Source organism: Ornithorhynchus anatinus, chromosome 5 (assembly GCF_004115215.2).
Source record: "Ornithorhynchus anatinus isolate Pmale09 chromosome 5, mOrnAna1.pri.v4, whole genome shotgun sequence".
In the NCBI taxonomy this organism is placed as follows: Eukaryota; Metazoa; Chordata; class Mammalia; order Monotremata; family Ornithorhynchidae; genus Ornithorhynchus; species Ornithorhynchus anatinus.
In genome coordinates, this window is record NC_041732.1 from 57215507 (window position 1) to 57337402 (window position 121896).

At 44.3% G+C, this 121896-nt stretch overlaps 1 protein-coding gene across 4 annotated transcripts; it reads right to left on the bottom strand.

The window, feature by feature from the left end:
* Positions 1 to 9976: 9976 nt before the first annotated feature.
* Positions 9977 to 108912, bottom strand: GNB1 (G protein subunit beta 1). 4 transcript variants are annotated; one of them, XM_029065381.2, is made up of 13 exons: positions 108595 to 108912; positions 65374 to 65422; positions 57882 to 57987; positions 43731 to 43835; positions 38693 to 38731; positions 36453 to 36559; positions 31028 to 31091; positions 29616 to 29778; positions 19738 to 19804; positions 16495 to 16696; positions 14711 to 14927; positions 12260 to 12375; positions 9977 to 11906 (listed from the first exon to the last, which is right to left on the bottom strand). In XM_029065381.2, the coding sequence occupies exons 4-12, from the start codon at positions 43785 to 43787 to the stop codon at positions 12269 to 12271; spliced, it is 1023 nt and encodes a 340-aa protein (XP_028921214.1). In that variant the 5' UTR covers positions 43788 to 43835; positions 57882 to 57987; positions 65374 to 65422; positions 108595 to 108912; the 3' UTR covers positions 9977 to 11906; positions 12260 to 12268. The 4 variants fall into 4 exon arrangements, with proteins under 4 accessions (XP_028921214.1, XP_028921212.1, XP_028921215.1 ...); XM_029065379.2 differs by lacking the exon at positions 57882 to 57987; XM_029065382.2 differs by lacking the exons at positions 57882 to 57987; positions 65374 to 65422.
* Between the last annotated feature and the right edge of the window lie 12984 nt (positions 108913 to 121896).

A 121896-nucleotide genomic window follows, 5' to 3' on the forward strand; every position in this document is an offset into this window, starting at 1 on the left:
GCTATGTGACCCTGGGCAAGTCATTTCACTTCTCTGGCCCTCAGTTACCTCATCTGTAAAATAGGGATTAAGGAGGGAGAGAGCTGACTGAACGCTTGAAAACCAATGGTAAGGAGTTTCTGTTTAACACTGAGGTGGATGGGGCAGCCATTGGAGGTGTTTGAGGAGTGGGGAGATGTGGAGCAAGTGATGTCCACGTTCCCAAAGCAGCCAAGGCTAGTCTCTCCACCCTCCACCCCACAGCACTTAACGTACAATTCCTTTTCCTCGGTCTTTCCCCTCTCAGTAATTTATTTTAGTGTCTGCCTCTCCCTCTAGATTGTGAGCTCCTTGTGGGCAGGGATCATAATAATAAGTATAATTGTGGTATTTAATAAGCGCTTACTATGTGCCAGGCACTGTTCTAAGTGCTGTGGTAGATGCAAATTAATCAGGTTGGACACAGTCCCTGTCCCACGTGGGACTCACAGTCTTAATCCCCACTTTACAGATGAGGTGACTGAGGCTCAGGAAGTGAAGTGACTTGCCTAAGGTCACACAGGACAAGTGACAGAGCCAGGATTAGAACTCAGGCTCTTCTGACTTCCAAGCCCATGCTCTATCCACTAGACCACGCTGCTTCCCTACAAGTTAATCAGGTTGGGCACAGTCCCTGTCCCACGTGGGGCTTATGCTCTTAATCCCCATTTTACAGATGAAGTAACTGAGGCCCAGAGAAGTTAAGCTACTTCCTCGAGGTCACAGATCAGACAAGTGGAGAGACAGGATTAGAACCAAGGGCTTATGATCTTAATCCCCATTTTACAGATGAAGTAACTGAGGCCCAGAGAAGTTAAACTACTTCCTCGAGGTCACAGATCAGATAAGTGGAGAGACAGGATTAGAACCAAGGTCCTTCTGACTCCCAGGCCCGGGTTATATCCACTATGCCAAGCAGGGAGAGGGCTAGCGGTTCCTCAGCCTATTTCCCTGGGGGAATTGCTTTTCCATTCTCCCCCTGAAGGTGAGGATTGGGTGGTGGGGGAATGGTGGGGGTATTCTGAGGTCAGAGGGGAAGAGAATGAGGAAGAGACAGAGGTCCATTCTGTCAGGGGCTTGGAAGGTCAAGTTGTGTCCGTTTCCCCCCCCCCCCCCCAAGCTTGGGTGCCTGTAGTTGCCTTGGGCCCCTGCTGACCAGCCCCTCCCTCCCGGGCCTGCTTGTGAGGGGGCAATTAACAGGTGGAGCCCCTCCGGTCAGTGGATTACACATTCCTCACCCCAGTCACCCCTGTAGGGCCCCATTCAACCCCCACCTTGCAGCATGGCTTAGTGGAAAGAGCCCGGGCTGGGGAGTCAGACGACCCGAGGTCTAATCCCGGCTCCGCTGTTTGTCTGCTGTGTGACCTTGGGGAAGTCACTTCACTTCTCTGGGCCTCAGTTACCTCATCTGTAAAATGGAGATTAACACTGTGAGCCCCACGTGGGACAACCTGATAATCTTGTATCTACCCCAGTGCTTAGAACAGTGCTTGGCACATAGTAAGCGCTTAATTAATACCTTGATTATTATTTTGGGCTTCTGACCCTCTCCTCTTGAGGTCTTCCTGCTTCTAGGGGGCAAAGGGAAGAGGGAGAGGGAGGGCAGCTCCTAGCGAGGCAACAGTGCTAGTGGGTTCTCATCCCAATTCTGTCCCTTGACTTCTCTAGGACTTTGGGTAAATCACTTAACTCCTCTGGCCTCAGTTTCCTCATCTGCAAAATGGAAATAAATTACCAGTTCCCCTTTCCTCTTTGACTGCGAACTCCATGTGGTATAGGGACTATGTCTGATAAAATTGTCTTTGATCTGCCCCAGGGCTTAGCATAGTGCTCTGCATACAGTAAGCACTTAAGTATCCAGGCTACACCCATCCACCTGGGGAGAGATTTGTTTCCAGGTCCAAATCGGAGAACATCTCCAGCAGCACGTGAAGCAGTATGGGGTAGTGGATACAGCATGAGCCTGGGAGTCAGAAGGACTCCACCACTTGTCTGCTGTGTGACCTTGGGTAAGTCACTTCACTCTCTGTGCCTCAGTTCCCTCATCTGCAAAGTGTGGATTGAGACTGAGTCCTACATGGGTCAGGTACTGTGTCCAACCCAATTTGCTCGTATCCACCCTAGTGCTTAGTACAGTGCCTGGCACCTAGTAAGCACTTAACAAATACCACAATTACTGTTATCTCCAGTCCCTCTGCCTCCTGGCTGGGTTTCTTTCCTCCCTCCCCCCAACCCCTGGGCTCCCTTAGCCTTTCCCCACCTCCTGACATCTTCCCATTACTCGGTTCTGGTCTCGAGCTGTTTTCCTGCCCCCTCTCCTCCTATTAGTAATAATAGTATGGTATTTGTTAAGTTCTTACTATGTGTCAGGCACTGTATTAAGCATAGCTCCCCCATTTGTCTGCGGAGTGATCTTGGGCCAGTTACTTAATTTCTCTGTGCCTCAATTACCTCCTCTGTAAAATAGGGATTGAGACTTATGAGCCATGTGGGACAGGGACTGTATCCAACTTGATTACCTTCTAATAATAATAATGGTATTTGTTAAGCGCTTACTATGTGCAAAGCACTAGGGGGATACAAGGTAATCAGATTGTCCCACATGGGGCTCACAGTCTTAATCCCCATTTTTCAGATGAGGGAACTGAGACCCAGAGAAGTGAAGTGACTTGCCCAAAGTCACCCAGCAGACAAGCGGCAGAGCCGGGATTAGACCCCATGACCTCTGACTCCCAAGCCCGGGCTCTTTCCACCGAGCCACGCTGCTTCTCTCTATTCCAGCACTCAAAACGGTGCTGGGCACATAGCGCTTAACAAATACCATTATTCTCAAGATTATTCCGAGCACATCGGGTTAGACCCAGCCTCTGTCGCACGTGGGGCTCACAGTCTCCATCCCCGTTTTACAGATGAGGTAACGGAGGCCCAGAGAAGTGAAGCGACTTGCCCAAGGACACACAGCGGACAAGTGGCGGAGTGGAGATCGCAATGCAGGACCTTGTGACGTCCAGGCCCCAGCTCCATCCAGTAGGCCACACTGCTTCTTCACATGACTCCGTCCTTGTCCCGCCACCCAGGCCCCAGGCCCCAGAGGCCGTCCAGCCAAGGTTGGACTCTGCTGGAGGAGCTTGATGGAGGTTGAGGGGAAGAGCAGGGATGGCGTCCAGTCCACTGCTGCCCTCTAGTGTCCACTCGGGGGCCCATCTCCATCGGCAGAGGGTGCATGTGGAGGGGACAGCAGAGGGGAGGGGACAGGAGAGGAGAAGGGAGAGGGAGAAGGAGAGGGAGAGGCAGGGAGGGTCAGCTGCAGAGCGGTCACGACAGAGCCAGCAACTGGCCCGGAACGGTGGACGAGTCACCCAATCCTAAGAACGTCGGCCCGGGTCCCCTTGGTCAGCCTGGGGTCCGTTTTTGCTTTCTTTTTGGCACTTGTTAAGCCCTTACTATGTGCATTGTTCAAAGCGCTGGGTAAATACAGGGTAATCAGGTTGTCCCACGTGAGGCTCACAGTCTTAATCCCCATTTTCCAGATGAGGTAACTGAGGCAGACAGAAGTGAAGTGACTTGCCCACAGTCACACAGTTGACAAGTGGCAGAGCCGGCATTTGAACCCATGACCTCTGACTCCCAAGCCTGTGCTCTTTCCACTGAGACACGCTGCTTCACGCTGCGTCCGGCCCGAGGCCTACCCAGCCCAGGACTCCGGCCACTGACCGGAGCTCCAGGAGGAGCTTTGTGTTGGTTGCCCTTCTGTCTACCCACTCGGGGTTGGAGAGGGACCATCTAATCAATCGATGCTATTTATTTCTGCGTACAGAGCATTCATTCATTCAATCGCATTTACTGAGCGCTTACTATGTGCAGAGTACTGTACTAAGCGCTTGAAATAGACAATTCGGCAACAGATAGCGACAATCCCTGCCCAACAAGGGGCTCAGTCTGGACGGCCCAAAGGTGTACTAAGCACTCGGTGGAGTTCAACACAAGATTGGATATGATCACTGCCTCCAGGGAGCTTATAGTTTAGAAGGTAGAGACAGACCTTAAAATGACCAACTCGGTTGTACTCACCCACACTTAGCACAGTACTGTGTATTGTTTTCACACAGTAATTAAAATGAATTACAATTAGGGGAAATGGCAGGATATAAGGATATGTACATAAATGCTGTGGGGGTTGGGAGTAGGGTGAATATCAAAGCACAGGACTCACAAAGTCTGAGGGAGTACAGGTATTGAATCCCCATTTTACAGATGAGGGAACTGAGGCACAGAGAAGTTGAGTGACTTGCCCAAGATCACACAGCAAGCACATGGTGGAGGCCGGGTTACAAGCCACGTCCTTTGACTCTCACGCCCATGCTCTTTCCACTGGGCCATACTGCTCCTTATTGAACACCGATGATGGGCAGAATGCCAGACAGCACAAGGACAGAGCACTCTACTGGGTGCCTGTTTATTATTAAGTGCCGTTGTTTCCGATTCACAGCGACTCTATAGAAGAGCGCTTTGCACATAGTAAGCGTTTAACAAATATTATTATTATTATATATTTTCTCCAGAACGTCCCATCTTCTGCCATAATCTGTAACCTTGCTACCAGTTCTTGTTATCGTTATTACGATTTCTATCCATCTAGCTGCTGGTCTGCCTCTTCCAAGTTTTCCCTGGACTTTTCGTAGCATCTTCTCCAGCGATTAGTCCTCCTAATGATGTGTCCAAAATATGCTAATCTAAGTCATTTGGACTTCCAAACACCTCTTTGGCATAATTTGTTCCAAAACCCCTATGTTTGTTTTTCGGGCAATCCTACTGTTTTTCATCAAGTGCCATAGAGTCGTTTCCAGTTCAGAACGACTCTACGGATATATTTTCTCCAGAACGTCGTCTTCTTCCATAAACTGTAACCTAACAGTTCTTCCGTTCTCGTTGTTGTGGTCTTTATCCGGTCTGTCTCTTCCAAGTTTTCTCTGGACTTTTCCTAGCATTAATGTGCCTCCTCCAGAGAATTAGTCCTTCTGATTATGTGTCCAAAATATGCTAATCTAAAACGAGTCGTTTGGCCTTCCAAAGCCCACTTTGGCTCAATTTGCTCCAAAATCCATTTGTTTTTCAGGCAGTCCAACACCACATTTCAAAAGAATCGATGCTCTTTATGTTGTCTATCCTGTTCTATCTTGTCCTACTGTTTACAGAGTGCTATTCTGGGCATCTACTGTGGGCAGGGTGATCTGGTCGGAGTGTGGTACTGGCCTATTCACAACCTCTTTCATTGGCTCTTCCTTTGGGGCGGCGGTCTCTCAATGTTCTGCTCTGGGTCTTCTCACTTTACGCTTCTCTGTGCCAACAGTTTAGGCTACCACTCCGGTGGAGGTGACGCACCTTGCTGGTCTTGACCTCTCACCTCCTCTGCAATCTCATATTTCCTCCTGCCTCTAGGATATCCCTACCTGGATGTCTCAAAGCCATTTTCTGTCATGCTTACACCCTTGGGTGCTTTTCACAGACAATGGCCTCTTCCAATGCAGCAGGGAACATGCCTATTATATTATTGTGTTGCACTCTCCCAAGGACTGAGTACAGTGCTCCGCACCCAGTAAGCACTGAATAAACAGGGTCAATCGATTAACAAGGGTATATATACCACAGACAGTCGGAACAAGGAGGAAAACATATAGCCGGTTAGAAAAGCAGGAAAAAAATGAGTAAGTGGGAGAAACAAACCAGCCTACAAATAAGGGGCCGATGGGAAGACACAAACAGGGAGGTCAAGAGTAATCCGGAAAAGCCTCTTGGGGGTGGAGGAATTTACAAGTCTCCAAAACAACACGGGGGACTTCGGAGACCGAAAATGACCTCTCCCATCCGGGGCCAAAGAGCATCCTCTAGACCCTTAGTACAGTGCTCTGCACACAGTAAGCGCTTAATATATACAACTGAATGAACGGTAAATTCTTTGTGGGCAGGGATCATGTCTACCAACTCCGTTGTGTTGTACTCACCCACACACTTAGCACAGTACTGTGTACTGTTTGCACACAGCAAGCACTCACTAAACACCCTTGATCGATTGGTTGAAGGAACCTCTGGAACTAAGTTGTGGGGACCCAGGCACGTACTAAACTGTCAGGTGGCAGGGCTTGGCCTGGGAATGCTAGGTCCAGAGACAAACTGCAACTTGACACCCCTTGGTGGATTGGGCACTAAGTCTGAAAAGAAAACGAAGTGTCTTTTCTCCAGGCCCCTTTGAAATAAAAATAATAATATTAATAGTATTTGTTAAGGGCCTGCTATGTGCCAGTAATAGAATCCGAGAGTAAATTTAGTTATGTAGAGTGGGCAGGTGGATATTTTTTGGCGATAGCATGCTTAGTCTAAAGCATTTGATGTTAGTTCAGCCACATTACGTAGTAGTAGCAATTGCATACATATATAGTCTAATAATATACATTATTGTGTACACACACACACACACACACACACAATCTGGCACACCAGAAGGCTGATGTTGTGCTCTCTTACATCCAGAGTTAAGGATCAGAAAGTCCCCAGGAGTCCCCTTTGTCCCGCTAGAAAAACAGGTGGGAGCTCTCGAGGTGGTGGAGGGGGCTTGGGGAGGGGGCAAGGGATCCAGTTATTTTGGTTTTTCTTCTCCAACAGAGCCTAATGTGCATGCATGCACATTCACGCACATGCAAACACACACACACACGTGCGTCCACCATTTTATTTTTTCTGGTGGGCTCTGGGTCAGCATAGGGTGCAGCAAGCCAAGTCCCTGCACTCTTTGGCCTTGTTTTCCGGGAAGCCGGGGGACCGGTCTTTCCTTGCTCAGGGGGCAACCAGTGGACCTTTTCCAATGGCCCTCCCCTTGTCCTCCCACCTCCTGGCATACGGTGGTCTGCACACAGTAATCGTTCAATCATTACAAGTGAATGAACTGAATGGATAGCTTGAGAGGATGCTGCATTTCTCATCAGAACCCCCAGGGTTTGAGAGCCCTGATTGTCCAAGGAGTTGGCCTCCCCAGTGGTCCCCGCTACAATGCTAGTGGATAGAGCCTGGGCCTAGGAGGCAGAGGATCTGGGTTCAAATCCCAGCTCCGCCACTCTTCTGTCGTGAAACCTCAGGCAAGTCATTTCGCTTCTCTATGCCTTTGTTTCCTCATCTGTAGAATGGGAATTAAGACTGTGAGCGCCAGGCAGGACAGAGACCGTGTCCAACCTGATAACCTTATATCTATCCCAGTGCTTAGAAGAGTGTTTGGTACATAATAAGCACTTATCAAGTACCATTTTAAAAAATTTAAAAAAAACCATCAAAAACAACCCCCACCCCCTCATCAGTGCAGTTGGATCAGAGTAAACCGCAAACCCAAGTGTTTCATAATGACGTCCTCAGCCCTCGACGTCAGTCCGAAAGCTGTCCACCCTCCCTGCTTTCAGTCCAAGGGCCCCGGGTCAAATTCCCACTGGCTTGGTACAGAATCAATACCTTTAACAGTAATCAGTGGTATTTACTGAGTGCTACTATGTGCAAAAGCACTATACTAAGCTCTTACATTACACCCAGTTCTCCCATAGCACGGGGACTGTGTTCAGGAAAGCTCATATCGGCGCACTTGCTCGTGCCCCACGTCACATCCATTTGGATGACCGTTTCTTTCAACAGTGTAGTGTGTGCTCTATCCGAACACATAAATGCTGCCAATGGGACATTCTTTAATTCTGTCATCAGCCTGGCCAGAGGGCAGGACTGGGAGAGTCAGCTCCACCACTTGCTATGTGACCTTGGGCAAGTCACTTCACTTCTCTGTGACTCAGTTTCCCCATCTGGAAAATGGGGATAAAATCCCCTCAGACCACGAGTACCCAGTGGGACAGGGGCCGTGTCCAATCCGATTGAACTGCATCTTCCCCAGGGCCGAGCACAGGGTTTGGCACATAGGAAGTGGGCGAGGCACCAGGGGCTAGTGGATAGAGCACGGGCCTGGGAGTCGGAAGGTCATGGGTTCTAATCCCAGCTCTGGCACTTGTCTGCTGAGTGACCGTGGACAAGTCACTTCACTTCTCTGGGCCTCGGTTCCCTCATCTGTAAAATAGGGATTAAGACTGTGAGCCCCAGGTGGAACAGGGACTGTGTCCAACCCAAATATCTTGTATCTACCCCAGCGCTTAGAACAGTGCCTGGCAGACAGTGCTTAACAAATACCATTATTATTATGTGTTTTAACACAACCACAGTTACTATTAGTTTGCGCAGAGCCAAAACCTGTGTGGTGGCAGATCCGAGCATACCTGCTTTTGAAAGCGAAGAGTTCTCACCTGACAATCTCCGGGCATGGCGTGATCTTCTCTTCGGTGGCTGGTTACCCTCAGCTTCGCCACCCAACCCCAACCCCAGTGATTGACACTGATTGTTCTAAAACTTCCCAAGAGGGAGGGGGTGTGTGTGAGGTGACACATTTTAGGAGCGAGATTAGGAATGTTGGGGGCGGGAAGGGGAGCACCACTGGCTTCTCTCTGCCAATCACTCCCCCGCACCGTGAGCGGGAAGACCACCCTTTCCTCCTACTTTCTCCCATCCGCCCTCCTCCCTTCCCTCCAAGCAGCTGGGGAACCGTCCATTGTTTGAGCAGCTGTGGCTGACGGGTCGGCACTCGGCTGCAGCCAACAGCTCGCCGTCGTGGGCCAGCCAAAGACAATACCTACAATCACAGCCCAACGGGCCACCCTCTGCAAAGAAGAGCAGTGGGAATGAAGCTTGTGTTTTGACTCTGTGCGGCAATATTTCCGATCCCATCTGCCATGCAAATCTCCCCTCAGACGCCCTGCATTTCAGGAGAATGCCCGCTGCTCCATACCCTTTGCTGGTATTTAGAGAATGAAAGGAGGGCCTAGCTAGCACAGAAGCCCATCAGGCTTCCCGGATGGGAATAGATTAGCCGTTTCCTCCTCGCCTGGCTCCCACACGGAGAGCATTCTTTATTTACAGATAAATAATTCAAGGACCCAGCATTTGAGCTAGAATGCCTTATCAACTTTCTTTTAGAAACCCTGCCCGCACCACTCACCCTGGATTCGCGGGCAGGTCCGTGGTGTGGACCCAAAGGCAATCCTGGGGGAAGTTAGAACCCGCCTCTCCTGTAGTAACAAGCGGCCACTATTTTTACTTTCTGCATTTTCTCATCAGCAGCCCTCGCAGCAGATGCTTCTGTTTGCTCACAAGCCCCAGCTCCTCTGAATTCAGAGTGAAACCGGCAGAAGCTGGCCGTCTGGGAAAGGGGAAATGTTTAAGCGAAACCCCTCCTCGCACATCTGGGGGTGGGGACTGTGGGGAAAGAAGAAGAGGCGGAAACTAGAGAAAGGGGAAGCTGCAGTTTAGAGAACCCGAAAGAGCTTCTCCCGCTGCCCTGTTCTCGGCTCGGTCTGAGGCCGGAACGGAGGACTGCGGAGAGGAGGCAGCAGGGGAGGAGGATGACAGTGAGGAGGAGTGACTGTAAGCCGGACTCATAATGGGCAGGGAATTGTACTCTCCCAAGCGCTTAGTACAGCGGTCTGTACATGCAGTAAGCGCTCACTAAATGCGAATGATTGATTAGGAAGACTGCTCAGCTCGGGGCCTCGTTAGCCCCACTAATGGGGTGGTGGGGAACCCCAGCAAACGGCACCTCATCGCCTGGTGCCTCCACCCTAGGCCATACACCAGAGGCAATCCCACAACCTGCTCTCTTTCGCGAAGGTGGGAAAGCGTGCCGTGTCTTTCTGTCTCACCGGCCTTCCCCCGCCGGGGCCCAGGCTTCGGAGGGCTGAACGAGGGGCCCGGGAGAGCCGGCGGGAGGATGGCGGGGAAGAGAGTTGGGGGCCTTTCGGGACAAGGTTTGAGAATGGGCGGGTCCGGGAGGGAGGGGGCCCCGGAGCACAGCCGCGGTCTCCCGAGGAACCAGCCGCACTCAGGCTCATGTCAAACTGCTTTATTACATCTTAAATAACAGTACATTTTAATATAGTATCTATCTTGCATCCAGCTTCCTTGAAGTACACTGACTTTAAAATTAAATACAAAAGGTGAAAAGGGATGCAGGGAGCTCTACAGAGTTATTTCATGGAAAGAGAAAGGGGGGAAGGGGAGGTTCTTTTTTTTTTCTTTTTTTCCTGCCAAGTCCAGGCCTAACGCACAATTACAGCACATTTTTTGTACAGTGTTGCAGAAAAAACAGAATGGAGAGAAGCCACTACTGCTCTGGAGGAGGAGAAGGACGAGAAGAAGGAGGAGGTGCAGGAGGAGGGAGGAGGGTTGTGGAGGAGGAGGGAGGAGGAGGAGGGGTATTTCTGGACCCAGGGAGAAGGTGGAAGAGAACGGGCAGAACATTCCGCTGTCCAAACGCTGTTGCTCACCATTTTATTGGCAGAGAGAGCCAGGAAAGCCTGCTCATTACAAAAAGGCTCTCATAGTTCTGCAAGAGAAACTGGCAGCCAACAGCTAGTTTATCAAGGAGGGTGGTCTGGATTGCCGTCCCCCTCCCCACTGTTGGCCTCCCAGATGATCTTCTACAATGACCGTTTGAACAGGCCGTTTCGTTTTCAAAAAGAAAATTAAAAAAGAGAGGGACTTATCACGCTACTCCAACACGTGCATAGCTCCTTATTGAAATTCTTCATGTATTTATGCACAGAGTAGCAACAATAAGTGATTACAGCGGCAATGGTTACAATTTTAAACAGGTTATTTCTTAACAGAAGAAAAAAAACATCTAAGGACTTAGTCCTGTGTGCACTTTTTAGCATTTCTACAGCATGCGATTCTAAGAGTTAAACCCACCTGATATGGCAAACAATCAAAAAAATTTTTTGTTTGTTTTAACTTAGAAAGTTCAAGATCATTATTTTCAAAACATTGATTTGTACATCATTTCATACACAAATAATTGACTGAATATCCAAGCACAGGGCAGGCATCTCTCTCGAAAACAGAGGTTCCTGATAGTTGGGGGTATTGGGTAGTGTTTGCATTTATAAACTGCCCTCCAACTGCACAAAGAAACCCAGAGTAGATAAAAACTGAATCGGTGGGGGAGAGGACGGAAGGAGAGGGGGAAGAGGTGGGGGGAGGGGAAGATTGATTTGAATTAGCTACTCACAAAAAGGTGAAGGGGTTCTTTAGACAAGCATTCAATACCATTAACAGCATGTGCTTGGTTACCTCACTTAACATTATTCTCTATATGCCATGTTCTTGTGCAACAATTATCTGTGACACTAGACAAAAAATAATAAAAAAATCAGGGACTAAATTTACATCATTAACAATCCCAGGGAGGCTGGGTTGGACTCTCTGTTCTGTTTAATTTCTAAGCTTGAAGAAATGCATTTAAAAAAGGAGATACGCATGTTTTTAAGACCCTGCTACAGACACGATTTTAAAATCGGAAACCGTCGTGAGAAAAACCAAAGTCTGCCACTTATTTTGACCTTGACGGAATGGGATCCCCGGCCTAAAATCGAGATAAAACTACAGTGAACATTCGCTGCATGTGTTTCACAATTACACTCCAAGTTTGCTTTCTGGTTAACATTTTAAACAACATTATTTCCTTTGAGAGTTCTCTCAAGATCAAAAAAAGGAAAAAAAAACCCAAACCAAAAACAATGGTCCCAGAAGGAATGCACAATTTGATTTCTGTTTACAACTACGGAGATTCTCCTTCTAAAGGTAATTGTGCTCTTTGTTTCAGCAAGAGGCGAGGGGGAAGATGGTCTCGCCCCTTTGAAGTTGGGAGGGGGAAGTGGAGGGGTGTCCGCGTTAGTATGGTTGGATTGGATAGGCTATCATTTTAAATCTTCCAAGGTTGGAATGGTCTTCCAGTCCCGGTGGGATCCATCTGCTATCTTAAACAAAGAGTTTGGAAAGTGTTAAAAACAGGAAAACCCACAATCAGGTTCCAGTTAACAATCTCACTGCAACGTGGAATGGGACAGTCTGCTGGGTGGCATGAACAGCATCTACACCTCTTTCTCTCTCAACATTTATAACCACTTAAACAGCCCGGCATCGCAGATTTTAAAATAAACGCAACAGAATAAGCTCACTAGAGTATGCACCCAAACGATCAGCTACTCATCAGAAACAAGCTAGAAATTGGAAGTCAGGATCCAGTCTGGCAGATGCAATGCAAGCTTGGAATGTTAGGGAGGACATGACAAGCCACGACTAGCCCAGGACGGTCACATTTGCCCAATACCTAGAAGCTTTAGTTCCAAATCTTCAGGAAGCTATCCCAGGATCCTGTCGCCACGGCCATGCCATCGTCAGTCACACCCAAGCAACTGACACGGTTGTCGTGCCCGGCGAGAACACCTGAGGAGCAAATGGACAGATACCCGAGTGAGCGGCCGCCCGCCACCCACCTCCAAGCGGGGTACAGATTCATATATGGGCGGGGGTCTGCTGGTCTCCCATACCAAGGTCTTCTGGGGGCGGAGAAGAGGAGAGGGAGCCCTGAGTAGGCAACCGTGAGAGGTCCATGCCCTCTTGGAGACTCAGTAGTTAAATCTGTGCCACCGGCAGTAACTCTGGGGCTTGAATGACGTTATCCCACTCCCTTGGGGTCCTCCTTCATTCACCCTCAACTTGAGAGCCTAAAATGGGTTTTTGGCTTCCCCTCTGCCATCACGGCCTCCCCGATCTTGGATCCCAGGCCTCCCCAGTCTTGGGGAGGGCAAGCAAGGGAGTCAGCCACTTCAGATAACAGGAGGGAATGGGCCAATCTAGTTCCCGGTGGGTTGGCAGAACTGGTCACCTTTATTTCAAAAGACTTAAGGGAAACCCCTGGAGGATCACAGAATGCTAAACCAAGACTTCAATTGGATCCAGGGAGGTTGAAGGATTCCCTCACTAATCTGTAGAGGCAGAACGCGTTAATTCAGAGTGCAGGAAAAGGGGTTTAAAATAATACTAGAGGAGGCCCATTCCTCAACTCTTATACCACTCATGGAAAAACACCCTCATTAACCAATCGAGGGAAAGCTTTGTTGGTGACAGGGAAGAGATTCCAAGATTGGAAACACTGGCCGAGGCAGCGTCGGCCTTACTGGTTTGGCACAATCCGGCACATCACACACGCCGCACCTCTTGACGAGCCGTGGCCACCTCTTATATCTGAGCAGTCTTTGCTTGGATCGAAAAGCAGTGAAATATTTAAAGAGTGTTCGGGGCTTGGCACAGGAATCCATTTGGAACATTAAGTTTTGAGATTAATCTTTCCTCTAAATCGCAGTTTAGCTCAAGTCAAAAAGGGGCCATTCATTCAAAGCTGCTGTACACAGTACGTCCCGGGCTAATGGATCGGAGAGTTGCTACTTCTCATCAATCCTGCTGCCACTCTAGGAAAGAAGCCTGAAATGGCTCCACTTTCGTGTACTACTGCAGAGGCACTGCGAACTACAGTACCGGCACACCAGAGACTTACGAGAGGTTGAGTGCATCTTGAAAATTTCGTCAGGCCGCAGGGACCCTGTGGACCCGGATGGAAGGGGAAATCTGGGAGCTGGGGGATGGCGGGGGAGCAAGAAGGAAACCAAGCTTAAGGCGTGGGGCTCTGGGGCTGCTTTTTCCCCAGAATCCAGTGAGTTAGTCCTGGGGAACCTGCGATGGCAACAGCAATGGGGGCAGACAGGTTCAGGTTCCCACCGCCATCGTCACCTGGTGCTTTGCAGATGGAAGAGGAACAGAGGCACTCCAACAGACAGAGTGACAATGAGACCAAGGCCAGAAAAGCACAGGGGCCTTGGAAACCCAAACAGGGTCCAGGACTCTCCCTTTCCAGGTTCACAGTCGGGGGGGGAAGTGGTCCTGGTGCAGAAAACTGGGTCCTTGAGCCCACGCACACTCCAGGAGAGAGAACTGCCCAACCCTCCACTGATTCCCATTCAGAGTGGTAACCGAGTAACCAGGCCCCGGCTATCTGCCTGTTTTCCAAAGACCATCAGACTGACGGACCGCTGCCTCCATTGTTGCCTTTCAGCTAACATCCTGCGAAAGCAAACTGCAGTTGATGTCTGAGGGTGGCAAAGAGAGATGACAGCATGCTTTTTATAATTTCTAGGGGAATTTAGTGTAAAAGGCTAGCTTTAAAAAAAAAAAATTAAAAACCTCTGGTTTCGACAAGTCAACTCAGTAACATTCTTTGCAGGCCTAATCTCTCGACGCCAGCTGTGATTATTTACGGAGCCAAAAAAAAGCTTCTGGAAGGCAAATCCAGGGTAAGGGTGACAATAAGCGAGGCGGATGGCGTTTTGTCCCTCGAAGTCCTACGTTATCAGATTGATCTTAGCTAGATTGATCTGAAAATCCATTAGTGAGGTTTAAGAACCTCCCCATCTGCTCTCCGTATTTACTTAACCAACTTTCAGGTGGGTAAATATGATCCCTGAAGCTTATGTGCATCGGGTCAGCTAGTCCAAGACAAGTACCCTCTAACAAGCCACCTGCCTGCTTTCGGTCCTCCGAAGGAACCCTTCCCCACTCTCGTCTCCGCCGTCTCCTGAGAGCTGTCTTGGGGGACAGGGTGGTGTGGACCCCCTCTGGGACAGGGAGGGTGGCACTGAGGTGGGAGGAGACTGTTCTGATGGACCAAAGGGGCAAGAATCGGGGGGGCCAGAACTGGTGTTCAAGCATTGGAGCTGCTGCTTACCTGCTCTATCAGCTTTGAGGGCGTCCCAGACATTGCAGTTGAAGTCATCGTATCCAGCGAGGAGGAGGCGCCCGCTCTTGGAGAACGATATAGAGGTGATGCCACAGATGATGTTATCGTGAGAGTAAACCATGAGCTCTTGATCGGCCCGGAGGTCAAAGAGCCTGCAAGTAGCATCATCTGAGCCTGTGGCAAAAGCATTGCCATTTGGAAAGAACTAGAAAGACAAAGGAACAGAACAGTCCATCAGCTTCACGGTGACAGTAGCAGAGTCTAGGGAGAAGTCGGAAGGCCAGAATAAGAGCTCGAGGGAGAAACTCGAGAATGCCCACAGCCTGGCTCTGCTGCGTAAGGATGGGTCGAATGGTGGGTAGCCCTGCAGGAAGCTGGGTACACTGGGGGTTGGAAGCTGCAAGGTGATCCAGTTCATCTGCTTGTTCAGTCACTCGATAATACAGTGCTTACTGGGGCAGAGCCTTATCCCGGTTGCTTGGGAGCCTTCGAAAAGAGGAAAATGCACAATGCTTCCCTAGTAGAGGGAAGTTAGGAAAGGCAAGATCTCTGTATTTTCTTCTTCCAGCCCTTCTTCCTTCATTCCTGACACAGCTCTCTGATTCAGTCCTACCTCTGCTCCCTCTTCTTCCCCCAAGTGGAAGCAGAAGAAAGGAGGAGGAGGAAGGGGAGGAGGAGGAAGGGGAGGAGGAGGGCGAGGAGGACAAGGAGGAGAAGGAGGGGGAGGAGGAGAAGACGGGGGAGAAGGAGGAAGAGGAGGAGGAGGAGGAGGATAATGAGGAGGGTAAGGAGGACAAGGAGGAAAGTGGTGGGGGGGGGGTGAGGGGGAGGAGAAGGGGGATGAGGAGGAAGAGACAAAAGGTTTCATAAAAAGCTCTGCACAGTGGCGCCCAGTACAGCGCTCTGAACACTCCCCGACTCCAGCACCACAGCTCACCTGGGAAGCATGTCACGGCTAAACAAAACATGTTCCTCATCAACCGTTCACAAATCCCCAAGTAGAGTCTGCTCTCATCCCCATGTACAGAACATCTCAGAAGCTAGGAGGATATGACCAGGAGCAAGTGCCCGGACTGAAAGCAGGTCAAGATGTGAACCCAGCTACCCAGGGAAGGCAGTACACAATTTCAACAGGCTGTTTCCCTTGGGTTACCTGGGACTCTCCCCTGAAACATTCAGCTCAGAATTAGAATTCAGATTGTGAATGCCCAGCAGGGCCACATTCAGACAGGTGCCAGGGGAGCTTGCTAGAAGAGGAGCTGTTGGTTTTTTTTCTGCCATTGCAGAATTGGGGAATTTAAGAATCTGCAGGAGGGCTCCCTGACACTCCTCCTCCCCCGCCCCTCCCCAATCCCGGTTAGAGCTCTGGAGGGAGAAACTGCAGGCAAACTTTCAAACTAAATTGCACCTTTACAAAGACTTCTCCAAAATTGCATGAGGATTGTCTGAAAAACAGAACCAGTAAAAAAGAAAGAGTGGAAATGAGAAGCAGTGGCCAACGCCCTGCATTTTAACTGCAGGTGAGGGAGTCAATATGATCTCTTTTTTTGGGCCTTGGTGCTAGCCCACCAACCTTTTCGCTTCAGAGATCAAAGGGTCTGCTATTGTGCAGGACTCACCACATGGAAAAAGAATGACTTGATCCAGGACCCACTTGTGGGCAGGAGGACATTCTCGGCAAGGACACCCCAAATTATCAGTACAAACAGGGCCCCGCTCCCACAGAGAACAGGAGCTCTGCTCCCCCCATATCCACAAGAGGCAATACGCACACAGATGGCGTTGATGTCCGACTCGTGACCGGTGAAAGTTTGCCGACACATTCCTTCTCGCACATCCCACAGTTTAGCAGAGGCATCACAGGCCCCGGAGACGAATAATCTGGTGTCAGGAGCCAGAGAAAGGCTCATGACGTCCCCAGTGTGTCCGGTGAAGGTAGTTGTCTGCTGGCCAGTTTCAATGTCCCACAGAGCACTTTAAAAAAAAAAAAAAAAAAAAGGACAGCAGGAACGGAGAGATGGTCAGATCGATCCACGCCCTCGAACCCAGCCTGGCACCGTACTACCGCCTCATGCCCAACTGCTCCACAGCTGAGTCCCCCTATCCCCCAAAACCTTGACTTCCACCAGTCACCACTCTGAGAGGAGAAAAAGGTGGATGAAAGCAACCAGAGCTGGAGATTGGTGGCTTCTAGACTGTAAGCTTGTTCCTGGCAGGGAATGTATCTGTTATATTGTACTCTCCCAAGCAGTTAGTACAGTGATATGCACTGAGTAAGTGCTCAATAAATATGATTGAATGACTGACACCCTGGGCACTCTTGGAGCTCTTTACTTCACCTGTCACAAGTGTTGGCCTGAACCAGGGATCGACAAAACCTTCCCCATTTCCTTGGGAAGCCATGAGAGCCAGACTGTTTTCAGCAAAGGCAGAGGTAGATAGGCATGTAAATTCATAGAAATCTTGGGCTTTGTCTGAAACAGCCATGATCAAAGCATGGGGCTTAAAACCCACATGAGACTCCAGACTCTTTCAGGTCTAATACGGTACAGGATGGAGGGAATTTGCCTGTTTATTGTTATATTAGTATAATGCTTAGCACACAGTCTTGTCTTGTCTTATGCTGTCAAGTCATCTCTGACCCATAACGACACCACGGACACATCTCTCCCAGAATGCCCTACCTCCATCTGCAATTGTTCTGGTAGGGGATCCATAGAATTTTCTTGGTAAAAATATGGAAATACAGTGAACTTGAAACTCTGCTTCGACTCTCTCCCATGCCACTGCTGCCCAGCACAGGTGAGTTCTGACTTGTGATTGAAGGAATGAATGTATGAAGGCATCCCCTCTCTGAGGTCTGACAAAGCTCAAGATGGGAGGAAAGAGGACTCACCAAGACACCTCTTTTCTGTGCTTTTTTTTGGCGGGGGGTGATAAGGGGTGGGTGGAGAATTGTTTAGAAACAGGAACAGCAAAAACTGAAATCAGTTAAATACAGGGCACCTTGGCCGAGGACTAAAATACTTCATTGTCACAATAAACGGTGTCAACTCAGAAAATGACATACCATATTCAGCGTCTTCTTATTTAAGGCTAATTTTGCTGAGAAAACAGACTTGTAGCCTCCAGGTTTAGAGGAATTCCAGGTCTTTCCAAAGGTCAATTAATCAATGGTATTTATTGGGCACTTACTATGTGCAGAGTATTATACTAAGTGCTTGGGAGAGTACAATATAACAGAATTAGCAGAAACGTTCCTCGCTCACAAGCAGCTCAGTTCCATTTGCATCCATCCTGCCAGTCCAAATCCAGTCCCGGCTTTGTTTCATGCAGAGCGATCCCTTTCCAAGAACACCCTGGGGGAACCAGGAGGGAGTTGCTAGCTGCTAGACATCAGGGTAGCCATTTGTAGAAAAGCACCTTAATAATGAAACATCTGAAAAGCAATTTTTCCTCAAGAGACAATTTCAATTATTAACCCCCTTTGCTTTAAATTCGTTTCACAACTAAGCCAACAGGGACTAGTCGTGCTGTGGAGTGGTAAGGAGAACTGTGCCTCCCCGCTTTGAATAGAGCCCCTTGCCCCTTCTGAAGAAATGACCATCCCCACCATACTTAACAAAATAAAAAAAAATTGCATTTCAACTCAGCTGGGGGGGTGTCATTTAGGAGACCCCCATTATCGCCTCAATCTTGTTCGGGTGCCCCAGAAGAGGAGGCACACAAAATACATACATTCTACTGCCAAATAATGAGAAGTAGCGTGGCCAAGTGGAAAGAGGATGGGCCCGAGAGTAAGAGGATCTGGGTTCTAAACCCGGCTCCGCTGCATGTCTGCTGAGTAACATTTAACTTTTCGGTACCTCAGTTACCTCATCTGTAAAATGGGGATTTAGACTGTGAGCTCCAAGTGGGACATGGACTGTGTTCAACCTGATTAGTCTGCTTCTCTCTATTCCAGCACTGCACTTAAATAATCAAGGTTTTTTTTGTGTGATATTTATCTGCTTCTATTCTAGCGCCTTGCCTAATTCCTTGAAACATAGGAAGCGCTTATTACCATTAAAAAAACTAAGTTTTATTACTGCTTGATGCAGCAGGTACTCCTCCTTAAAAAGGCTGAAAATTCTTTAAGTCAAGGACTTTTGGAGGTTTTTACCTTAAAACTTGGCTGACATTCAGCTTTTAATGGCCACCGGGTGGATATGGAAGTGATAAAGCTTGCTGAAGCAGCAGGCTCTCTATGGGGAACCCACCAGTCGCCCTGGGCTGTGGTCTCATTCTGGGTGTCTCATCCTAGCCCTCACTAACAGGACTCCACCACTAGGCCTGAGACAGACTGTAGTGGTGCAACCCTTACTCTCACTTAATGCAGATATTCCCTAGGGTTGGAAGTTATTTCTTGAGTTTAGTTGGTCCCTTCAGCCCTTGATTCCCCAGGTCTGGGTAAAGGCTCTAGAGGATACCGCTTAAAAAAAAAAAAAAAGTTTCCATCTGTCTATAAACAGGATGTGGTGCTTTTTTTTTTCTTCAAAAGAGCCATCAAACAAAACACATCAAGTAAAATCGATGATTTTAGGTGCCAAACGAACGTGCCACGTCGCTGTAGTTAAAATATCCTAAGCCTTAGTCCGCTGTTGGCAGGGATTAGATCTCAGGCTGCCAGCGGAAGCTACTTAATCATTTCCAGTTGAAGAATGCAGAGGAAAAGTCCCATCCACGCTGAGGTAGAGAACCTAAAAAGGATCTACTTGCGAGACAGTGTTCATTCTCATCCTTGTGGGGACTGAGCCTGTGCCTCTCATGCTCTGTTTGTGCTCTTCAAGCACCAAACTAACCCAGAGTGATGCAATCGAGCCCAATTAGCAAACCTGATTTCAGTGTGATAAAGCAGAACTTTCTTTTGCTTCATCGGGGAAGGGGGGGAAGGGTAGGAGAAAGACATAAAGAGCACAGCCACATCACCGACAGTGAAGGGAAACACGACCTAGCCCCTGGCTTTGGCTACTCACCAGGTGGTATCTCCAGAGCTGGTGACAATTTGATTGTCATCCAGGAAGCGGCAGCACGACAAGTAACCTGCAAGGAACAGACCACAGAAATTTAAGGCAATAGGGAGTCTCACTTGGCTCAACAAATTACTCATGAAGCACCCGCCCACCGGCAAGGAGTCCAGGCTCCAGAACCCACTGATACCCAAATAAGAGGTAAACACCCCTCTTCCTCACTTCCCCTCCCACTGCCCCCCACCAAGGTGCCTCTTATTAAAGGCCCCTTGCCAGTCTTCTGAGGCTTATGCTACAACCAGCCCTCTTTGTGGTCTGCCTCCACAGTATGGGAGACACAGCTACACCCAGAGCATACTCTAAGGGGCAGAAATTTGAAGCAGCAGTATTCAGGAGTCCAGACAGGCCCAGCTCGAACAGGGATGGAGAACGGGACTACTCACTGCAGTGAAAACCATGGAAGTGAAACATAAAATGAGGAGAGAGTATTGGGCACTTCCTATGCACCAAAACATAAAATACAAAAGGATGAACTAGAAGGAGACATCAATCAATTAATGGTATCTACTGAGTGCTTATTAGGTCACAAACACTGTTCTATGTGCTTGGGAGAAAACAATACAGTAGAGTGGATAAAGCACATACCCTGCCCACTAGGAGCTTACACAGTCCAAAGGGGGAGGAAGTAAAATAAAAAACAACAAATACACCTCATGTTCTTCATCCTATGGGGGAACAGCTCCCGCAGACCAGCAGATGTGAATGTACCTGACATCTCAAATCTGCAGATCTATGGATCGCCTTCATCATCAATAAGCATTTATTGGGCACCTACTATGTGCAGAGCACTGTATTAAATGCTTAGGAGAGGAGAAGATTAAGATGACACTATCTCTTCTCCTGGGAAGTTTATGGTTTAGCAGGGGAGACACATATACGTTTTAGATGAGGGAGTGTTACAGGGCCTGGGTAACTGAAGTCCTTAGGTGGCACAAAGGGGCTAAGTTGTGGCAGTTAGGACATGAGATAGGAGGACTATCGATTACTCAGGGAGAGCTTCCTGAAGATAGGATTTCAGATGGGCTTTGAGATAGGGAGAGCCACGGCCTGGCAGATGTGAAGGGCAGGAATTGGGGGGGGGGGGGGGCTCCAGGCTGGAGGTCACTGGAGAGATGAGAACGAGGCATGGAGAGCAGGTTGGAAATCGAAGAATGAAGTGTATACGCTGGGGTGTGGAAATGGGGAATTAATAAATAGGTGGGAGAGAGCTGATGAAGAATGCTTTAAATTCAATGGCCAGGAGTTTCTGGTAGATGGGGAGATAATAATAATAATAATAATGATGGCATTTGTTAAGCACTTATGTGCCAAGCTCTGTTCAAAGCACTGGGGGGGGATACAAGGTAATCAGGTCGTCCCACATGGGGCTCACAGTCTTAATCCCCATTTTCCAGATGAGGTAACTGAGGCACAGAAAAGTTAACTGACTTGCCCAAAGTTACACAGCTGACAAGTGGCGGAGCCGGAATCAGAACCCATGACTTTTGACTCCCAAGCCCATGCTCTTTCCATCGAGCCATGCTGCTTCTCATGAATAGGTAAATAATGGAAGTTTTTGAGGAATGAGACGTGCAGAATGACAATTAAAAAAAATTATCTGGGCAGCAGGAAATGTGTCTTGGGCTTCTGTTGTACTTTCCCAAGTGCTCGGTACACAGCAAGCGCTAGATATATACTATTGTTTACCACGTCCAGGCAGCAATAGCAAATATATGGGTTGTTCAGAGCGCAAGGAAGGGGCAGACTCTGGAAATGATGTGGAAGAACTGATAGAATCTGGTGACAGACTGGATGTAGGGGTTGAAAAAGAGAGGGGAGTCGAGGAAATTGCCCAGGTTGCAGGCTTGAGAGACGGGAGATTGGTGATGGTGGTAACTGTGAAGGGAGAGTTGGGTGGAGAAAATCTGAGGTCAAGGATGATGGTGGCAGGTGGGGGGGACGACAACAGGGTAAGCGCTCAATACATACGATTGAATGAATGAGTTTCAGACATATTAAGTGTCTACTGTGTGCAGAGCATTGTACTAAGCACTAAGGAGAGTAAAATACAACAGAGTTGGTAGATACATTCCCTGCCCATGACAAACTTACAGTCTAGAGGGATTTCCTTCAAGACATTCAAGTAGAGATGTCTTGAAGGCAGGAAGAAATGTGCAGAACTGGTGAAGGAAGACTGGGGATTGGTAAGCGAGGGAAGAGGGGAAACAGGAAAGAAGTGTTGGAAAAGCCAAGGTTAGACAGTGTTTCCAGAAGAAAGGGGAAGCCCACAATCACCAAGGCATAGCACCTAGGAACATATCCTTACACTTTGCCATTTCTCCTACCTGTAAATGATTTTAATGTCTGTCTCTCCATCTAAAGTATAAACATATTGTGGGCAGGGCTCGTGTCTACCAACTCTCTGGTTCTGTACTTTCCCAAGTGCTCAGTACAGTGTTCTATACACAGTAAATGCTTAATAAATACCACTGATGGACAGCAGACAAGAGATTGAGGAAGATTCCTTCAGAGAACATATGTGATCGGGCAAGGATGCGGACACTGGTGATTTTACCAAGGGTGGTTTCGGTGGATTGGAGGGGGAGGAAACTAAATTGCAGATGGTCAAGTAAGGAGCTGGAGGAGAGAAAGTGGAGGCAGCGGGTATATCTAATCCATTCGAGAAATGGACAGGAAAAGGAGAGGGAGGTGGGGCTGGAAAGTGAGGTGGGGTCAGAGGGGTTCTAATACCTTTTTTAGGATGGGATGGGTTTAAAGGCAGAGGGGAAGGAACCATCAGAGAGCAAGCAGTTGAAGATGGGGCCAGAGAGGGGAAAAGAGTGAACTCTACTGTTTTCAGAAGGTGAGAAGGGATGGAGCCTGAAGCAGAGGTGATGGGATCACTTTTGAAAGCAGACATTTCTTCTTGAAAGATGGTTGAAAAGGATAAGAGAGTGATATGGGGGTGGGTGGGAATTGTAGTGGATGAGGGGGAGGTTTGGGGGAGCTCATATCTGATGGATCCTCCAAGGGTTTGGGAACTGCTGTTGGAGACAGGGTTTTGCACTGGACAGATCACGGAGCCGATCCAGGGAATGGCTTTGCTTATGGTCTTAAGCCTTCACGATTCTTTCTTCTCTCCCTTCAAAGCTCCCATCAGATTCAAGCTGTGCTTCCTTGCCATCTCTTATCCCTCTCAGCAGCCCCCAGTTTGTGGAGGAATTTTTAAATTCCTCTGTGGCTCCAAGCAGTCAAGAGGAGCTTGTTCCGGGAGGGCAGATTGTGACCCGTGACAGAGGCTTTCTGAGCAGAGGAAGAAGTAGAACACAACCATCTAACGCTACAGAAGACTATTTTCAAGGGTGCCCAATATGGGACAGGGAACGGATTTTGTTGGCTACATACGCACACATAGTAAAAATTCAGTCAATAGTGGGTTCTTTGACCAAAAAGGAAGACCATAGGTTGGCTCTGCGGTCTTTTGATTGGCTTTTTGAGTGGCCTGCAGCTAAGGAATAGGATACAGAAATTCCCCATTACACATTTCCTGCAGGTTTGGATCATTATCCTAAAACTAGGTCATCAGTACTCCCAAGTGCTCACCTACAGAGCGTCCGTCTTTTAGTGACCTAGCTGTAAGCTGCTGACTCGTGAGGAGACATCCCTGAACTATGTTATACTTTTCAGGCAGCATCACTGGTCCCATTACTGTTGAATTCGGTCAAGATGCTGGAGCCATCATGACATGCTTATTTGCTAATCACGACAGCCAAAGAAGATAGCTTTATCTTCATTTGGGCTTTCAGCTTTTAGGAAGAAGAGTGCCCTAAAAATGTAAAGTTCATATTCATTTTCCCAGAGTGTGTGCCATTAGCAAACAGTATTTTGAATGAATCATGATTTGCTTCATGATCAAAGCCACTATCTGCTTTTGAAAAGCCTATCCACCCAAGGCTTTCGAAATACATAATTCTTCCTGCAGCGGGTCAGCTCTGGTATTGCTGAAATCAGCATTAATGGGGGATTAAGCGTCTGTTGAAGTCAACCAATCAGTACTATTTACTGAGCACCTACTCCGTGTTCAGCACTGTACTAAATGCTTTGGAGAGTACAACAGAATTAGTAGACATAATACCTGTCTTCAAATCTAGTGGGGGGATGGGGAGATGACACTAAAGGAAATAACAGATTGTAGAAAGTGATGAGTACATATGATATGAAGGTTAAGTGCTTCATGGAGTAGTGAGTACCCATGTGTTTAGATGGTGTGGAAGTGTTGATGTGGCAGCAGGGCGGGGGAAGGCAGGGTGATATGAGGTAGAGATATGAGAAGCTAATTTGAGAGGGCCTTCTATAGAGACTGTGAATTCACAAGGGCTTTGAAGACAGGGAGGCCAGTGGTTTGCCAGTTGTGAAGGAGGGAGGGGAGGAAAATGATGGAGGGGAGGGTTGTGAAGGGGTTCATGGTGGGAGAAATGAGACTAATGCCCATTAGTAGGTTGACCTGACAGGGACAAAGTGTGTCAGGTGGTGTGAACTGGGAGAAGAGGAGGTAAGTAAGGAGGGAGAGAACTGAACGCCTTAAAGTCAGTGGTCGGCAGTAGAGTCCAATGTCTCAGTCAGGCTTTTCATATAGTAGAAACCTGGATAGCTTTGTTGCTACTAACGAGTGATGGGTTCTGAAAAAACTTTGCATTCACTCATTTTGGGAGGTTTTTTTTTTGAATAGCATATTTAAGTGCTTACTATGTGCCAGACACTGTACTAAGTTCTGGGGGTAGATATAAAATAATAACATTGGGCACAGTCCATATCTCACATGGGGCTCAGTTTTAATTCCCATTTTACAGATGAGGTGACAGGCACAGAGGAGTGATGTGACCTGCCCAAGATCACAGAATAGACAAAAGGTGGAGCTGAGATTATTAGAACACAGGCCTTCTGACTCTCAGACCCTCTGACTCCCAGGCCTGTGTTCTTATTCACTAGGTCAGGCTGCTTTTCTATTCTGAACTAGTGGAAGCTTGATCAGGTGGAAAATCAGCAAGACACAGCCTGGTTGGTGTTTCCTCTTAAGAACTGTAAAAGGCATTTCCAGAGTGCCACTGGCAGATGCTAGAGGAGCAGACCTCTGTTCTGTTGCATCTGTATTTGGAGGCTTTGAACAAATTAACAGCAGCACAATGCCGACGCCAAACCAACTCCCCCTCTCTCATTCTTGGATAGAGTCCCTGTCCATTTGGCAATCACTCAATGGCATTTATTGAGTGCTTAGTGTATAGAACACTGTACTAAGCGCTAGGGAGAGTACGACATGACAGAATCAGTAGACATGTTCAACTGCCCACAGGAGTTTTCAGTTTAGAGGGAGAGACAGTCATTAAAATATATTAATGATGTGTACGTAAATGCTCTGGGGATGAATAAAGGGTACACAAATCCAAGTGCAAAGGAACAGAGGCCTGCCGGGCATCCCACCGTCACTGACTCCCTTCTGTATGTTGAGAATCTGCAGCACCCACATGGGGCCCCTTCCAATCCGATGCCCTGGGGGGCCACAGGCCTTTTCAAGGTCAAGGGCAGGCTACAGGATTATTGGGTTGCATAGGTGGCAGTTTCTCCTGTTTCCCTCATATTTGCCGTCACTTTTTTTCCCCTCCTCCTCTAACAATGTCAGTTGGCAAGTCAGCCACTACAGCCTTCTCCTGTGCAGGGCCAACACCTTGACAAGGCTGAGGTGATGGTCTCCCTTCAGCTCAGAAAAGGATGGGATTGTAAACACAGGTCCCAGAATATCCAGTTAGTTCAGGGAGCCTTTATTTTGTCCAGGACTACTGATGGCAGAGGCAGGGGAAATAGGGAGCACAGCCTTATAAAATATACTGGGGAGAGTTGGTGGTCTTGCAGTTTCTGGATTCATAGTTGTGCGGGGCTTGGGGGGAGGGTCAGGGATATTTTCGATATTTATAAGTTAGCTTGTATGTATTTGACTCCCACCCTAGATTATAAAATCTTAAGGAGAGGGTCTGTCTTCAATGGATATGGTTTTGGGCACATTTCCAAGTGTTTATTACCGTGCTACGAGCAAAGTACGTGTTCAAATATTATCAATAAAAATAATAAAGATGGCTAACTTTTCAGATTGCACCTCTCTCTCCATATATATATATGGATGGAGAGAGAGAGAGACAGACAGAAGGGGGCCAGGCAGACAGACCCTCCCAAGCTTAAGAGGAAAGATCTGTGGTGAGGGTCTGACACAGCTATTCTTTGTAGTTAACTCCTGATTTTTCTTTATCATCATTACCACTCTCAAAGAAGAACTCCGCGATACCATTTCAACTCTTGGGGCTTCCAATGATCATTTTCCCACCTGCCGAGAGGGCAATTTCATCCCCAAACCAGAGATATCTGCCACTGGTCAGAAACCATGATGACTTTAAAGGAATGGCAACTTCACCCAGCCCCTTGAGTCCTGACTGACCATGCCTCTTAACAGGTCACCCAGATCAGATTTACGAGGCTGGGTTTCAGAGCTTTGGAGACTTCATGTGCCTTGTCTCTGATTAAGATGGAAGTTTAGAGGGGCAGCACCCTGGCCAAAGACCCCTCACAAGTTTTTGTTTTAATCAATCAATGGTATTTATTGAGTGCTTACTATATGCTTGGGAAAGTACAGTATAATACAGTAGATGTTCCCTGCCCACAAGCAGTTATTCCAAACCAGATGAGGGCTGCCAAGTTGTTCTCATCAGTGTCCAACAGACCACAGCTGGGACTCCCTAGGATGATTGGAGGACTGCGGAAAGCCTTTCTGATCTCCCAACCTCGTGTCTTTTCCCACTTCAGTCTACATTTCACTCTGCTGACCAGGTTATGTTTCTACAGAAATGTTCTGGGTATGTCACCCTACTCCTCAAGAATCTAACCTCTGTATCAAGCAAAAACTCCTCACTATTGGCTTTAAAGCTCTCCATCACCTTGCCTCTTCTTACTTCACCTCCCTTCTTCTCCTTCTAAAGCCCAGCCCGCACACTCTGCTCCTCTGGTGCTAACGTTTCTGTGCCTCATTCTCACCTGTCCCGCCAGCAACCCCTGGCCCACGTGCTACCTCAGGCTTCCCTCCTCAAATCTGCTAAACTAGCACACTTTACCGCTTCAAAGCCCTACTGAAAGCACACCTCCTCCAGGAGGCTTTCCCGGACTAAGCCCCCCTTTACCTCTACTCCTCCTCCCCTCCCCATCACCTCAACTCACTCCTTCTGCTCTATACCCCCCGCCCCACAGCACTATGTATGTATCTATAATTTTATTTATTTATATTGATGCTACTGATGCCTGTTTACTTGTTTCGATGTCTCTCTCTCCCCTTCTAGACTGCGAGGATGTTGTTGGGCAGGAACTGCCTCAGTTGCTACATTGTATTTTCCAAGCGCTTAGTACAGTGCTCTGCATACAGTAAGTGCTCAATAAATGTGACTGGGAAATAAAAAAGCCCAGAACTAAACTTTGGGGGATATGGACCACCCTCCCTCCCTAAACCACATGGTTGTTTCTATGTGGCCTTTTGCTGGTCTGCGTTTCGGGTTCATCAAACCTTAAATTGCACTGGGCGGTGCCCTCCCGGTGCCTTTGAAATGCTGGCCTTGGTTGGGGAGGGGAAACACACCTAAGAGAAAGGATGATATACACAAACCAGCAAAGGGAAGTAAAACTAGACAGGAAACACACCCCAGTAGGGTCTACTGAAAGATCTTCACTAACATTGTACTTGTAATAATAATAATAATAATAATAATAATAATAATAATAATAATGTTGTAACAATGTTGGTATTTGTTAAGTGCTTACTATGTGCAGAGCACTGTTCTAAGCGCTGGGGTAGACACAGGGTAATTGGGTCGTCCCACATGAGGCTCACAGTTAATCCCCATTTTACAGATGAGGTAACTGAGCACAGAGAAGTTAAGTGACTTGCCCACAGTCACACAGCTGACAAGTGGCAGATCTGAGACTCGAACCCATGACTCTGACTGCCAGGCCCAGGCTCTTTCCACTGAACCACGTTGCTTCTCTAGTAGTGCTTACTATGTGCCAAGCGCTAGAGTAAGATACAATTTAATCAGGTCCAACACAGTCCTTGTCACACATGGGGCGCTCAGAAAGTGGAAGGGGGAACAAGGTACTGAACTCTCATTTTACACAAATAAGGAAAACAGGCACAGAGCAGTAGAAACGATATGCACTGAGTGCCTACTGAGGGAGGGTACTGTACCCTGACCCTTGAGAGTCTAAAAGAAGCCCACAGGAGCTTACATTTAAATGGAAATAGACATAGAAACATGGAATAGGCATATTTCTTGCCTGTTCCACCGTCGACCCCGGCCCACGTCCTACCTCTGGATTGGAATGCCCTCCCTCCTCAAATCTGCCAAACTAGCACACTTCCCCCCTTCAAAGCCCTATTGAAAGCTCACCTCCTCCAGGAGGCCTTCCCAGACTAAGCTCCTCTTTTCCTCTGCTCTCCCTCTTCTCCCCACTGGACCCCGCCCCACAGCACTTGTGTATATGTACATATTCACAATTATATTATTTTTATTTATATGTACATATTTATAATTCTAATTATTTATAGAAGCCTGTTTACTAGTTTTGATGTCTGTCTCCCCCCTTCTAGACTGTGAGCCCGTTATGGGCAGGGACTATCTCTGTTGCTGAAGTGTACTTCCCAGCACTTAGTACAGTGCTCTGCACACAATAAGTGCTCAATAAATATGACTGACTGAATATGTACACATCCAGGTAATGAAGAAGGGAATAAATTTATAAGAGCAAGAGGGGAATCAAAGGGTTGATGGGATTAGGGGTACTGATAATTTGCTGGAAGACCTATTGAGGATCTGGGATTATAGGAGAGCTCTGAAAGTGGGGAAGGTTAAGGTCTGGTGGATATGGAGAGAGGGACGGTTATGGCTCTGGGGATGATGTGAACAAGGAGCTGGAGAAGGGCAAGGTGAGAGCAAAGTATATCTAGGAGGGGGCGCCTGGGAGGAGTGAAGGGCATGAGCAGAAGGGCAGGGGGTGTGCACTGTCAATAAGTAGTAAACCACAGAAGGGGCCTGCACAAAGAGAGATTAGCACCTGGTCCAGTTAATCATCCCTTCTGCCAACTGCCAGGTCAACTGAGAGGAGGGGATGGTAAAATTTGGGGATCAGTCAGCAGTCTACAGTGGAGAGAATGAAAAGGGCTCTTCCAAATGCTCCTAAGCAGCCAGCATTGGGTCACATGAGCTACAGACTACCTTGTGGGACTGGTAATTCTCCCACTTCCCTGGAGGTGGTAGAGAAGCTGGCTGGAGAATGGAGAAACTATGACATTTACTGTTCCCAAGGTTCTATACACAGCCCTCAGCCCTCTACCTTGTTTCCTTGAGTCAAAGGGCCCCAAGTGTGGGTGGAGAAGTGGCCTAGATAAGATAGCAAACATAGCCTATCGGGGTTGGATTAATTGTGTTACAACAGTGGTATTTATTATGTGCTAAGCACTGGGGGGTAGATGCCATACAATCTGATCACCTCAGGCCCGGTCCCACATGGACCTCAGAGTCTAAAGGGGAGGGATAACAGGTATCAAATCCCATTTTAAAGATGAGAAAACTAAGGCCCTGATAAATTAAGTGACTCCCCCAAGGTCACACAGCAGGCGAGCAGTGGAGTCGGGATTGAAACCCAGGTTCCCCCGATTCTCCGCCCTGGCCTCTTTCCTAGGCCATGCTGCTTTCTAACACGCCAGGGGGAAGAATTAGAATTTTGCTGGTTGCCAGCTAAAGAAGAAGGACCCTCACCTGTGTGCCCAGCCAGCTCGCGACTCACACGCACATTCCCTTCACGGGTTTTCAGGTTGTAAATGGAGCAGATGTTATCCAGGCCGCCGCAGGCCACGTAGTTCCCAGAGGGGGCATATGCACAGGTCATGACCCAAGATGAGCGCAGCGGAATGGCATGGACCTAGAAATGGCACCAAAGAGACAATGCCTCGTCAACCGGCCGATCCGATTCGGAGCACTTCACTCCAAGATCTTGCCCCTCCGTTTCTGATCCTCTCCAGCTTTCACTTCTGGGGGCAGAACACAGTGCAGTCTCGTACTGCAAGAGCCAAATTTACTTTGGGAAGAACGTGCACGTGCAGCCAAATTAAGCAAGGACTGAATTAAAATTTCGGAGCCATCTTCCAGCTGAGAATCCAGCCTCATCTGCAGTTCTATTAAAAGCTGGAATGTAAAGTGGGGCGGTCACAACACCCCCTAATTACAACTGGATCTATTGAGCAGCAATTTCTTTTGTTTACCAAGATAGGGCTCAGTTTCATTGTCCTCCAATGTCCACTGCAGGATAGTACGCTATGGCTAAAACTTTACGAGAACTAAATTGCACTTAACTCTCTTTCTTGATACAACCTACTAAAGATCCTCTTGTGTTTCTTTTTTTAAAAAGCTGCCAATATGTCCATGGCCACATCAGGTCACAATGCTTAATACAGCTGCAGAGATGTGCCCCCAAGTCTTCTTAAAATCCTTTAAGGGAGCCAGTGGGGCTATTAATTTTTTCACTTTTGGGTCGTCATTCTGAAATTCGCTACACTGGACCAGCTCTTTTTAAAAAAGACAGTCCCACAAAATAATGCAGATTTAGCAACACACCCAGCTCAAGCGCTCAATTGAAACCTCTCCCTTCTGAACAGAAGTTACTTGCTTAAATGGAGACTTCAAGCCTGCAATTTCCACAGACTCCAATCAGTCCATCAGTGATATTTATTGAGCGCTTACTGTGTGCATATCATTCCATTAAGTGTTTAGGAGAGTACAACACAACCAGTTTGTAGACATATTCCCTGCCCACAAGGAGCTAACAGTCTCGAGGTCTGTTCTGGTCTGGCAGAATTAGTTTCTCGCTAATAAAATTCCCCCAGTTGGGGAGCAGAGGGAAAATGGCTCTCTGCTGACTCAGAAGCACCTCTGGAGATAGGATGTACTCATCAGATGGGCTAACCGAATGAAGCAGATCTTATACAGGAAGTAAGTACTTTCCTAAATCTTGGTTCTTTTCAAAGCTTCTTTGCAGTTTTCAATTTGGATGTCCTCTGCTCTTTCCCAGAGCAACCTGTAACAAAAAACCACCGAGGACCAATCCATCCACTACCCAGCGGATTTCCCACTGAGGCTAATTAAGCAGAGGCAAGTACGTGGGTTTTTCTTACCTTGTTTGTGGTGTAGCTGTCCCAGATGATCAGTTTCCCATCCTGGGAGGCACTCACTAGGAGTCTGGGGACAAAGACAAAGTAAACACTTAGAAGGCTGGCAGCAACTCGGCAACAAAGTTAGTCATCGCCCAAGCAGAGTTGCTCGACAGCTAAGACTTCAGGATCCACTCTACCACTGGGTAATTTAAGAATCCCAGAAACCTGGCATTTAGCCTTGCGAAATTATCCACTCCCTTTATCACCCCTAAATTCCCCTCCCTGCCATCCACCCCACCTCAGGCAAGATGCTTGGAGTCTCCTGGATGCAAGGTGCTGGTCGGTTGATCGAGTGATCTTTCTCCTCTACTCACATAACCTCATATCCCACAACCCAGGGTCAGCACAACCAAGGGTTTTGGCTCAACTGTCTAGGTTAAAAATGCTCTTTTCAGATGTCATTTTCTCCTCTGAAAAGCTACTGTTCAATGCAGTGCTCCTACTTGGAGAGTCTGGGAAAAGCTTCCCGGGCAAAGAGTGGGTGCTAAGCACGATTCAGGCAAACTGGCAGGGCAGAGGGCCTTCTGGTGGACTCAGCACAGGAAAATCCCATAAGAGAAATCATAAATCTTCCTCAAAAGGCACCTCTAAAATCCAGGATGAAGGACAGAAAATGGGACCTAGCCTCCGTTTTTCAGCTAGGCCAGGAAAGACTCACATTCTAGGAATGACTCAGGATTGGCGGGCCCAGCCTGTAGTCGAGCATGAGCTATCCAAACAGGCCCAGCCAATTCTGCCTAGAGTCGAATATTTCTTTACATAATTGCTCATGTCAGACTTTTCTCCTGAGAAACAATAAACTAAATATAACCACATCCATTAAGCTTCGAGGCTATACACACTGTCAGAGACCCCAGGCAGGGAGACAATTCTAATACATAATTTTCTGTCCTTTCCTGGCATGGTAAAATGACAAGGCATATACAAAACTCTGCTTCTCCAGAAACAGATCTTTGCTGAAGACCTTTTTTAATCACACTTTTTCCCCCGGGGGCAGCTGTACTCATTTCCAATGTGACTTTCTGAACACACTCCTATTCAGTGTTGGGATTTATATGTTGAAAAGGCTATCTGGACTAAACTTGCAGGCTTCAGGGGAAGTGGGGTCACATATAAGAATAACCCCATCCACTAACCAATGTATGTATAAGTTTTGAATTTAAGCTTATGAAGTGCAGTTGTCAGACCCCCACAACAGATCTCTCTTCTCGGAGGAGTCGGGGAACGGAGAGGTTATGGGCACGGCAGGGCGAGGTGTGAGCGATGCCTGCTGGGCCTCTAGACTGTAATCTTGTTGTGGGCAGGGAATGTGCCTATCAGCTCGGTCATACTGTACTCTCCCAAGCATTTAATGCTGTGCTCTGCTCACAGCAAGCACTCAGAAAGTGTGACTGATTGATTCAAGTGGCTACAGCTCATCTCTAAGACCTTCTGAAGATCTTCTACTCTTGTTTATCCAAAATTTTTTTGAAGAATGTGATGCCCTTGAAAACGGCAAGGTTTTAGCAGGCAAACAGGCATTCGCCACTTAAATCACACGCACAGTTGCTTCCCTCAAAGTTTAGTTGGGGAAATTTATCTACCAGGAGGAATAAAATTTGTGGTAATCCATTTTAGATGACATGAACATCTGAAGTGGACTTGGTGGCTGAGCTATACTCGCCACAACAACAGGGAGTTAGAAAAGATCCACGATTATTTTAATGGAACTTTAATGCTGTTATGAGAAGGAATGTGGCCCAGTTTATAGAGCACAGGACTGGGAGTCAGAAGGACCCGTGTTCTAATTCTAATCCCTGCTGCACCACTTGTCTGCTTGGTCACCTTGGGCAAGTCACTTTATTTCTTAGTGCCTCGGTTATCTCACCTGTAAAATGGGGATTAAGACTGTAAGCCCCATGTGGGACAAGATAATTTCACAAGGTCATGCTGCTTCCTTTTTATTCCTGATAAATGTGAAGCCAACTTGGCATCTCTGCTCCTTTCCTCAGTGTTCTCCCAACCCTGTGGTTGTTGGGAATATTCTAGGGGGCTAGGAGAGTTAACTTGAGCACCCCTGCTCAGGAGCAGTGGGGTTACCTTCTGGGCTCAAGGGAGTGGCAAAGCTGCCAAAACAGTGTGAGAAAACCTGGCTTTTTTGGTTCCCAGGGGCTGGTAAGTGTTAGAACTCAATTCTACTGGAAAACTGGGAATCAGGGCCTTCTGATGGGGCTTGGCAATTTAAACGAAACAAGGATTTATGATCCACTAGGTTTTTCAATCCAAAAACCACATATGCATTTTCCACATTATCAAAATTCAGCTTCCATTTTCATAATTTGCTCTTAGATTTTCTAAAGGTTAAAACAGTTCTTGTAGTGAAGTATAAACGAGCCCCCATCAGGAAAGAAGGATGAACCCCACACCTGAGGCTTCAGAACGGAAAATCTGTGCTTAGGAATTAGGGAGTTAATGGCCGGCACTATGGCATTCGCACTCTCTCATTCATTCATTCATTCATTCATTCATTCATTCAGTAGTATTTATTGAGCATTTACTATGTGCAGAGCACTGTACTAAGCGCTTGGAATGTACAAATTGGCAACAGACAGAGACAGTCCCTGCCCTCTCATCCCCTTCCAGACATGTTCCGGCTGGGGCACGGTGTGCCACGAGTGAGTAGGTAGACAGGAGTGCTGTACACTCTAGAGTCTGTAGAGTGCTGGAGTACGGGAGTTAGTGAAGGAGCGCTACCTGCAGTAGCCAGCTACAGGAAGAACTGGGACTAGAACTCAGGTTATCAGATTCCTAGAAGGAGCACTGTTCTAGGAATCTGATAACCTGAGTTCTCCTTCCAAAGGACTATTGGCTATTGCTTAATCAATCGATAGCTGGTATTTATCGAGCATTTACTGTGTGCAGTAAATGTGCAGGACGTTATCCTAAGTGTTAGCTAAGCGCTTAGGATGGCCACAGTCCTTTGTCCTCACGCATGCACAGACATTTTGTTAAACACCTCTTCCTGTTCAAGGAGATTGTTTTTTCACAGGGCGGGGCCTGTGGATCGCTTCTTTATGGGAAAACTCTTGCTGTAGGAGTCACCAAGTTTCTGACGCTGCACACACATGCACAGTTGTTTCTTCCAACACTGTAATGTGTCCTCAGAAGAGTGCTACTAACCTCGTCGCTGTGTTCTACCCAAAGCACATCGAGAAAACATGCATCGAGGCCGAACTGAATGAATTCCGGGCTGTGTTGCAAGCACCACTTCTGCTTCTGTCGTATCTCATTTTACTTATAAATACAGGGCTGCTTATCAAACTCACCTAGTTTTGCCCTACAGACGAAATGAATCAGATCATTCCCACTAGACTAATAAGATTACCTTTAGTAACTTCTACAGATTAGAAATACCCTTATTATAGGTAGGCCAACCAAAGGTTAAAGTGAAGATAAGCTCGTTATCCTTGTGGAAGGTGATGGGAGACAAGACTTAACCAACAACAGGGTTAGACTCTCTGTCCAAGACCCGCAGAGAATCGGATTAAGTGACTGCTGCCAGCATCCAGATTGTTTTTCCTAGTTTTGGGCCTCAAAAAATCGCTATTTGGGATCTTCATGAAACAGTCTGAGGCAAATAGTTAGGATGACTACGAGACCCTGTCTGGTTCCAAAGTCCTGACTGGGACAGCCTCCCTTCTGGGTACTATGTCTGCTGATGCCCTCAGGCTGCTGACATGTCCCAGTGATGGTACCTGGACTGCAGGGTATGTGAGCTCTTTGTTACCTGGGCAGTGGCACTAAAGTCACTGTGCTTGCCAGGAGCTGCCCACTCCTCTCCATGACTGGAGGTGGTCTGAAATAGGGCCACAGGGGTTGGGTGGCCTGAGCCCTCAATCATTCCCCCTCACCATTTTTTCCATGAACACATTGGGTTTCCCTTGTCGGGAGGCAGGTATGTACAAGACCACTCAATTTATAGCAGTAAAAACTGGACCAGCAGAGGGTGGAGAGGGGAGGGTTTTTGCAGTTGTCCAATTACCTATCTTGCGGATAGAGCTGGGGATGATATTAGGGACAAAACTGACATGTCCTGACTCCGGTCCCAGCGTGCCTTGACTTACACGACATTTTAACAACTGAAGAGAAGTTGTGCTGCGGTTGCACCATAACTCAGTCCAGAGTCAATGGTTAGAGAGACCAAAGGCATTTGTTACCCAGAAATATTGCTGGGAGGTCCAATTTTGATTGTTTAGGGACTGACAAGCTGAACTGTCCAAGCTTTTTGTTTCTCCTCTTCATATCCTGCTTCATTCCTGAGGACCACTGTCATCATCCAGTATTACCAATGACTCAACTGATGCTGGGCTGGGGAGATTCAGAGTCAAATTGAACAGATGTAGGATCTCTACATTAAAGGAACTTTACTTTTATTTTAATGGCATTTGTTAAGCACTTACTATGTGTCAAGCACTGTTCCACGCATTGGAGAAGATACAAGGTGATCGGGTCTGACAGTCCCTGTCTCATATGAGGCTCACAATCTAAGTAGGAGGGAGAACAGGTACTGAATCCCCATTTGCACTTGAGGAAACTGAGGCACAAAAGTTAAGTGACTTGCCCAAGGTCAAAAAGCAGGCAGAGCTGGGATTAGAACCCAGGTCCTCTGACTTCAAGGCCTGTATTCTTTCCACTAGGACACGTTGCTCCTCCAACTTGTAACCTAAAATAAAACGATCCTGTTAGGGCGAGAGGTACCGGAGACAAAGGAGGTAATGAAAGGACACTATGGAGGTAGGGGGGCATGACTAGGGTTTGGACTGGGGACCTTCCTGTGGGAGTTCCAAGGAAGAGTCAAATGGAGTTGGCACTGTGAAGGAAAAAGGAGATGGTTGAGGAACCTGAATAAGTGTGGTGGGCAATGGAAAAGGAGGAGTTTAAAGAGAATGTCGGGCAGGACACAGGGCACCCAGGATGGCGGGAGGAGGGAGGTGATTCAGTTTAGAGAAAAGAAATGGTCGTGGGCTTAGGGTACTCAATCATATGGAGGGGACTGAGCTGCAGGAAAAAAATCTGGATGAGGCAGGCAAAGTGGAATGCCGTCTCTGTAAAGTCACACCCATGAGCACCAGAAAGCCCGGAGGAATGGAAAAGAGAAATTCGAATGATTCAATTTTGTTGGCTGTTAGTCGCTCTAATGAGAGAGATGGTGACAATGCAGTTTGAAAATCCCAACTAAAATGAGCTTTTGGATTTTGTTCAACCATACTACACCCCTCGCCTGATGAATAATAAGCACATTCTAAATTTCACTCTTTCCCCCTAAATACGGCGACAAAGAAGTCAGCTCAAATCAAACAATACACCATACTGAAAAATAATAAATTTCAGATGACAGTATACGTACCTGGAATCAGTGCCCCAGTGCATTGCATAAATTTTAGCCAAGTGCCCCCTCAGCGTTCTTCTGGTGCGCATCTGGATTCGGCCCACTGGATCAATGTTGGCCGTGATCTAAATGGGAAAGATATTGAATTCTGAAGATTCTGGAAGCATTATCAACCTGCTTTAATGGACCAGTTATCAATGTTGAAATGCTCTTTCTGCCAACTGGAAAATGTCTGCCTCAAAGATGAAACAGAAACAGCAGGCTTGAATTATTTATGGAAACTGTGTCTGCAGTTTTAAGCTCTAAGTTTACGGTACGGTCCATTTGTTTCTTTTCTGATAGCCCAACCCCATGGGGGACAAGGTAAAAGAACAGTCTCCAAAGCTGGGCTTTTCAAATATATGGCTGGGAGTAAGAACTGGGTTGGGATTTCTAGGTATCTACTAGCCACAAGGAGGGAATACATTCGAGCCACAAGGAGGGGATACATTCCTGCCAACTGGGCCACTAGTGCTACAGCCATAGAGAGAGGCAGTGTGGCTTAGAGGAAAGGCCTGGGAGTTAGAGGAGCTGGGTTCTAATCCCAGCTCTGCCACTTATCTGTGGTGTGAACTTGGGCAAGTCACTTCACTTCTTTGCGCCTCAGTTACCTCACCTGTAAAATGGGGATTCAGATGATGAGCCCCACATGGGACATGGCCTGAGTCCAACCTGATTAGCTTGCATCTACTGCAGTGCTTAGTACAGTACCTGGCACATAGTGCCTGGCTTAACAATCACCATGGGAAAAAACAAAGACCTTCCCCCACTCTTTCCCACCACTACCCCCAAAGGAATGCCCTTTCTCCCAGACATTCCCCTATCCCCTTTTAACTATACGCTCCCTCTACTTCCCCACCCAAACTAGGCCAAACAGGTTTTCCCCTGGGTCATAAAGACCAACCATTTGGGGACTATGCTCTAGAGAAGTCCAATTGCCATCTTCTCAACCTTTATATATTGAAAGTTCACTTCCCAAGGCAGATTTTGTTTAAAGTCATAGCTTCTACATGTTCTATTTTAAGGTGACTCCAACCTTTCCTTTTACAACAGGGGTGTTTTCTGTAGAATCGTTTCATGTCAAGGCTTGCCAACTTGGTGTCCTTTTACAACTGACAAACTATCAACTCAACCCAAGAATGAAAAATTCTGACTTTCGAATAGAAGGGTTTCTAGCATTAGCAACTGGGGTCCTTTGTGGGGGAGGGGGCAAAGGGATTTCTTAATAATATGCAAGCAATAGAAAGTTTAAAATGAGGAACTAATCAATATTTCTGCCACAATAATACTTTTTAATATAATGATTAGTCTCTAAACTACAAGAAAGCACTAGCAAAAGCAAAATTACATTCCCAATGATGAACTGAATAATTTACACTCGATCAGCCTGTATAGTCTACTGAGCCCAGAAGTTATATCCCTATTTTACAGATGTCTAAATACTTGCCTGTCTCCATGTAACACAATTATTTAGCAATAGCATCTGGGTAAGGAACTCTGCTTCTTTTCTTTAAACTGTCAAAAAGCCTTAGTGACCAAGAAACAAATGAGGTCATCTTCTAGATATAGAAGACTACACAATGCTGGGCCTCAATGCATGCACAGTACCATTCCAAACTTTAGTAGGAAGTTCTTCAAGGATTCGGTATTCTAAACTTTGACTCACTAAAAGTTTTCTAGGCACTCTGCTAAAGGCCCCAGATCAACCCATTCAGGGTAGGTTTCTCTGGTGCAGACTTCCACTGCCAACTTGGTTTTGAGATCATTCACCAGGACAACAAACTTAGCCTTGTGGAACAAGTCTCAGGCAAAGGGGAATCTCGGAGCCAATCCGAGACTAGCAGTATACAGGAAGATCAGAGAATAACCAGGGATTTTGAGGGATGGGAATCCCAGCTGGCCTGGGAGTCCTTCAGGGCCACAGCCCTGGAGTCCAAGCAAGTAATGTTATTAAAATATTCTATTTTTTTCACATTTCCTTCATATAAAAAAGGAATTCAATGGCCAATGAAAGGTCAATATACTGGAATGTACCACAAGCTCAAAGATGGAGCTCTACAAATATGCACCATGGCAAACTCACCCCAAGCCTTGGCAGGATTTGCTTCCCAGAGAATATATCACGCTCTAAAGTGGCATAGCTATCCACAGACACCTGTGCAAAACAGCCTTTGAAAAAGCTGCAGTAATTAACCTGAGTTGGTCCATTAGCATCTTACCTGGGCCAGCGTTGCATCTGCACAGGCTTTTCTAGCATCCTGTTAAAAAGAAGAGGAAAGTTAGAGACAGAGTGCCAAACTTTATGTGCACACAGTTCTACACACAATGAATGGCTATATTTGAACTTCTGTGGCAATCATATGTAAAGCACAGGCTGTTTCACTCAGAGAGCCTGCAGCATAGTGTTTGACTGAAGCCAAAGCCGAAGCCAAGGTGAACCAAAGAACCAACCCTGGAGAGGAAAGATTTGAATGCTAACGATTCTAAAGACAACCAAAATTTTAAATGAATATTTAAAAGTCTACACCTATTCTGTATTCTACGCATAAAACTTCAGAATTTCTACTCCGCGTTTTAGCAGGAAGGCGAGTACCTTGAAAACGTTTTGAAGACTGTACTTCAAAAATGATTCACTAATACTGTTGATTATTACTGATGCCATGCATTAACCACTCACAGTGGACAAAGCACTACCTTAAGTATGGAGCCAATTTCAAGAATATCAATTCCACAAGGGACTCACAATCTAAAATGGGGGAGGACAGGCACAAAGTACAACAATATAACCCAGTCAACAGTAAAAGAGTTGGAAAAGTATTAACTGCATATTATGCTTGCTACACTCATTTGGAGGGAGCAGTGCCCAAGCAATATGCTGCTCCAGACAAGCTACCTTACAGGTTGGCAAGGAGGCTTTTGTCCATTCATTCATTCAATCATATTTGTTGAGCACTTTCTATATGCAGAGCATTGTACTAAGCGCTGGGGAAAGTATGATACAACAATAAATGATGACATTCCCTGTCCACAATGAGCTTACAATCTAAAGGTAGGGAGACAGATATCAATACAAATAAATAAAATTACTACATATATTTACAGAAGTGCTGTAGGGCTGTGAGGAGGAAGAGCAAAGGGAGCAAGTCAGGACAATGTAGAAGGGAATGGTTGAGGAAAAGTGGGGCGTAGACTGGGAAGTCCTCTTGGAGGAGATGTGCCTTCAATAAGGCTCTGAAGTGGGGGAGAGTAATTGTCTGTCGGACTTGATAAGGGAGGGCGTTCCAGGCCAGAGGCAGAATGTGAGCTAGGGGTCAGGGGAGAGACAGGTGAAATCGAGGCACAGTAGTGAAGTATTTGGGCTGGGGGGGGGGCAAGGTGATGGGAGTGCTTTAAAGTTAATGGTAGGAGTTTCAGTTTGATACGGAGTTGGATGGGCAAATCATTGGAGTTTTTTGAGGAGAGGGGCGATATGTTCTGATCATTTTTGTAGAAAAATGATCTGGGCAGCAGAGTGACGGCTCTTTTTCCCTATGGCAGTGGCAGAGATTATGGACAACAGAGACCAGAGAAGCAGGCATTGGGGTGAGAGGAAAGAAACTTGGCTGGATCATGACCACACTGAGGGTAAGGCATCTGAGTGCCTAGTGGCACCTCACTCTAGGTGTGTGGGCACCTCACTTTCTCGATTTTAAAAATGAGACTGGTGTGTATTTATATAAATATTCAATGAGATTACACAATGCTTCTATTTAAATCTGACCAAACAAGAATTAAACAGTCATATTTAGGTCTAATTACTGGTCCATTTTCTAGCCCCACTTCAACGGTTACACTATCGCTTTGAATAATTAAAAATATTCTCTTCCTTTCCTTGCCACAAGAGTTATGCATAAGTATTTCCATGCTGGATGGTCCCCTGTAACTCTCTTCTTCTTTCATATATATGCATATAAAAGGTTTCTCTGAAAAAGTGGTAATTTTCTCAGCATTACGCTTCCCTCTTCAAGTACTTAGCCTAATAGTTATTTCTGAACACTGCTCTTGCTGACATTCTGTACCTTGCATAATGGAGAGCGGAGGTCTTGAACAGAACTCTGCCTCTTCTAATAAATTAAAGTAAGAGATTCATGAAGAAATGTGTGATTTGATTCACCGCACTCAGTGTTTGCAAAATGCCAAGGACCCCATGATAGGATAAACCTTCATAGGGCATTTCCATTACATGGGTGGGAGGGGACACTTACAGGAAAATGATATGCAGATTTAGAGAACTTCAAAATAATTTTCATTTAAACCAAATGGCCGCTTTTCCATAGCAATAACTGACTGTTGAACCCTTAATGCTGGACTGTACACAATCCTCTGAACAGACTCCTTGAGCCCCCACATGCAGGAAGCAGTCATCTTTTTGGAGCCAAGCTTTCATAACAGTTTAAAGGAATCTAATATTAATGAAGACAGGAAGACAATCTTCACTTCTTAAGTTAGTGTATACAGAAGGCTGTACTGCACTTCCACCATGAGGTCGCTGGCAAATAAACCTTCAATGTCTGTGGTTTTTGCAAGCTTGTCCGACTAAGATCCACACATACGTGGGGTTTCCACGGGTCTGAGTACTATCACCAATTTCCTTGGTCAGGGGCTTGAGCAGGCTACGAGGAATACATTCAAACAAGCAAATCCCATTTTAGTCAGGTTTGGGGTTTTCTTTCTTTCTTTTTTTTTCTAATCCTATTTGGATGTGGCTCAAGACGAAACAATAGGACATGGTGAAGGCTGATTCTGTTTGGACGGGAGTTGAAAAATGGAGACTCTGCTCTTAGTCATCTGAAGACAACTTTGAACAACACTTTGGAAGTGCAGCTGGACAACTGTACTAATAAGTCATCTCCATTTCATCTGTGCTGGCAGGCAGTGCTCGCTCTAGGGATGGACTTGCAGCAGGCTCAGTTTCCATTCTGATTTAAGGTTTCTCAACTTTGATTAGCTTTAACTGGAAGAAATGAAACCATATGTCTTGAGGGATACCTTAAGGGCATTTGGTAATTCTGACTGGCAGCAGAGTCTGACCCTACTGGGCTAGGTCTTTTGTCTCCAGAGGTTTTCTGAGTCCTCAGAGTCAGAGTACGACCTGTCCTGGAGAAAGTAGTTTTCCACCACTGGGGCTCACAATGTTTAGGTGTCCCAGTAATTCTGAGCAGGTATTTTGATACACACAGACTGTAAGCTTGTTATGGACAGTGAATATGTCTGCTAATTCTGTTGCACTGTACTCTCCCAAGTGCTTAGTACAGGGCTCTGCACATAGTAAGCGCTCAAAAAAAAATACAGTTGATATATCTCTGTGTGTGTAAATATATGTATTTTTTAAAATTTGATCGTCTCACTCATTTTTTGCTTTCAAAATGTGAGGTGATGCACAATTTACACCTTCTTCCTCCTGCTAATTTCTAACCCATATGGGATTACATCGTATGCCCTTTAGAGGTGTAATCCCTTTTAATGCACTCTGATTTCTAAAATGTCAAAATTCACCTTATGCTTTGCTCAGTGTTATATGAGCAAGGTCAAATTATTATTAGACGTACTATTAGAAAGTTAAGGGCCATAAGGTAACACGACATTGGGCACAAAATTTAACGGTAAAGTAGAAATGAAAGTCAAATCCTCCAGGTAAATGGTTAAGACAAACCCTTACACCCACCTAAATCCTGATTTCCATGTTCTTAGTCATCAGCCCTGAGACACTCCCTGTCAATTTTACCACAAAGCAGTGGGTGGCTGGCAGTTGAGTGCTTCTGACATGGGGAAAAAAATAACCCAATACAAAGCTAATTAAATTAGTGTGAAGTAGAACCCCCATACTTTGATCAGCATCAAAAATTCCATAGCAGTTTCAAACTGCACTGATATGAAGCACAAGTTGTCTCGGTCAGGGCCAGGTTTTTAATTTTAATGACATTTAAAATTACAGAAAGGATAGATGTGTGTTTCTGGAAAGAAATGAGGTTCCTTTTACACTTCTGGAAGTAGACCCACCTCAGACCAACTACTGAAGTAGAGACTTTGGAAACAAACTAGCAAGCTGGAGATTTAAGAATTTATACAACAAATGTCCGCCCAATCATGCAAGTCACCAACGACCTCCACGGGAAATTCAGGCTACCTAAACTCACATTCTCCACACTTTCATCAATCTGGAGAGGACATCATTTTAACTTCTAATTTTTTTTTTTAAGAGAGGGTGAGTAAAGGATTTTGTGCATCTCAATTCTCAATGATGTCAGCTTTTGCCAAGTGCAACTGGGAAGTGACCAAAGTGGCATTTCTCATCAACTCTGCAGCAGAGTCAGCATAATGGGGTCTTGGTAGGGAAGATGGGGAAAGTTGAACACAAAGGTACTCTAAACCTTGATGTAGACTTCCAAAGTGGGTGCTCTCCTCCTCCTCTCACATACAATAAATCTCTGGAATGACCAATATTTTCATCAGTCTGAAAAATCTGGTTCACTTTCACCAACACTACCCCATCTTTGGCCTCTTCCAAGGCCCAGTCCTCTTGCAGCATTAGGCCAGAAAAGTGTCCATCTTCAGAAAATCTGAAGACTGAGCAGAAAAGAGGCCTACGCATGTATTTCTCTTTTGTCCTCTCATTTCTACTTCAATGCGGAGTGAGCTAATTTGCCTGGCTAGATTAACAGCTAAATGCTGCTTTGAAGAGGCCAGGTAATAATGTAACTACTACAGATTTACCAAACTGCCTCATTTAAAGGGTTCATGATCTCTTTTCAGGCTCTGCAGCTCCTGAAGATCATTTTCGTGGGGAACACAACCTTGGTGCCTCTTAGCTTGAACACCACTTTTACATTACATGCAAAGAGTAGTACTCCATTTTGTAGTTGAATCAGGTTAAGATGTTTCAGCCCAGGTCTATTTTATTAAAGCAATCCATCCTCTAAGGAAGCATGTAAAATCACAAACTATATACTAATCCCTAGTGCTAAGAAGCCATGACATCCCACGTGCTTTGAAATCCTGCTAGCTTGTGGTCCACATGGTGCTGGTAATCACCCACTGGAAGACAAGCCTGAGAAGGGCTGGAGCCCAGGGCAGGCCCCCCACTCCCTCAAAATCTTGCTCTCCCAACTCTCTATAATAACATGGTCATTGTGCCTTGGGGTGACCCATCTGAAGCAACGTGACTATGGCGAGCAGAGCAGGATCACAGTCCAAATGGGTGGCCAGGATGATACGTACTCTAATTTGGTTTTTAAGCTGCTCGGCCTCCTGCCGTAACTGGTCAAGTTCACTCATTTTCTGGTGCTGAGGAGTTCCGGGGCCACCGCCGAGACTGTCACAGATCTGAAACAGAGGCATACGTAAAAGATTAGTTCACATAGGCAGAGAGGCCCAGTGTAATGCAGCAGGAACTACCCTTTGGACACGGCTGGAGCTCAACCTGGAATTTTTATGGTTTCAGCTACACTACAAACTATGGCTTTATTTTGTAACATGTTACAAAATAGCAACTACTAGTCTAGACTTTTTTTTTTGCTTTAATAAAATATGGACAGAATTACCACCCGTAACACAGGTCGCAATTATTTCATTTTTACGAAGACTATTTTCTTGATTCCCACCTTGGACAAACTACCCAAGTTCAAAACAATACTCCCAACTCTCACCAACTGCCTTGGTCTTTTAATATGAATGGAACTCTCTCCCAATCTCAAATTAAGATGAATCCAATCCCCTTCTACCTTCAAAGCACCCTTAAAAAAAAAGTCATCTCCTCACCAAGATTTCCCTAATTCCTTTCACATTGGTCAGGTCTTGCCCTTTAGCCACCTTTCATTCACTGCTATATATTAATTTTAGGCTTACTCGAGTTGTCTTTTGTATCTATGCCTTTTGTACTTTGTAGGCATGCTTTCTGTATTATTGTCTCCAAGAGTAAGGACCATGTCTTCTAGCTTTATTGTATGCTTCCAAGTCCCCAGACCAGAGGACATCTAGCACACTGTTCAGCACACAGTAGGTGCCCAGTACAGAGCCGGCACTCTGTACCCAATAAAGTAGGTGCCTGGTACACAGCACCCTACATACAGTAAGTGCTCAAACACTGATGATGATCCTAATCATCCCATTTTCTTTTAAAACCTAAAGGATATTTACCATTAACTCATAACACTAAATACAGAAAGGTACTTCTCCCGGAAGCTCGTTATGGTCAGGAAGTGCATCTACCAATTCTGCCATACTGTTCTCTCCCAAGTACAGTGTTCTGCAGCAAGGGCTCAATAAATAGCACTGACCGGAGGAAATCTAAATATTTGTGCCATATTGGTGACGATGGAATCTCCCAACGGGCACAATGGAAAAACCTCAGTCTGAGACTTCAGGACAAAGAATTCTTGTGGAGGAATTCATTATCATCCTAGTAGTTGGTGTGGTGCCACTCACACTCTTCCATGCCTGCCAAGTACCCACTGGGGCCCCGAACCCAACAATCAAGTAGGCGGGCAGGGGTGCAGCGTACTGTGAAGTGCACATGAAGTCTTTGCCCTTGCTAAGAACAAGCAGAACAGAATCCAGTTCTTCTGAAGTCCCAGAGTGTTGCTCTACCAACTGAACCATAAAACAGGCTACAGGCGATAGGCAAAAATATTTAAAAACTGTGCAAATATTCAAATGCTCCAAGAACAATGCTTAGAAATCTGTAGAAAGCTTCAATTCAGGGGCACGAAATTAAAAAATGACACTTGCCAACCTGGAACTGGCAATGTTTGGCACATTTCAGAACATTTTTCCTAAGTGATATCGGTGGTAGAGAGAGTTTTCTCATTTGATGCATAATTTGATACGGCAGTCACTTCAGATAGAAATGATCAAAATTCAGAATACTGTAAATGAAACTTAACAAATTGTAGTGACCTGTTTTCCCAATAACTAATCGTCTAAATAGGAGACTTCCTTGATCACCCTGTCAGAAGTATTCAATCTTAAAGAACACTGACATGAAAAGCTATCATTGCATGTACTCATCTCCCTTAACTTTGAATGTTAACAAGAGTGGAACAGATAGAAAGCCTACGCATTGTTGGGTAGGGGTTGTCACTATCTGATGCCCAATTGTACTTTCCAAGCGCTTAGTACAGTGCTCTGCACACAGTAAGTGCTCAATAAATATGACTGAATACCTGAGCAATTGAATTATTCCTTAATTGAATATATATAATCAATGCTATGGGGAAGAGAAATGTGAGAATGAAAGTTACTTAACACAATAACGAATCCACCTGCTCGGTCCACACCACTGCTGTTCTGATTGTGCAATGCAAAAATGAAGCCACAGAGCCAAATATTTAAGATTTTACTTTCTACGAAAAAGCTGAGGGCTCATCTGTGTCTCACTTCCCGCTGAACTTGGAGGTTTTGATCCTGTGGATGCGGGGCAGGAGCTGTCAAGGTCTTAGAGTCCCACTAAATCCTTGCTCTAACTGCCAAGCTCTTTCAGCATCTACTGCCCAGGCTCTGTCCACTGGAGCATCTTGGGCCACTCAGGGATCTAGTACCAAAGGCCTCCCTTACTTGATCCCTCGACCAGTGGCCAACGGGTCTGGCTCACCCCCGCCCCCACTGCCTAGGCTTTCCTGTCCCCGGCCTGGGAGGCCAGCTCCTTGTTCCATCACCTCCCCACCAACTCTTGGAGGCACTTTCAGTTTCCTGCGTCTTGTGCCTGATCCTGAAAGGCTTTGTCTCCTTGCAGGCTATACTGCCCTTCAGCTCCCAACCTCCTTCCAGGCCCTTTCCCTTTCACATGATACAAAACAAAGAGCAGGATCCCCCTCGTTGCCCTCTCACGGTCCTGGCTAAGTGCAGCCACCCACCCCAGTCTAGGACAGAAGACACGGTCCAGCCGGCAGAGCCGGGGAGGTAGCTCGTCTTGGCTTGGCTGAGGGCCCAGGCCTACCCTTTCTAAACATTTAGCACTTCATCCAGGGCTGCTGTTTTCACAGATTTTATCTGCTTTTGAGGCCCTGACCCCAAAACAGATTTCAAAACCCATGGCTAAAGTTCATGAGTCTTTGGAAACTCGGTCCTCGTCTCCTCCATCGCTGCTGAGAAAAGTACCATGGTGACGACCGCATTCCCTCCCATTTCCTAGAGTCCCTGCCTGTGGCATGCTCTGTGCCCCCTCAGATGGGGATAAAGGCTGCTCTTGGACACCTCCATTGCTGCTAGAATAGCCCCATGGTAATTGTCACCTTTCCTCCTGCCACCGAGGGTCCCTAATGCTGGGATGCTCTGTGCCCACTGGGCCGGGGACGAAAGATGCTCCCGTATACTCTCGGAGGCCTCTCTCGCCGCCAAGGAAAACACTGTAGTAACCGCCACCTTCCCTCTCGCTGCTCAGATCTCTGCTCCCAGCATGATCTTGGACTCCTCCAGCCCTGCCAAGGTGTTGAACTTCTTTTATGTATTTGTTCGTGTTGTGCTTTCTATCCTTTCCCCCTTCATAAAACTCCTAGATTGCAAGTCAATTCTTAGATTGTGAGTCCTCCTGAGGGACAGGGATTGTGGTTAATTCCCTCTCGTGTTTTCTCTCCCACACAGTTAAGTGCTTAATAAACACTATTATTATTAGGGTAAAACTGGGGATGGAGAAATCCAAAAAGGCTACTTATACTTCCAGCTCCTCCCCTGCTTCTTAACCCTCTGAGAGGTCCTACAGCATTCTGCTCTGGGGGTTGGTATCCTTGCTCTGAACTCATTCTCTTGGGAAGTTCTTCTGCTCCCAAGGCTTCAGCTATCACTACCTCTTTGTAGAAGGCTACAAAACATCTCTCTTTTGGCATGATTTCTCTTCCACTATTGAGTCCATATTTTCCTCTTGCTTTTAGTACAACCCCGCTTGTATGGACCGCCACTAACCTCTAATTCAGTATGCCCTAAACTACTTCTCATCTTTCCTCTTGAAGTCTCCTTTCCTCCCTCGTCTATCTCACCACCAACACCTTGCACACATCCTCCTTCTGGCCAGGAACTCCTTCCCCATCTACATATGCCAGACCATTACTCTCCCTATCTTCAAAGCTTTACTAAGGTCACAGCTCCTCCAAGAAGACTTTCCCAATTAAGCTCACTTTTTCCTCCGACTCCCTTTCCCTTCTGGGTCACCTATGCACTTGGATCAAGTCCCTTTGGGCATTTGCTATTCACCCTACACTAAACCCCACAGCATTTATTATATATATATATATATGTGTGTGGGTACACACACACACACACACACACACACACACACACACACACTATTTACATTAATGTTTGTCTCCCCTTGCAGACTGTAAGCTCACTGTCAGCAGGGAACGCGTCTATCAACTCTGTTATAGTGCACTCTCCTCACAGTAAGAACGCAATAAATGCCACTGATTGATTCCTCCCAAATTTCCCATTTCTGGCAATATCGTCATCACTTCCCTGTCTTTCAGTTCTCACATTCATTCATTCAACAGTATTTAATGAGCTCTTATTGTGTGCCGAGCACTGTACTAAATGCTTGGAAAGTACAATTCCCCAATAAAGAGAGTGAATCCATACCCATACTAAGTTTACAGTCTAGAAGCGGGGAGACAGACATCAAAACAAATAAAGAGGCATCAATATAAGTAAACAGAATTATAGGTATGTACATAGGTACACAAGTGCTGTGGGGCGGGGAGGAGGGTAGAGCAAAGGGAGCGAGTCGGGGCGAGGTGGGGGGAAGGGGAACTGAGGAAAAGGGAGATTAATCTGGGAAGGCCTCTTGGAGGAGGTATGCCTTCAGTAGGGCTTTGAAGGGAGGGAGTGTGATTATTTGGCAGATTTGAGGAGGGATGGCGTTCCAGACCAGAGGTAAGACGTGGGCCAGGGGTCGATGATGGCGGGACAGGCGAGAATGAGGCACGGTGAGAAGGTTAGCACCAGAGGAGCAGAGTGTGCGGGCTGAGATGTAGAAGGAGAGAAGGGAGGTGAGGTAAGAAGGTGCAAGGTGATGGAGATCTTTGAAGCCAATAGTGAGGAGTTTTTGTTTGATATGGAGGTTGAAAGGCAACCACTGGAGATTTTTGAGGAGGGGGGTGACATGCCCAAAACGTTTCTGCCATCAACTGTTAAATCCTGTCAACTCTCTCTCCATCTTTCCTGGACTGACCACTTTCTCTCCACAAAAACAGCTACCACCTGGGTTCTAGCACTTGTCATCACTATGAGATGACATAAGCAGACTCCTCACTGGCCTTCCTGCCTTCAATCCTCTTCCCTTTCAGTCCATTTTCCATGCTGCTGCCTGGAACAACTTACTGTGACTTCCCAACCTCAAAACCCTCCAGAGGCTGCCCATCTCTGGAGGCTGCTTCAAACAAACCCTTTACCATTGGCTTCACAGCTGTCCACTAGCTTTCTCCCTCTTACTAATTGGTTCCCTTCATCTGCTCCTCCCCAGCTCACACTCATCCTTCCTCCCATGCTCACCTTTAACTGTACCTGATGACACTCAACATTTTTGTTTCCAACTGCTTACTTACACTGCTCCCCGGAATGGAACTCCAAAATCTACCATACTTCAGCATTCCCAATCTTCAAAATCCTCAGAAAAATCTTTCTTTCAGGGAGACTTTCCCAATATCCCATGTCGTAGCAACCCAATAGCCAACACTAGCATTTATACCCATCCTCAGCACTTCTGTAAACATTCCTATTTAATCGTACAACTAAGCATTTCTTCTAATTTATCCTATTTCACTCTAGCATAATCATTCCACTACTTATCAGATCCTCAATTTTCCTACTGCAGCCAGTATTTCTAAATACTTTTGGAGACCTCTCTCTCTCCACCTATAGACAAACTCCCTGAGGACAAGGAACCCATCTACTAATTCTATTGTATTGAACTCTCCCAAAGGCTCTACACACAGTCCTCTATGCCCAGTAAGCTCTCAATGATGAGAGCTTACTGGGAAGCAATGTGGCCTAGTGGAAAGAGTATGAGCCTGAGAGTTGGAGGACCTGGGTTCCAATCCTGGCACTGCCACATCTACTGTGCAACCTTGAGAAAGTCACCTAGCTTCTCCTTGCCTCAGTTACCTCACCGGCAAAATGGGGATTAAGACAGCTTCACATGGGACATGAAATGTGTCCAACCTGATTAGTTTGTAGCTCCCTCAGTGCTTAGTACAGTGCCTGGCAAATGGTAAGTGCCTAAATAGCACTGGGAAAAAAAAGCCACTGATTGGATTATAAAATCCTCAAGGGTAGGGAAATGTCTTGTTGCTTCTATTGTACTTCCTCAAAGATTGAAGTACAGAGCATTGCGCTCAGCTGATACTCAAATGTCAATACTATTACTGTTCTAATTCTTGGGTATCTAATGAAGCTAATGTGTTTTGCCATTGTCATTCCAAAACCAGGTGAGCCAGCGTATATGCCCGAGCTGGACTCAATCACCTTTTCATTATCAACAAAGAGTTCTTTTACTGACTTGGCCAGGCCCTGCACTGCTGCTCTAGCTTTAGTACAAAAGGGCTAGGGTGAAGCAGTTTTAGAGCTACAGAAGTCAGGAGACTAGTGTGAGGTGTTTGATTCACACTACAAAAATAGGGACCTAAGTTAATTCAGAGTCAAGTGCTCAGGTAGTTTTTTATTATTTGACCTAATCCTTGGTTTTTCATCATATAAGCATCCTTTTTACTTTGAGCTTTAACATGGACTAAACAACTTCAGACAAAATATGCACACAATAACTTTTTTAATACATCAATTATTCTACTTGGTCATCTCTTTGAACCAGGTATTATTTGATCTAACTCACTTGCTCAGACAGATTTTTCCAGGCTCAGACAAATCAAATCCTTCTCTTTAACTGTAAGTGGAGCACAGCGATCAAGCAGTGGTATTTACTGAGTGCAGAACACCATACTAAGTGCGTGGGAGAGTCCAACACAAAAGAGTTGAGAGGCACAATCCCTGCTCCCAAAGAACTTAGAGTCTACAAGGGGAGACAGACATTAAAAACAATTAACGGTGGGGATGTACCTAAATGCTGTGGGGCTGAGTTGAGAAGCAGCGTGGCTCAGTGGAAAGAGCAGGGGCTTGGGAGCCAGAGGTCATGCGTTCGAATCCCGGCTCTGCCACCTGTCAGCTGTGTGACTGTGGACAAGTCACTTAACTTCTCTATGCCTCAATTACCTCATCTGTAAAATGGGGATTAAGACTGTGAGCCTCATGTGGGACATCCTGATTACCCTGTATCTACCCCAGCACTTAGAATAGTGCTCTACACATACTAAGTGCTTAAAAAGTACCAACATTGTTATTATTATTATTATTGAGTATCAAAGTGCTTATGGGGCACAGACCTAAGAGCACAGGTGACCCAGAAGGGAGGGAAAATAAGGGAAGTGAGGGTTTAGCCAGAGAAGGTCCCTTGAAGAAGATATGATCTTAGTAGGGCGCTGGAGATGGGGAGAGTGATGGTCTGTCAGGTATGAACTGAAAGGGAGTTCCAGGTCAGAGGCAGGATGTGGGCAAGAGGGTGGCAGCGAGACAGACGAGCTCGAGGTACAGTGAGTAGGCTGGCATTAAAGGAGCAAAGTGTGCAATTTAGGTTGCAGTGCAGCATCGGCAAGGTAAGGTATGGGGGAGAGCTGAGTGCCTTGAAGTGGGTGGTAAGGAGTTTGTGTTTAATGCAGAGATGGAATGGGCAATCATTGTAAGTTTCTGAGGACTATGGATATGTGGAATAGACTTTTTATATAAAAATGACTGTTCTAGGCAGGAGAGTGAAGGACTGGAGGGGGAGAGAGGAGGCAGGGAGGAGGATGATACAGTAGTCACAGTGGGCTACTCTAAGTGACTGGCTCAGTGTGGGAACGGTTTGGATGGATAGGTAGGGCTGGATTCTAGAGGTTTTGTGAAGGTAGAATTAACAGGGTCTGGTGACAGATTTAATATGGTAATTGATGGGAACAATGAGTCAAATGCCAAGATTGCAGGTGTGAGACAGGGAGGATGGTGGTATTATCTACAGTAATCGGAAAATCTGGAGCAGGGAAGAGTTTGGGTGGGAAGATGAGGAGTTCTGCTTTAGACATAGGAAGCATGAAGTGAACACATGCCAATCGAGTAGAGATGTTCTGAAGGCAGGAGGAAAATATGGACCTGCAAAGGAGAGTGGTTGGGGTGAAAGAGGTTGGAGTTACAAAGGCAGTTTTGTAAATCTTCTGTGAGGGATGGTGGTTGAAGCCATGGGAGTGAATGAACTCTCCAAGTGAGTGCGTGTAGGCACAGGACCAGGTTGGGAGAGTGGCTGCTTGTGGGACACTCCATGGGAACCACACTTGCTTAGATCAGAACCTTGAAGACCACACTCAGTTTTCCCCAAATCATGTGGGTCACATTTCTGATGAATCCATAATTCTGATTAATTATGGAAAGGAGTATGGCCTACTGAATAGAGCACAGGCCTGGGAGTCAGAAGGACCTGGGTTCTAATCCCAGCTCTGCTATTTTTCTGCTGGGTAACCTTGGGCAAATCATTTCACTTCTCTATGCTTCATTTTCCTCATCTGTGAAATGAGATTTAAGACTCAACCTCATATGGGACAGGGACTGGATGCGACCCTATTAGTTTGCCTGGCACAAAGTGCTTAACAAAAACCATAAAAACCCCCCAAAACAAGCGCTTACTATGTGCCAAGCATTATCCTAAGTGCTGGGGTAGATACAGGATAATGGTGGACATGGAGCCTTTTCTCTCCAAAGTTAGTACATCAGTCACTACCGTGGCTGATTTGGAAAACACTCCAACTCAAATTAATTGTATTTATTAAGTGCAGAGCAGTGTACTAAGTGCTTGGAAAAGACCAGTCTTGGGATTCTCAGCATCAAACTCAGGGGCTCTCATCCCTCAGCCTTTATCCAGTAAATGTTAATGGAGGCCTTTCATCCTTTAAAGTCACCTGAAAAGAATCCCTCAGGGACAGAGCAAGAAAATATCCAGAAAGTTCAAATGGGAACTACTCAATCTCTTTCCCCATAGAGCATGCCGATTAAGGCAGAATTTCATCCCACTCCTATCCTCTGTTCCTTTATTTCGCTCCTGCATTTCAACTCCTATATCCCCCCCAAAAGCCTCTCAAGTGAATCTAGGCTCATTCTCCATCTCGATGGACCCAATGTCATTGTTAAGCCTGAAAGCTGCTGACTCAGCTCATTTAACCATGCAAATCCTTTAAGACAAAACCTGCTGAGATCAAACCTTCTGTTCTCCTTCCTGACCTAAATTTACCAACCCCACTCATTTAGAATGTGCCTTATTTTACATGGTTTCCCACTGGAATCTCAGTCTCAACCACAGATCCAGAAGCAAGGCAATAGAATGTTATGCTTTGATCTGTCCAACTTCAGTGACAATTTATGGTTCTGATGAATGACCAAAAACCCCCAACAGTCAATGCACACCAGCTATTCATAGGTACCCATTTCCCTTTTTCATATAGGACAACCCCAGCCAGATATTTGCTTAATCAGGGTTACACAAATCATCTTATATAGCAGGATTCTCCAGAAGTAATTCAATGTGTGATCGTCTTCCTGGAGAACAATCCTTTGTATAAATGACCACCTGATTTGGAATGGTCTCATCGGTATTACCCTTGTACCTTTCCCCACAGCTTAGTACAGAGCTTTTTGAAAAGGAAGCAGTCAAAAAATGTAGTAAAAATAACAATATTAGTAATTATAACTGTTCATTAGCTCCAACAAATCCTAATCAAGATTACAAGCTTCATCCAATTACACTCTCTAATATAATATCCGTTTCCTCAACATCCATGGAAACTGCATGTCTATATTATATTCCCAAAACAACGGCAAAGGTAACACAGATCAAGCAGATACATGGGATTTGAAGAGCCAGGTTAATGGGAAAGACACTCCTGCTACAGTGACCTATGATGTGACTGGATGCTGATACTGCTCTGATGATTTCCAACAAGAGTTTCCTCCCAGTTTACTTCATTCTGTTTAGTATCTGTTTTGAAAAGAAGTGTGGCCCAGTGGGAAGATCAGAGACTTGGGAGTCAGAGTACCTGGGTTCTAGTGACAACTCTGCCACTTGTCTGCTGTGCGACCTAGGGTGAATCACTTAACTTCTCTGGGGCTCAGTTTCCTCATCTATTAAATGGGGATTAAATCCTACCTCCTACTTAGACTGTGAGGCTAATGTGGACAGGGACTTTGTCCAATCTATCTTGTATCTACCACGGTGCTTAGCATAGTGCTTGGCAAATAGTAAACACTTCACGAGTATCATGATATAATAATAACCAAGGACGAAGGGTTCCATTGAAGAATAGTTGCCTGCTCTGTACTGGGCTTTTCTGCAAATTTACTGACATTTGAAAAATTGCCTTACCTAAAGCATTTGTTTCCTCCTTTGAATAATCCACATTAATGAAGGACTTATCTTCACCCTAGAGTGTGTGTTTGTGTGTGTGTGCGCGTGCACGTGGCAGAGTTTGCATACAGGCATGAAAATCTCTCACTCTTCTAATGAAGTGTAGCTGATATATAATGGTCTTGACTTCTGACAACAAAACGATAGCAGGGCCCCAGATACACTGGAGTTCCTCAGACAGTCGTTCTTTCTTTTTCTCTCTCTCTCTCCTGCCTCTCTTCCCCCAGTTCCATGTCTGGACTGGAGGAGCCCAGTGCCAGGTATTGCTGTTTCCACAGCTGCTGAGGTAGGGTGGGTTCTATCTGGATCCTATCCAGTTTTGTAGGTTAGGGATATAAAATAGATAAAGATCTGTGAAATTCAATGTCTGGCTGTACTAAAATCTGGTTTGTGTCCCTAAAACCCAGCAACACAGTTATCCTCGCCTGGTTTTCCAATGCTAGCCTAGACCATAATGTAAAGAAGTGGGTTCCATACACTCATGCAAGCTCTGGGCCTAACACCACCGCCTGGGAAAATGACAGTCAGACCTACCTCCTGGAGGGATGCCCCTTATTTTTCAAGGGGATTTTCCATCTAGCAGCTAAGAAGGGATAGCAAAATGACTTGTCAAAATATATTCAATAAAATGGGATGATGGGTGGTGGATTTATTTCAGGTACAGAATTGGGAGTCACACGACATTGGGAGGGGACATCAAGAAGACCTGATGTCTATATACTGGTCACTACAGCAACAAAGCTTTCCTACTCAACATACACACTCAACGTGCAGTTACATTTCACCCAACATTTTCCTGCCTAGTCAATCATATTTATTCACTGCTGTATGGTGCTATATGCATAGCGTATACGCATACGGGAAGCAGCGTGGCTCACTGGAAAGAGCACGGGCTTTGGAGTCAGAGGTCATGGGTTCGAACCCCAGCTCTATCACTTGTCAGCTGTGTGACTTTGGGCAAGTCACTTAACTTCTCGGTGCCTCAGTTACCTCATCTGTAAAATGGGGATTAAGACTGTGAGCCCCACGTGGGACAACCTGATTCCCCTATGTCTACCCCAGCGCTTAGAACAGTGCTCGGCACATAGTAAGCGCTTAACAAATACCAACATTTTTTATGCAAAGCACCATACTAAGCACTTGGGAAAGAAAAATAGAGCAGAGTTGGTAGATATGTTCCTTGCTCACAAGAAGCTTACAGTGTAGAAGAGGAAAGAGACATTAATATAAATTACAGATATATACGTAAGAGCCTCAGCCATGAGGCTGAGGGTGGGCAGTATGAAAGGTGCAAATCCAAGTGCAAGAGCAACACCTTGTACTTCCTTCCCCTCAAACCTGCCAAACCATGGTCCTCCCCAACTTCAGAGTTCCCCATTCTCTCCCTCCCTAATCAGATCATCCCAATAGCTACTCATAAAACTTGCTGCATATTGATTTGACTTTTTTTTTTTTTTTGCTTACTGCTATCGGTTGTAACTATGTACCTAGGCAAATGTCAAAACAGCAATGGCCTTTATAGTGACACATCCCTAAGGGTGAATTTAATCATTGGTCACAGACACTTCCAGTGTGAAAGACAGAGAATCTCAAAGAAGGCCCCACTGCTGATGAACTTTTATATGTAAGACGATTTTCCCTCTTCTTCCCATTTATATAAGCTACCTGTGATTCCCTACCCTATTAAATTGTCACCTGCAAGTGTGGGGTTGTATCTTTTACCTTTGCTATGGGCTCCCAAGCAGCTAGTATAGTACTCTGCCCAAAGCAGGTGCTCAATAATGATGATGGGCACAACAAATGGCCTAGTGGAAAGGAACATGGAGCTGAGAGAAAACCAGGTTTTAGACCTGGCTCTCCAGCTTGCCTGCTGTGTCTTTAGGAAAGTCACTTAACTTCTCTTTGCTTAAGTTTCCTCATCCGTAAAAATGGAAATAAAGTATCCAGTGTCCCTCCTTCTTAGAGTGTGAATCCCATGAGGGACAGGAACTGTATCTAACCTGATTATCTTGCATTTACCCCAGGCAGAGCTTGGCACATATTAAATATTTAATACCATCATTATTATTACTATTTTCTGTCCCTAAACCACAGTGTTTCTGGATCTTCTGATGTCAACCTGAAGAAAAGCTCTCTAATTCTAAATTAATATATACTGTACATCTTTCAGCTATTTTACCTGCAGTTTGAGCTTCTGTGTCATTCAGGGAAGGAAGAGGGATGGGGGGGAGGGGGCAGCGATTGGTTTCACACCAATTTTCTGCTCCGAAACTCTGAAATGGTTGATGATTCCATATATTACAAGAGACGCTCGAGAATTATTTTCTTCCCAGAACAAACCCTAAAGCACATGTAGCCAAACAGAGGAATTATTTCCAACAGTTTTCATGTGTGAAGTCACAATTTTACAAGCAACTGCACCTCACCACTATCTGCCATACTCCTGTTTCTTCCCTAAATGTTGTTTCTCAGAAGAGTCTGCATTTCTGTTCACATCCAATGCCTGCCAGCCTCAGCTTCTCATTTGAGAAAACGGGCATCTTTTGGCCAAGAGCATAACACTACGATATTTTAGACAGCGATTAAGTCCCTTTGCTTGAGATGATACACCATCTTTTTTGGCTCATTTCTTTCCAATTACAAACTGATTCAGATAAAGTGAGCACCATATTGATCGGCATTAATGACACATAGTTGAAGCCTAAGGATATATATATATAACTACTGAGGATACAAATTAAGAAGCTCTCTGCTCTCAAGATTTAAAAAAAAAAAGCAAGAGTAAGTAATCACCAATAAGGTAAGATTGATTAGGCAGTAGAAAAGAACAATCATTCCTCAGGAGCTGACCATGTCTGCAGCAAGACAATTTCCAAAAAAGAGGAGAGTAGCTGCTACCAGCCCAAGCACAATACTCGAAACAAAAATTTCACTTCTGGTAATCTCAAATTGGAACAGCAAATAGCTGCAAACTTTATATTTACCTGCCTTTGGAGAATTTTCATTCTAAAAAGCAAGATCTCTGAACATTACAGACAAAGAGGTTATACATCAATCTCCCGCTTACCTCACTTCCTTCTGAAAATGTTACTGGGTCTCCTCAAAACAGGTTTCTTATGAATAAAGATGCTCAGCTCAGCACAACTTCACCTGGCCCCATTTAAACCCCTGTCCATAGGCTGGATGTCCTAATTGGGTATCTCAATGCTGCAAGTCTAAATCCCCTATAATCTTGTAGACAAAAAAAAATCCTGTTAATTCGATTTGCAAGACACCTAGATGTGTACCTGGCAATATAGCTGAAAACTTCGATGACCCAATGTCCAATTTTAAACTTTCTCAACAAGTAGAAAAGCAGTTCACTCTATTGATTTTTCTCCTAAGTGTGATGAAGTAAAATACCAACCTGATATTGGAATCTTGCACTACTATATGTGTGGTTTTGTTCTAGAATAGCTCTCAATCACTGTTTCAGACTCCCTATTTACAAACAAGGAAGGGAAGGATTTAAGGATATTCTGCACCTTCTGGAGTTTTGTTTGTAGTTCTCTCGATGATCCCAAGTTATGGTCTTAAATAGATGAGTTGTTAATCCAAACATTTTAAAAAATACATGACTGTGATGATTTGAGGTGCTGTGATAATTTTTTTTTTTTAAAAAAAAAACAATCTTCCCAAGCTTGATGGCAAAAACCATCTCATTTTAATCCATGTTCAGGCTTTGAAGCAAGGTTGTGCTTAAATGCTCATAACAGATTCCTCCTGTTTCTTAGGAATGTTTGGAGCGCTAAATGTCTCAAAAATGTTCATCAGGAAGTTCTTTCAAACATCAAAATGAAACCCATCCTATTGAATTTAAGTCAATTTCTTGTGTTGGCCCTTAGTGGAAATAAAAAATAGCTGCTCACCACAGCTGAGTCAAAGCACTAAGTCTCCCTTCAGTTCTTTCTTCTGTGGGTTAAAGGAATTCTGGTTTTTCCAAGGAATTCTGGTTCTTCCTTGTATGAGATCCTTCTGTGGTGAAACAGAAACCGGAAAAGGGAAACTTGGAGCCAGAGAGTCGGGTTGTGGCCAGAATATATCCTGAATATTTCTGGACTGCCGCCAACTGAGGCTCAAAATGCTGAATTCGGATTGAGAACTGACCAAGCTGTTATTTAAAATTTATAAAAATGATTATTAGTAATAATAATAATAATCTCTGGTATTTGTTAAGTGCCCTGTGCCAAGGATAGCATCTGTTAAGCACTTACTATGTGCCAAGCACTGTTCTAAATGCTGGCGTAGATACAAGCTAATCAGGTTGGATACATTCCCTGTCACAGGGGCTCATAGTCTTAATTTTACAGATGAAGTAACAGGCACAGAGAATTGAAGTGACTTGCCCAACATCACAGAGTAGACAAATGGTGGAGCTGGGATTAGAACTCAGGTCTTTCCGATGCTAAGGCCCTTGTTCCATCCACTAGGCTATACCACACTTCCCTATTTTTCATGATCTGAAGTGGATCCTGTAAGACCCCCCTATCCTTTCACTCAGGTGAACCCCGCTCTTCCTGGAGGGCAAGCAGAGCAAGCAGCATGGCCAAGTGGAAAGAGCAAAGAGGTGGGAATCAGGCGACCTGGGTTCTAATTCCGGCTCTGCCACCTGTCTGCTTTGTGACTTTGGGCAAGTCCCTTCACTTTTCTGTGCCCCAGTTACCTAGAGAAGCAGCGTAGTTTAGTGGTTAGAGCACAGGACTGGGAGTCAGAAGGCCTTGGGTTCTAATCCCGGCTCCACCACGTCTGCTGTGTGCCCTTGGACAAGTCACAACTTCTCTGTGCCTCAGTTACCTCACCTGTAAAATGGGGATTAAAAGTGTCAACCCAATGTGGGACAGGGACTGTGTCCAACCTGATTAACTTGTATCTCCACAGCGCTTAGAAAGTGCAAAGTGCTTAACAAGTACCATTATTATTATTATTATTATTATTATTATTATTATTATTATTAAAATGGGGATTAAGACTGTGGGCCATATGTGGGACAGAGCCTGTGTCCGACCCAATTATCTTGTATCTACACCAGTGCTTAATACCATTATTATTATTATTGTTAGGGGAAGACAGAGAAGAATTCAAGATTTTAGATGGGATTTCCAAAGAGCCATGCTGGGAACCCACCTCCAACCCCTTCTCTTCCCTTCCCCCCTCCTCCCCGTCCTCTGGCCCACCATTTCTCAGATGGTAAGGGAGGACAGGCTATCCTACTACAGAATTTAGTCATTTTTAGAAACTACTCCCAGGTCAAGGGTGGGCAGAGGCCACGGGGAAGGACTGAAAGCTGCCTCTGGTGCCATACTACCTCCACACCCCCCCCCATGAAAAGCACATCTCCTCCAAGAGGCCTTCCCCAACTAAGCCCTCATATCCTCTTATCACTCCTTCTGCTTTGCCCTTACACTTGCATTTGCCCCCCCCGCCTTATTCACCCCTCCCTCAGGCCCACAGAACCTATGTACATATCCATAATTTATATATTTATATTACTCTCTGTCTCCTCCTCTACACTTTAAGGTCATTGTGGGCAGGGAATGTATCTACCAACTCTGTTATAGTGGGTGCTCCCAAGGGTGTAGTACAGGAAGTGCTCAATAAATACCATTGACACTGATTTCCTAGCCAAAAAATAGCCCCGGAGCCAGTGGGTTTCAGTACGCTTCCCCTTGCTTCTTTTTAGCGGTCCTATTTTCTAATCCTTTTAATTACTCTCCTCTGGGATCTCCTCCATTTATCTGCATCCCCTTTGAACCAGTGGGGCTTAGATCTAGGCAGATCGTTGGCCAGCTGCATGTAGATTGAAGCTGTCCTTATTGAAGCAGCGTGGCTCAGTGGAAAAGAGCCTGGGCTTCGGAGTCAGAGGTCATGAGTTCGACTCCCGGCTCTGCCACTCGTCAGCTGTGTGACTGTGGGCAAGTCACTTATCTTCTCTGTGCCTCAGTTCCCTCATCTGTAAAATGGGGATTAACTGTAAGCCTCACGTAGGACGACCTGATTACCCTGTATCTCCCCCAGTGCTTAGAACAGTGCTCGGCACATAGTAAGCGCTTAACAAATACCAATGTTATTATTATTAGATTACATCACAGCTACATCATCCACAACAATCAATCAGTGGTAGGGACTGAGAATCTACTGAGTGCATAACACTTCATTAAGCACTTGAGAAAGCACAACACAGCAAGACTCAAATTCCCTCCTTTCAAGGTTCTCCCAATCCATTGAGGGGAGGCAAACAGACAATTCACAAAATGTGTGTTTAAGAGGATGCAGCAGAAAGCCATTCAACTTGTAACAGAAAATATGGGGGTGGGGAGAAGGGGGGGGAGAGAGAGAAAGAGAGGGAGATAGACCCTGCCTTCACAAGGAGCTTACATTCTAATGCGTTTAACTTCATCATACACTCCTGGTTGTACAGTGTTTAAAGGATTTTTTTTCCTGAATGCTTATGCTACAGTGGAGACTATGGCTGCTCGTCAGACTAAAAAATGAGCCTACTTGTACATATGAATAGATTTGTACCATGCAAAAATAAAAGCAACCAAGATTATTTTAGATAGGCTGCCTCTGTCTGGAATACATTTGTTTCCCTATTTGAGAATGTAAACAGTCCTAAGAGGATACAAAATCTATCTCCTCAGAGAGTCCCGTGCACCCTGTTCCCCGACAAAGAATACACAACATCCTGGCAAGCAGTAGTAATTTGAGAGTGATTTACCCAAGAAATTTGGATTCTTGGTTTCTGGCTGATTTTAAAATCACTTCCCTCACTGTAGGAAATGCACAAAGATAGGAGAGCAAAACAAAATCTGGCAGGTGGATAAAGTTCTTAAGCATGAAGATGAAATCCTCAAAGGTAAAAAAACGAGCCCATGATCCACAAAGAGAAGCAGAATGACCTAGGGGATAGAACATGGGCAAGTCAGAAGGATGAGTCCTAATTCTGGCTCCGCTACTTCTCTGCTCTGTGACCTTGGGCAAGTCACTTCACTTCTCTGTGCCTCATCTGTAAATTGGGAATTAAGATTGTAAGCCCCATGTGGGACATGGGCTGTGTCCAACCTGATTGGCTTGTATCTACTCCAGTGCTTGGCACCAAGTAAGTACTTAACAAATACCATTAAAATGAAAAATAAACCATAGCAAAGGGACCTTCACACACACAAAATGTTGCAGTAATCTGGAATTGAGTCACTCATTTTCAAAACTAATCTCTGTTTTTATGCTCTTCATTTCCCAAAACACCACTGGACTGACTAAAACTGGCACTGGGTTACTCTACTTAATATTAAAAGTCAATATGAGTTTCATCAAATAATGTGGGCAAATCTGTGGCAATCCCAGCCACTATACAGTTCTTACACTAATCATGGCAGTACTTGAACTCAGCAACATTGCCATTTTATTACCCGACCTGATTGAGTGCTAGTAAATTGAGTTCTCAGGGTAATTTCAGCCTCAGAAGTAGTTGCCATGCCCCTGCCACTAACGGAGGACACCCCCTAGAATAATAATAATAATAATGGTGGCATTTGTTAAGTGCTTACTATGTGCAAAGCACTGCCCTAAGCGCGGGAGCGGGGCGGGGAGGAGATACAAAGAGATCAGGTTGTCCCATGTGGGGCTCACAGTTTTAATCCCCATTTTACCAGAGAAGCAGCATGGCTCAGTGGAAAAGAGCACGGGCTTTGGAGTCAGAGGTCATGAGTTCGAATCTCAGCTCTGCCACTTGTCAGCTGTGTGACTGTGGGAAGTCACTTCACTTCTCTGTGCCTCAGTTATCTCATCTGTAAAATGGAGATTAAGACTGTGAGCCCCACGTGGGACAACCTGATTCCCCGTGTCTACCCCAGCACTTAGAACAGTGCTCTGCACATAGTAAGTGCTTAACAAATACCAACATTATTATATGAGGTAACTGAGGCACAGAGAAGTAAAGTGTCTTGCCCAAAGTCACACAGCTGGCAAGCGGTGGAGCCAGGACTAGAACCCATGACCTGTGACTCCCAAGCCCAGGCTCTTTCCACTGAGCCACACTGCTTCTCTAAAATCCAGCATGAGCTTGCCAAAGCTAGTGTCCACACCACAGCCTGCTCAAACCAGCTCCCACAACCTCCTGCAGGTCAAACTCACTGCTACCTGGTGGTACTACCGACCCCAATCCAGTCTAAATCCTTGCAGAACTAATTACTTTCCTGAAGCGTCACTCTAACCCTGTCATTCCCACTTCAAAAACTTAAGAGTGAGTGGTTCCCCAGACACTCTTCAAATTCACCCAGAGGTGAATTTTGCCATCGGGGTGAATGAGTAGAAAGGATAATGATACATCAACACAAAAAAATAAATAAAAAATCCTCAGAGCTAAGTAAAACTCTCAACTACTGCTTTCAGGTCCCCATTTTGGTCCATCAATCCTCACCCCCAATTTGCCTTTGTTTAAGCTTTTCCCCAGCTATGCAAATCTGGTTACCAGTCACTCCATGACTGTCCTGAGCACGGTCAGTTGCATGGAGACATTTTCCTCACTGGTCTTTGTGAAATCAGGCTGTTGCATAGTTTGGCAGTTTACCTTCTCCATGAAGGCCTCCCAATTTTAACTCCACGTGGCTTCAAGCCCGCCAATCAACAGGTAATTCCTCATCCCAGGTGCACATGCCCACACACACTTATGCCTATGTTGATATGTTTGCTAATTTGCTCATCACCATTATTTGTGAGAGGTTAATACACCTGCAAGTGCATTTATTTAGAAATCTGTTTCTATCTCTTCTTCCCTCAAGTCAAAAGCTACTTTGGACTACCACTTATTCAAAAACACAGTATCATTCTCCTAGCATAGCCCCAAACAAGGGAGGTTCCTCGACACTGCAATAAATCATCTGATTAGTAAAAGCTGCTATAACCTGGACTATGCAACCTGACCTTTCCCTTCCCTTTCACCATAACAGCAGTAAAAATAATAATAATACTCACTGTATTTCGTAAAGCTCTGACTACATGTGCCAAGCACTGAACTAAGCACTGGGGTAGAAACTATAAAAACAAGCCAGACACAGTCCCTGTTCCACCCAGGGCTTAAAGTTTGGAGGGAGGGAAGAGGGTGAAATGAAAACCCTTTGAATACCAGAGGATTTTTTAAAGCAAAACTAATCTCATTCCCTTATTGTCATCCACTTGCTCTACACAGCTGTTACGCTCCCAGCCCCCATCAGCTCTGCTTCTTAAAGCCCCCAAGCCAAGCACCACTAACCCCTGCTGACCTCATCAACTACTCTAGTGGTTAAATCTAAGCCATCAGGCACAAACTTCCCCATATCTCCCTATCAACACTTCACTTTGGCTTCCTCATCTTTCTCCTCCTTCCAGGTGTCTCCCAGGAGGGTAACTCTTTTCCAGGAGATCTCCCACCCACTCTTTCAATCCCCCTCCTTCTTAACTGTGCCTCTGATCCTAGCTCTTCTCAATCTCCTCTCATCTCCTGAGATCACCAGCTCTCACTCTCCATTGCCTCCTTCCCTTCTGTCTTCAAGCACATGCAAGGGTCCTCTATTTTAAGAAAGCTCTCTCCCCCATGGTTCACTCCAGTTATCACCCCACTACCTGCTTCCACTCCTAACCAAACTCTTTTCAACCCTCTGCAGTCTGGTTTTGAAACCCTTCAACTCCACTTTAAACCGCTTTCTCCATGGTCACCAATGACCTTCTTTTAACCGAGTCAAAAAGGCTATACTCCATTTTGACTTTCCTTTGTTCTCTGTTGCTTTTGACAGAGTACACCAGCCTCCCCAACACCAACCTACTCACTGTACCTGGATCTCGCCTGTCCCGCTGCTGACCCCTGGCCCATGTCCTCCCTCTGGCCTGGAACTCCCTCTCCTTTCATATGACAGACCCATCATTCTCCCCACCCTCAAAGCCCTACTAAAATTGTATCTTCTCCAAGAAGCCTTCCCTGACTAAGTGGTCACTTCCCCTATTCACCCTCCCTTCTATGTTGCCTAAGCACTTGGGTCTGTACCTCTTAAATACCTTGATACTCACCCCACCCTCAGGCCCACCACACTTACATTCATATCCAGCTGAAATGGATTTTATTGTCAGTCTCCCTCTCTAGTCTATATGCTTCTGGTGGGCAATGCTCATGTCTATATACTCTAGAAGTGTATACAGAAGGTCCCCCAAGTTTCTGTTCTGGGTCCTCTTTTTAAATTTACACCCAATCTCTCAGAAAGTTCATCTGCACACATGGCTTCAGCTACAATCTCTAAGTGGATGATTCCAAAATATCTTTTAGCCCTGATCTCTCATTCCTCTCACCTGATCTGCAATTCTGCATCTCCTCTTGCCTCCAGGATATTTCAAATTGGATGTCTTCCCAGGACCTCAAACTCAACCCGTCTGGAACAGAACTCCTCAACGTTCTTCGTCAACCCACTCCTTCCCACTAACTTTCTCCATTTAAGGTACCACCACCATTCCCTCCATTCCAGATGGTCCCCAAAGCCTTGGGGACATTCTCAACTCTTCATTCTAACATTCAAATCTATTGTCAAATTCTGCTGACTCTTCCTGACCAGCACCTCTTGGCTAAACACCCCCTCCGCCTAAACTGCAATCTCCTTGGTATGAGCTCTGCTTTGGCCACTGCTGGACTACTACATTTGCTACCTCACTGGTCTCCCAGCCTCCCTCGCTCCATCATCTACTTCGTGCTGCTGTGTAGATCATCTTCCTGAAGCAAAAGGTCAGCCCAGATCTCTCTTCTCAAAACCCTCCACTAACTTCCTGGATCTCTCTGCGTCAAAAAAAAAAATCGCATTATCTGCCTCCAGGCTCTCCACCACCTTGGCTCCCACCTTACCTACACCCACTGTTCCCCAACTCACTGCCTTTGCTACTCCCAAGCCTACCCTCTAGCTATACCTCTCTCTTGATTCTTCCATCTCCACTGCTGTCACTCACGCTGTTCTCCCAGCTTGGAACTCCCTCCCTCCCCATATTCAAATCCCTCCTAAAAATCCCACCTCTTCCAATAAGCTTTCTTCAGTTAATTTCCCAGCACCCTCAGCATACCATTCCTTCAGCCAACTTTAGAACTTTTGGACTTTACAACCTCTTTAGCACTTACATATACTCCTTATACAGGAGACAGGAGACAACATAAAGTAATTTGGAGGCTGAAGACCAAACGGACTTCCTTCATAAAAATCAACAAAGCCAGCCACGATGGAGAGGAATCACTACTGGTCACACACTTCAAGCTCAGAGAACATAAATCCTGAGATCTTGAGAAGAGGAATCCCTGGAGCTGAGCCCATTCAATAGGAAAACATCCATGAGAGGATGGGCTAGGAAAATTACCTTAATTCAGATACGTTCCTGTCCTGGTCTGCCACACATGTAAACTTGCCTGGAATAAAAAGAGAAAAGAGAAACATTTGTATCTCAAGATATTCAAGACACCGGTGCTAAAGTCTGAATTCTATCATCTAATTTCAAGAATCGTAATTATCTTGTTTTACCCACTTGAATGCTTCCTCTCTAGCCTCCTTTTTTTGGAATTTCTATGTTTAGATTATTTGAGCTATGACAATTGAGGTTTCCTTGGGAGAGCTTAGATGGTTTAAAATTACTCCCAATAATTCAGTAAACATACCTTCTCAAAAAAAGAAATCCAGTAACTCTCCAGAGTGCCCATTCAGGCAAATTTCTAGAGTGGAAGATTTCCAACAATTTTTCCAGTTCCTTTAACCACATCTTGTCCTTTGCCTGACCTGTCCAAGCTTGGATTAGGAATCAACAGCATTCACGTAACAGATCCCTCAAGTCTGTCCTTTTTCAGACAGCTACGACATCTCAACAACAGCTAGCTCTATAACTTGCGTCTGTACTTACATCCGCCCACGGTACTTTTGATTCATTAAATATATATATAATTGAACACTCTAATTTGATTCTACTGCTCAGAAACATTTTTGTGCCTGCTTGCCTCCCTGTTAGAGTGAAAGCTTCTTGTGGGCCAGGAATATGTCTCAGGCTTCTGTGGTACCTTTTCCACTGCCTAGTCAGTGAGCACTGAGCTAGGTAGGGGCTCAGTAGATACCGTTACTACAATGAGAAAACAGGTCTTCAATCAATGAATTGTATCTACTGTCTGTGTGCAGAGCACCATATTAAGGGCTTGGGGGATTGCATTAGAGTGAGTAGGCATGATCCCTACCCTCAAGGAGCTTACCTTCTAGTGATCAATCAATCATATTTATTAAGCACTTTTTATGTGCACAGAGCATTGTACTAAGCACTTGGGAGAGTACACCATAACAATTGGCAGACAGGTTCCCTGCCCACAAGTTTAGGGGGAGACAGACATTAATATAAATACATTACGGTTATGTACGAGTGTTGTGGTGCTGAAGGAGGGGTGAATAAAGGATGCAAATCTAAGTGTAAGAGTGAGATGGTGGGGAGAGACAGACAAATTCCAGAAAGGTGGAAGCAAAATAGAGCAAGTAGTACATAAATGCTACTGGAGGTATGTGAGTATCCAAGTGCTCAGGTGGGAACACTGCAGGAGAGCTGTTATTTTCAATTCTCAAAAATTATGGGTATTGATGTTTTACATTAGGGGTGGCCAAGCCTCATGAACCCGAGATCTGGAATCAAAACCCTAATACAGTCTAGAGCTACAGATCAAAAAAAACTTTCCTTGAACTGCAACAGTGAGCGAGAACTACAGGGTCTAGGGGCGGACATGGCAGAGAGCAGGCTTTTCTACAGGAGCGGGGTGGCAGTAGTGGGTCAGTCAGAGCTAGCCGGGCAGGAACTGGGGGTGGCATATACTGGGGTGGCATATACTGGGAGCAGCACATTGAGGCTTGCACATACTGCGAAATAAAGGTGTTACCTCTAGCTTTTCCCTGCAAGTGACAAAACCAGTGAAGAGCCATATATGGCTTGCAAGCTGTAGTTTGGCCACTGCTGTTCTAACCCAGGGAGAACAGGATCCTAAAAGTGAGCTGGGCACATCACCACTTGCCCCGCACCAACCAACCCACCCAGCAGCCACAAGAAGAAAAAAATTCAAAATTCCTATTATTTCTCTTGATCAGACAAGGACATTAAATCACTTAAAGGATATTTAAATCCAGGTCTCCTCTGCAACCCTGACTTTAGAGTGAAAAACTGAGTTTCCAAAAAAGGAAGTAGCGAGTGAATTTAAATTCTCATCAGGGCACACCCTTATATTGACAGGAAGAGGGTTCTCTGGCAGATTATTATTTGCTTGCTCATCTAAAAGGGGCTGCAAAACTCGGAATGCCCATGTGGGTGTACATATATATTCAAGCCCAAAGTAATGCAGATCAGGGGGTTAAAAAAAACCACATACAAAAACATAATCATAACTCCTATAATGTGGTAAAGAGAGAATTCCCTAAGATCCAACTTCCCAAAACAGGAATTTCACTTCGTATTTCTTTCTAAGTACACACAGGCTTTTGGGGGTGGGAAGGCGTGAGTGAAGCACTTAAAACAGAGATGATGTTGACGACGATGGTATTTCTTATGCGCTTTCTACATGTCAATCACTGTTCCAAATGCTGGGGTATAGCCACAAGCTAACCACACCGGTCACAGTCCCACATGGGGGCTAACAGACTTAATCCTCATTCTCCAGATGAGGTAACTGAGGCCCAGAGAAGTGAAGTGACTTCCTCCTCCAACTCTCTTACTGATTAACATCTAGGTTTCACCCTTTTAACTTCATTGAGACCCCCTTGAACATAACCAATAAGCTCCTTCTTGCCAAACCTAGCAGACCCTACTTCATCCTAACCCTCCTGGGATTCAGCTGCCTACAAAACCATGGACCAATCGCTTGTACTGGAAATTTGTTTTTTCTGCCCCTTCTCTCCTCTTTCCTCTTCCTATCTCACTAGGAGGGGTTTCTCAGTCTCTGTCTCCTACTCTCTTGGAGGACTTGGCTCAGTTCTGGGCCCTCTTTTATTCCCAATCTACCCCTATTCTCTGAGAGAGCTAATCTGCCTCCATGACTTCAGATGTCTTCTTTGTGGACAACTTCCAATTCTACCTAATTGGTTCCAATTACACTCTTCCTCTGAAATCTCACATTTCCTTATCTCTAATGCATCTCTACACAGATGTCCCCCACCCAAAACCTCCATCTCAATATGCCCCCAGGTGAACTCCTCATCTTCCCTCCATCTAACTATCCCATCACACTGGATAACACCTCCGTCCCCACTTCTCAAGGCCACATCCATGGTATTACTCTTACCTCCTCCCTCTCTTTCAACCCCCATATTCAATCTGTGGCCACATCTTGTCCAATTCTTCCTCTACAACTTTCCAGAATCTACTCCTTCCTCTCCATCCATACTGTCACTAGAGTCCTCTACACTTTCAGCTCGTCAGCTGGGAACATGTCGGTTATATTATACTTTCCCAAGCACTTCTACAGTGCTGTGTACACAGTAAGTGCTCAGTAAATACCACTGATCGATACTGCCACCACACTGATCCGGGCCTATGATAACCCAATTCCTCCAGGCTCTCCCCTCTCCAGTCCATGCTTTGCTTTTCTAAAACTCCATCCTACACCCATCTCCTGACACATTCAAAAACCTTCCAAAAGTTGCCCATTCCTCTCTACATCAAGTAAAAATTTTTCATTATTGGCTTTAAGACAGTCAATCAGCTCTTTCTCCAAGGCTTATATACTGTCTTCTCCCACTGCAGCCCAGCTCACACACTTTGGTTCTCTTAAGCCAACCTATTCACTGGGTTTTGTTCTCATTTCTCCTGCCTTCAGCCATTCACTTACACCCACCACCCTACCTGGAACTCCCTCCCCCTTCACATCCAGAAAACCACTGCTCTCCATCGTCAATGCTCTCCTGAAACCACATCTTTTCCATCTCATCTCCTCACTTTACCCCTTCCGTCCCCCAGCCCCCTTATATCCAATTGCCACCTCAGCATGCACCTAAGCACTTAGGTACTCCACAATGCCCCATATCACTTGGAATAGTACTTAGCACATAGTAAGCACTTAAATACCATTATTACCTATCTTTATACCCCATTATTTCCTCCCAGCTTTAATTTACTTTAGTGTCAGTATCCACCACAAACTAGATAGTAAGCTTTTTGAGGGTAGGGATAATGTCTACTAATGCTACTGTACTCTCCCAAAGACTTGGAATACTGCCCTGAACTAATCAGTAAATACTTCTGATTTATTACTGAGATAGCTAATCACCTATATCTACAAAATCCAATTTACCTCAGCTTTTTCATCCAAGGTGGCTCTAAACCATTGAGATGGCTACAAGTAAATACAAGATCTGAATTCTGAAACTGCTACCGTAAATCTCCTCTCTCAAACTCTATGAACTGACTAGACTGAATTTATTACCACACATTTGGAAGGCAGGGCAACAGAAGTGAATGACTCCCTGGGATTTCTTTAAGAGGACTGAATGATAAAGGATGAAGCTAACTGGTGGCCTTTGAAAGGCCACCGGCCTCCATTACACATGGAGATTCTGGGACATTGGCGTCAGACTGCTGCTTACCAGCAGCAAGCAGTAAAGAGGATCTGGAGCCTGTTGAATCAGGGCACGGAATATTATTACTGAACTACAAAATGCTGAAATAAAGCAAAATGACCCCAAGGTTAAAGAAAAATGGATCCATTTTAATTGTAAACACTAAAAACAATTACACAGGTTGTTTAGCATTGCCTTTTAAATTTAGCACCAGGGAATTTTGAAGAAGAAAATGAAGCTGAGCCAGAGACACAAGGGTGGATCTGGATAGGAAAGAGAAGACTTCCCAGATCTCTCTGGCCCTGATCAGGCTGAAGAGATCATCCCATATTTCTGAGGGTAATGAACCTCTGAAGAAATAACTTTCCAGTGTCCCTCCACCACCAAAAAGAACAACTTCTTCCAAAATGCTTAATGCTCTTTGGTTACTAGTTTTTTCAGTAATATGAACCAGTTTTTGAGACAGTCTCTGGGCCCCCAATGTGTTTTTAGTCTCTTTTAGTTTTCCATGAACAGGAAGCTATATCATGTTCTCGTGGATTGAAAATACACTTCTGAATGGAAAACATTATTTTGGGAAGAACTACTTTAATTTTTCTGAGCAAACTCATCTACATTGTAACTACCCTAGCACTTAGCATAGTGCTTAATAAATGGCACAGTGTTTTATTATTCTGGAAAGCAGTATAAACGATTTTTTTAAATTACCCCAAAGATTTATCAATAAAAGCTTTGACAAATGCATTTTTCATTTCCAAAGGAAAAAACATACATTTCAGAATAGACACGTGAACTAACGCCTGAAACCCAGGTGTCTTCACACCAACAAACTCCTGGGGGGCCGAGGGGAGGGGTCTCCACTCACACACTATTGCTGGCTAATGTTTCAGTGCAGCTTTCCTAGTTTGTTCTGGGGAAATACCCACTGCACAAAGACGCCAACAGGTGTCGGTTTCTATAGACACCCAATAACACCACTTCTCTAGTAGAGAAACGGATTCTCACCAACTCTCAGTATAAATCTGAAAAGTGTACTGGCCACAGGAGCCTCCTAATAATAATGTGCAGGCATTTTGCAAATTAATTTTGGGGCGGGGAATGGACATGGTTTTGAGGCAGCTGACGGCAGTCTTGTTTTGAAAAGGGTTTCGCCAGGCAGCTTATATGGTGCACGTGCAGTCAGAAATGGTAAAAGCAACAAAAGTTTGGGAAAAACCCAAAGAGTTTTTAGTTTTTAGTTAGGACAAGCACTCATGAAAGGAACACTCCAATCAGAGCTGGGCTCCAATTAGAGTTACACATGCCACAGCAGTGGCTCTGTCACACTCGGGGGGCCTCATGGAGTCGCAGCTTCCAGGGATATTCGTTCTCTGAATCAGAGCTTTCAGCTCTACTTCCCTGGACACCCCAGGACTAGATCATGGATGATGGGTTTCCTTCAAAATTCCCAGAGAGACGAACTCAAAATGGGGAACAGGGATGTCTGAAATTAAAATCAGACTTTCAGCTACTAGAGTCCTGGGATAGGACTCAAACCCACCGCCTTATGTACCTATCTCTATATTACATATTATAAATTATTTATAACCGTGTCTGTCTCCCTGTCTAGCCTGTAAAGCTCATTGTGGGCTGGGAACGCGTCTACCAACTCTGCTAAATTGTACTCTCCCAAATGCTTAGTATAGTGCTCTGCACGCAGTTAGTGTTCAATAAGTAGCACTGATTGATAGGGTCAGAAACTAGCTCCTGTAAGAGAACAGTCTAACTAAATTGTCTGTCAAGATGTCACTGTGAAGTATCTTCAGATCAGACATAAGTTACATCCTTGCCGATAACTTGACCCACTTCTAAACTGACCACCAGAATTCCAAACTGTCACTTTTGCTATCTTGCTTTTGGTTTGTGTCCAGTTCCACAGGAAGCTAAACTCAAGTTCTGTTATCATATGACTCCCTTCTTTTAAATCTTAGATTGTCTTCTGGGGAAGTTTCCTATTACAGATTTTAATGCCTGAAGTTCTAGCTGGCCACTTCTAAACCTCAATCATCCCAAAATGAAAAGTTTCTTAGAACTAAAGTTACTCATCAAAGCTAGTGAGAACTTGAAAAAGAATCCACCGATGAAGAGTGAGGGTGAATTTAGGGACAAATTTCCAAAATGGCAAAAAGTTGATTTTGTTTGACACTAAGAATTACAAACACATCTAGCTTCCTTTCCAACTTTTCACCCATAAAAAGAAGCAGCATGACTTAGTGGGTAGAGCGGGGATCTGGGATTCAAAAGGACCTGGGTTCTAATCTCAGATCCATCACGTCTGCTGTGTGACCTTGGACAGGTCACTTTACTTCTCTGTGTCTTTGTTACCTCATTTCTAAAATGGGGATAAGAATGTAGGGCTTTGTCCAACCTGATTAACTTGTATATACCCCAGGGTTTAGAACTGTGTTGGCATACAATAAGCGCTAACAAGGACCATTATTATTAGTATTAATAATAAACACATTTGCAAACATGACACAGTCAAAGCCCAAGCTATGGAGAGTGAAGAACTCTCAGGGTCACAAGACTGACTGGGCAGGCCCATACCCCTTCCCAAGTTTGTTTTAGGTTTGCTCTGGCTGGATCCCAAACACTCCTAATTAAATTTTAACAAGATCAATGTTCTTCTGATCCATGGGTCTACTTAAAGTTAAATGAATCTTAACAATTAAACTTTGGCATATAAATGGAGTTTCAACTCAATCATATTTACTGAATGTGTGTGTACAGCACAATGTAACAAGAGATGATAGATGCATTTCCTGCCCACAATGAGCTTAAAGTCAAGTTCGGGAGACAGACATTAAAATAAACACATATGAACCTAAGTGCTGTGGGTAGAGTGAATAAACGGTACAGATGGAAGGGTGATACAAAATGGGAAAGGAGTATGAGAATGAGAGCTTAGTTGGGAAAGGCCTTTTGGAGGAGATGTGATTTTTGTAAGGATTTGACAGTGGGGAGAGTGATTTTGTAAAAATAGTATTTGATAAGTGCTTGCTATGTGCTAGACACTAAGTGCCAGGATACATAAAAGCTAATCAGGTTGGATGCAGTCCATGTCCCACATGGGCTCACAGTTTTAATTCCCATTTTAAGAGGGGCTTTGTGAAGCAGCGTGGCTCAGTGGAAACAGCACGGGCTTCAGAGTCAGAGGTCATGGGTTCTAATCCTGGCTCCGCTGCTTGTCAGCTGTGTTACTTTGGGCAAGTCACTTAACTTCTCTGTGCTGCAGTTACTTCACTTGTAAAATGGGGATTAAGACTGTGAGCCCCACGTGGGACAACCTGATCACCTTGCATCCCCCCCCAATACTTAGAACAATACTTTGCACATAGTAAGTGCTTAACAAATATCATTATTATTATTTTACAGATAAGGTAACTGAAGCACAGACGTGTCGTGTACAAGGTCTCCCTGTTGACAAGTGGCAGAGCTGGGATTAGAACCCAAGGCCTCTGACTGCCAGACCCATGCTCTAACCACTAGACCATACTGCTGCTTCTGCTGCTGCTGCTGCTGGTCTGCTGGCTATGAAGTGGGAGGAAGTTCCAAGCCAGAGGCAGGATGTGGGAGGGGGGTCGGCAGCAAGATAGACAAGATCGAGGTACAGTGAGTAGGCTGGTGTTAGAGGAGCGGGGTGAGCATGCTGGGTTGTAGTAGGAAGTCAGCAAGGTAAGATATGAAGAGGCAAGGTGATAGAGTGCTTTAAAGCCAATGGTAAAGAGTTTCTGTTTTATGTGGTGTTGGACTGGCAATCACTGGAGTGGGGGGATGTGAGTGGAACTGTTTTTTAGGAAAATGATCTGGGCAACAGAGTGAAGTACGGACTGGAAAAGGGAGAGAGAGGAAGCAGGGAGGTCAGCATGAAGACGGATGCAGTAGTCAAGGCTTGAATCAGAGAAGTGGTAGTTTGGATGGACAGGAAATGGGGGATTCTAAAGATGTTGATAGAACAGGCAGGATTTGGTGAGAGAATGAATATATGGGTTGAATGAGAAAGATGAGTCGTGGATAAAGCCAAGGTTAGGGGTCTGAGAGACAGAGAGCATAGTAGAGTTGTTTAAAGTGATGGGAAAATTAGGGAGAAAAAAGGGATTGGGTGGGAAGATGAGAAGTTCTGTTTTGGAAATGTTAGGGTTGAGGTGTCGGCAGGACATCCAAGTAGAGATAGGCTGAAGGCAGAAAAAATCTATTGGCTTTCATAACCTTTGAAAAAAATGCTCTTCTTGAGCCAAAAAATTGACCAAACACAAGGAACCTTGTTATCCCACAGAAGAAAAAAATCAATTTGTGAACATAATTAAAACCTGGAGGCCCTGGTCTGAGATAGGAGTACTGTTTTCTTTGATTCCTATTGGGTCATTAATTTCCACTCCAGGTGGCCACACTGGAAGTAGCAGGAAGGAAAGATCCTCCCAACACCTGTCACCACCACTGAAAAAGAAATAATAAACCACACCCTGAGTTTGAACAGCACTTTCTATTTTTCCTAAACACATTCATGCCAGCCATCTCACTTTATCTTCATTAAAAGCATCTGAGAGAAAAATGAAGAATATCTCTTTTTTCTGCTGAGGAAAATGAGGACCAGAGAGGTTCCATGGCTTGCCTAAGGTCATCCAGCAGGAAAGTAGTCAAGTTGGGTCTACAACCTTAGGTGCCTTGTTCCCAGGGCCATGACTTTTCTGCTTGGCCTTGTTGCTATGGGAACCATGACTTTAAAGCAAGTCTAAGGGCTCAGTTCAAGCCAGCAGCCCAGATTCCTTCAATCATATTTATTGAGCCCTAGATGAGTGTCCCTGGGAGGCAGACACTCTAGAAAGAGGGTGAGCTGAAGGACTGAAGTGGCTGACTGAGGCAATTTCCTCTAGACTGTAGCTGTGTGGGCCCGAAATGTGTGTAACAACTCTGCTGTACTATACTTTCTCAAGAACTCAGGACAGTGCTCTGCACACTGTAAGGGCTCAAAAAATACCATTGACTGATCCTGGTTACCAACATCGAACTGTGCAGGGCAGGGAGGCTACCTTAATGATGAGAGGAGTTAGACAAACCATAAGCAACTCACAGGTGAGTACTATTTCCCCAAATCTGCCTTATAATGAATCAAGCTGACAGAACTCTCCGAACATCTTTTTTGTTGGTATTTGTTAAGTATATGCTCTATTTACTGTCCTAAGCACTGGGGTACATAAAAATTAATCAGGTCGGACACAGCCCCTGTCCCATATGGGGGTCACAGTCTTAATCCGTATTTTACAGTTGAGGTACAGAAGTTAAGTGACTTGCCTAAGGTCACACAACAGACAAATGGAGTAGCCAGGATTAGAACCCAGGCCCTCTGACGCCCAGGCCCTTTCCACTAGGCCATGCTCCTTCTTAGAGAAGGCATAAAGTATTAACAGATAGACAACTATCAATAGCTACTAACCACACTTCCTCAAGAAATTCTGATGATTTGTAATTTTTTAATAGAGATTTAATCCAGGCTAGGCAATGCCTGAACTAAAACAGAAGCAAACAGGAACTCTAGTGGTAGATAAAACTAGGGTGTGGCCTTAAAAGACTCAGTATTACATGAACGAAACAATTTCATAGTCTCTTCAAGTGTCTTTCTACTTCGAAGACTCATAACCATGTCACAGAAATATGAAAACTCCTCCAAGTCTCTTAAAGGGAATAATCCTTTAAACTCAAGCTTAAAATGACAGAAGCTACTCAGAATTTTTGATTACATCAATAAATAAAAATAAACTTCATGGAACTGGATTAACAACAACTCAGAAAAGAGGAATTTAATAATCTCAGGATTTTCTCTTACTATTTAAAAAGTCCTAAGTAAGAACTGTGACCTTATTAAAATGAATAATCAGTGTTGGGTAACCTGCTCTTTAAACATTTGAAATCCACATGCTTTGTGCTTCTATTAATCTTACTTTAAAGGTGCATCTTCTTATGAGCCTTAAAAGTATCAGGCATTCAAAAAAAATCTACTGCTTTTAATTCGTAAGAAGCACTGTGAAACAAAAAGTAGATTATAAACACAGAAAATTAAGTATTTCTTGGGACCAAGCATTACATGGTGGCCCTTCAACACTGCCTCTGTGGGAGGATTGTTAGAAGTACAATATTCAAGGAACTCTGCCAACTTTAAATAAAGTAGATTAATGGTGTTCATTGCTATTGTGGGCTACAAGCAAATTGAAATGCTTCTAGTCACCTTATTGGGTCAAGTAGAGTGGATGGAATAAGTTTTTGGGTTTTTTCCTTTTTTTTTTAATATGCTTCAACAAAGTCATGAATTTCTATGTACTGACTGAGGTATATTAAGGAGGGAGAGAGTGTGCATGTACGAGAAAGTGTGTGTGAGTGTGTGTGTGTGTGTCTGTGTGTGTGCGCGCATAAAAACAGCATACTGCCATTTACTTTGCATCCAGAAATAAGTCCTACCCAAGAAGCATATTTTGTACTTCTCTCCTTTGCTTAGAATCCTCAAAATGGTGCAGGATTCAAATGAGTGATGACTGACCCAAGATCCTCTTTCCCAACAAACCGCAAAGAGAAGAACCTCAACCACCTGTAACTGAAACGATCAATAATTAGCACAGTGGTGATGACGAAGTTTAGCAGATTGCATATTGAAAAGCAACCAAGTGATATACTACACCTTAGTATTAAATTGTCTTAAGGAACTTTAGGGGGTCAGACTAAATAAAAAAGATTATATGGAATAGAATATAATTTTAGACAATGGCTTCTACCCAAAGAAAAATATCGTTTGCTACATGGAGTGGCCTCCCCTTTAAGGGAAATGGCAAGCCTTATAATCTTAGCAAACAGGGCTAGTAAAAAAACCTCTTCACATAATTTCGATTGTCATTTTGAAATCCCTTCGGGGTTTCTTGCTCTTGTAGACCTGAATTTAACATGAATGTCTCAAAAAGGCTTCTCTGACTCCATAGTGATAGCCCCGCAGACCTTCAAGCAAAACAGGCTCCCTGTTTACACTGACAGTGATGCAACCATCTTGTGAGATGGGTGTGCCATCTCTTTCCTAGAGGACTACACATTTTTGCTATAGCTTAACTGAATTCCATGATTTGGATAGACAGCGATGGAAAAACTTGGACACATTCTTCTCCCTACTCGAGTTTCTTTTGATATAACACAATCTTCCTTTTGGCACAAGTACATTTAGTAGAGGAAGAAACAGCTGGGCACATGGATGTGCTCTCGATAGAGGCATAATTACTGCATGGCATCTTTCTTTGAGCTTCTGCAATTTCACAGTTTTCAAAACAGTTAAAACCAAGAATTCTGAGGGTGAAAAGCACTTAGCTAGTGATGGAAGGTGCAACACAGGAATTTGCAACAGAAAGTGTCATTGGCGGTACCTTCAAAACCATCTACTCCACTGAAGATTTTAAGCTTCTTGTGAGGAAAGAATGCACCTGCCAACTCTGTTGTATTGTACTTTCTCCAATGCTTAGTACAGTGTTCTGCACACAGTAAGCCCTCCATAAATACCACTGATTGACTGACACTTCCAACCCATGATCCCAGTGAACTAATGGTTGGCTATTCCATAACATGGGGTTCTTCAATAACCTAACTACTGCATCACAACAGAAGTGACTATTTCCATTCAAATGAAAGCAACTACATTGAGCCACTATAAAATCCAAGACTCCGCTCACACCTAGAGCAGGCTCACACTTGAGCTTCCTGTAGTTGCTAATCTTAAATTAAAAGAATCAAGGGGTACTTCATTTGTTACAAAGCAGGAGGGATTGTTAGTTTCTTAGCTGCCTGAATACATAATGCATTTATGTTTTCTTCCTGGGAAGCAGGAGGGAGAAACTTGGTGATACATTCTTTGTATTCCTGGAAAGTTACATTTAGTCACACCAATGTCAAACAATGGACATTCACCTGAATGATTTCATGTTTATAGGACACTTTCTTTTATTCTTTTTGCTAACAAATTTATCCAAAATGCTATGGTATTTATGCTGTCTTCAAAGCTTTTATTTCAGAGACTTTGCAAGATCAGCAATGAAAAATGCAAAGCATTTGATAACGCTCTCCATTTCTTCAACTGCTTTATGTCTTTGTGATTTGTATTTTGCCAGAGTGAAACATATTCAGAATGTTCACCTTCAAACAAAACATTTCAAAGAGAAATTTTAAAAACCTTTCCCTTATGATTATTTCTTAAATTTATGTTATATTTATGTTAAATATATTTTAAGAAAGCATAAGGAAAACCTTGTATTGGAAATGCTTCATTTGAAGATGGCCATTCCGAATAAGCTGCATCTTGGCAAAATACAAATTAATGTCATGAACTGAGTGCAACACAAACCCCTATAATTTTTGTCTTATGAGAGCTGGAAATATGAAACCAAGCATGGGTTACCCAGCACCTTTTACCCCTCTTCTCTTCAAAGTAGAACCTCACCCTCTAAGGAATCATAACTGCTCTCTCTCATTTTCTAAACTGTTAATATTTTAATTCCGATTAGCAAACTCTTAAAAATCCTTTTTATCTTACTGATCTAAATTCTCTAGAGACTTTTTCCAACAACAACATGTGCCTCTCCACTGGGTGAAAATGACCAATTAATTAGAAAACGAACACCTGCTTACCACTGACTGGTGGAGACAAATAAGTAATATCAAAAACAAGGATGAGAAACACTAGGGTGAGTGCTGACAATTTTTTCTTCAGTTGTGCATTTCCAATCAGTTATTCCAGTTTTTAAACCTGATGTTCAACAAGGATCTGAACTAATTGGTTTTCAATTCTGCACATGGTGGTGATCAGTTACAGTGTTAATAAAATGTAGAATACCGAAACAGCCCAGTCATAAGTAAAGGCAGCTTGAGAGATTTTATACTCTTTAATTGCTGGTCACTTTCATTTTGTCATTCAGCTTTCCTGCTAAAATACTGTACAAGAGCTTTTAAGGAAGGCTCCCTAGACACCTGAAAATAGCACGTTGCCAACATTCATTTGATTTTACTTGTGTTCTATCAGGGAATTGCATAATGAGAAATCCCACAGGTCCATTTTTTCCTTGATCCCAAATCACAAATAAATCTAAGGGAAAAACTTCATATCTTGCCAAGAGTAGATGCAAAAGACCATACCTCTACTTACTTCAACATCAGACTAATCCTTCTGCAAAAACCACTGCAAAAACATATTTTTTTAAAAGCCTAATTAGCATGATTAGCTCTCCATTTCCACTAAGCCTTCATAGAGCAGTGAGAGTCTGCCTGAGCCCAGAGACAAAGGAACACTCAGGGAAACTGGAAAGGACTCAATAATGAAAGCACCACACCCTAAAGGCAGCACATAGTTCTGTACAGTATAGTCTCCATTATGGCTTACAGGGGTCTTCGACACTTGCCACACACCATATGCAGTATCATTTCTCATTAGATCCAGTCATTTTAAATCTTCCCCCCAACCCACATCGGAGTAGAGTATATTCCTACTTACTAGAGCCTTGAGAAACACACAAAGGAGTTCTGTAAAATAGTATCAAAATTGGCTTATCAGAAAACCATCATCAATAAAGTGGCAAATGTAAAGGTCACTCCCCAAAATTATTAAATCAATTATTTACACCATCCACTAAGGAAGACAGGCAGCACTGTTAATCTAGAAGGATTAAATTTAAAAAAATTACACATACAAAAAAAAGCTATATGCATTAGCAAAGGCCAAGAGCTACATAGCAGCATACAAAAAATATAATTCAAAGCAAAAAATAATGGCTTTAAAAATAAATTCTAAATTACTTTGCACAAAAAATGAGTTGAAAAGATTAAGGCTAAAATTTCTTCAAGCAATTTCCCAAAAAGAATGTCCAACTGTTCAAAGGCAAAAAAATCCCCACCCACACCATTCAAGAATGTTTTACAGAAATCCATAAAGCTTCTACCAAGTCTGGTACAGAAATAAGCACTTAAAGTGACACTCTAGAATACTAGCAATTTCAAAACTTTAAAACTTCAATTGAAAAGGTCTCAGAGATAAAAACGTAAAAAAGATTTTTTTAAATGTGACCAGTAGAGTTGTGCATTATCTTCTGAAAGGAAACTAATCTCTCCCAAGGAGCAGCAAACGTTTAGAAAAGGGAGGCTGAATTTTGAAATCTATTCCTCTTTCTGGTTTTTAAATTTAAGAGAAAATATCTTCTTTACCCCAAAATGGACAGATCCTAATTGAACACACACCTAGGCCTTTTCTCACTTAGCTTTTAAAGTGGGCTACTATCCAGGCCACAGGAGATTCCTGCAACTGGATTTAATAGGCAGAGGGGAAATGTCATGTCTTTTCACTACTAGAATACTGCTAAAAACCAAAATCTTCCTGCTTTCCACCTCCTTCTTGCTTGGCACAAAACTCAGTCAGTCAATTATATTTATTGAGCCCTGTGTTCAGGGCACTGAGTAGCCTCGTGGATAGAGCATGGGACTGGGAGTAAGAAGGAACTAGGTTCTAATCCCAGTTCCACCTCTGGTCTGCTGTGTGACCCTTTACTTCTCAGTGTCTTAGTTACCTCATCTGTAAAAGGGGGATTAAGACAATGAGCTCCACGTGGGACAGGGACTGCATCCAACCTAATAACCTTGTATCTACCCCAGTACTTAGAACAGTGCTTTGCACACAGTAAGTGCTTAACAAATATCATTATTATTATTATTCCTAAGCAATTGGGAGAGTACAATGTACAATAGGCATTCCCTGTCCACAAACAGCTTACAGTCTAGAGGGGGAGCTAGATGAAGCAGAACAAAGGGGATGAATACAACCATGAGAACTCTACATGATGAACTGGAATCTCAACCCCTGTGTAGGTCAACTTCAATTTACAGCTGTCCAAGTTATGACCCTCTGATAGCAGTCAGGTTGGAACCCAGTTTCAGGTTTATGGCACTCTCACAGATGTTTCTCTCCGTGACCACGTTGTCCCAATGACCTCAAGCAGCAACTGGGAAGGAGATGGTTGCAGGACAACCCCCAAATCTGCCGCTGCTCCTGACACCCTGGGCCTCATCTCTGTTGGCTTCAGTTTGGCCCTGGACCCTCGATATTGTGGACTTGGAGAGTAGGGACCATGTACTATGGAGGAGGCTAGTAGTAAAGGACAGCCGCTACAGACAGGTGAGATTCCAGAAAAACCAGTAGCCAAGACTCATGAGATGACTCCAGCTACGGTCCCTTGAAAAAGTCCCTTTAAATCCTCTTGAGGCTTCCAGGATATCTTGGATAGCAGACCCACCCATGAGCCCATTTTGGTAAAAACTAAAATGCACACTGTTTCATATTATTTAATTACAGTATTTATTGCTTACTCTGTGCCAAGCACAGGGCTAAATGCTGGGATAAGCTTAAAGTCATCAAATTACACAGTCCCTGTCCCAAAGGAAAGGGGGGTGAGGAGGAAGTCCACAACAGGAAACAGAAATAAAGAGTATCATACCAAATTTACAGATGAGGAAGTTGAGGCCCAGGGAGTTGTAAGGACTGGCCCCAGATCACAATAGTAGATCAGTGGACCCAGAGAAGCAGCATGTCCTAGCAAAAAGAGCAAGAGCCTGGAAGCCAGGGGCCCTGGGTTCTAATGTCATCTCCACCACTTGGGAAAGTCATTTCACTTCTCACTTCCGCAGTTCTCTCATCTGTAAAACAGGGATTCAAAACCTGTTCTCCCTCCTACTTAAACTGTGAGTCCCATGTGGGTCCTTATTACCTTGTATCTACCCCGATGCTTACTACTGAGCTTGGCACACAGTAAGTGCTTAACAAATATGACAATTATTTTTATTATTACTATCCGTGGTGGTGCTGGGATTAGAATCCAGTTTTCTCAGTCCCATGCTTTCTTCTGTAGGCTACACTGCCTCCTATTAAGATGAAATGGATGTAGAGATATTGCATATTGTTCACTGCATTACTGCACTAGTTTTTTATATCAACAATTATTTACAATACCAATACCTGCTATCCTTACCATTTAGACTGTGCAACCTGAATGAATATCTTGCATCTACCCCACAGCATAGTGCGCTCTTAACAAATACCACAATTATTATCTATAATTGATCTGAGTGTACATTTTGGTAAAAAAAAAAAAAAGGGAGAGAGAGAGAGAGACAGAGAAAGAGAGAGAGAGAGAGAGAGGGAGAGAGAGAGAGGTGCATCCAGGCACCAATCCCCCATTATCACATCGTCAGAACCTATTTTCCCCATAGGAGCAATACCCCCTGCAAAACAAACTGTGCCTGATCTTATTATCCTGAATCTACTCCAGCATTTGAATCCATAATAAATGTACAACAAATAAAATTAATATTCAACTTAATATGCTATTTTCATACATCAATATTATGGAAAGTCCAAGGACGGTCAAAAAGCAAATATCAAAACCAAATCTGTTTTGAGTGGCTTTGTATGATAGCATAAGTCATAAACTTGTCCATTTCTTGAATTCTTTTATGAAACTAAGCCAAATGGACTACTGGGAGATTGGTCTTTCATGACTTTTGCCCATCAAAATTTACTGACTGAAACCATTTCAGTTTGCCTTAATTACTATTATGATGGTATTTAAGTCCTTACTATGTGCCAAGCACTGTTTTAAACATTGGGGTACATATAAGTTAAACTGGCTGGACACAGTCCTTGTCCCACATGGGATTGTAGCTTAAGTAGGAAGGATTTTTTTTCCAAAAAAATTATTCTGCATTTGCCACCCCCTTCCTCAGACAACTGTAATGGGTTTATCTATTCTCTACTTCAAGCAGTAACTCCTCACGTCCGGCTTAGGGGCATTCAATTTACTCCCTCCCTTCCCACTATAATCTAGCCCCACAATTTGCTCCTCTGATACCTACCTGCTCATTAATCCTTGTTCAGTCCCTCCCTTCTGCCTGGAACCCCCTCTCCTTTAAATCTAACAGACCACTACTCTCCCCATCATGAATGCCCTACTAAAACACACATCTCCTCTGGGAAGCCTTCCTGATTAATCTCTCAACCTCTCAAATGCATCACTTTTGCCCTCGAGTCTACTCAACCTGAGCACTTACTAATTCCTTCTCCCACCCCCACAATAGCACATAAGTACATAGTCTCATACATGGTTGCTTCCCCTACCTGTAATTTATTTTATTATCTACCTACTTATTCCATTGCACTCTTCCCACTGGCTCATAGTAAGTGTTCAATAAATACCACTGATGGATTTTTTTTCCCCTTGGCTCCACAATGCAGAGCAGGGGCCTTGGGACTCTCCCTCCCTCCCCCTCAGCAGCATTTGGGGGATTGGGGCCCACCAAACTCGGCCTGGCCACAGCTTGCAAATTTACTAGAAGGCAAACAGGAGACAATGAAATTCCTTTTTGGAGTATTAATATCTGAAAGTGGTGAAGAGCAACTAAAATGGAAAAAGAACAAACCTGACACAATCTAAAGAAACTGAACTGTGATTCACTAAAGATGAAACATGAAAACCACTTTTGATGCACTACAAGCTTTATTCTTTGCGATAATTTTATGCTCTGGCATCACTTAATGACAACACTAAGGATGAGACATATAGCTCATCCCCAAATCAAACTCTACACTCCTTGCCCAGGCTTGACTTTTCCAGGAGGGGAAATGTCACTAAAACAATGGCCTGCTATGGGCATTTTTAAGAGCCTAAGATCTCAATTAATCAGTACAAAAGCAAATCCCTGATCTATTTACAGTGAGGGGCTGTCTTCACAGTGCTCAAAGCATGGTCAGCAGATCCAAGAGGACTGCTATGATCCTTTCTTCCAAGCACTTATTACAGTGCTCTGTACACAGTCTGCGCTCAATAAATACGACTGAATGAATGAATCTAACATTTAAATAGAACAATATTCACAAATGCCCTTCATTACTTGCTCAGATTTCTAGATGGATCAGTGACCAGAACCAGTTCCTAGGTTGTGGTGCAGCAGTTTAGTCAGTGCATTTCATTTTCAGTTGAAAGAAATCCTTTACTGTTCAGCTTATTTGGAGATTTTCCTCACATTCAAGGAAATTTTTGCCTAGCGATTCCTAAAATTATTTCAAGAGCTCACACAATATTCCTAGGGGAACATTTAATTTGATATTTTCATTAAATATTAAGCAGACATTTATTAATTATTGGACATATCGACTGTAAGCTTGTTGAGGGCAGGGAATAGGTCTATCAACTTGTATTGTATAGCCCCAATGCTTAGTACAGTGCTCTGCACACAGTGAACACTCACTACCACTGATTTAAAACAAAGGTATTCACATAAAATTAATTACCGCAAACAATACGTAGGAAAAATTAAAACCATGATTTCCTTTTAAGGTAAGTGATCTAGGACTTTATTAAATATTCACAACATACCCACTATAGTGCAGATGTTCAGACCGTATTTCCCCACTCCTCAAGAAACGCCAGTGGTTGCCCACCCACCTCCACAAACAAAAATGCTCACCATTGGTTTTAAAGAACTTAATCACCTTGCCCTCTCTTACTAGAACCCAGCCCACACACTTTGTCCCTCTAAAACTAACCTCGCTGTACCTCGATCTCGCCTAGCTCGCTGCCAACCTCTCACCCACATCCTACCTCTGGCCTGAAATGCACTCTCTCCTCATATCAGAGAGATAACTGCTCTCCCCCTCTTCAAAGTCTTAATGAAGGTACTTCTCCTTCAAGAAGCCTTCCCTGACTAAGCACTCCTCTCCTCTCCTCCCACTCCCTTCTGCACTGCTCTTAATACTTGCTCTTTCATTCACCCTCCCTTCCAACCCCATAGCACATATGTATCTGTAATTTTTTATTTATATATTTATTTATACTAATGTCCATATCCCCTCTAAACTGAACTGTGAGCTCACTGTGGGCAGGAATGTGTTTGTAATATTGTACTCTCCCAAGGGCTTAGTACAGTGCTTTGCACACAGTAAGAACTCAATAGATACAACTGAATGAATGGTTTAGAGAGCCTAAAATGGTATTAGCCATACTGATCTCAGAGAAGGTTATGGCCACCTGAATTTGGAAAACTACACCAAGGGTTAGAAAAAAAAAAAAAGAAAATTTAAATGGAAAACGTGCTAAATTGTCTTGTTATGCTCAAATTTGCATTTATTTAAATGTAAACTTTGCTCCTCTAATGCCAACCTTCTCAATGTACCTCAATCTCACTGCCAACCTCTCGTCCACATCCTGCCTCTGCCTGGAATGCCCTCCCTCCTCATATCTGACATTACTCTCCCCTGCTTCTTAGCCTTATTGAAGGCACATCTCCTCCAAGAGGCCTTCCCTAAGTCTTCTTTCATTTTTCTTCCACTCCCTTCTGCATCACCTTGACTTCCTCCCTTTATTCAACCCCTCCCCCCGCCCCACAACACTTACATATCTGTAATTTATGTATTTATATTAATGTCTGCCTCCCCCTCTAGACTGTAAGCTTGTTATCGGCAGGGAATGTGTCTGTTATATTGTTGTAGTGTACTATCCCAAGCACTTAGAACAGTGCTCTGCACAGTCAGCACTCAAATTCGACTGACAATTATAAACGCAGATATAATTTTCATGCTCTTCCTTCAAACATCTGGCAAAAAAACTCTTGCACTACAAACTTTGAACTACTAAGCAATGATCTCAGAGATATGGTCATATGGATGATTATTCAAAGTGAAACTGAAGGTGAACAATTAGCACAGTGTTTGGATTTGAATTCACAGGATATATAGTATTCAGAAAAAATACGACTATATAATACAAGGTACATTTAGGGGAAATGTCTCCCAAATATTCCTAAAAGGACTGAAGGCATGATGGGGTATTTGATCCTACATTATCACAGAGGCTTTTAAAGGACAAATTACCTCTTCCAGAAAGCTTCTTACCTTTCTAACCCCTCAGCACAATTCCAGACTCTCCCTCCTCCCTCCCACTCCTCCAAAACAACTGCATTAAATGTGCATAATTTTAATTGACTTTTGTATTGGCTGCCTTCTCTCTCCTGACAGAGTAGAAAAGTTTAGGTCACATAACCAGCTCCCTGACCATTCTATCTTGGACAGCAGCAATCTTGAAGGAAGGGTGGGGAAGTCACCAGTGCTTTCTGGGATTTTTAGTATATTTGAATTTGCTTCTCAGATTCCCCCCTCACCCACCATGAAATCACTGAGCCAGGGTAAAACCAAGGAGAAACTTTAAAGACAAGAAAAAAAAAGTGGCCTATGTCCTCTCCCTTCTGCTCTGAGATTGCTGCTGAAAAAGTTGCCTTAGAAGCTTGAATTATTAATAATGGTATTTACTGAGCTCCTACTTGTTGAACTCTCACTGGATGCAATGATCTGTACCAATAAGTGCTTGTTAAAGCACAACCCAAGGAGACATTCCCTGCCCACAACGTTAAGGCATCTCTAAAAAAAAAATGGGTAAGTAGTTTCTACTCTTCTCCCACATAGGATTGATTACCTTCTCCAATGTGGGAGAAAGGGATTTTTCAAAATGGAGGGGAGGAAAGCAAATGGAAAAAAATGACCTTAAAATGACACAATCTCTCCAACACCCTCTGTCAAGTAAGAAACTGAAGAAGCTGATGTCCCTTCTAAACGTGTGTGAATGTTAGTAATAAAACTTGTAAAGTGTGCGTGTGGGGGGATGGGGAGGTGTTCATGGCACAAAATGCCTGTTATATAATTTTAAAAAAGTATGGAATGGGCTTCCTATCCGCTAAACACACAGTCCCTTTTAACATGGGGCTCACAATCTCTCTTATGGCCATTTTACAAATGAGGAAACTGAAGCATGGAGATTAAGTAATATGCACAAGGGGACACAGTAGATCAGTGACATGTCTGGGCCTGGAATCCAGGTCTAGTGACTTCCATTCATCTGCTTTCTCCATTAGGCCAAGCTGCCTGTCATTGGGCAGTAATTAGCCATTCGGATCAATATAATAAAATACCCTAAGTTATTCCCTTGGGCAACAAGAAATTCAAATTTATTACTATATAAATAAAATATAGCAGCAGGGGGTGCCTATGTGGTGGCAACTCAAATAGCAGTGATGATACACATTGTGTGTTATCACTAAAAAGTAAAAAAGCACTATAATTACAATTGTGAATACGTGGCCTAGTGGATACAGCAGAGGCCTGGGAGTCGGACATGGGTTTGAATTCAGGCTCTGCCACTTGTCTTCTGTATGACCTTGGGAAAGTCACTTTATTTCTATGTGCCTCAGTTACCTCATTTGTAAAATAGGGATTAAAACTGTGAGTCTATGTGGGACATGCACTGTGCCTACCTTGATTAACTTGTATCTAACCCAGTGCTTAGTACAGTGCCCGGCACTTAGTAAGTGCTTAAATATTTCATATATAAATTATATATATAGTGTGTATGTATATATATATATATGCACACATCTATATATACACATATACACACTCACAAATATATATATAGCCTGATTTTGATATAACATGGTTAACAGTTTACCACTTTTTTAAAACTCTGTTTTTGTTGGCATGATCTCTGACATCTAGAAATAACAGAGAAACCCCAAAATAGGGGCAGATTTCAGCAACTTAGCTTTTCTCCTGCTGTGCCATTCTATTTTAATGTCTACCTCCCCCATAGACTGCAAACTCCACCTGGGCCTTCCCCCGACTAAACCCTCATTTCCCCTACTCCCTCTCCCTTCTGCGTCACCTTTGCACATGGATTTGTACCTTTAATCATAACCCTCAGACCCATAGCACATATACACACCTGTAATTTATTTTAATGACCATGTCCCCTTCTAGACTAGAAGTTCTTGTGGGCAGGGAATGTGTCTACTAATTCTGTTATACTAGTACTTAGCTCAGTGCTCTAGTCTGTAGGCTCATTGTGGGAAGGAAATGTGTCAGTCTGTCATCTCGTACTCTCCCAAGTGTTTAGTACAGCACTTTGCATATAGTAAGCACTCAAACACGATTCAATGCTCTGCACACAGTAAGTGATCAATAAATACTATGGACTGATTTACTGTGAGCAGGTACCTTGTCTTCCACCTCTCTTACAATGTACTTTCCCAAACACTTACTTCGGTGCTCTACACACAGTGTGTACTCAATAAATTTCATCACTTGACTGATCACCCAGAACAATAGGTGTGCCAGCCAGTAGGGTCCCCGAAAAAGCAAATCAGAAGGTGCAAGAGAGCTATTGGGTTGCTGGCTGTAAGCAGCATAATGAAGGAAGCAGATTGCTCCCAGTCAGTGGAAAAACTCTTGTCAGGTCATTCTGTAGTGCTGAATTGCTGTAAATAAAACTGATCACAGTCTTAGAATACCAGGCTGAGCATATAGTAAGCACTTGTTTGATACCTTAACATCTAGTTCTCCTATAAAACAGAGACTGCTTTCTTGCCATTCTTGTCTCCCCCTCTAGACTGAAAACTCGTGATAGGCAGGGAATGTTTTACTGTACTCTCCCAACTCTTCTAGACTGTGAGCTGTTGCTGGGCAGGGATTGTCTCTTTTTGTTGCTGAATTGCGCTTTCCAAGCATTCAGTACAAAGCTCTGCACACAGTAAGCGCTCAGTAAATACGACTGAATGAATTAATACTCTTCCAAGTCCTTAGTACAGTGCTCTGCATAATGTATACACTCAATACCACTGATGGGTTGATTGCCTTGGGGTGTGGCAAACTCATGCTCTAGTACTCACCTGTTCCGAATGTACAGCCATTACTTCCAACCCCATTGCAGGATGTATCCAAATAGGCTCATACTGTCTGAAGGATGTCCCCTAGTTCCCTAACAGTGTTCTGACCAAAGCATGTAGTGCAAAAATGCATTTTGCAGAACTGGGTGTACTAGGAGAAAGTTGTCCTGCTTCAGCTGCCCCAATCTGTATTCCATACAGCCCAGAATTACACAACTGTCTCTGAAGAATGTTCAGGTACTATAGGAACTCATGATCAGCTACCCAGGGGAACAATAAATAAGGCTTATTTTGAATATCCTGAAATTTTGGTTTGAATTCTGTTTACTGTTATTAAAACAGAATTATGAATTCTTAAGTGTGGTCTTACATGCATATCAAAATATGTTTGGTTTATCATGAAAAAACTTTGACACTCCAAGAACCTAATCCTCTAAACCCCTTTTAGACTGTATGCTCACTGTGGGCAGAGAATGTGTCTACTAACTCTTATACTGTACTCTTCCAAGCACTGCTTTGCACACATTAAGCACTCAAAAAATATCTCTGATTGATGCTTTAATTCCACAGGACTCATCTTCTAATAATTTATATGAGTTGTTTCTTGGCAAACTAGTTATGTAATGCTTTATGTGGTGAACAAACAAGTCAGTTTGTGTTGCTAGATACAGGAATTGCCTTTTCAAGGCAGCATCTCCCCTGTAGATATTTAAAAATACCAACGGATGTCTTTTTACTGGGGATGCTCAGGTTCCTCCAAATTTAAGGTAATAAATGCAACCCATACCGCCTATTTCACATTTTATTTTCAGTCTTTGTGGGCTTGGGGGACATACAATTGATTATAGAATATTTTCAGAATTTGGAAAATTATTCCATTTCATCTGCTTGGACAAAATAGGCAAAAAATCCTGTGCATGTGTGCACATGCACTTTGCTGGCCCCTCTCCTTGTAGTGTTCCCTCTCTCTCCTTTCCAGTTTACCTCCCAAAGAGGGCAGCCCAAACTCTCCCTAACCCCAAGGGCCCTCTCTCAGGTCCTTTCTGCTTTTCCAAACATTTCCAGCTAGTCACTACCCTAGTCTCTGGAAAATTTACCTGTCCAGAGGTCCTGTGATCAGGAGCTTCCTCGTACCATCACCGATTCAATGCAGCCCTTCAGAAGGCTTTTCTGAACCTCCGATGGTTCCCCACTGACCTACTGCTGAGGCTTGGTACTAAGGATACGGTGGGGTTCATTTTCCTCCCCAAGAACCACTTTGGGTGGGCCAAAAACCTTCAGGGACCCACCCTGAGAGCCAGTGGGGAGAAGAGACATCTTAGCTAGCCTCAGCTCTCAGCCACTTCCACACTGAACCATTCTTACAATAGGGGTGAAACAGCATGAGCCTCATTCTTAGAAAAGCACGAGAAGCACCATCAAGGGGTGCAGGAACAGGGAGAAGATCAAGAGGGAGCATCCCTTCCTGGAAGAGAAAGTCTCTGATAGCAGCGGCAGCAGCAGCTCTGTAACCACCTGGAAAGTCCCCATGACGCTCCCTAAGAGCCAGTGACCTAGGGCATCAGATCTGGTAAGGAGTCACAGAAATGCGGGTCTACCTCAGGGAGACAAAGTGGGGAATTTTTTCCTCTCAGGGTTTTTCAGAGGCCATATCTTGATCAAATAAATACTGAAGGTAGCCCTGAACTGAACTTTTTAGAATTATAAATTTTCCCCAAGGTACTTTTTGTGTGTGTTTTATTGTACTTGTTAAATGCTCTTTATGTGCCAAACACCGTTCTAAGCCCTGGGGCAGGTACAAGTCAATTAGGTCAGACACAGTTCCTGTCCCGCATGGGGTTCAGAGTCTAAAGTTGGAGGGAGAGCAGGTACTGAATCCCCATTTTACAGTTGAAGAAACTGAGGCCCAGAGAGGTTAAGTGACTTGCCCAAGGTCACACACCTAGCAATTAGCAGAGTCAAGATTAGAACCCAAGTCCTCGGACTCCCAGGCCCATACTCTATCCACTAGGCCACTCTGCTTCCATTTAAAGTAAAAAATATAATGTTCATCTTCATTAACATATCAACTATTGAATTTTAAAAAAAATAAGAACCTGATAATTTTTCATCTCAGACAATTCATTCAATCATGAATACATAAATAAATGATAGAGTTCTGAGAAAATTAAGATAAAATACCCAAACTCTTTCAAGTTTTATAAAAGATACAGTAATTGACTTCTGTAAACACATGACAAGAATTTAGCCAGAATGGCAAAGATGACATGGATATTTTAAGTGGCATTCTTCTTATCAAAGATTTTTTAACATAGGTTCAACTAACAATCATTCCAACTTATGCCAGACTCTCCACATATTAAAATCAATCAATGGCATTTACTGAAAGCCTCAGTGTGAAGTGTGCTCTCATACAACAGCAGCATGACCCATTCCCTATTCTCAAGGAGCTTAAAATTAAATAGGGAAGTCAGGCAGACAATTATTTAAATAGTGATGGCAGGAGAAACAAGAAAACAGCAAAAAGTAATACACACCTGTCAGGATGAAAGAGCTGAATACTTCACTAAATGGACAGCTGAATACACCTAAGTGATGAAGACAAGCAGCGCTATCAAAGTGCTCAGGTGGCTGTTGGGTTGATAACTCGGGATGGTGTTGGGAATTAGGGAAGGCTTCCTGAGAAGATGGGATATTTAGGAGGGATACGAAGACTGGGAAAAACCTGGTGTCTGGCAGTTTGAATTTAGGATGGTTGAGAAGAAAGGAGTTCCAGGCTGAGATTACTGTATGAATAAGGGGTTAGAGGCAGGAGAGTCAGGGGCAAGACAGTCAGAAGGCCAGTTTGGAAGGAACAAAGAGTGTGAGCAGTGTAAAAGCAGCAAGTGAGGAGAGCTCACACACAAAGTGCATAGAACTGGGAGAGTCTTGAAGCCATCAGGGACTTGTTTTTGCTTAAGGTGGGGATGGGGAGGAGAAATAAATGACAAATAGCCATTGCAGATTTTTGAGGAAGAGAGATCAAATCAATCAATGATATTTACCGAGCACTTACTGTGTACAGACCACTGCGCGAAGCATGTGGGAGAGAGAATACCATGAGTGAGCAAGTTCTCTGCCCAAAGGAAGCTTACAGTCAACAGGGGGAGACAGACACTAAATTATGGACATGGGAAAAAGAGCTGTATGGCTGAGGGTGGGGTGCTTAAAGGGTGCAGATACGCGTACATGGGCAATAAGGAAGGGACAGCTGAGTAGGAGAAATGAGGAATTAGTTAAAGAAGGCCTCCTGGAGGAGAACTGATTTTAAGAGGACTCTGAAGGGGGGAGAGTGATGGTTGTCGGATATGAAGGGGAAGGGAAGAGTTCCAGTCAAAGGGAGGACAGGGGCAAGAGGTCGGCAGCGAAAAAGATGTGACTGAGGTACAGTAAGCAGGTTAGTATAGAAGTATAGGGCTCTACACAGTAAGCACTCAAGATTGACTGATAGGTTAGTGTTGAGGAGCAAAGTGTGCAGGCTGGGTTGTGCGGGCAAGAGGTCGGCAGCGAAACAGATGTGAGTGAGGTACAGTAAGCACGTTAGTATAGAAGTATAGGGCTCTACACAGTAAGCACTCAAGATTGACTGATAGGTTAGTGTTGAGGAGCAAAGTGTGCAGGCTGGGTTGTAGTAGGAAATCAGTACAGCAAGGTAGGAGGGGGCAAGCTGATTGAGTGCCTTAAAGCTGATAAGGAGTTTCTGTCTGATGCATATGAAACCACTAGAGGTTCTTGAGAAGTGGGGAGACACAGGCTGAACTTAAAGAAAAATGACCTGAGTGAAAGGACTGGAAGGGGGAGAGACAGGAGGCAGGAAGGTCGGGAAGGAGGTTGATACAGTAGTCAAGGCAGGATAAGATATAGACTAGAATCGGCGTGGTAATAGTTTGGATGGAGAGGAAAGGGTAGATTTTAGAGATGTTGTGAAGGTAGAGCCAACATGATTTGGTGACACTGAATATGTGGGTTGAATGAAAGAGGAGTTGAGGATAACACCAAGAGTACGGGCTTGGAAGACAGGGAGGATAAGACAGACGGGGAAGGAACAGATTTGGGTGGGAAGATGAGGAATTCTGTTTTAGACATGGTAAGTTGGAGATGCTGGCAGGACATGTAAGTAGAGCTGTCCTGAAGGCGGGGGAATGTCTTATATCTTTTAGTCCAATACTCACCTTCAAGGAACAGCCAAGACCTTTAGGTTGTAGCCTCCAAGTGTGGGGGTTTTAACTGGGATAAACGAAGCCAAAGTGAAAAGTGCTTATAGGAAGGGGCAGAAGGAAAAATCATGTACTAACAGTATAATAATAATAATAATGTTGGTATTTGTTAAGTGCTTACTATGTGCAGAGCACTGTTCTAAGCGCTGGGGTAGACACAAGGGAATCAGGTTGTCCCACGTGGGAGTCACAGTCTTAATCCCCATTTTAATGTTGGTATTTGTTAAGTGCTTACTATGTGCAGAGCACTGTTCTAAGCACTGGGGAAGATACAGGGTAATCAGGTTGTCCCATGTGAGGCTCACAGTTAATCCCCATTTTACAGATGAGGTAACTGAGGCACAGAGAAGTTAAGTGACTTGCTCACAGTCACACAGCTGACAAGTGGCAGAGCTGGGATTCGAACCCATGACCTCTGACTCCAAAGCCTGTGCTCTTTCCACTGAGCCACGCTGCTTCTCTATTCAAAAAGGTGACTGATGAGGGAAACCTGGATAAGTTTTTTCCCAATTTTTTTCCTTTTAAACCTTGCATGCTGCTAATGTTCTTCTGTGTCATATAGTTGAATGAATATGATATAGACTAAATTAAAATGAAATGAAAGCAGTTGCTTTGGATGGCCACAACATTTATGTGAAACATATTACACTAATCTGTAGATGGGTTCATATTACATCTGGCACCATGGTTTATAGTCTCAGCAAAGACTAGGACACAAAATCAGAAATGTACATTCATTCATTCAATTGTATTTACTGAGTGCTTACTGTGCGGAGAGCAGTGTACTAAGTGCTTGGGAGAGAACAATACAACAGTAAGCTTGTCTATACCAAAAAGTATCTTGGTGGGTGGGAGAGTTCTTGCTTGCTCAATAGTTACATTAATTCGCTTTGTCCAAAATGGATTCTCTGCCCAAAGAGTAGGTTAAAGTCTTTAGTAGGTTAGTGGGGCAAAACAACAACAAAACTCATACAGCCTTTTCTGAAAAGGTTTTGATAACTATCCAACTGAGAAGTGAGATCTGGAATGTAATTATGTTTAGGGTTCCAGAATGAATTTAATGCTTGAGAACAAGTCAGAATAATAATAATAATGTTGGTATCTGTTAAGCGCTTACTATGTGTGGAGCACTATTCTAAGCGCTGGGGTAGATATAGGGTAATCAGGTTGTCCCACATGGAGCTCACAATCTTCATCCCCATTTTACAGATGAGGTAACTGAGGCCCAGGGAAGTGAAGTGACTTGCCCTAAGTCACACAGCTGACAGGTGGTGGAATCAGGATTAGAACTCATGACCTCTGACTCCTAAGCCTATGCTCTTTCCACTGAGCCACGCTGCTTCTTGTGGAAGCATAATGGATGGAAGGGAGGGGGTAAAAGCCCTGTGAGAGCTTTAAGTGAACCAAAACCTCACCCTTGATATTGTTGCTACGAGATGACATCTTATGCTCAAACCTTTTGCTCTGGCCCATTCTCTAAGTGTGTAGGTTCTCCGGGGTCCTTTCTTGTTGCTGTTACAAGGACAAAATCTCCCATTCCAAAAATGGCACCCTCAGAGGGTGTGGATTCCTTCTATACCTCTTTTCCCTCTTTAAGCCCTGTGAGAAGAGAGAGGGATCTTAAACATTCTTTTTTGGATTCTTCCCGAGTGTTCAGTACAATGCTTGGCAAACAATAGTCACTCAATCAAAACCACTACTGAATTAAGTGGTACATGGATGCTACTGACCAACAAGAAAGGGACAGAAAATGGGTAGGGCATGCCTTATATAGAACACCAAAGATAACACTTCACAATGAATGAGTTTTACAGTTGTGAACTCTTCAGTCCACAGGTTAGATGCTGTTGATAGTAAGACTCCATTCAATTAGTGAAAGTGTCACTGAGAGACACTTTCTGTTTTACCCTATTTTAGGCAAGTGACTCGCCTATTTTATCCATGAAATTACCCTTAGGAAGGACAAAACTGAATCGGAGATAGTCCCAAAGAATGGCAACCAAGATGATCAGAGCGTGTGTGTGTGTGTAGTGGGGGGAAGATTGCAGGGGGAAGGAGGGAGGGCAAATGGAGAAGCTGTCCCATATAGACAAATTGAGAGTGAGTTGCATGGATTGAGAAGAAATAGGATTAGGGTCTACTGAACTAAAACAATTCAATGAGCAGGAAACTGTTTCCCAAACCCTACTCCTAAGGATAATGAATACAAAAACAAAAGAAAGTATTTCATACAACAGGTAGTAAGAATCTGTAATACACTCTCACGGAAAGTTGTGCAATGTAAAAATACCAGAAGTTTCAAGAGGAGTTTAGATAATTCACGGACAAACAGTAAACAATAGGTCACTTGAGGGAAAGTTAGGGGTATGAGATCAATCAACCATATTTATTGAGCGGTTATTCTATGCCCAGCATTTACTAACTACTTGGGAGAGTATAATATAAATGAATTGGCAGACACATTCCCTGACCACAAGAAGTGAGAGATGGCATATCTCTTAACATTAGAATGGATTAGGGCAACCAACAGGGCTCTTTCAAGCATACTCCATTTCTCTACTGCCACTTTCTCTCTTGATCTGTACCTTGATCTCATCTAATAATAATAATTATGGTACTTAAGTGTTCACTATGTGCCAGGTGCTATACTAAGCACTGCGGTAGATACAAGCAAATCGGGTTGGACATGCCCTGTCCCAGGTGGGGCAAACAGTATCAATCCCCATTTTACAGATGAAATACAGATGATATAGGCCGAGAAGTGAAGTGACTTGCCCAAGGTCACCCAGCAGACAAGTGGCAAGCCTGGATTAGAACCCATGACCTTCTGACTCCTAGGCCCGTGCTCTACCCACTATGCCATGCTGCTTCTTTCTCTACCCCACCACTGACCCCTTGCCCATGTTCTCCCTTGGGGCTGGAACGCTCCCCACTAACCCGCTTTGTAACTGACAGTCCACCACTCTCCCCATCTTCAAACCTCTTCTAAAAATCACATTTTCTCCAAGAGGCCTTCCCAGACTGAGCCCTTTAATTTCTACCATCTGTCTCTCCTCGTTGCTAAACTGGACACTCAGCAATTTACGTCAATATTCTTGAACTCTACTATTTCCCCAATCCCTAAACTATTTTAATGTCTACCTCCCCCCAGAGACTGTAAGCTCCCTGTGAGCAGGGATCACATCTATCACTTCTGTTTTACTGTGTTTTCCCATATGCTTAGTATAGTGCTGTGCACACAGTAAGTGCTCAATAAATATTATTGACTGATATTGTGCTGTGGCCACTGCCAGAGACAGAACACTGGGCTGGAGTGATCATTGGTTTCATCCAATACCGGCATATATGTTCTTCTAGATGGTACCAAAGCCATTCTTAAACTGAAGGATTTGGGGGCCTGTATTCTATATATAAATGAAAAAGCATGTATGTATTAGGGGAAGGAGCCAGAAGGATGAATTTTCCTTTCTGACGGGCCATCAGCTCGAGATCCTGCCCTGAGACAGAGGACAGAGGGACCTATCTCCCGGACTTGGGGTAGGGGGAGATCATGGAATGGCAGGGGGTTGTGCATATGAACAACTGCAATAATCTTTGGGTAGCAAGATTCTGTGAAACCTGAAATCCATGGTTGTTCCATTATTTCAGGAGTGAGACCTTGAAATCTATTACCCTCTGAAAGAATTTCATTAAGTCATCATTCGTACTTGCTACTTGCCATGTTGCAAATAGTGTAATCCTATCTCCAGACAATGTATCGTTACAACCATTTCTAAAATATTGCTGGGACAACAAAGAGGAATAAATCATCCACTTTGACAATTCAGGTTTTACTTTAAAAAATTTTTCACTTTCCACCTAAATCCTGGCACAATAGAAGACTTAAAACAAATGCATTTCTTTACCAATGACTATTCAGTCATACTCGTACTAGAAAAGTACTTATATAAATGGAGAATGCTTCTGTGCTTATGCCTCTGAATGTGTGAATCCTTTTTTTCCTGATTCTTCCTATAGGTATCCACAGGTCCAGGATGAGAACATGGGTGCAAATCCTTCTGGGTGTGAATGGTTGAGTAAAATCTGTTTCTCTGTATAGATGGGTCTGTTTGTCCTAGTGTTTTTCTTCCTTAGACTATAAGCTCCTTATGAGCAGAGAATATGTCTACCCAGTCCCTCGCTACTCTTCGAGGCCTACTGGGATCTGCCTAGGGGAGCCCAGAGCCCCAGAAACAGCAGCCTCGGAGGGAGGTTGATGCTGTAGGGAACAGTAATAATGTTTCATAGTGATGGAGACAGGAGAGAAAGGGACATATCCAAGGGCAGCCAAACTTGCCGCCCTAGAGATGGGACCTTCTACTCCCCTCCAGTAACACAGCATGTATAAATGTCACCAGAGCCCTGGCATGTACACATTAATGCATGAATTTACAGCCCACAAGAATCAACTGTTAATCTGATGAGATGACTGGCCAAAATTTGACTAACTCAGCAAACTTTGCAATGCAACTCAGCAGTTCCACAATGGTCACAAACACTTCCCCCAAAAAGGTCTCTCCAAGAAGACTATTTTAACATCTATTTTCATGTAGTGAAAGCAATTGGTTGGGGGAGGAGTGAGGAGAGAAAAACAGCAAAGGGAGAAAGAATTTGAATATCCCTTTGCCACAGGCATTCAAAGGATAAATACAAGATCGCCCAAGAATGTGCCGACAACTATTTCTGGTCATTTAAACGCCTTCTTCAAAAGAAGCTAACTTGTCATTTTACTGAACAACTGCACATTCCTGTGTCAGTATCAGAAAAATCTGTTGAAAAAATTTGTTTAACCATTCTTTGAAAAATACTAAACTAACCTACCAATTTGAAATCTTCAATGAACCTGCATGCATTTTTTGTTTATAGAAACTTTCATTTGGAATGTTTTTGAACTTGCAAGCAACTTGCATAGAACCTAATGCTTGCACACCCCATTACAAACTCTCGCTTACGAATACAAACAAGTTAGAGGGATAAATCAGGACACTGGAAACAAAACATATTTTAGATCAATTAATCTAACATGCCATATTAATTCTGGATGATGGAAAGCCCTCAGAATTAATGATCTGGAATATAAAATTACAGCTGAGGAACCTGAGTCTCACTATTTTGTCAGGTGTTGCTAATGGCATTCATCACATCATGATCAAGATCAATTACTCTGTTCTCCCTTACACCACTAAATGTGGTCAAACTTTCTTAAACCTTCTGTTACTTCTTACCATTTAGTTGCCATATAATGTCATCAACTAAGAGCCTTCAGGATGACAAAAAAAAAAAAAGCACACTCCAGATTAGGAAATTAAAAGGACCAAAAAAATGCCCAAAGAGGTTTGGATAAATGTATGGTCCATGAAAGAATGTTAGAGGGAAAGGTTGGGGGCATTAGATAGTATATTAGATTATATGGATGGATGCCAGAGATATTCAGCACATGGCTCTCCAAAGCAACACATTGTCAGAAGCAGAATCCTGACCCAGGGTTGGCACTGCTCATTGTCTCGCGTTCTTCAATTCCTGCACAGAGTACATAATGGGTAACCAGAGGGTAAGTTACAGATGCAAAGGGAAAAGTTACAGACATTAGACAGTCTATCGTTATCCCCAGTAATGGATATTGAAGAGGATAGCCATCATATTATCCCTCTACCCATCAGTCTGGCATCAAATTTAGAAACCAAACAATGGGCTGACCCTTATGTTTTCAGGGAATCAAGCAGCTGGCCATTCTCTCTTTCCAAGCCTCCTAAAGACAAGTACTTAACAACGTCCCCAGATACTTATGTACAGCTCCTCTATACTCTATTACTTCTTCCTATCTGTGATTTAGATGCCTGTCTCCCCATCCCTCCAGCCTTACACTCCTCGAATCAGACATACAATTTTTTATTGTGCTTTCCCAAATGCTTAGTAATGTGTTCTGACACCATAGATGCTCAATTAATACTATTTATTGATTGATCAATGCTGGGGGCAGGGAAAATCTTGGCAGTGGTTCTTGGATCTTTTCACCAGAACAGAATGAGAGGCGCCGTGGACTCTCCGTCCCTGTAACGAATATTCTACAATTTATCCTAGAAATTGAGTCATTTTCCTCCTTGGAGGCAAGAGGCTGCCCCAGGTTATCTCCAGATGCCTTCCCCAACTATTCTAGGAAGCTATTAAACCAATGTCTTCCCAGAGCAGAACCTTTGTTTTGTTTCTGTAATTTAATACCACCTTTTTATTATATTTCTCAGTCTTTCAATCGTACACTAGCATTGAGACTACATTTTAGCTTCAAATCGGTTTTGGTATTGTGCTTCTATTTTCTGCAAGTGGCACTGAATGCTGTGAATACCTTCCCTACCCTTTAAGTCTTCGTGAGCTAGTGTTGGCGTGCCTGATTCTGCATCTCACTTGGCCTGCTCCTTTTGCCAGATTTCTTGTCTTGGGAGTTTTTTGGGGGTGTTACTCAATAGTGCTACACTGTCAACAAATGCTAGATCTTCTATGGCACGTGTCACGTAGCTGTACTATGTCGGTCCCTCCACTGCTCAAGCCATTAGACCACTCCCATACCCAATCCACTTTAATACCAAATAGGCCTGCAGACAGGGAAGATGTAGTTAACACCCTTCAAAACAACATCAAAGAACGTGGTCATCATATTCAACATCTCCTTGATCCCAAAGAGCTGCAAGTCTAAGAAAGCCATATTTCCACTGCTCTTATAAATTTCCAACTCTGACACTGAGCCCGGCTCCCAGGTCCCTCTGCCCCTCACTGACCCTGATGCTGACATTTTTAAAGGACTCCTTTGGGTCCATACCTCAGGGTTCCGTGGACACAAAAGAATCGACTGAGGCATAGATGCTGTTCTTCAGATTAATCATTCTGGATATTACCAAGCCCCAAATACATAGTGTCTAATTCCTTTATGTTCACCTAAAATGAAAAAAAAAACCTTTTTCAGCCCTGCCTATAGTAACTGATCAAATAATATTTTTTAATATTAACAAATATTAAAAAATTAATATTAACAAATTAACAAATCAACAAAATTAACAAATACCAACATTATTATTATTAATACTTTTAAGGCCCGCCAAATGGAGAAACAAGATCAATCTTTCACTTCATTATATATTAGTGTCATTAAATTAATCTGACATATTTACAAGACTACCAGTGCTGAAATTGCTGGTGAATTACAATCCTCCTCCCCATCAACAAAATAGACATTGCCAATGCTGCAGAAGTCTGCTCTACTCCTGAAGAGAAGACATTTAAGGCTCTGCTGCTTGCCATGCATGATAAGATCACTTCAAGAGAAGAATTCAGATCTCAACAAGCAGGTCTGGGGAAATGATTGGGAGGGAGGGGAATGGTGGCACAGATTTTGCTGATCACACCTCATAAAACTATTTCTGGTGGAAATAGTTAATGGCACAAATACCGTGTCTACCAAAAAACCTGTGATTCAGTGCAGTCTCTGTGTGTTCTCCCCTGGAGAGTAGGAGCCTCTCAGGAATAAAGCAAGCATTACCAGTTCAGAGGAGGTTATCAACTGCAGAAGGCAAAGCTAATCCACACTCGGAAATCAATCAATGGCATTTAATGAGCACTTATTGGGTGCAGAGCACTGTATTAAGTGTTTGGCAGAGTACAGTAATGTTGGAAGCCATGTTCCCTGACCACAAGGAGCTTACAGTCTATCTGAACACCCTAACTCAGGTACTTTTCTCAGTTATATCTTCAACGAAAATTTACAATAGCAGGGAAAGAACGAGCCAAGCTATGCAAATATGCATAGGTGAGTGTTATTTCTCTCCACTTATATTGCAGGGAAAGGCTGCCCTACATTTTCTTTTCACCAAGCCGAGAAATCGCAGGTATTTCCGAAAAGTTCTGATTCAGCTGATCAAGTGAAAGTTTGACTATTCCAATCAATGGTATTTATTGAGCATTGTTCCTCCTCGAACTTCTCTACAAAGATCTCAAAATCCCAGCACCTGGGACAATCATGGTTGGCAGCAAAACCTAGTTTAAATGAATGGCACCCTGGGGTAGAATTAGGAGGTTAAGATTCTAGTCCTTAGTCAATTAACTGTTCTGTTTTTTAATTTCCCAGTCTTCCAAATGATGTGAACTTTTGTATTCTAGCTTGCCTAAAAATGTATTTTATATATTAATGAAAATCTGAAAAAATAGTTTGAACTTCCTTAAGGAAAAAACAGAACAAAAACACAAGACTATATATAGAGGACCTCATAGAAATTGGTTAGTCACAAAATAGTATAGAATTTAAAATAAAACTGCAATTTTGCATGTATATTGTGCCTCCCCTCCAAGAATTATAGGCTCTAAACTCCTTCCCAATGGACAGTGACCAACAACATTCTAATAAGATAGCAGAATATCTTGTATTTCCACCATAGGTACCAAGTTCTCATTTTGGGCAAGTGTACAGAAAGGGGGGCAGGGTCTGTAGAGAGAGCAAGAATGGTGCTAAGACTTGCTTCTAAGAGTGAAGTCAGAAAGCCACCATTTTGGGTCTTTTTTCCCCTGACTGGAAAGTCTTCAGTCTTTTAAGAAACCTGGGATGAATAAATCTGGGAGTCCTGCTCAAAAAATCTGTGGGAAGAGATGGACCCCTACCCCACTGTGGAATGAGCATACAGGATTGCCACACTATACAAGGGACCTGCTGTCACTGGTAATGGGAAGATGAGAGTGGAGAAAAAAGAGACACAGAACCTGTGGCACACCAGCAGTTCCAAGAACGTTATGTGGGTCAGACAGGTAGCATCTTAATATTAAAAAGACAAGTATGAGTCAACTTTGGTGAAAATTTTAAAAAAAGGAACAGGAGAAAAACAGTGGGGCAGGTGGAAATCCAACAAGGTGCAAATCCACTGAAATAACTAAATCAAATTTGATTGTTCTCCAGGAGGATGGCGAGGTACAAGAATCAAGTCCAACTCACAAGTTTGTAAGTAGGGAAAGAACTGTACAAACAAATTCAAAACAAGTCCTCCGAAAGAAAAGAGTACTCTTTTAACACCTGGAGAAAGAACAGAATGAGGTGGAGATAATGGTAACAATGCAATGTTTTCCGATTTCTAACAAGCTAGGAAGTCAGCTCGGAATCCCTACCAGGGTATAGCCTTTAAGATCCTCTGGATGAGCACTACCATTTTTTTTTTCCAAGCCCTTAGTAAATAAAATGTTAGAAGTTGGAGAGTTTAGGTTATACCCAAAGGGAAGCAGCGTGGCTCACTGGAAAGAGCACGGGCTTTGGAGTCAGAGGTCATGGGTTCGAACCCGGCTCTGCCACTTGCCAGCTGTGTGACTTTGGGCAAGTCACTTAACTTCTCGGTGCCTCAGTTCCCTCATCTGTAAAATGGGGATTAAGACTGTGAGCCCCACGTGGGACAACCTGATTCCCCTGTGTCTACCCTAGCGCTTAGAACAGTGCTCGGCACATAGTAAGCACTTAACAAATACCAACATTATTATTATTATTATTACTTGACTTTATAAAATTTCATCCAATAGATATTTCAAGATGAATTCTGGAGCCTAAAATAAAAACCTCATTGGGCACACACATGCCCATAGCACTCCGGAGCAGATGTGTTTTAAAACTTCAAATGTTCATCTCTGCTTTAAATAATTCATTCTTCAGTCAGAATGTCTTTTTAATAAGGTATTTATTCATCTGTAAACTCAGGCAAAACCATGCACCAGAAATCTTGATCTGAATTGTAACACAAAATTACCTCAATGTTTAGAGCACTTTGTTCTCCTACAGTATCTGAGAAGTAACAATTTTTGTGAGTCCTCATGTTCAAAGAAAGGGGGTTTCACATTTCTGTGAACCTCATTCTAATAATTATAGATTACAGCAGGGAAGCAGCATGGCCTAGTGAAAAGAGCACAGGAATCTGATGACCCAGGTTCTAATCCTGATTCCACCACTTGTCTGCTGTGTGACTTTGGGCAGGTCACTTGGCTCCTCTGTGCTTGCTTTCTCATCTGTAAAATGGGGATTAAATCCTAATCCCTCAAACTGGGACCCATACAGGAAGACAGTGTCTAACCTGATTATCTCGTATCTACTCCAGTGCTTAGTACAGTGCTGGGCACACAGTAAGCACCCAACATATACCATTAAAAAAAAGGAAACCTTGGTGTCCTAAAATGGTGTCCTTAGGACAAATCCTTTCTCACAAGTCTAAATTACAGCATGCAGCATAATTTTTTAAATGTTTTAAATGGATGTTTTTCAGTTACATTAGGAAACATCTAACTCATTGATTACTATGGCACTTAATGGTGAGAATGTTTACAGGATGGCTCAAAACTTTTAAAAAAAGCTTTTAATATTTTGCTGGCTCATTTCTATAGAATGCCAATAGACTGGTCCTAGTAAATAAATCAACCGCATTTAGCACTTCTTTGGTGCAGAGCACTGTACTAAGCACTTGGGAGACTACAATAGTTAATAAGCACGATCCACGCCCTCAGGGAATTTACAATCTAGGAGGAATGAAATGATATATTTTATCAGCAGCAAGCATAGCAATATAGTCAAGTGGAAAGAGCACAAACCTGAGAATCCGAGGACCTCTGTTCTAATGCCGGTTCTGCCACTTACCTGCTGTGTGACCTTGTGCAAGTGACTTCACTTCTCTATACCTCAGTTTCATCTATAAAATGAGGATTCCATACCCGTTTTCCCTCCTAGACTGTGAGCCCCATGTAGGAGAGTGACTCTGTCCAACCTGATTACTTTCTATCTATCCCTGTGCTTAGAACCATGGTTGGCACAGAGTAAGCACTTAAATACCAAAAATTATTATTAAGCAACACTATATTGCAGGTGCACAAGGACCCCAGCATATATACATATATATACGTGTATGTGTGTATTTATGTATAAGTGCATATATTAGTCATCATCTCCTCTGTGAGTTATCTTGTGTGCCCAAGGTGGTGAGGACTATCAGTCATGCACCAGTCTTTTCACCTCAATTGCATCATCTTCAATATAAAGGATCATAACTTGTAGATTTTTTAAAACGGTTCTTGTTGAGCACTTACTACGTGCCAAACACTGTTCTAAGCTGGCCTAGGAGATAGAGCACAAGGCTGAGAGTCAGATGGTCTTGGGTTCTTGTCCCGGCTCTGCCACTTGTCTGCTGAGTGACCTAGGGCAAGTCACTTCACTTCTCTGGGCCTCAGTTTCCTCATCTGTAAAATGGGGATTAAGACTGTGAGCCCTATGTGGGACAGGGACTGTGTCCAACCCAATTATCTTGTATCAACCCCAGCACTTAGAACAGGGCGTGGCACAGAGTAAGCACTTAAATAGCATAACTATTATTATTATTATACAAGTCTATCAGGTTGGACCCAATTCCTGGCCCATATGCGGCTTACAGTCTAGGTAGGTGGGAGTAAGATTTAATCCCCATTTTACAGATAAGAATCTGAGGCACCGACAAGTTAAGTGACTTGTCCAAGATCACAAAGCAGACAAGTGGCAGCGCCGAGACTGATTTTGATTCTAACTACATTGCAAGTTGTTGGGAAAAAACTGTACATCTCATCTGTATTTCCAACTTGATGTGACCCCAATTTTTCCAACCTAAGGCCACCAGATTGTTTTTACCTGTCACAATATAAGACCAATGTACTTTTGGGGTTTGAGTCTATCAACTAAAACGATATTGAAAGAAATGCTCATCTGTATTTGCAAGGGTTTAAAGTCCTGAGATTTTCTTATCTAATATTAGCTCAGGAATATGGCCATAGGATTGTTTTGCTTTCAAAACTTGCTCGAACTGAGTTAGTGCCAAATAGGGGATTCAAAACAATATGGCATGCCATATGGCCAAATCTAGATTTTAAAATTTAAATTCTCAATTACCAATCCGGTAATCCTGAAAGCCAAAGTCCACTGACATTAAGAATTTAATCCAATTTAGCGGCAAACATAGCCAAGCTCTTCTCAAGAGGAGGAAAACATAACCCTTTTATAATGAGAACACAAAACATTTTACATTTATGGACAAAAATGTGTTTAATAATTTACTAATATAATATTAGAGCAGTATGGACAGAACATAGACCTGGGAGTCGGAAGGACCTGGGTTCTAATTCCGGCCCTGACATCTGTCTCATGTGACCTTGGGCAAGTCACTTAACTTCTCTGGGCCTCAATTACTCAATCTGTAAAGTGGGGATTAAGATTGCCCCATATGGGACATGGACTGTGTCCAACCTGATTAGCTTGTATCTACCTCAGTGTTAGCAGATGGCACATAGAAAGAGCTTAAACATCATTAAAAAAAAAATTAGACCATTTGGGGAATGGTCCGAGAAACCTCCATTCCTACAAGGTAGAGCTACCCTTTCTCAAATAAAACAGAAAATAAGAATCCACAGAGTTACAGTATAGTAAAGATAGAGTACAGATGTCAAAGTCCTGCCCTAAGGTTTAATGTTCAGTACTCCCTATCTGAGAAAAGGGAACAACTTCCAAGAAAGGTTAGTTGATTACCAAAATGATGATAGTGAGAAGTCCAACACCAAGAATTTATCACATGATCCCTTTAATTACACCAGGTAGGGTGAGAAAACCAAACTAATGTGGAGCCTACCTCAAAAATATTTACCAAAGAGGTTTTCATTACGTTCGAAAGGATCAAAATTACGAGAAACATTACAATTAGAAGGCAGATCATTCATCATAGAGCAACAATTACCTATTATTTCATTAAAGGATGGGGATGATAAAACCATTTTATAGTACAGATTTGAATAAACAGAGTTTGCTTTGCATCTAAATAGATGTGGAAAAATTGCCCATTTTCTTTGGGGGGTGCACTGGCATGTCAACCTAATTATCTGGAATCTTAAAATCATTCCAGCAAAGAATTAATTTTTAACACTGGGCACCAACAGATTTGATGACAAGATGTAAAACACTAACCCAGAAGCTGGTATTACAAAGTGGGGGTAAATGGAAGTGGATTTAGTCAAATACAAAAGCCAACTTAATTTTTCTACAAACCTTACATTCTAAAGAAGATTCTGCAGTACTTTACTCATAATTCTCAAGATACTAGTTTCAATTTCAGTAGCATTGGCCTCATTCCTACCCCGAAACAAAATGTGGTGTTTGACCAAAAATTGATCAAATAATTTAATATTTGAAAGTCCATAGCATCAGGAGTGTAGGGAATTGTTACATCTCCATCTGTACTAAAAATGATTCCGTTCCAAAAATGCAAAATAAATTGCCATATAAATGAATTGACTGGGGGCCAGAAGATATTACTGCTTGTAATATGCGTGAATAATAAGAATAAAAGTTATCCACAGGGCTGTACTTTGAATATCTGTTCTAATACTAAATCAATTCAATTCTTCAAGTCCTGGATTTATACACCAAGCATTATAAACCTATTCCAGGTTAGTTTATGTTTAAAAGTAAGGCCGCTTTATCACCAAAATTTCCTGAGATGATTCTTTATTAGATGTGTGGCACAGAGAAAATACAAGGTGACACACTTATTGGATTACATTAAACTTCTGGAAAGACTTGCATAGTGTTAACTGAAAGTCCCCCCACACACACACCAAAAAAAAAGGAAATGATGCAATATCCAATTAAGCATTTTCATCATTGAAGGAAAAGGAAAACAATACTCAAAAATACTGTAATCTCAAATCAGTTGCACTTTTAATGTCTGCAGAAATGAAACAAAAGTACATTCTCCTTTACAACACAAAGCAGACTAAAATGACATCCTAAGTAGACCTGAAGAACAGAAATAATTCTTCACCTCTTTTGTCAGGTAAGATTAAAAAAAATTCTAAATTAGATAAATAGTTGTAGAAGTGGATTCTAATAAAATGTGATCAAGCTCAACAAAGAGGGTCTAAAGATGATTGTGGCCTCCAATAAAAATCCCTGTCTGATAGAGCCACTGCCTCTGTGAAATTTCCAATAAAACTATTTCCTCCTCCCCATCAGTTTTCAATGTGGAAAAAAAAAAAACCTTTCCAAAACGATGAGGCGAGAAGGCGCCATTTGTGCCATTTCCCTTCCTCCTGCCACTCCACCCAGCCTTCCTTCAAATGATGCGAATGAAAAATACAAAACATAAAACCCCCCCAAAAAATCTAGTTTAGCAAAGCAGTGACGAGGAGGGAGTTGACAATGAGAAAGCTGCTGCCTTGCTGAAAACGCCATCTTGTTGCAGTTATTGGGCCCAGGCACAGAAGGACCCATTCATTCACAGCAAGGGAAAGGGGGAAAAAAAAAATCAAACACACACGCACTCTCTGCGATCTGCAATGGGCAAAACAACTGCTCTATTATTACCCACCCACCCTAAATCTGTATTGGCTGGCATATAAAATGAGATCTAAGCTCCCTGAAGTGTTAAAATCTTTATTTTACCCCTTTAGGCTTTAAAATTGTGTCCGGAATCTGATCCACACTAAACTGATAAACCCTCAATGTGGGATAAATATCTCCCATTTGGACAAAGAGAGAAAATATTCTGCTGCCAATGGAATATTTCTCGATTTATCACAGTTCTTTGTTTTGGTTTTAAATCCCCTCCTTAATTTTAGTCAGCTGTTTTTTTTAACCAGTTTGCTGGATTCTCAGCTTCCTCATTTTTTACCGTTTCCTCTCTTCATCAGGGTATTCTCCACCTAAAACTATTATGTGGAAGTCAAGCAGCATTGGGAGGATGTGTTCAAGAAAATATTTTTAGGAGTCAAGGAGTGAATTTTAAAACCTCATTTGGCTAAAACCTCAGTTGATCTCCACAAGTGACAAACTGGCATCCTAGAATAACCTCGACTTTTTTTTTTTAAGCTGGTAAAAAAAAGAGAAAGAGGGATAGTCCTGTCAAAGAAACTCCATTCCTCCTCCTATATATTTCAATATTCGCCCAGCTTATCCTTTTGTTTTTCCGCACTGGGAAATGCTCACCGTTTTGGAAAAACCCTCAGTTGCGGGAAGAATTGTGAACTTTCACAATAGACTATTTTTAACTCGATAATCTGAAGCTGATTTCCATGGAGACTCCCTCACCCCGCTCTACCACACATCCTCCATGATTTTACATACGTTACATACACAGACATTATGCACCGCCCCAACGGATGCAGGGGCCACAAATTCACAGAAACGCTGAACCACAGATCCCTTTGTGATGCCTTGGACAGAAGTGTAGCCCCAACGCTTCCCCCGAAGAAACTAAAGCGAGCCTAACGTGGAAGTCCTACTTCGCCGGGCCACCGCTTTCTCTTAATTCTCCACCATTACGCTACAACCACCGGGGCATTTTCCTGAAAAACCCTTTTATAACTCCATTCTGGAGGCCTGCGTTTTTAATCCCACCTCTCACACCTAAGCCCATTCGAGGCTACCTTTTAGTCCAGGTTGATTCGATTCTAATTAAAATTGGAATTCCCCCCCACCTTCCCCCCCCCAAAACCCCAGAATATTCCCTCCCTTCAAACGGGTGAATGTAACCCCCCCAAAAATGTAGCAGCAAAACATGACCCAAACAGACACACATACCGCCCACTTTAGGGAGGTTTTTTCGGGGGGGAGGAGGGTGGGCGGCTTTGAGAGTAGAGAGAGAATAGAAGTGAAATTGGAAAGGGGTGGGTGGGTTCTCGATGGGCCGCGTTGGGTCTCACCGTGAAGGACCCAGAAAGGCATCCTCGAAGGAGGGGGAAGGAGGAGAAGAGCGGGGAGGGCCTGAGGGGTAGCGGTGGGGAAGAGGGGGCGAGCCAGGTTGAGGAGGAAGAGGAGGCGGGGGTGAGGGCGTCGTGGTGGAGGTGGTGGGGAGGGTGTGAGGGAGCAATGGAGGAGGGCAGGGTGGGGTTACCTCAGCGCTCTACCTCGCCGGCTCCCGCCTGCTCATCAACGGGGCCGATGCCGCCGCCGCCGCCGCCGCCGCCGCCGCCTCCACCCCTACCTCAGCCGCCCCGGGGTAGCGCCGTCGCCCGCCTGCCTTCCTCGTTCCGGCGCCCCCGCCGGGGTCCCTGAGGGGCGGAGGTGGGGGGCGGGTGAGCTCCCGGATCCCGCCGCGGCGGCTCGTCGCTCCCAACGTCCGCCCGTCCGTCCGCTCGCTCCCGCCGCCGCCTCCGTCCTCCCCTCAGACACCTCCAGCCATCGGGATGGGCGCGGCGGGGGCCCCTGCCCGCAGCCTCGGGAAACCCCACGTGCTGGCGTCACCACGCACGCAGCGCCAACGCCGCCGCGAGGCCTGCGCGCTCGCGCCCTGCCCCCACCCTCTCCTCCGCCGTTAACCTAGGCAACGCCTCGGGGGCGCGCCCCTTAAAGGAGCCGCGCCTTCCTTCGACGGCTCTTTAGAAGGGCCTCAGTGGGAATGGAGCGGGAACGGGCTGGGGGGAGAATCTCTTCCTCCTCCTCACCTCATCTCCTCCTTCTCTCCTCCTCCTTTTCTCCTCCCCTTCCTCCTTCTCATCTCATCCTTCTCCTCCTCTCCTCCTTCTCTCCTCCCCCTCCTCCTTCTCTCCTCCTCCTCCTCCTCCTAAGAATAATAATAATAATGTTGGTATTTGTTAAGCGCTTACTATGTGCACAGCACTGTTCTAAGGCTGGGGTAGATATAGGGTAGTCAGGTTGTCCCACGTGAGGCTCACAGTCTTAATCCTCATTTTACAAATGAGGTAACTGAGGCACAGAGAAGTTAAGTGACTTGCCCACAGTCACATAGCTAAATGGCAGTGCTGGGATTCGAACCCATGACCTCTGACTCCCAAGCCCGGGCTCTTTCCACTGAGCCACGCTGCTTCCCTAAAGGATGATTTTGGGGGGCGGGGCGGGGGGGGCTGTGAAGGGCAGCTGTTGGAGAGACTGAGGTGGTGTCGGGTCCTGTTACCATAGCGATGTACATTAATCACGAGGATTTCACCTACGCACCTGCACAGATGATCTCGGAGTGTGAATGAAGAGGTTGTTACCTCAGGACGCTACAAGGTGTCCCCACTCCAGGGTCGGACTACGGCAGAAGGCTTTTGGACAATTGCTCACAGAGCTGGGAACATGTCTGCTAATTCTGTTATAGTGTACTCTCCCAAGCGCTTAGGACAGTATTCTGCACATAGTCAACCCTCAATAAATACCATTGATCGACCTGTTCTGCTTTTGCACAGAAATGCATTCTTTTTGCATTTTTCCAGAGTTGGGAAAGACTCTGAGGCCTTTCTGAGAGCTGCCTTGTTGAATCTGGGTTTGTGACACTGGTCTAGAAATGGGCTGAGCTGCTGTTTTGTTTCCTTCAGGTCTCAAACCCCAGATGTTCTCCTTTCTACTTAGACTATAAGCCCCACTGGAGATAGGGACTGTGTCTGATCTGATTTACTTATATCTACCCCAGTGATTAGAGCAGTGCTTGACACATAGTAAGCACTGGCATTCAGAAGCAGTGTGGCCTAGTGGGAAAAGCACGAGCCTGGGAGTCAAAGGACCTGGATTTTAATTTCTCTTTTTCCCCTTTTCCCTCTGCTCCTCCACCTCTCCCCATCCCCACAGCACTGTACTCGTCCGCTCAACTGTATATATTTCATTACCCTATTTATTTTGTTAATGAATTGTACATCGCCTTGATTCTATTTAGTTGCCATTGTTTTTACGAGATGTTCTTCCCCTTGACTCTATTTATTGCCATTGTTCTTGTCTGTCCATCTCCCCCGATTAGACTGTAAGCCCGTCAAACGGCAGGGACTGTCTCTATCTGTTGCCGACTTGTTCATCCCAAGCGCTTAGTACAGTGCTCTGCACATAGTAAGCGCTCAATAAATACTATTGAATGAATAATTCCGGATCTACCCCTCGCCTGTAGTGTGTCTTTAGGAGAGTCACTTAACCTCTCTGGGTCTCAGTTACCTCATCTGTAAAATGGGGATTGAGACTGTGAACTCCATGTGGGACATGGACTGTGTCCATCCTTATTAGCTCGTATCTACCCCAGCACTTAGTACAGGGCCTGGCACATAGTAAGTGCTTAACCAATACTATTAAAATCATAATAATAGTAATAAGATCAAGCAGAAACTACTGACCATTGGCTCTAAAGCCCTTCATCAGTTCTCTTTCCATCTTATTTCTCCAATATCTTCTTGCACTAAACCCCAGTTGATACTCTCTTTTTCTCCATCATCATCAGTGGTATTTATTGAGCGTTTACTCTGTGCAGAGCACTGTACTAAGCACTTGGAAGAGTACAACAGAGTTGGTAGACACATTCTCTGCCCACAATGAGCTTATGCTTTAAAGGGAGACCATAGACCCCAGTTCCTCTGTTCCTCCAAAGCCCACCTTCCCACATTGACTCATTCTCGACTCCTCTGATCCTTGGCTCACTCCCTTCCTCCTGCCTGGAACTCCATCCCCTTTTATATTTGCCACAGCACAACTCATCCTATCTTCAAACCCTTCTGAAATTCCTCCTCTTCCAAGTTTCCCCAATTCATTTTTCTTCTTCCAAGGAAACAAACTCTCCAGTGGTCAATTTTGTACATATCGTTTTACATACTGCACTAGTTGAGCATTTCTTCCTGCTATTTATTAATTCCTTTATGTCTATCTCCCCAGCCAGACTGCAAACTCCTTGTGGACAGGGAGTGTGATCTTCTATTAGACCCCCAAGTGCAATGATTGAGGGTCCAGGCTACAGAGGAACAGACCTGAACTCTCCCAGAAATGTCCTCCAGATTTTAGGCCTCCTTTCTCCCTCACACAGGCACTCTCAAAGAAAAGTCTCACTGCGTCCGGTTTTCCTCATCCCAGTTGTGACCCCAGAGAAACCCACCAAGTTAAAGATTTTCTTTTGCTCCTGTGTGTCAAGGACCGGAAACCCAGGTCTGTGGGAGAGAGATGATTAAAATGCTCTTCCTCATGGAAGAAAAGGGTTTCCCCATCGGAATTGAGTTACCTCTGCTCAGGAACTCAATGGTTGGCTGGTATTTTAACAGGGCTTCAGACATTTGCCAATGGTGAGACTAATCAATTCCATTTCTTTCAGGCCAGAGTATTCTCCGTGTAATCTTGGTTCCCCCAGACCCTTCTCTTCCCTCAAGTCAATAAATGAATCAATGGTATTTACTGAGGGCTTGCTCTGTGCAGAACACTCTAGTAAGCTCTTGGGAAAATACAATATAGTTGATAGATGTAATCCCTGGTCTGGAAGATCTTACAACCTAGTAGAAGTCTTGGTTAGTCAGTCAGTCACTCATATTTACTGAGTGCTTACTGAGTCCAGAGAACTGTACTAAGCACTTGGGAGCACCGTGGAATTAGTGGAAAGAGCACGGGCTTCAGAGTCAGATGATGTGGGTTCTAATCCCTGCTCTGCCACTTGTCTGCTGTGTGACCTTGGGCAAGCCACTTAACTTCTCTGGGCCTCAGTTATCTCAACTGTAAAATGAGGATTAAGACTATGAGCCCCATGAGGGACGGGGACTGTGCCTAACCTGATTACTTGTATCTACTCCAGAGTTTAGAACACTGCTTGGCACATAGTAAGCACTTAACAAATACCAGAATTATTATTATTATTATTATTGACATTATAGCAGACATTCCCTGCCCACCATGAGCTTAGAGTCTAGTCATCTTCTTTCCTCTCTGTTATAGTTACCCCCTTTTCTTCTTTCTCCCTCCCCCGGATAGTATGCAGTTTTGGAGGCCAGGTTACCATTATCATTATTATGTGCAGAGGAATGTACTGGTGCTTACTGTACTGAATTGGACACTTACTAGGTGCCTAACCCTGTACTGGGGTGTTACTGTCTTCAGAGCAATAATAATTAATTATGGTACTTGTTTAGTGCTTACTATGTGCCAAGCACTGCTCTAAGCATTGGGGTAGATACAAGTGAATCAGATTGGACACAGTCCCTGTCCCACATGGAGCTCACACTCCCAATCCCCATTTTATAGATGAGGGAACTGAGGCCCAGAGAAGTAAAGTGACTTGCCCAAGGTCACATGGTGGACATGTGGCAGACCTGAGATTAGCACCCAGATCCTTCTAACTTTCAGGCCTGTGCTCTAGCCACTAAGCCACACTGCATCTCACTCTACTGAGAACCTACTGAGAGTGGCTCTGTGCAGCTCATGTACTCTGCTCAGTCAGAAAGCACCGCACGAGGTGTATACTGCCCTTATTCATTCATTCATTCATTCATTCATTCATTCAATAGTATTTATTGAGCGCTTACTATGTGCAGAGCACTGTACTAAGCGCTTGGGATGAACAGGTCAGCAACAGATAGAGACAGTCCCTGCCGTTTGACGGGCTTACAGTCTAATCGGGGGAGATGGACAGACAAGAACAATGGCAATAAATAGAGTCGAGGGGAAGAACATCTCGTAAAAACAATGGCAACTAAATAGAATCAAGGCGATGTACAATTCATTAACAAAATAAATAGGGTAATGGAAATATATACAGTTGAGCGGACGAATACAGTGCTGTGGGGAGGGGAAGGGAGAGGTGGAGGAGCAGAAGGAAAGGGGGAAAAGAGGGTTTAGCTGCGGAGAGGTGAAGGGGGTGTGGTAGAGGGAGTAGAGGGAGAAGGGAGCTCAGTCTGGGAAGGCCTCTTGGAGAAGGTGGGTTTTAAGTAGGGTTTTGAAGAGGGGAAGAGAATCAGTTTGACGGAGGTGAGGAGGGAGGTCGTTCCAGGACCGCGGGAAGACGTGGCCCAGGGGTCGACAGCGGGATAGGCGAGACCGAGGGACAGTGAGGAGGTGGGCGGCAGAGGAGTGGAGCGTGCGGGGTGGGTGGTAGAAAGAGAGAAGGGAGGAGAGGTAGGAAGGGGCAAGGTGATGTAGAGCCTTGAAGCCTAGAGTGAGGAGTTTTTGTTTGGAGCGGAGGTCGATAGGCAACCACTGGAGTTGTTTAAGAAGGGGAGTGACATGCCCAGATCGTTTCTGCAGGAAGATGAGCCAGGCAGCAGAGTGAAGAATAGACCGGAGCGGGGCGAGAGAGGAGGAAGGGAGGTCAGAGAGAAGGCTGACACAGTAGTCTAGCCGGGATATAACGAGGCTTAGCGTCTACAGAGAAGACAAGCAGATACAAATTTCAAACATACAATAGGTAAAGGAATAATCAATCAATCAATGGTATTTATTGATGGCTTACTTTGTGCACTGCACTAAGCACTTGAGTAAGATCAAGTAAACAGTGATATTTACTGAGCACTTACTGTGTGTGGAGTGCTATACTAAGCACTTGGGGGAGTAGAAGAGTTGTTAGGCATGTTCCCTGCCCACAAGGAGCTTACAGTCTAGAGGAGTAAGAAAAGAGTAAAAGCAAAGATATGAATGTTAAAAAGAAGGTCCTTACTTCATCCTGCTGCCTGCGTCATTTTTCTAAACAAAGTTCACTCTGTGTTTCCTCACTCCTCACAAACTTCCAGTGGTTGCCCATCCACCTCTGCATCAAACAGAAACTCTTACAATTGGCTTTGAAGCACTCCATCAGCTTGCCCCCTTCCTACTTTACCTCACTGATTTTCTACTACAACTCAGCCTGCACAGTTCACTCCACTAACACCAACCTACTTACTCACTGACCTCAGTCTCACCATCAACCCCTTGCCCACATCCTCCCTCTGGCCTGGAACTCCCTCTCCCTTCATATATGACAGACCACCACTCTCCTCACCTTCAAAGCATTACGAAAATCACACTTCCTCCAACAGGCTTTCCCCGACTAAGCCCTCATTTCCCCTACTTCTTCTCCCTTTGGCCTCACCTGTATACCCGGATAGGAACCGGATAAACACTTGTTATTCACCCCACCCCCCAGCCCCACAGTACTTACGTACATATCTGTAATTTATTTTAATATCCTTGTTCCCCTGTAGACCATAAGCTCCTTGTGGGCAGGCAACCAACTCTGTTATATTATACTCTCCCAAATGCTTAGTACAGTGCTCTGCACTTGATAAGCACTCAATAAATACCATTGATTGATTTAGAGAAAGGAAGGATGAAAGAAAGAGCAGATACACACATGAGTTTCAAGAGAATTAAGAGGGTGTCTTGACCAGAAGGATTAGTCAGGGAAGGGGGATGTCATCCTTGTTATATCAATCAATCAGTGGTATTTATTGAGTGCTTACTATGTCCAGAACACTGTGCTAAGCACTTGGGAGGGTACAACAGAATTAGCAGACATGTTTCCTGCCCATAAAGAGTTTGCTATCTAGAGGGGAATGGTTTGTACCCCAGACAAGTGCACCTAGCTCAGTGAATCTAACTTTCTTCTCAGAAGTGCTCTGCCCACAATAATTGCTCCATAAATACCACTGATTGAATGATTAACACAAACTAACACTCTCCAGTTTCAATGCATCTGAAGTCTGTAAAGCCTGTAATTCCTTCTTTAAGTGGTTTTGACACTTTTGAGTGACCCCAGTTCAGATCCATTTGAGAAACTGTGCCCATCAGTATTGCAGGTCACCTGGTTTCAGCTTTCTTGAAGTTATCTTGGTTTTCCACATTTTCCCAAGGCTTTTCAGAACCCAAGTGCGTCAACCCCACTGAATCAGTCCATCTATCAGTGGTATTTATTGAGCACTTACTGTGTGCAGTGCACTGTACTAAACACTTGGGAGAGTACTATGCCACAGAGTTGGTAGACATGCACTGAACTTTCAGATCTTTCCTTCCAAGAGTCCTCATCACGGGAGGTGTTGTGGCCTAGTAAAAATAGTGTGGGTTTCTAGTCCTGGCTCCACCACTGGCCTGCTTTGGACCTTAGGTAAGTCCCTAAGCCTCTCTGGGCCTGAGTTTCCTCATCTGTATAATAGGGATCTCCTCTCAGGATCACAGTTTCCAGTACTCTACCAGTCTCAACTATGGGAGGGGGATTCAAGCAGAGGCATAGCCATTCCATTCCTAGGTTGGGCAGTGGCTAGCGAGTGGAAGGCAATCTGCTACAAATCAAAACTCACCTATGCTGGGCAGCAGTGGCATTGGAGAGAGTTGAGGAGGAGACTCAAGTTTACTGTGCAGAAGGAGACAGTGGTAAACCACTTCTGTATTTTTACCAAGAAAACTCTAGGATATCTATAGAGTGTATCAACGATTGCAAATGGAGGTGGGGCTTTCTGGGAGAGATGTGTCCATGGTGTCGCCATGGGTCGGAGATGACTTGACAGCATGTGACAAGATAATAGGAATAAGACACCTGCTCTCCCTCTCTCTTAGATTGTGAGCCCTCTGCGAGGCAGGGATAGTGACTGAATGATTTTCTATTATATACGCCAGTGCTTAGCACAGTCCCTGACATACACTAAGCACTTATTAAATGCCATAAAGATAATATGAGCTGGGAAGTTGGTTTGCAGGTGAGGCAGGGGGCTTCTCTGAACCCAAGCCAGGCCAAAAGCAGTAGCAGTACCAGTCATGGTATTTACTGAGTGCTCCCTGGGAGCAATGCGCTGTGCTGATGGAATCTCCTGTCAGGAAGAATGAATGAGCCACGGTCCTTAGACTTTGGAACCAAGAACCTACAAAGAGGAATTGAGTATAGTGCTAATGGTTTGGTGAGTAGGTAGGCAGGGGTGTACCACAGTGTTAAGTGGTACCAATGACAGGCAGACACAGAACTAGAACCCAAGTCTCCTGAGTCCCGGGGCAGTGATCTCTCCACTAGAACAATAGCAGGGCTGCCCTGTACTAAGTGCTTGAGAAATAGTAATTGTAGTACTAGTTAAGCGCTTACTTTGTGCCAAACACTGTACTAAGAGCTGGGGTGGATACAAGTAAATCCGATTGGATGCAGTTCCTGTCCCATGTGGGGCTTGCAGTTTTAATCCCCATTTTACAGATGAGGTAAATGAGGCACAGAGAAGTGTAGTGACTTGCCCAAAGTCACACAGCACACAAGTGGCGGAGCCAGATTAGAAACCATGAGTTTCTGACTCCCGGGCCTGTGCTTTATCCACTACACCATACTGCTTCCACACAGAAGCACAAGATATGCCTCCAGGCCACAAAGACCTTACCCTCTGATGGGGGAGACAGACACACGAATATCGACAAACAGCGGAATCAGTCACTTTGATCCAGCGGCAATGCCCTGTTGTCCTGCCGCAGTTTCCGTTCCGCAGACACTGAGAGGCGAGTTACAATTGTTTCATTCACAGCTGAGGCTGGAGAGGCAGACAGGAAGTAGAAAGGAATCCCTCCCTCCACTTCCCTAAACAGGAAAGCTCATCTTGAGCTACTTCCTAACGAGGCCCAGCCACCCCAATCCATATGCCACCTCAGCCCATTTCGGATTCCCGCCTCAGGCAGAAACTAAAAGATGATATACGTGGCAATAAAGATTGCCACCAGCAAGAACTTGTTACTGCCTTGCGAGGGGGGGTGCTCAATCTATTTTTACAGTGTCTGGACTGGTCAGTTCTGTTATATCCTATTTGTGGCCAGGATATCATGTGATTTGTTGCCTAATGGCCTGTCCTGCATCAACACTGTAGGCAAACACATATATCATTCCTGCTTCATCCTGAATTCACTGTGGGCAGGGAATGTGTCTACCAACCCTCTTGTACTGCAATAATAATAATAATTATGGTATTTATTAAGTGCTTACTATGCACCAGGCACTGTATTAAGTGTTGGAGTGGATACAAGCAAATCGGTTTGGACACAGTCCCTGTCCCATGTAGGGCTCACAGCCTTAATCCCCATTTGACAGATGAGATAACTGAGGCACAGAGAAGTAAAGTGACTTGCCCGAGGTCACACAGCAGACAAGTGAAGGAGCTGGGATTAGAAGCCAGGTCCTTCTGACTCACGTGCTCTACCCGCTAAGCTACGTTGCTTCTCCAAATCTAACTATTCATTCATTCAAATTTATTGAGCTCTTACTCTGTGCAAACCACTGAACTAAGCAGTTGGGAGAGTACAATATAACAACAAATGACACATTCCTGCCCACAATGAGCTCACAGTCTAGAGCTAGTAATTAATACCAAAATTATGGTTTCTTCTAAACTGTAAGCTTAAGGGTAGCAACCATGAATCTTGCTATTTTCCCACAGTGCCTAACTCTCAGTAGACACTCAATAAATGTCACTGGTGCTGTTGATGTTGATGCTGATGATGGGCATTGTTTTCCTGGGGGTAAAATGAGTGGGCTGGAGGGGTGGGGTCCAGGTTGCCAACCATCCGTAGAGAAGCAGCATGGCTTAGCGGCTAGAACACGGGCCTGGGAGTCAGAAGGACCTGGCTTCTAATCCCAGCTCCAGCACATGTCTGCTATGTGACCTTGGGCAAGTCACTTAACTTCTCTAGGCCTCAGTTACCTCATCTGTAAAATGGGGATTAAGAGTGTGAGCCCTATGTGGGACAGGGACTGTGCCCAACCTGATTACCTTGTACCAACCCCAAGGCTTAGAGCAGTGCTTGGCGCATAGCAAGCACTTAACAAATACCATTATTATTTAATTAATTATTTAATACATTCCTTTAATCGATTGTTTAAGTATTGAATTATTTAATAATTCACACACAGTTCTGCCGCCTGCCACTGCCCTGGAGCAGTGCCACACTAAAGCTCTCCACCCGCGCAGAATTTAGGGCTATTGAAATACTTCTATGGGCTCTGAGGGCATGAGCAATTTTAGTTCGTTCTTAAGGACTGCCTGTGAATGGCATCCCTCTTTGTTGCAGCTGTGGCAGGGGGTACAGCTGCAGCGGTGGGCACAACTGTGTGAATTTATGGACAGTTGGCAGCCCGGGGGAGGAGAACAGGGCTTTCTGTAGGGTGCAGGCTCTCCTCCTCCTCCTTCCCCAGTCTTCCTGAATGAGGCAGTTCCCGCCCCAAATTTGGGGAGGCAGCATCCTGTCAGTAATTCTGTGGGTGCCAGCCCATCTCTGTACCTGAGCCAACAGAGCTGTGAAAATCATTATTTCACTTGGCAGGACCAAAAGAAAGGTCCTTTGTACAGAATACAAAGGACTCGCTTGTGAAAATTAGGAATATTCAACTTAATATCACAGCCTCGGACTGAACAATTGCACCATAAGATGCTTTGGGGGGAGCCGGCCTCCTCTCATCAGTCCGCTGTTTCCAGGGAAAAATGTACCCCCTTCCCCGCCCACATTCCCACATCTCTCCATTGGCCCAATTCATTTATTCCACCATATTTATTGAGTGCTTACTGTGTGCATTCTAGTAAGTGCTTGGAAAAGTACAATACAATAATAAACAGACACATCCCCTTCTCACAGTGAGCTTAAAGTCCAGAGAAGCCCCCACCCAATCTTCCAGGCCTGATTTCAGAAATTCCATCTCCCTGATGTGGCACCAAAAGAGCCATCCCCGACTTTCTGCAGGACTCTATCACTTCAGGTAAACACTTCATGGGCTGGGAGCATGTCTACCAACTCTGTCATACTGTCCTCTCCCAAGCTCTTAGTACAGTGCAATGTATTCGGTAAGCTCTCAGTAAATAAGAAGGAACATGGCTTAATGGATAGAGCATGGGTCTGGGAGTTAGAAGGTCATGGGTTCTAATCTGGTTCTCCCACGTGTCTGTTGTGTGACCTTGTGAAGTCATTTCACTTTTCTGGGCTCAGTTATCTCATCTGTAAAATGGGGAGTGAGACTGTGAGCCCCATGTGGGACAGACCCTGTGTCCAACCCAATCTGCTTGTATCCACCCCAGCACTTACTACAATGCCTGGCACTTAATAATAATAATAATGTTGGTATTTGTTGAGCGCTTACTATGTGCAGAGCACTGTTCTAAGCGCTGGGGTAAACATAGGGGAATCAGGTTGTCCCACGTGGGGCTCACAGTCTTAATCCCCATTTTACAGATGAGGGAACTGAGGCACAGAGAAGTTAAGTGACTTGCCCACAGTCACACAGCTGACAAGTGGCAGAGCTGGGATTCAAACTCATGAACCCTGACTCCAAAGCCCATGCTCTTTCCACTGCGCCACGCTGCTTCTAAGTAGTTCTCACTTAGTAAGCCCGTTAACAAATACCATAATAATAATACAATAACTGACTGATTGCATGCATAAACATAACAAAGCATAACAAAGCAAGTGACATTTTGAGGAAGAACATTTTGTCACCGCCACCCCCACAGTCACCCCTCGACTCTAGGTTGATTGATGCGCTGCTGGTGGACCACAATAATAACTGTGGTATCTGTTAAATAATAATGTTGGTATTTGTTAAGCACTTACTATGTGCAGAGCACTGTTCTAAGCACTGGGGTAGATACAGGGTAATCAGAATGTCCCACATGAGGCTCACAGTCTTAATCCCCATTTTACAGATGAGGTAACTGAGACACAGAGAAGTTAAGTGACTTGCCCACAGTCACACAGCTGACAAGTGGCAGTCACGATTTGAACCCATGACCTCTGACTCCCAAGCCTGTGCTCTTTCCACTGAGCCACGCTGCTTCCCATAAGTTAAATGCTTACTATGTGCCAAGCACTGTACTATGTGCTGGGATAGATACAAGATAATCAGTTCAAGCACAGTCCCTGTCTCACATGGGGCTCCTTGCCTAAGTAGGAGGGAGAATAGTTATTTAATCTCCATTTCTCAGATGAGGAAATTGAGGTCTACAGCACAGAGGCACAAGTGGCTTCACCCAAGATCGCAGAGCAGACAAGTGGTGGAGCCAAGATTAGAATCCAAATCCTCTGACTCCCAGGTCTATGATCTTTCTACCAGGACGCTCTGTGTCCTGGTGAATGGCGTATGGTCTAGTGGTAAGACCACTGAAAGAGTATGGGCCTGGGAGTCAGAGGGCCTATGTTCTAATCCAGCCTCCACTACTTTTCTGCTGGGTGTTTGCTTGTCCCTTCTAGACCGTAAAGTCATCGTGGGCAGGGAATGTGTCTATTTATTGTTATAATGTACTGTCCCAAGCACTTAGTATAATGCTCTGCACAGACTAAGCCCTCAATAAATATGACTGACAGATTGACCTTGTGACCTTGGGCAAGTCACATACCGGCTCTGTGCCTCAATTTCCTCATCTGAAAAATGGGGATTAAAACTGTGAGCCCCAAGTGGGACATGGCATGTCCAAGATGATTACCTTGTATCTACCCCAGAGCTTAATACAGTGCCTGGCACATAGTAAGCACTGAATAAGTACCTAACTGTTAACATCTTCGGAAGGTCCCATGCCTCCTTCTCCTGCCATGTACCTCCCTGAATCGGTCAATCAGTGGTATTTATTAAGCAGTTACTGTGTGCAGAGCACTGTACTAAGCTCTTGGGCGAGTACTGCACAACAGAGTTGGTAGACTCATTCTCTGGCCTCAGTGAGCTTGCAGTCTAGAGGGATGGCTTACTTTCTTTATTGTCTCAAGTCAGTCCAGTCAATCCCTACTTGGAGCCCCTGGTCCTTGAAGAAAATCAGTATTCAGAGCACCAGAGAAAACTAGACTGCCTGCCACCAAGGAACCATCCCAGGACCCTCTTCTGGAAGGGGGGTGGTTGGAAGGTCTGATGGCAGGGGCTTCCAGGGCAGTGGGCGGGGAGGGGTCTAGTGGACTGAACAAGGCAGTAGGGTGGAGCCCTGGATCCACTGTCAGTCAGCCAATCATATTTATAGAGCACTTACTATGTGCAGAGAACTGTACTAAGTGCTTGGAAGAGTATAATATAAAAATAATAATAGTAGCATTTGTTAAGCATTTACTATGTGGCCATCACTGTACTAAGCACTGGGGTGGATATAAGCAAATTGGGTTGGACACAGTGGGGTTCACAGTCTCAATCCCCATTTTACAGATGAGGTAACTGAGGTCTAGAGAAATGAAGTGACTTGCCCAAGGTCACACAGCAGACAAGTAGTGGAGACGGGATTAGAATCCATGACCTCTGACTCCCAGGCCTGTGCTCTACCCACTATACCATGCTGCTTCTCCATGCCACAATGAACTGACACATTCCCTACCCACAACGAGTTTACAGTCTAGAGAAGGAGTCTTCCTTCTCCCTGGTTTGCCTTGGTCACTGGAGCAAATCAAGTCTTGTCTTCAGGCTGTGGGGCTGGTAAGGAGGAAGCAGAAACAATGAGATGATAGCATTGAAAGTAGAAGTGAGTTGACCAGCTCCGGCCAAAAAGAGCACTTGGAGGAAAGAGCAGGGAACTGG

Bases quoted from the DNA above. Each gene is read 5' to 3' on its own strand.
- GNB1 (XM_029065382.2), bottom strand. From the start codon at position 43,787: ATGAGTGAACTTGACCAGTTACGGCAGGAGGCCGAGCAGCTTAAAAAC. The intron at 29,779-31,027 runs GTAAGAAAAACC...TGCCATTTCTAG, and splicing joins ACAGCTACACCACAAACAAG to GTCCATGCCATTCCGCTGCG. The intron at 12,376-14,710 runs GTAAGCAGCAGC...TTTGCTCCTCAG, and splicing joins CCTCAAAGCTGATAGAGCAG to GTGTTCTCGCCGGGCACGAC.